A 109751-nucleotide genomic window follows, 5' to 3' on the forward strand; every position below is an offset into this window, starting at 1 on the left:
CTGAGGAGAACTTGAGCAAAAAATAGCTCGGCTATTTTTGGCAAATAGGTTTGGTGTATAGGTAAAAAAAAGAGCAGACCAAGTACAGAGTAAAAGGTCAAGTTTACTAAGTATCGATGATTTATGATTTTAAGTGTCAAACAAGTCTATGAATCTATCTATGAAATCGATGAGAATTTCCATCACACATTTATACAATATGTAGAGGGGGTCCCTGCTTCATCTCTCTCTCTGCTAAGGGGTCCTTACAGAACACGTTGAAGACCCCTGTTCTACTTCTCCTCCTAGTCCTTCCTCTGCTTTTCCCGCTGTTATTACTTATTCTGTCCGATGAAAAAGAAATAATAATAATAGTCAATGAACGTCACCTGCCAATATCAACGCTGTAAAAAAAAAAGAAAAAAAGTGGATTATGAACAATTATTTTATAAAGATGCTATCTTTTATTTATTCATGTGAGAAAATGCAGAATGGCTTTTTTTCTGTTTTGTACTCTAATGGTTGATACTGTATGTCCGACATGTTTTGTATGTATACAGTAAGTGGTATTTCATGATATCATCACTTTGGTGGAAGTGAACCTAAATTAGGTGGAGTGAGAGAGGATTGAAACCGATTGAGTGCATCAGGGACAGAAACGTGTGCGTGCGTGTGTGTGTGTGTGTGTGTGTGTGTGTGTGTGTGTGTGTGTGTGTGTGTGCGTGTGCGTGTGCGTGCGCGTGTGTATGTGTATGTGTGTGTGCGTGCATGTGCGTGTGTGCGTGACATACGGTTTACTGTAGGTGTTTTGTCCCAATTACTGTGAGCACAATGACAGCTGAAATGTATGTGTATGTACCTTACTATAAAATATGGCAAGTTCTGAGGAAAAACTAACACCGGTTGTGTATGTGTATGTGTGTGTGGACATTATTCTTGACTCCTTCCTACATATTTTCCCACTGCCTTTGTCACGTCCAGGTCCATGAGATATCACGGGGACAAGTCTCCCGGTCCAAAACATTCGCCCATTTTCAACCTTATCTTCAGAGTCTGTGCTCACTAATGCTCTTTATAAGATGGCACCTGTGGACAGTTCAGAAAGGCGTACATACAGTACAGTAGTTTTCTAGCTATCACCTAGACATTTGTATGGGTGGATGAGAGGGGACTACCGTCCAAGTGCTTTGCAGCTTAGGTGATAGCTAGAAAATTACACCGCGGTGAGGTGATAGCTCTTCACCTCGGACTATGAACGCTATGGCCTTAAGAACACTTCAGAAACCCGCCTACCAATGACAACATCGATGGGGATTCCAAGCTATCGGAAACTGCAGCCTTTGCCTTCCTGGATAATTTGGCACGCTGAAAAACAGCCATTGTCACTTGTATCAATAAAACAATTTGAAAGAAAATCTTTGAAGCCACTGTGATGATGTCATTGGTAGGTGGGGTTTAGGGTGGGTGCAATAATATCATTCCAACTCAAATTCCCAGCGTTCAAATGGAGCCAAATGGACCCGTTTGAGCCAATTGCTTCCATTTGAGTTCATTTTGATTTGATTTGGCAGTGCACACCCTCTCTGTCCCAAAGCAATTATCAGGGAGTGGAAGTGGTCCATAAATCCCTCTGACAGCCAGTCTGAGTCTGTGCTGATTTAACACACAGCACCACTCCTACACACAAACGCACACAGTACAGGAGATACGAGTGATGGAAGTATAATCAAATGGTTTTCTTAAGTAAAAGTATCGATACAGCAATTAAATGTAGATCTGCTCGGTTACAAGTAAAGGTCCCGTATTCAAAATGTACTTGAGTACAAGTACAAAAGGTATCAGCATCAAAACGTACCAAAGCAGATCTACAAGATCACAATGATTGTCATTCTAACACTGATGATTCACTCTGACTCATTGCCTAATGCCTTTATCCTCAGCCTATCAGAACACTTGTTTTTATTATTAAGTCAAAAGGTTGACTTAACTCATTGACTGCGATTTTGTCCCCCCTTCTTTTGCGACAAATTGGCAGCATTTTGTTTACCTTTAACGAGGGCGCGTGTGTGCACATCGTGCACGACGGTTCACGGGTCGCATTCGCTCTCCGATCCAGTCGTGGTAAGCAACATAAAACAACAGCCCTCCATTATCCATAGCGACATTGTATGCATGTCTTGTGTATGTTGCATAACGAGGAAGTGAATGTGTTCGGAGACAGGATACAGGGGGTAGTTGGCCCCGCCCCTTGTTTCCGGTCTGGGAACATCCGTATCCGGCTTCCGTGGACAGTGGGGCTCTATAGAGAAAAAATAACGGCGATCATACTTTAATTGTTTTATAGCGATTACAGCCTATTGACAGCCCGTCATACTTGTCATAGGCAGAATATGAGTTAAAATGACCCGGGAAGAAGGTGATTTTGGAATGTAACAAGCATTCTGAGGACATAGGCAATAAGGTGCAGCAGCAGAGTTGGGCAGAAATGTCAATTTGACCAAAGGAAGTTGCATTTCTGCACTGTTGCTCCATAAAGTCTGTGCGCATTTGTAGCCTACGTCGGGGTCTTCAACAGGGGGTCCGGGACCCCTAGGGGGTCCTCAGAGTTACTACAGGGGGTCCTCCAAATGTTTGTGTGATAGAAACATTTTTCTCCTTTTTTATATTAACCACTTGAACCCCTATAGCGTCCATATTCTGAGAACTTTAGCCAAAAATAGCAGATCTACAAGCTTGAAGGGGGAGGGGCTGTGGTGACATCACCACATCACCACGGCCGATGATGTAAGAAGAGCTTGTATATCAACTATTTCGGCAAAGAGCTTTGGTGTAGAGGGGAAAAAGAGCAGACAACGTACAGAGGTCAAGTTTTTTAAGTATTGATGGTTCAAGTGGTTAAATATCTGAAAACACAAATTGACATGATTCCATACACTGATAATTGTGCTGTCAAACAAGGAAACTATATGGAATCTATGAAGAGGTTGTGGGGGTCCCTGCTTCATCTCTCTCTCAACTAAGGGGTCCTTGGCCTGAAAATGTTGAAGACCCCTGGAAACATGTTGTATAGGATTCAGATGTCACACAGCCTTTAACGTCCTCGCCTCACCTCGAAGGGGGGGGGGGGGGGGGGGGCTGTGGTGACATCACCACATCACCACGGCCGATGATGTAAGAGATTAGTGGCTGGGCCTCCTCTAGGATGAGGTCATTGTGAATGTAATACCAGCTAAGTGCTTATCTGCTTGGGAGGGGGAGGGGCTTCTTCCTTCCCATAGCTTTTATAATTGTCTCTCTCGCTTGGTTGCTTTCCTTTCAATGTTTTTAATTAATTTGTAGCCAGTTTATTTTTATTGTATTCTTTATTTATTTAAAGGGACCTTTTACCCACCCAGACTCCACATTTGTCCTCCTGCAATTTGAAAATAGTCAATTCCCATATTGCGACATGCATGCAAGCTTGTAGATCGGCTATTTTCGCAACAATATATATATATATATTTATTTTTGCAAAGTGCAAATTATGGAATATCTTCGAAACATTCTAACACAAATTATAATTTCAGAAGGGGATCAGTGGACAAATACACATACATTTAAAGCCACAAAAACCACAACCGCAATGACCAATATTTTACAAGCCCAGAGTCGCTTATAATAAGCAGACATCGCACCACTGGTTTATAGAAGGCTACTTGTGTTCACACATATGGTGCCAACCCGAGTTTCCCGAGTTTGTATTGGTACTACCGCTGTGCCAACCCCGAGTTTCCCGAGTTTGGGCCGTTTTTGAAAAAAAAAAAAGTTTTTTTTTTTCAATTTTTTTTTTTTCAAATTTTTTTTTGGACCTCCAGAAATGTATTAGGCATGATCGCGATCGCGAAATTGCATGTTTAACCCCCATACCAACTAATTCTTTCAAACATGGCAGCCATGTTTGTTTACATCTGAAGAAAACATAATGGCTGATAAATCATGAATGCCTGAACGGATTTCCAAGCGGATTTTTTTGTTTGAAAGCTGTGAACAGCATCTACACACGTGGTGCATCATCTAGGCATGGGCGTGCACTTTTTACACAATTGCACAATTACATGGAAGTCTATGGTAACCATGGCAACGCGAGACACTGAAGAGAAAAAATCATTGCAACATAAGTGTTAAAGACAGGGAAACGGATGGTACTCCATTAATACTAATAAAACCAGTATCAATTCTCATAAACAACAATAAATATGTTATACAAAGTTTGAACAATTAAATTCACCCAGCTTCCCATCATTCAAAAAACATCCTAAGGACCCTCCCACAAATTTCAGATGCCAGTCGTAGCCGATCTGAAGGGGATTTAACAAATCTTATTGATGCATCTTGATCACATGACAAAAGACCGAGTGTGTGCAGATTTGTGTGAGTTTTGGACAACATTTGTAGGAGTATAGCAAAAGATTAGTAGCAAAAGATTTGAAGATTACGCAAAATGGTGGAAAATCGTAAAATCGGAAATGGGTGGGACCTAAATGAGAAATTGTGTCATGATCCAAGGGGTCCAGGGGGAAAAGATTTTTGTTGTTATGACCTACTGTTCAAGAGTTGTATAGGCCAAAACGTAAATCGGACAGTTTTTTGAATGGATATTGATATGAATAATTGCATGGATGCTTTTCAAAATAAAGTTTAGTACCCAAGGCCAGAATCCATCAGTAGGTCCTAGTAGCATCAATAAAAATGTGGCGCTTTTATCCACTTCGTTTCAATCATTTTGCTAAGCCACCCCACTATCTCTTGTCAGATGAAGACACAAGACATTCAAAATGTCACCCACCCAATGTAGGCCTAATCCAATATATTAATATGGGAGTATAATCCAGTGTGTGGACCTGTTTTTCAATTTCAATCCTTTCATCTGAAACACTGCAATAAGCTATAATTTGCTGACATTTGAAAAGCTCAGAAGTGGGCGTAATAAGAAAACACATTACTACTGCTACTGATGATGACAAAATTAAAGCCTTTTAGATATTCAAAAAAAAAATGACACCTCGTTATAGGAAAAAAAAACATATATAATATAAAGCTTAATATCATTATTTAGTAATGAAGCAATTTGTTGCTTGTTGGATGACATTTGTGACCGAGGCTGAAGAAAAGGTCCTCATGTCTGCAAGTCCAGCAAATTAACAAAATTGGTTTGATTTTTGGATTTTTCGAGTTCATCCTTTTTTCCAAATTATCTAAGAGTGTATGTTTGAGAACCTTCTCATTGCAACAGATAGGCTATCCATTTTATAATCATTGAATAGCTTAAATTAGTTTGTAAACAGAGTTGTGTAGTGTGACACATTTTGAGAGCCTTTTAATCAGATTCTTGGTTCGAGGTTTCACAACCTTCAAATAAGCATATCTACATATGTCATTTGAAAGCTTTCATGATCTGCAAAAAGCTGAAAAAAGACCAATGCAGACATAAGGACCTTTTCTCCAGCCTCGGTCACATTTGTAGAATCGGCCTCAGGTCTTAATGGGTTAAAAAGGAACCTATATTTCAATGCACACAGTGCTTCTGTGTGTTAGGCAGAGCATTGGTTTTCAACCGTTTTCATATCAAGGTCCATTATTTATTTGGCATTTGAGCCACGGACCACCATTTGAAGAGACGTAGCCTCTCAGACCCAAAACGTAGAATATTTTCTTATCGTTGGTTAAGACTTTGTCCACAATTCCATGCTGTATTGATGTGGGTACCATAGGAGAGATAACAGGCAAACTAAAATACGTTAAAATAAAAATTATCCTACTTTCTATAACTGTGTAGATGTCTTGTAAACCAAGTAAGGCAGATGTTTAACAATACTTTAGTTTCATTTTACACTCTCAAGAGTTAAAGATCCACAAGGGTCCATTTGGTTACCAACTCTCCATCATTTAGCTGGGGACCACCTGGAACCCCCTCAAGGACCACTGGTGGTCCCCGGACCACTGATTCAAATCAAAATGGTCCTTGCGGTGGTACCAGGGGGTCCCCACCAACTTACGTTAATATAGCATCACAATCGTTGTAACCACTTTAACCACATTTTATACTTTTTTAGCGTATTCACAAAGCCGATCTACAAGCACTGGGAGCGTTTTATTATTATTTTTGTCTTTGTGTGAGACACATATTCTCACACAAAATGTCTTTTGAGATGGGAGTCCATGGGTCCATGGCCAAGTGCAATATGGGGGTGGGGGGGTACTTACGTTTGAGGACCTCTGTGTTAGAGCTCGTGACATTTTGCTGACATCACATTTTGGAACAAGATAGCTCCGTTATCATGTTGTGACAGGCAGAGGTGGACCAGAAGTCATGGCTGATCCTGGAGCCCGGAGGATGACATATTTATGACGTCCTTTTTCAGCTCTCAGACACTCAGTTGCACCGCTGGCAGCATAAAGCATTCTCTACACAGAGAGGGAGAGATAGAAAGAGCCAGACTGTGAATGATTCCTTTTTTTTATGTTGTAGCCTATGTCTGAAAAATGTTGATCATTATCTCTGCCAGCCTGAAAGGGCCGGGGCCTGAGATGATGTTTTTGCCCCTCGTGTGCGTGTGTGTGCGTAAATGCATGTGTGTATTTGTATTATTACTATACTGTATACATGTATTAATATGCTTGTGAGGGCCAAATGACCCCAGTGGGGATGCAACAATATGTACATTTTTGGCCGATACTGTTACAGATGTTGGAAATAACAATTAAGCCGATAGCCGATACCGATATTTGTTTATTTCATTTTTGGTGTTATCATTTCCCCCATTTGTGCCAGGGAAACTCTCTCCTCACTGGCCTCCCGGCATGTGCGCTTAAGCCTCTCCAACTGATCCAAAATGCCGTGACACTACTGGTCTTCAACCAGCCAAAATTCTCACATGTCTCCCCCCTTCTCCGCTCCCTCCACTGGCTCCCGGTTGCGGCCCGCACTGAATACAAAACACAGATGCTGACCTCCAAAGCAACCAAAGGTACGGCTCCTCCACACCTCCAAAACCTGATCAACCCCTACAACCCCACCCGTTCATTCAGATCCGCCAACACTGGGATGCTGACAGAACCCTCGCTAAAAACCCCAGGACAAAAAACCACTCCTCCTAGACAATTTGCCTTCCTGGCCCCAAAACTGTGGAATAAACTCCCTGTTGCACTTAGAGCTACAGACTCACTCCCTAGCTTCCGCCGTGGACTGAAGACTCACCTCTTCAGACTCCACCAAAACCCATAGCACTACTGTAACACTCCCCTTCCCTCAATGACCTATATGAAGCTAGATCGCATTTTTAGGTTTTAGAAACGTTGTTTTACTGATTAGGTGCGTGGTCTACCTATGTTATTGTTTTTTCTAGATTGATATTCCTATGCATTGTTATGTTGTTGATGTACAGACATATTATCTTGCTTATTATATTGATGTATTACCTGCTTATTTTAGTACTTTTGGTACTTTCATACATTCTGATGCCAATACTTTTGTACTTTCACTCAAGTACAAATTGAATTCTGGACTTTTACTTGTAACAGAGTATTTCCACATTGCAGTATTGATACTTTTACTGTAAAACACATGAGTACTTTTTCCACCACGGCTGACGCACCACTCACACATTGTACAAAAGGCTGCGTTGCTTTCTTGAAAATGCTGTGTCGTGTTTGTTTGTGTGTGTGTGTGTGTGTGTGTGTGTGTGTGTGTGTGTGTGTGTGTGTGTGTGTGTGTGTGTGTGTGTGTGTGTGTGTGTGTGTGTGTGTGTGTTTGTTTTGCACTGTACAAGGATGGTGTGTATATAGGGGCTCATGTCTGTTTTGTCCAGTCCTATTTGTATGAGTCACTGATGAGGCAAAACAGCAGAGGAAATGCAACAAAATAGCCTGTGGCCCGTAATATCAGTACTTTTGCAGGAAACCGGATGCAAATCTGGGTTAGAAGAGGAAAGTTACATACAGTAGTTGCTGCTTCATGTCTTTTACATATCAGAGTATTTTTATATTGTGGTACTGTTACTTTAAACCTGAGTACTTGTTCCGGCAGCATCCGCACAATGAGTCATGGGCCACAGCTTGGCTCGCAATAGTATGAATGAGGCTTGACATTTCCATCTAGAGCCTCTACTGGAGGACTGAAGGACTAAAGGCCCTGACACACAGAGCGAGCGTCAATATCGCTCATGTCAATGACAGGCGACATGTGAGGCCACTTGTTCACCATATAAGTGCGCCACAATTATTAATAATTTGAACGGCACCGCCGGCTGGAATGGAACGTGGGAGGTAACATAACACAGGCATGTGCTCGGGCGCATGCGCGCGCACACACGCGCGCGCACACACACACACAAATTGTACTGAAATGAAACCAACATTTTAATGCTTTACAATGAAGCGAGGCGTTGTGAGCATGTAGATCTGCAATTTTCACAATAGAACCGTGTTATACAAAATTAATCTTGATTGCCTCAACTCTTAGTCAGCGGCAGGTCCAGAGAACTGTGTCTAGGGTGGCTATGGGGAAGCTGGCTTTTTTAGAGCAGGCTAGGGGCTAATGAATGTTGGCAACAAACAACAACGAATAATACTAATACGTCAAACAGGATTCTCTCGCTTAAGGTATCGATAACTGAACAGACCAGATCATTGGCAGATGCCAGCTCCAAATGTATGGACTGTAGGTGATCAGATAGGGTTTTTGAAGGTGCTTTCTAGCATAAAAAGTATGATTTTATAGTATGGTTTACATTGAAGTCAGTCAATTGTCTTTCACGTCTATATAAATGTTTTATATTCCCCGCCATCCCCGGAGCCGTCCCTGCTGACATCTTGGCCGAGACGGGCCATTGTGTTATGCACTGCACTGGCCAAATATGGACATCTGTGTCATCTTACGACAAGTGACGTCAAAGCACCCCCATCCAAATATGGATATATACTACACCACTAAAAGAAGCTCACTCACAGCTCACAAGAAACAATCAATAGACCTGGATGACCAAATTCCTTTAAAAGAAGCTCTATAACAGATAACATCAACTTACATTAAATTCCCTGGACAGTGCATTCCTTTGTCTCCGCCCACTCCCCCGGGTGTAGATCGTAGAGCCGAAGGGAAGCGGTTGATCTTTAATCCATTCAATCGTGCAGAATGTTGCGCTGGACACTTCATCAGAGAGGGGGACGACAGGCATTCCATGCTTGCGTAGTGGTGCAGCACCAGGTGTACTGCTTCGGAGGAATGTCAGACAAGAGCAGCAAGTATCAGATGAAAGTCTGTGTCTTCGACACCGTATCTTTGTTCTGGACAGATTTACCTCCAGTGACGACTGGGAGAAATGAAAGAAGACCCCCTGAGGTTCCTTACCTGTGTCGGGGGTTCACGGCTGTGCTTGTAGAAGATGTCATCTACATCTGGGGAGGATATCGAGGAGGCGGGGATAATTTGGGATACTATAGGAAGCGGCTTTATGCCTTTAATGTCAGCACCCATGGATGGTTGAAGCGCGAGGTTACTGGGACAGTTCCAGAGGGCAGGCACAGCCACTCAGCCTGTGTCTTGGGGAAGGTCATGTATGTCCTCGGAGGACACTCCAAGGCTGGACCCGCTCATGACATGTACAAGTTGGACACGAGCACAATGGTCTGGTCTTTGATTATCACCGGAGGAACTCCGCCAACTGCATACGCCATGAAAGACTCTGCCACCATCATCAGGACAAAGATGTTTGTATTGGCATCCGAGGTCAACCCGTACTGCATCAGAGTGTTTGACACAGAGACCAACTGCTGGCTGAGCAAACCTCCTGTAGAACCTCTGACCAAAGGATGCCATTCAGCCTTTGCCGACAATAGAGCGCTGTACATATTAGCTGGTTGTGAGGATGATGAGACCTACTGTATTAAGAAGGTTAAGAAGGTTAAGAAGGTTAAGAACGAGGAGAAAGGCCCCTCGTTCTTATCTCCATATATGTATGACGATGCTGTGCGGTTTTGCGTGGTGGGAGATCGTATCATTCTCTTTGGAAAACATGGCGTTTTCAATGACCTGTACATCTTGGACTTGAGTCCTACTCTGAAGACCTTATGTAAGCTAGCAGTTGTTCAGTACGATCTGGAGCAGTCACAACTCCCACACAACAGCAGGTGGGAACTGGCGGCCATGACAGCCAACAACAAAAGGAAGAGAGAAAACTGTTGAGCGCCAGGGCGGCCCACCACCACAGAGGTTGTGGGTTCAAATCCGCCGTGGTGCACCCGGCTTTGTCTGGCGTCTATACGAACACAGGAGGGAAGCGGGCCTGGGAGGGTGATAATATTCACTGCACGTACTCCCTACGGTTGGGCGACACCCGTCAGTAGGGAGTGTTGGGCAGGAGGTGTAGGGCAAAGGCTCTATGTCCTCCCGGTGGGGGCTCCTCACTGGTAGGTGAGTCAGTAGGTTACTAGCCTCGGAAACCCAGGCTTTTATTTTGGCAATAGGAAGAAAATAAAAGCCTGGGCTAACCTGCTTGCAATTTCTGGCATAGGAAGTGGGAGGCGGGCCATGGCACAGATCGTGAACCAATAGGATCCACCGGTGAATCCGCCCCCTCTAGACCAAAATCAGCCTGTGTTAGGGAAGGCTAGTAGGTTACAACACCAACGACAACACAGAAATGTGTGTGGGGAGGAATTATGACTAAATTGGGAACAAAAACGGCTTACAACATTTTGAAGAATAAAAAAAGAGAGAAAACATGCAAGAATCAACAACCAGGGGGGTTTATTTTAAAATCGTGAAATGTTATTTCAGCCATATCCTCAACAATGTTAACAATAGGTGGGGTTGGTAAAAGGGCCTTTCTGTGTGGAGTTTGCATTGTGTCTCCTAGGGTGGGGGTACCCTCACACAAAAACATGCAGTAATCCTGGTCTCTATACTGCCTCCCCTAGCCAGCTGGGCCGCCTGATGGAGGGGAAAGGAACTGTTTGCAATAACGTGTTCCTTCCACGTGCTACGTCCAACCGTGGAATATCTCCCCTGTCAGGTGAAAATGTAGTCTCATGTAGTCCGTTGCTCTCCCCAGGTTGGCAGAGGGATTGTAGCGCCCAGGATTACATTAGATAATTGACACTGGGTGAAGAATGGGTTGCAAAATCGTGGAAAACAAGAAAAATACAATATAAATACTATGTATAAACAAGATCTTTTAGCCTGTGACCAAAAGGAGAGCTTTGATGTCTCCCTGGGACCAAAACAAGTGACAATGTTGTTTTTACTTCAGTTTAAAAGTTACCTGAAATTCATGAAATTATTTTCAAAAGTTTGAGACCCACATGAATCGGTCCCAGCCCACTGTTTGGGAAACAGTTTGGTAGAGTATGTTAAAGAGGTGGTGCCATAGTTTTGTACTTTTTCTGTTTTGCGTGTCTATGAAGTGAACATCATTCTAATAGGCCACCTGGCGGGGTTATAGTGTGCAGATTTGTCTTCCCTGTGTATTTGTGTTTACCTCCTGAAAGCTGTAAAGCCTCTTTGTCAAAAGGCCCATTCGAAAAACACAGATTAAATGACATCATATAATCATCCCCCTCCCCTTTTACCATTCAACCAACACTGTGGGTGTGGCTAACTTCAGCTGGGTCACCACCCACCTGTACAACCAGGCATACTTAATGAACTGGTGGGTGTGGCCACATAAAAACACAATTTTAATTGAATTTTAACTCTTTCTGTACAGTTTTTTTTTAAAGATCTTCCTCCTAGTATAATCATAATACCTGATCATGTTTTAGGGGAGAGAAAAATCATGGCACTGCCTCTTTAATACAACTTATACAATTGGGGTTGTTGCATTTTGTCTCCCAGCTCTTTTGAGCCAATTAGATGGTGTCAAAGGTCCCGCCGATAGACACAGACACACAAATTTGTAGGCCTACCTGAGGACATGCAGGCAGGCTCTGTTAGTTCAATGGTTAAAAAAAAAGAAAAAAAGTCAAATCAAGGGTGGTCAAATCAAGAGGAAAAAAAATTACGATTTACAATATACCTTGTAGATCTGCTATTTTCTGCAAGAGTTTGCCACAGAATTGCGTTTATGCACTCCATACGCCTTGTCTATTTGAAGCAGATAAATTCTCAACGCAGATGCTGCTTTTCCCCCTCTGTCGGCCGGGTGAGTCGAAGGCGGACAGTTCCAAGACTCAGGAAGTGAGTGACAACTTGTTGTAAATACCGTACATGTTGTGTTGTGTATTGTAGCTACGGGGAGGGTCCTGAAAGTGAGAAGCAGGTGCGTCACTGCCTGGTTATTGGGACAGATAAAGACATTTTTGAGCGGTGCTAACCGCTCCTACGTCTGGCTTTGTGTCACAGTGCTCGTCAGGGTCCCCAGTTAAAATATTATTAAAGGTTGAGAGCCACTGCTCTATTGTACAAGTTTTTACTCGTCAAAGCCTGGATGCCATATGCATTTTAATGGTCTGTGCCCCGTGCAGATGCTTAAAGGACACGTCAAAAGGTTTTGCACAGCAAATTCCATGGCAATCCAGCTGCTATAGTGTCTAGTCTTAGAGGTATCTATCTAGTTTTTGAATACAATGTTTTATGGACACTTTTATGGATGGAACAACATTGCCATCGTTAGAGCCTTGTCAGCTTCGTGCACAAACAACTTCAAGCCACAAATTGCCATAGAAACCAATATTCTCACTTGTTTATCGCAGTGTAAAAGTAATACATTGAGCTCTCACAGGGAGAGCTGGTTGAGGAACAACCTAATGTGGTGCCATTTAATAACGCTCCCTTCTTGTCTGTTCTTTTCATCTGCCTTCCCTAAATATTCTTATCTTGTTGTTGAGCTAGCCAGCCTGAACAACTTCTCCTCTATCGCTGCTTGTGTCTCCCTACCTCCCTCCTCTATCCATCTCCCTGAATCCCTCTCCTCTTTGCTCTCGTCTCTCCCCCGCTCTCCTTCTCTCCTCCTCTCCCTTCGGTGCCATGACATAGTTCCGACCTCTCATTCTTCCGAGCCAACCACCTAAACCTAACCTTAACCCTAACCTCAGTCAAACTAACGTTGGTGAATGCTAAACTGGTGAAATGCTAACCTGCCGACGCTGGTGAATGCTAACCTGGTGAAATGCTAACCTGCAGACGCTGGTGAATGTTAACAGAACAACGCAAGGTCGGGACAACGGGAGGTCGAACCTTTGAGAAGACACAAGCAGCTCTCTCCCCCCGCCTTCGGCAGCATTTTACAACACTCTGTTGCAGTGGTTTAAAATGTTCTAAAATGTTTTCACTTAAGTAAAGCATCCGCAATGTAGAAATAAAAGTAAAAGTGCAAAAGAAAGTATTGATATTAACATGTACGTCTTAAATACTACTCATTGTGCGGAATGCCCCATTTCTGGGCTAAAGTGAAGGTCTGTAGAGTGTTTCGTAATAATAATCAAAATATATAAAGTAACTACTTTAGTAACTAAAGTTTTCAAATAAATGTAGCGGAGTAAAAGGACAATATTTGCCTCTGAGATGTATGGAGTAGATGTAAAAGTATAGCAAATTGGAAATACTCAAGTATAAAGTAAAAAGAAAAAGTAAAGTAAAGTAAATGTAAATGTACTTTTCCTCCACTGCTCTGTTGTCATGACAACGGATTCAATTTTACAGGTAAAGGATCAGTGCAAATGTTTTCATTCCGTTCTATGTGCTGTTCATGCTTCACTCAGCATGAGCACACGCATAAGCACTAACGCGCGTGCACATACACACACAAACATGCACACACTTGTTCTCATTTGTCATGGATACACCGGCAAATGTTGGCCTTCATGCCGTTGCCATGGTGAACTATTGTAGCGGTGTGCGTGCACCGATCCCCCGTTGGCTGGAATGCCCCGGGCTGCGTTTCTCTGTGGAAGGAATGGAAGATATATGGTGTTCGTTAATGTGTGTGTGTTGAACTGGCAAGGATAACGATATTTTCTGCTGAATTAATTTGTCTTTTTCCTTGAACTATGTCCACACACACAAGCAAACAAGATGACTATACAAGCACACAACGCTTTGCAAGGCGTTGTGTGCGTGGCGTTGTGTGCTTGTAGATCGGCTATTTTCAGTAGTTAAGATCATTTTTTAAATGATAAATACAAAACAAACCGTTTTGGACATACAAGGTTTTCACATGACAACGACGATATATTTAGCATTCATTTTCAAATGAATGGGACAGTAATTTACTAAAAATCTGCAAATCAGCCATCACAACGACATCAAGGCCAAACAAAATCAACTGTAGATTTTATTCGACTGAAATCTTATGATACTTATAGTAGACTAAAACTAACTTTTCAGATGACTCAAATATGACTCAAACTAAATCAAAATCAAAATGTGCTATCGAAATGTGTCTCTCCATAATGACTGCACTGCCAGCTCGAGTAGCACAGCTTGACTAACAGACACCCTTTGCTTCCTATTAGGAAGAGGCAATTAGTGTGTGTGTTCATTAGGTATGCTACAAGAACTGAACATTGGAAAGATCCGTTTTACTGATATGGCTCCCTCATTATCCATTCGGGATGGCTTGCGCGTGCGCGAGCGTGCCTACGCATGCGCCTGCGCGCGCGCGCGCGCGCGCGCGCGTGTGTGTGTGTGTGTGTGTGTGTGTGTGTGTCTGTGCGCTCGCGTGTGTGCGTGGGTCTAATCACTGAATCACCTCCTGCCTATTTACACGGCTTCTTCCACATGCACCGATGCGCCCGTGTCCGTGCATGTGTGCATAAGTGCGTTTCGTGTCATCAAAAGGTCTCAATAAAGCTTGTTTAATTGTCTGGGCTTGCTTGAAGGTCACTTCCCGGGGTGAGTCATCGTGTTCAGTCCCACTGTGTATCGAGTGGGGACATACTCTCTCCCCCTCTCCCCTACCCACCAGGCAGCCAGGAAGATGGATAGGGAACATCTAGACAGACAGATGAGAGCAGCTTTGGGACGTGGAGCCCAAATGAAACTCTCCGAGCTAGAAATGGTCGGACAGCATAATTCACCAGTGGATTCAGTGTAGCCTAGTCAGAGGGAGCGCATGACACAAGGATAGACAGAGAGAGGTGGTGTCACTACACAAGGATAGACAGAGAGAGGTGGTGTCACTACACAAGGATAGACAGAGAGAGGTGGTGTCCCTACACAAGGATAGACAGAGAGAGGTGGTGTCACTACACAAGGATAGACAGAGAGAGGTGGTGTCACTACACAAGGATAGACAGAGAGAGGTGGTGTCACTACACAAGGATAGACAGAGAGAGGTGGTGTCACTACACAAGGATAGACAGAGAGAGGTGGTGTCACTACACAAGGATAGACAGAGAGAGGTGGTGTCACTACATGACACAAGGATAGACAGAGAGAGGTGGTGTCACTACACAAGGATAGACAGAGAGAGGTGGTGTCACTACACAAGGATAGACAGAGAGAGGTGGTGTCACTTCATGACACAAGGATAGACAGAGAGAGGTGGTGTCACTACACAAGGATAGACAGAGAGAGGTGGTGTCACTACACAAGGATAGACAGAGAGAGGTGGTGTCACTACACAAGGATAGACAGAGAGAGGTGGTGTCACTACACAAGGATAGATAGAGAGAGGTGGTGTCACTTCATGACACAAGGATAGACAGAGAGAGGTGGTGTCACTACACAAGGATAGACAGAGAGAGGTGGTGTCACTACACAAGGATAGACAGAGAGAGGTGGTGTCCCTACACAAGGATAGACAGAGAGAGGTGGTGTCACTTCATGACACAAGGATAGACAGAGAGAGGTGGTGTCACTTCATGACACAAGGATAGACAGAGAGAGGTGGTGTCACTACACAAGGATAGACAGAGAGAGGTGGTGTCACTACACAAGGATAGACAGAGAGAGGTGGTGTCACTACACAAGGATAGACAGAGAGAGGTGGTGTCACTACACAAGGATAGATAGAGAGAGGTGGTGTCACTACACAAGGATAGACAGAGAGAGGTGGTGTCACTACACAAGGATAGACAGAGAGAGGTGGTGTCACTACACAAGGATAGACAGAGAGAGGTGGTGTCACTTCATGACACAAGGATAGACAGAGAGAGGTGGTGTCACTACACAAGGATAGACAGAGAGAGGTGGTGTCACTACACAAGGATAGACAGAGAGAGGTGGTGTCACTTCATGACACAAGGATAGACAGAGAGAGGTGGTGTCACTACACAAGGATAGACAGAGAGAGGTGGTGTCACTTCATGACACAAGGATAGACAGAGAGAGGTGGTGTCACTACACAAGGATAGACAGAGAGAGGTGGTGTCACTACACAAGGATAGACAGAGAGAGGTGGTGTCACTACACAAGGATAGACAGAGAGAGGTGGTGTCACTACACAAGGATAGACAGAGAGAGGTGGTGTCACTACACAAGGATAGACAGAGAGAGGTGGTGTCACTACACAAGGATAGACAGAGAGAGGTGGTGTCACTACACAAGGATAGACAGAGAGAGGTGGTGTCACTACACAAGGATAGACAGAGAGAGGTGGTGTCACTTCATGACACAAGGATAGACAGAGAGAGGTGGTGTCACTACACAAGGATAGACAGAGAGAGGTGGTGTCACTACACAAGGATAGACAGAGAGAGGTGGTGTCACTACACAAGGATAGACAGAGAGAGGTGGTGTCACTACACAAGGATAGACAGAGAGAGGTGGTGTCACTACACAAGGATAGACAGAGAGAGGTGGTGTCACTACACAAGGATAGACAGAGAGAGGTGGTGTCACTTCATGACACAAGGATAGACAGAGAGAGGTGGTGTCACTACACAAGGATAGACAGAGAGAGGTGGTGTCACTACACAAGGATAGACAGAGAGAGGTGGTGTCACTACACAAGGATAGACAGAGAGAGGTGGTGTCACTTCAGTCACAATAATGAATGGAGAGGGATTTAACAACGTTCAGTGGTTCCAAAACGTTTTAGCTCGTGACCCAAAAGAGAAATGAGACGTTTGCCGTTTTCACGACCCACACTAGTAAAAACAGCAGATCTACAAGTTTGTTGGGTGTAGATCGGCTATTTTTACTGCTTTTTAAACATTGGTTTTCTAATTTATAGAATGTCTTGGATTTTTCTATTATTTCTTCATGAAAGAGCCGAAAAACCAATGGATCCAATGTAGTAATGCAGTCACAATCTCTTCGCACAACATTGAATGGCAACAAACATTGTGTGTGTGTCTGTATGCGAGCGAGCGAATGCGTGCACAACATTGAATGGCAACAACCATTGTGTGTGTGTCTGTATGCGAGCGAGCAAATGCGTGTGGTGTGTGGGTGTCTGTGCGAGAGACTGCTTCCACACAGAACTGCGATCAGAAACGTGTAATCAACAGCTTGGTGAAATCAGCGTGCATGTGTGTGTGCTGCCTGGTGTGTGCTCTTCCTGAAATGTAATAGTTTCACTTTCAACTGCTGTGCGGATTGGATATTCATTAGACCCACCCCCACCCCCTGCGCTCATTGGAGGAGCCGCCATTTTGGACGGGATAAACTGCAGATTCAGACTAGAAGCAGTGCTCTTCCGAGCACAGGTCTCCACCAGGCCACACAAATTGCCCTGTTATAGCGCCACCATGAGGCTGATTTGAGAAATTTGAAGTGGCATTTCTTCCTCTACCTAGTGGGAACGTGTATGCGCGATTTCATGTTAATTGCACTCTGCATTTGTGATTTGAGGGATTTTGTCCAAAATGGACCAATCTTACAAACTTTGAAAGCCAATATCAGCCAATCAGGATGGAATATGGACAATCAGACAGATCTGTGTCGATCACATGACTGTAGAGATAATGTCTACCGATCTGCGTGATTTTTGGACAAAATCTGTAGGAGTAGTGTACAGAAATGTGTTTTGCAAACATCGGCCTCATGGTGGCGCTAAAACAGGGCCATTTGAAAAATGTGGGGCAGAGGTTCTGAATTGGCATCCAGGGAGTGTGTGTGCTCATTTTGGCAGCGTCCGGGCCAACAGCGCCGGAGATTAGCTGTACACAAACTCAACGGACGGACGGACGGACGGACGGACGGACGGACGGACAGGGGCGAAAACATACTCTCCCCCTGCCTTCGGCTGGTGGAGACAATTACAACAACAGACCAGAGAAACAGTCCGCTCAGAGATACCAGGATACTTTCACTCAAGTAAAAACTGTAATATAGGCCTTACATTTTTAAGAAAGTTGTTTTACTTTGTGGTATTGCTGCCTTTACAAAAAATAACAAAAATAAAAGTAGCGACACTGAAGATTGCACATTCATTCATCATTGATGTGCTCCACGGTGTGTGGTTCCTGCCTTCATAGAGATCAGAGCAGTTGTCACTCAGGGTTGGATTTGCCTTGGGCGATTGGAGGGGTGATGTAGTCCATGGCAATCATTTCTATGGCCGGTGGGGATATGTTTTATTCTGCTAGTTACTAGTACTGTACTTTTTGCGCTGTGCCTGGTGCTCCAACATTTGACAGAGTGTGTTTGTCCATAATGTATGAGCACGGCCGTATATAGCACGGCAACAGCAGTTGCAGCCACCCAGTGGGGCTCTGAGTCTGGAGCAGCCTCAAAGAGAATGGAACAGGGATTTGGTGCCATAGTTTTGTTACCTTTCTGTTTTATATGTGTCTATGGAGTTAACATTACTCTAATAGACTACCGGGTGTGGTGATAATGTGCACATTTGCCCTCCCTGTGTATTTTTTGTTTCTTCCTGAAAGCTGAAAGCCTCTGAGTCAAAAGGCCCAGTCGAAAAACACAGATTTAATGACATCATAAACTCAGCCCCTCCCCTTTTACCATTCACCCAACACTGTGGGTGTGGCTAACTTCAGCTGGGTCACCACCCACCTGACTTTTTATTTATTTTATTTTTCATTTCCTGAAAAGTCTTCTCCTAGTATAATCATAATACCTGATCATCATGGTTTAGGGGAGAACAAGATCATGGCACCCCATCTTTAACATTGTTCCTCTAGTAGTTTATATGCTGTAGCTTAATGAAATTAACTCATCAAAGGGCACCGCTCACTTCCCACTGGGTGTGATTGTTTCACATGTATCTATGCTTGTGTGCGTGTGTACCTGCCTGCTCATGTGCCTGCCTGCCTTCCTGCCTGCCAGGGCGTGGTGATCCTATCGCCCTCCTGAAGTGGAGCTACTCATTAAGCCTAGCAGGTTATGAGTCCTGCTTTTTCACTCCAGTTTCTCTTGACAGTTCATTAAGTTGTTTTACTGCACTCTTCTCTAAATTCTCTAAACAGTGTGACCGAGGTCATAGGTCACAATAGCAAATGTGTTCCTGTTCCTCATGAGCATGTGGGCAATGGAGTTTCATGTCTCTCAAACGGGTCATGAGCTATGCCTGTTCAAATATGGCATTTTTTTCCTCAATCGAGTGCTATGGCCAATGGCTTTGAGTTTAGCTTCTGGGCCATTTGTTAGGGCTAACCCTAACCCAAGCAACAGGGAACTAAAAGTTCCTATCCCTGCGGTTGCACGTGACCGTTGGCAGCCAATAGCATTCGATATGCATGGTATCATTTCTACCAATGAACGTTGATTTCTACAATGATGGCGTCACCCATATAACGGCCAAAAAAAGCTTCATTTGTGCAGCATAGAAACCAATGGCTTCCCACCGTACATATTTTTTTACAGTCTTGTCTCTACCACCGTACCACGGCAATGTTAACTACAAAAAGTGGCAGAAGTAGAAGAAGACAACGAAGAAGAAGAAGACGATGAAGAAAAAGAAGAAGACAAAGAAGACGAAGAAAACCAACAAATACAGCAGGCTGCCTTGAACAAATAAATAAATCAACAAGCATTGTGATCTTGTAGATCGACTATTTCCGCTATACCTTTGCGCGTTATCGTACATTTAAAAAAAAGTCCAAACATAAGTTGAACAGAACTACAAGGTTTCCTGCCCGACAGCAATGATTACTAAGTTTCATTTCACTATCCCCTCCTATTCATTCCCACCCTGTGTCAGCCCTGCGATGATAAACGGCCCCATCCTTCCTCCTCAGTTGCTCGCAGACCCCGCCGTGCATCATCAGCGATTCCCATCGCGAGCTCCAGGGCCGGCGCTCCGTTCCGTTCGTGCCGTTCACTGACTCATCATCTCCCGTTTTTAATCTGCTCTTTTGCTCCACGCTGCGGTGTCATCACTCTCTCCACACTCATCATTACACTCAGGTTTCTCTGACAGCCCACAAAGCACCTTCTGCTCCCTCTGGCTATCCATCCATCTATCTACGTATCCATCTAGAGCAGCAGTTCCCAAACATGGGGCCGTACGTGACAGAGACCCATTTTTTTTATGGGACGTGACTTGCAAATATCCATTTATTATTAATTCTAAACTTTCTTAAACAAAATAAAAGTAACTTGTGTTTCAGTGGAGTCAAAGGCACAATATTTGCCTCCCTCTGAGATAAAGTGGAGTAGAAGTATAAATAGAGGGTATGCGCGTGACAACATCATCATACCCGGAAGTTATGCGGGAATGCCTACTGAGTGGCAAATAACGACTTTCTGGCCTTGACAGCCCATACATCCAATAAGAAATGTATTAGGATAGATATACTGTCTGGCTATATGATCAAGGTGTGTGATGTGACTCTCTGATAGTGTAACTCCCAACCTCTCTTAAAGGAGAGTTTCTGGGTAAAATAGACCCCCATACCTTTTTAAATGTCTTCTCCCAAGCTTGCGAGATGGTCCAGACACCCCATAGTCCAAAAGAAGCATTATAATCCATTTTTGATTGCAGCTTCTACTCGACCATGGCTCCATAATGGACCGCGTCTATTCAATGTCTAATCCGGTTATTTTTATCGCTTCAAAGTCAATTTTTTCGCTCCGTATCTGTTCCCCGTACTGTATATAGTTCATCGAAGCATTTTCTTCTCCAGGGCGCAGCCATTGTTGTTGTGAAAAAAGCTACTCTTTTCGAGTCTCGCGGGACAAGACTGAGAGTAGAGCAGCAGCAGCAGAACCTGTGGAAAGCTGTTGTCCCGCGAGAGACGGCGGGAGTTCAAGCTGAACGAGACTCGAAAAGAGTAGCTTTTTCACAACATCAATGGCTGCGCCCTGGAGAAGAAAATGCTTCGATGAACTATATACAGTACGGGGAACAGATACGGACATTACGGAGCGAAAAAATTGACTTTGAAGCGATAAAAATAACCGGATTAGACATTGAATAGACGCGGTCCATTATGGAGCCATGGACGAGTAGAAGCTGCAATCAAACATGGATTATAATGCTTCTTTTGGACTATGGGGTGTCTGGACCATCTCGCAAGCTTGGGAGAAGACATTTAAAAAGGTATGGGGGTCTATTTTACCCAGAAACTCTCCTTTAAGTTGCTGATAAGTTGCTCTTCAACTAATGCAGTGGAAGGCTGAAGGCATTCTCACACCGTTTTATGAAGGCTTAGCAGCCGTGGTCAGACATCAACCACACTGCATGCCTAACAATGGCAGTTTACGCAGGTAACGTTGCCGGCCATGGGGCAGGGATCTCCATATATGAGCATAAAAGGGACATGGACGTAATTCATTTGCAAGTGTGACTTATGTTGCGGCAACCACACTGGTTAAACTGACACAATATGTCCATATATGGGCATTCCCAGATATGGGCATAATATTGGTGGCATAAAAGGAATTCTATTGTATGGGAATTCCCAGATATGGGCTTAATATTGATGGACACAAAAGGGATTCTATTAGTGTCTGTTAGTTTGTATTCAGTCATTTTGTGAGTTTCACCTTTGGTAGTACTGAATGTTAAAGACCTGTAGGGCATTAATTGGTAATGTAAAACTGCAGAGAATCAAGATCCTAAACATGCAAAGGGGGTTGGACAAGGTGAGAACAGAGGGGGTGTTAAGAACGTTTCGTTGCCAAGCTCAACGTTGGGCATTTAGACCTATACATGGAGACATGGAGCGAACCTGTTTGGCCTAACATGGAGATGTGGAGAACACTATATATGGAGATAGTCCATTCCATCATGTCATATGGGACTACCGTCATAGACAGTAGCCACTTGTTAGGCCGGAGTCAATGGCAACCAGGAATGAACGTCATATGAGTGATGTCATCAATATGACATCAGAGAAACGCATATAAACCGGCTTCTCACCTAGATCGGGGTCAAATTCCAGAGACTCGACTCCAGTTGACCACAGGAAGAATCACTAAGCTAAGCATAGAACTCACTAAGCTAAGCCCAGCACTCTCGATAGACCCCAGTAGAGAAATATACCCAAAGGGATAGGACGGGCTGGGTATTGAAAGAGTCCTAACAGACATTCGTCAGAGGTTCTGCCCGAGAGAAACAAACTTGCGTCAAGAGCCAAGGCCGAGCTCTACTTCAGGGGGGAAAGGACATGATGAAGAATAATGAGATTGAGATAGAGAACAAAGAGGTCTGCCTGAAAATGGAAAATGGGTTGGAGGAAGTAGGAGGAAACAGAGACAGTGGGAGGAGACACCAGTTTGTCCTTAAAACCCCCGAGGGAACAAGAGACTACAACCCCTCACAGATGGCCATCAGGGAGAAGGTGCTGAACACCATCACCGGCTGTTTCAAACGTCACAGTGCCGAAACCATTGACACGCCTGTCTTTGAACTCAGAGAGACATTGACAGGCAAGTATGGTGAGGAGGACGCAAAGCTGATATACGACCTCAAGGACCAAGGTGGAGAGCTGTTGTCTCTCAGATATGACCTCACCGTGCCCTTTGCCCGCTACCTGGCCATGAACAAAGTCACCAACATTAAGCGCTACCAAATAGGCAAGGTCTATCGCCGTGACAACCCAGGCCTGGGCCGCTACAGGGAATTCTATCAGTGCGATTTTGACATAGCAGGAGAGTACGATAATATGATCCCCGATGCTGAATGCCTGAAAATCATCTACGAAATCCTAAGCGAGCTGGACCTGGGAGACTTCTGCATCAAGGTCAATGACAGACGTATTCTGGAGGGAATGTTTGACATGTGCGGCGTTCCGAAAGGAAAGTTTTGCACCATCTGTTCGTCGGTAGACAAAATGTCCTGGTCAGACGTTAAAAATGAGATAATGGAGAAGGGCTTATCGGAGGAGGTGGCTGAGTGGATCGGTAAATATGTGCAAAAGAAGGGTGGCGTTGACCTAGTAGAGCTCCTGCTTCAAGACACCGCAATGTGTATGAACGAGAAGGTTCTCGCCGGCCTCACAGACATGAAGGAGCTCTTCAACTACCTGCAGATCTTTCAGGTCACAGACAAGGTGCTCTTTGATCTCAGCCTAGCCAGAGGTCTGGACTACTACACAGGCGTAATTTACGAGGCCGTTCTGATCAAGGCGGGCGCAGTGGCCCAAGAGAACACCACAAACATGGGTAGCGTGGCTGGAGGTGGACGATACAACAACCTGGTAGACAAGATCTCCCCCAAGGATCCGGCGGTGCCGTGTGTCGGGGTGAGCATTGGCATGGAGAGGATCTTCTCTATCATGGAGGCCAAGGCTACCAACGTGCGTACCACAGAGGTGCAGGTCATGGTGGTCTCAGAAGAACAGAAGAACTTGCTGGAAGAGAGACTCCGACTGACGGCGGAGCTCTGGACGGCTGGCATCAAGGCAGAGACAGAGTACAAGAGGAACCCCGAATACCCGAACCAGGTGCAGTACTGTGTGCGCAGAGAGATCCCCCTGGTGGCCATCCTGGGAGAACAGGAGCTGAAGGACGGAGTGGTCAAACTCTGCACGGTTGTCGCCAAAGAGGAGGCAGAGGCTTGTGGGTCAAAAAGTAATTTAATAAAAGAGGCTTATGTACCAAGAAGTGATTTAATAAAAGAGGCTTATGTACCAAGAAGTGATTTAATAAAAGAGGCTTATGTACCAAGAAGTGATTTAATAAAAGAGGCTTGTGTACCAAGAAGTGATTTAATAAAAGAGGCTTATGTACCAAGAAGTGATTTAATAAAAGAGGCTTATGTACCAAGAAGTGATTTAATAAAAGAGGCTTATGTACCAAGAAGTGATTTAATAAAAGAGGCTTATGTACCAAGAAGTGATTTAATAAAAGAGGCTTGTGTACCAAGAAGTGATTTAATAAAAGAGGCTTATGTACCAAGAAGTGATTTAATAAAAGAGATCAGGAGAAGGACATCTGAGGCCTTTACCCAGATCAGAACCATACAAAATGAAATGACAAATTTAAGAATTTAATATATGACCACACTGACTGATTAATCCAGTCGGTGTCCCAAACGCCATCCCCCCCTGCACTTCTGCAGTAAAGAATGTATTAGTGTGGTTGCCCCACCAGACTATAGTATACTTTATTTCATCTTCCATCGTCTCCTAAGTAAACTTTCTTTTTCCGCGCTACTCCTCCCACATTTTTGGTGGCACACACTTGGGCCATCTGTCAAATCAACCGGCTTTATCGCAAGCAAGATATACGTTATTATAGTCTAATTTATATAAATGTATTTGTGAATAATTTTATCCATTGTCTTTAAAGGGGCCCCACCATGCTTCTCAAAATATATATTTTATATAAATATTGGTCCATAAACAACCACTCGGATATTTAAATTTCCATGATGAGAACCATCAAGTCAATCCATTCAAGCCAATTTTAGTACCACTTTACTAGCCTCGCAACAGCCAGAGTCTGGGAGTTCTCTATAGACGATGCATTACGCGATGACGTATAGTTACTCACTTTGACTGACAGGTCCATTCAGTAGCCATCAGCGCATCAAAACATCGTCGGGAGAACATCAAATACGTCTTTTCCAGACAGAAATTCCAAAGGTGCAAACTGTTGTTTGTTTTTTAAGTTATGAGATGCCGTTGATTTCAGATAAAACTTCGCTTAATGCAGCTTTTATTTGCGATTTGTGAACTCGCGTCGGATATGGGGTCCGCCATGTTTGTTTACAAAATGCGAGAGCTGTAGCAGCCGGTCGACCAATCAGGAGCGGTGTGAGGCGGGTTCGCTTGAAATGCAGCCTTTTGATTGGAAATTGAGAACCTAATTCTCATAAAGAGACTTGATGGGAGGGACACCAGACCGAGAAAGGAAACACATTGGTGATGACGTAACTCGGGATGGCTTGCGAGGCTACCACTTAACCTCCTGGTTCCACCTCACAGTCTCAATAGAATATAGCCTCCCAAAAAGTACCGCCCCCTTCCCTAGGGTGCCCAATAGGAAATTAACCCCTTTGTGACATAAACAAGGGCTCGATTTCAAAAGAGTACATACAGTTCAGACACGCCCATTCAGAAAATCACTGAAATGAAAGGCAAGGCTTAGTCAAGGTTTTTTTGGGGGCTGGAAGAGACACTGGGAAGACCAAAAATTTTTTTGTGAAATTCATGGTGGGGCCCTTTTAATTAAAAAAAATAACTTTTCCCAAATATGGAGATAGCTGACATCATAGATGTCTGACTTCATAGACCACATGAGACTGACCCAGTATGTCCATATATGGGCTTTTCAAAATATGAGCTTAATGTAAGGCAAATTATATAGTGCCTTAATTCGTGAAAATACATAAAAAGGCGATTTTTGCCCAAGTACTCACATGCTTTGCATACAGAACACTTATGCTATGTGGGGCGGCATAGCTCAGCGGTAGAGAAACCGTTATTAGAACACGAAGGGTTCCAGAAGGGTTCCCAGTTCCCTGAGTTAATGTCGAAGGGTCCTTGGGCAAGACTCTGAACCCCACATTGATCCCGGTGAGCAGGTTGGTGCCTTGCATGGTTTCCTCCGCCACCGGTGTATGAATGTGTGCGTGAATGGGTGAATGTAATGCACAATCTCTGTAAAGCGATTTGGATAAAAGCGCTATATAAATGCACCATTTACCATTTACACCATCAGAATAGAGCATCTCTGATTCCATCTTTAGTATAGGCCTATTAGGCCGTGATGTATTTTCTAACCCCAGAAAAGGAGTGAACAACTCGTTTCCCTGGCATCTGTGCAATGTCCTATTTAAAGTCATAACATCTATAGACAAAATGTCTGTTTGGTCTCTTGTGAATTAACTGTTAGATGCAATTTATTTAAGAATAGGGCTTCCTGTGAGGTCGACAATAACCTGAATGACACCGATTCATCTAGGAACAATTCTCTCTCTCTCTCTCTCTCTCTCTCTCTCTCTCTCTCTCTCTGTGGATGTGTGAACAGTAGGGATGTAACGATATAGTAACTGAATCGAAAAATCGATTTTAATTTGCAATGATCTACTATATTGTTTGCAAAAGCAAAACATTGTACCGTTTTGGCTTTGTATCGTATCGTATCGTTTTAAAATGCGGTAATCGGTATTCCATACAGTACTTAGCTACTCTTGGTCTAGCGATAATTGTGTGTAGCCTAATCTCTGTGTTCATGTCAAGATGTGGGGTTGTCCATATGTGTTGAAAAATATAATGACCATGTATTTGCTAAAGAATCAAAGTGTTTACTTATTTATATCCATAATAATAGATTTTACCTTAAAGATGGGGCGCCATGATTTTCCCCTCTATAAAACATGATTATCTACTATTATGATTATACTAGGAGGAAACATTTTCCAAAAAAGTGTACAGAAAGAGTTAAAATGATGTTTTTATGTGGCCACACCCACCAGTTCATTGGTATGCGTGGTTGTCATGGTGGGTGGTGACCCAGCTGAAGTTAGCCACACCCACGTGTGTTGGGTGAATGGTAATTAGGGGAGGGGTTGATTCTATGATGTAATAAGTATGGGTGTTTTTGGAACGGCACGTCTGACCCAGCAGGTGGCATCCTCCAGCTAAAAACCCAAATAAAAAGAGAATGCATAATTGCTCATAACAACCACACCAGGGGGTCTAATGTAGTACTGTCAACCTCCTCGACACATGAAAACCAGAAAAAGTACAAAACTATGGCACCACTTCTTTAAAAAACCTGCTCTATGTATTGACACCTTTCACACAGATTTAATGCCTTTGCTAAATAGTTACTATATCGATTTTAAATCATTGAATAGAATCGTATCGTATCGTCATGAATGAACCAATATCGTCCATGTATCGTGTCGTCAACCATGTATCGTGATGCGTATAATATCGTTGTTCAAATGTATCTTTACACCCCGAGTGAACAGCCTCTTCCTTTGCATTTTACGCACATAACCTGCTCTCTCTCTCGTTCTTCACATCTTCTCTCCCCTGATGCTCATGTTACCAGCCCTCCTCCTCCTCCCCTGCTTTTACAACAGTAGCTTCTCCCTTGTTCTCTCTGCCTCCTACTTTACTCGCATCCTCTACTCTCTCTCTCTCTCTCTCTCTCTCCACTCCTTCACTGATGTATTATTCCCTGAGGTCGGTGCCGACTTGTCAGTGTAGTTGTGTGTGCACACATGCATGCGCGCACACACGTACACTACACCAGTGTTTCTCAACCTTTTTTCTGCATGGGAACACTTTTCATGTCCCAAGAATCCATGGGCACACCAACATAATACGGGGGTGTAAATATCGTCACTGTCGGGAAGAAACCTCTAGATCGGCTGTTTTCAATAGTTTAGATCATTTTTAAAATGATAAATACGATACTGGCTTTCAAGCAGTTTCAAGGGGCACACTTGACCCTTCTCAGGGGCACACCAAAGGTCCCCAGGCACAGTGGTTGAGAAACACTGCACTACACACACGCACACACCTTGTGTTAGCATTATAGTACCTGTGAGGACATCAACATTTTACGACTGCGATTTTATATTAATAGAATTTTTTTTTAAATTCTCTGCAGTTTTTCAACCCCAACCTTAAAGCCGAAAATAGCTGATACTGTATGACTGCGGCGGTTCGACTGTAGGCCGATGCTCGCCGCTGGCGCACAACCGAGTCTAAATAAGTCATAATTCCAACCCTAGCCTCTAAATTAATGTCAAATCCTAACCCTGAACCCAACATGAGTCTTTACCTAATTGCATTGTTAATTACGTTGACTAAAACTGAAGACTAAATATATTGACAATTTGTCAACAAATAAAAACTAGATTAAAAACTGCACTAGAAAATAGCAGATGTACAATGTGTAGTGCAATATATATTATATACAGTAGTCCACTGAAACTAGACTGAAACTAAAAGAAATTTCATTCAAAAGACTGTCTAAAAATCAACACCTCAAGCCTAACTGTAAAATATTTTCGAAAAATCTGTGGCTACGTTTAAGATTGACCAGGACTTCTGGGGATATCTGGCCCTCACAAGTGTAGCAATACAAGCACACACTTGATCTTTGACCCCGCACTGCTTTTCCCCTCCTATAACATTTGTCTCCCTCTACGTGGTAAAGTGATAGCGGCTCATACATCACGTAATCGATCGCCTCTCTCACCGCCTCATCGCGTTGTCTGCCCTCCTCTTTCACCCCTGACTCTCCTTTTCCATCAGACACTTTTATGTTCCGATGTCTGACAAGCTGACTTCAGCGGTGGAATTGAGTTGAATACTTTATTAGCGGTTTACAAAAAAAAAGTTCAATACAAGGTCAGCGGTTGGGAAAAGTGTTCACATTGTTTAGTACAAGTGTCAATACTGCTGTGCAGAAATACTCTGTTAGAAGAAAAAAGTACTGAATTCACTCGTACCGAATATTTTGAAAATACCGGTAGCAGATCTACAAACTCAAGTACCAGCCCATGACTTTTATTCCACATTTATTTCAAAGAAAAATATTGTACTTTTGACTACATTTCTAGGACTATTTAATTGGGACACAATTGTACAGAAAATATATCAATTAAAACATAAGGCCTTTTTCAAATATAGCCAACATAGCCAATGTAAAAACTCACAATGTGCCACAAAATAGACCCTATAAGACCCCTTTAGAGCTGGAAAAAAGGATGAACACAAACATGCACGCACGCACGCAGTAGCACTCACACGCACACAAACACACACGCTCACTCTGTCTTGGTTGTTGACAGTGACCTTTAAGAAGGCTTAAGAATGTCGAATGTCCTCCATCACCTGATGCAATCGTGTAACACACAAGCACACACACACACACACACACACACACACACACACACACACACACACACACACACACACACACACACACACACACACACACACACACACACACACACACATACATTACATTCTGTCCGTGTTCAATGATAATCTCATCAAAATCACCTGCTTAACCTTTTGCTGACTCTCACTGTGTGTGTGTGTGTTAATACGAGATAGTACATCTGTGTGGTAGAGAGAACAGTATGTTAATACAATATAACTGCATCAGTATTGTAGAGTGTGTGCCTGTGCCCCACCCGATCGATCACTGTAAGCATCCCGCCCATATATAGTAGTGTAATAGACAGTGTATAGGACGGCGAGTGACTGGGGGCTTCGGGCGGGTGCTTGTAAAAGGAAAACATGCGTTCCCCATCGATCGCAAAAACCATCTGCGCTGGATTATCGGTTACAAATGTTCACTTTGAAAAAGAAATATTCAAAGATTTGCACACATTTTCAGGGTTTTTGCAAAAATAGCAGATCTACAAGCTCGCAGCACGCTGTGAGCTTGTAGATCTGCTATTTCTCAATAACTAAAGTATAAAATAATTCCAGGTCTTAACGGGTTAACCCGTTGAAGCAGATGTAAGTAGTTCTCTGCTGACATGAGCCGATTTTATGTCGATTGCCTATTTTTATTTAGTATTTTTTATGCCGGCTGACAATGCTCCCCAAAGAAATCTAGTCTCTGTGACACATCCAGGGGCCGCAGTCTTGTCACGTCGTCATGCCCTGGAGAAGTGGAACATTCACAAGTGACAGGTCCTTGGGATAAACACGCCATAGGGATCAGCTCCTTGTCACATGCCATAAACACACACCTGAGGTAATGAACACTGGCGTCACGGATGCAACGCGTGTTGCATATTATTATTCTGTCATTTATTTATTTTTTCAACTTGGATCCTGTATGAATTCTCTCCCCTGTTTGAATGAGATTGCCACACGACATGTCTCCTTTCTGACATGTCTCCATTCCGACACTAACCCTATCTCTAACCCTTACTCTAAACTTAACCCATATTGAAGTGTCGCCACTCCGACAATAAGAAGTCAATTTCGGAGTGGCAACATGTCGGAATGGAGATCGACACCCGAGATGGGTATCCCGGCCCAAAAAGGTATTTTCTGTTCACTAAAGTGCTGGAGAGATGGGAAGACTCTGTTAAGGCACGGCCACGGCGTCGCGCCAAACTTTTATTCTACCATATGAGGGCAGATTCTGCCAATGCATGTCAATGGGAATGGAGTGGTTTGCTACCATTTGCGGATTGGTCTGGAGCCAACTACCCCAGCTGATATTTGGACTGTGTTCAACTGTGAAACACTCGATTAAGGATATCGGGTGGCAGAGGCTCAGGAGGTAGAGCGGGCTGTCTTTGAGTTCAATCCCTGACCCTTCTTTTTTGTGTCTTGCTGATGGCCTATGCTGCTGATGAGCAGGTTGGTGCCTTGCATGGTTTCCTCTGCCTTTGAATCCACATAGAAGCTGTTGTTTTTTGTTTGTTTTTGTTTTGCAAGTGAGTGCAAGTTTATTAAAACTTGACATTAATCACATTAGCTTGGAGAGTTTGTATCCATGCAAATATGAAGTGTACTGTGTGTTAAACATTATGTATATTACCTGGGGGAGCCTGGTGTTTGTATCCATGCAAATATGTTCTGTATTATGTTAATCATAATATACAGTATGTATCTTAGCTGGGGGAGCCTGGTGGATCAGCCAGTTAGTACGTACAGTAGTACCACAAAAGTAGTCAATGTGATGAATGGCCCAGTTCACAATAGTTCGCAAAATGTTACAAAATCGGTCAAACTTGAAAATAGATGATCTACATGTCACAACGCACTGTGAGCCTGTAGATCGGCTAAAATAAGTACACAAACCCTGCATCGCAGTGACACTCAGAGACTAGAGGCAGGGGCTGACATTTCTAAAAGGGCCTTTTGGTGGAAATATTGAAAATAGCCGACCTCCACGCTCACAGTGCATCGCACTGCGGCGCGTTGTGAGCTTGGAGGTCAGCTATTTCCGGTACTTGATACCACGCTAAACTAAGCATAATCAAGTGAAGTGTATGGCATGGATTTCTACACAGAGAGGGCAATCGACATAAGATGCAGCATATCAAGTTCAGGAAAGTTTGAACAAGGCAATTATCTTGAATGCTGCCTTCAGGTATGGCATGGAAAGAGGGCATTTGCGTTTCTTTCACCATAGTGAAAACTGCATTCTCTGGAGAGGGCACTTTTTACAGATGGGTAAAAGGTCAGGGACTTAAGCCCCCTTTCATATCTATGTGTGCACGTGCCTGGTGGTGACAGTGTATTATGTTTGTTAAGCACTTGTATCCATTGCAGAGGGTGTTGTTCAGCAGCCTGTCTGTTTACAGGGGGAGAACGCTAGCTGTGATGGGAGGAATGTGTCAGGATCAGCATCTATTTTAACAGCGCGGATCACCTACCTCGGCAGAAATGACAATAAAATCTGCCTCTCCCTGCGTGAGTTCCAAATTGCATTTGTTGAGACACGGTCGTACTTTGACAAGGATTCGCTTTAAAAAAATCTATCAAAACAAAACAAAAAAAACAAGACAGGACTGTCAGTCAGGTAAATGGTTCACACTACAGACTGTTGCATATATTGTTTGATGGCTCATGTTTCCTTCTTCCTGTTTTAACAGTCAATCTAATAAAAAAAGAAAACATGACACAGCATATTGGAAACCAACATTTTGTCGCTGTCGGGCAGAAACCTCGCATCTCCAAGTTTCAAAAATAGTATGTTCTTTCATAAATTAAAGCCCTACTTCATCATGCAAAACGGTTGCACAAAATTAGTGAAAATAGCAGATCTACAAGCATACAACACCTCGCGGTGCGAGGTGTTAATTTAATGCTTGTAGATCTGCTATTTTCACTAGTTTAAACCATTTCAAAATGATAAATACAAATGAACAGTTTTGAACATACAAGGTTTCCACCCGACAACTACGATTTATATAGTAGCCCAAGGTATACTACATCATACAGCAGTGTCACACGCTGAACATATAGCCAGTCTTCAAGGCCACAACGAACCACAGGCGCTGGATGGGACACGTTGTGGGCTACGCTGTAAATCATGATGACACCGTCATACAACAAAGATATTAGAAACCCCCGAATCAGCAGCAGAGCAAATATAAATAAGAAAGAAAGAAAGAACGAACATAACTTTACTGGAGTATTTCCAATTTTCAGTATATTTACCTCTACTCCACTACATCTCAAAGGCTAATATTGTACTTTTTACTCCACTAGAATTACTTGAAAACATACTAGTTACTGTAGATTTAGATTATTATTACAAAACATACAGTAACCACTTCAACCCTATTGGCCATTTGAGAATAGCCTATAATGCGTTGTGAACTTGTAGATCTGCTATTTTCACAAGATTTGTATACATACACACATTTGGGACATTCTGCATAATGAACTACTTTCTTACTTTTGGGACTTTAAGTACATTTTGATTCCAGTACTTTTGTACTTTTACACAAGTAGGCCAAATTTTGAATTTCAGACAGAGTATTTCTACAGTATCATTATTGATACTTTTACATAAACGAAAATTACTTTTTTTCTATTGATTACTCACACCATGGAGACTTGAGTTCAATAATATTTTTTTAGAAAATCTAAAATGTACCCCCATTGATTCCAAATGCATTTGGGTCCCCATCCGGAATCAATGGCGGTACATTTATTGTAATCATATATCACTATTGTAGTGGAGAACTATTGAATTTAACTACTTCTGAACGGGTACACATTATTGTGTATCATTATTTTATGCTTTAAATATTGATCACAGCAGATATACAAGCTCACGGTGCTGCGAGCTTGTAGATCTGCTATTTTTGAAAAATCGTGAAAATTAGAATTTTGACCCGATTCTATAAGTGTCTTTTGAATCCTTCTAAGGATTTTTGAAAAAACTATGTTTCTATGTCAGCAATCTGGCTAAACCTCGTCAAAGAAAAGGTCCTTTTCACTTAACTGGAGCTCAGTTAGTCTGTTCTTGAGAGACTACTATGTCAGTGGTTCTCAAACCTTTTCATGTGAAGGACCCCCAAACTGATATTTATTTGGCCATGGACCCCCATCACAAAATATTTAGTTCCAGGGACCACTCGGAAGCAAAATTTGAGTTACAAACGTCCGCTTTAAAAATACATAAAGATTTGCACACATTTTCACGACTTTTTCAAAAATCTACATTTTTTCACGACTTTTTCAAAAATCTACAAGCTTGCAGCGCGGCACTCGGTGCCGTGCTGTGAGCTTGTGGATCTGCTATTTTTCAATAGTTAAAGCATTCAATAATTTTAGTCATAAGTAAAAAAAAAAAAAAACGTCAGGACTTTATCCAGACCTACCACTGGATAATGGCTGCAGACGAATGCTGGATGTGTGGGTGCATGTTGATGACTGTTGGTAGACTACTAATGAGAGCCAGGGATGTAGCGCTATCGACCTGCTCATTAGGACCGCATCACTCATCTTAATGGCATCGCACCCACAGAGCACTGATTGTCAATGACTGCCCCAGAGGGCACGAAGCTGGGGTCGCCCAAGGATTCAAATGTCTCTAAATCCTTTACGGACAAATTGTTTTCTAAGCTCTTCCAAAGCTGTTATCACCAGGGTTCGATTTGCTGTGGGGGGGTTGGGGGACGGAGGGGCCCATGCCTCTGTTTTTTTATGTTTCATTCTCCCCCTGAGCATTACATTTTACGGCCAGTGGGGATATGTTTTAACCTACTTCTGGTCAGACTGAAATACACATATTTCATGTTGGGAAATGTTGACTGATAGGCTATGTACATTTATTGTTTAATAATATCACAATTTAATAATTTGTGATATTAAAGGGGCTATGTCACCTAAAGGGGTACTGTCACCTTAAGAAATCATCTTAAAAAACAAGTTAATATTTGTTTTATGTCATTGTGAGAATGCGCCCGTAGCCCCCGCAATGTGAGCTTGTAGATGAGCTTCTAAGCAATTTTTTTAATGCTTTTTGGCACCATCCTACCCCATACTTCAGCAGCCCAGGACACTATTTTATAGTCCAGCATTGTTTCATATTTGGCCTGCCGTTTGGTGCCCCCCAGAGCTTGGTGGTGCCAAGGCTGCAGTCCTGTGCAATAAGGCCTGCATGGGCCCGCCTTATAAAATGTATCCAAGCATGCCCTCTGTGCCCTCTGACTTAGGAGAGCATTCGTATGCCGTTTGTGTACCATTTTGCCTCTATAGCGGCTCAAATTGGGATGGCACATCTTCCTAATGTCCAGCATCTTTGATCAAATGAAGCTATATAGACCATATTCACACGGCGGCCATCTTGCCATTACGTCAATGAAATGCCACCCTAGTTGCCACCCTATCTAGGTGCAGTTTTCAATGCAAATTTCGAACATGGCCGCCAGGTGAATATGGTCCATACCTGGAACCACAGATATAAAAAGCTAGCTACCTCCTCCGCCGCTGCAGTTCATTGGCACGCGACTGGTCAAACAGGACTGGCGAAAGTGCGTAACTCTGGAACTGCGGAAGGCACTCTGCCCCCTCCAATGGGAAAGAGGGAGTCCTGCCAGTCCTGCATCTGATTGGCCTACCGAGCATCCCATTCTGTGGCGCACAAGGAAGCGTCCTTCAGAATTCCCAAGAGCCCCGCCTCAGAATTCCGGAGGCTTGCATAGAGTTATTGGGAAGCTTGCCAGTACTCTTTGACCCCCCCCCCCCCCCCCCCCCAGGAAACAGGAAAGCCAAACGGGAATTGAAATGGTCCTGAGTGAGGGTGGCAATCTCATTTCCAAATTAAAGTCGGGGGGAAAGTTCTTAAACAGTTCTTAACCCTTAAGTGCTGTTCGGGTCATTTTGACCCGTTTTACATTTTCATTTGGAAAAAAAAGGTAGAAGTTAAAAATGTTTCCACCTGAAACTCACTGGCCTTAAAGATTCTTCTGAGATGAACATGTAAAAAAAATATTTTTGCACTACACCCATGCTACACCCCCCTCATATTTTTTGAACCTTAAGTGCTGTTCGGGTCATTTTGACCCGGAAGCACAGAAATACACAGTATTATGCCAAAACACAGACACACAGTCACCCCCACTTCTAACACCATCCTTCCGAAGCCCCATTCCGAACCCTCCCCCCCTTCCTATAAGCATGAGCAATATTGCCCAGTATTAAATGAACTAGTTTTTTTACATGGATTTCAGCTAAATCAGTAAAAACGCCTAGCTCTTTCAGTGTTTAATGTGATATAGCAAAGCAGAAATGCAAACATTTACCAAATATATCATATGAATTGTTTGGTATTGAGTCAAAGTCAATGTATCATGATGATTTGTTAAGTTAAAATTTATATTAGTGTTGTTTTTTTTAAACCAAATAACCACCGGGTCAAAATGACCCGAACAGAACGAAGGTGTAGTGAATCTGAACAGAACTTTTTAACCAGTAAGTAAGCAGGACCAAATTGAAACGTCTGTTTGTTTGCACGCCCCAAACCAATCTTTGGATTGCTTTGAGCATATCGTCACTGTCGGGCAGAAACCTCGTATCTCCAAGTTTCAAATTTGTACGTTTTTTTCACCAAGTAAAGCCCTGCTTCATCATGCAAGGCTGTCACAAAAGTAGTGAAAACAGCTGATCTACAAGCACACAACGCCTCGCCGATCTACAAGCACACAGCGCCTCACGGTGCGAGGCGTTGTGGGCTTGTAGATCTGCTATTTTCACAAATTTAGTTCATTTTTAAAATGATAAATACAAAACGAACGGTCTTGGACATACAAGGTTTCCACCCGACAATGACGATATAAACACATAGAAGGATTTGTTTGGGAATGCATCACGCTCTGCTGTTTCGGTCATGACATGTCTCATATCAAAGCCCATGTCCTGGTCAGTCAGGTTCTCTTTCATCTGCTCCTCCAGGAGCCTCAAACGCAGGAAGACAACTATATTGATTGGTATCATGTCCAAGCACACTGCTTCTTCTGGGGGAGCACTGAGGAGCTGACCGGGGTCAAGAATCGATCACTGACACAAGGTTACGGTTCTGTGGTGGTGGAGGCAAGCGCGTCACAAGAGAAGGGGGGGGGGACTGAGTCACTAGGGCCCCTTAATCATTTTATACTTCAGCTATTGAAAAATAGCAGATATACAAGCTCACAGTGCAGCACCGAGTGTTGCGCTGCAAGCTTGTAGATCTGCTATTTTTTAAAAATCGTGAACGAGTCTTTGAATATTTCAAATCCTTCTAAGGTTTTTTGAAAAACCTGTTTCCCATCTCAAAATATTTAGTTCCATTACTACCAAATACAAATCATTTTGGGGATCCTTCACATGAAAATGTTTGAGCACCACTGACATACAGTAGGAACATACTTAGGCTTTTCAAAAAACCTTCAAAGACTTGAACACATTTTCAAGATTTTTAAAAAATAGCAGATCTACAAGCTTGCAGCGCAGCACTTGGTGCCGCGCTGTGAGCTTGCATATCTGCTATTTTTTCAATAGTTAAAGCACAAAATAACGCAGTGAATCCTTGTACCCAGGGCCCAGAATTTGGTGCGACACCCCCGGGTGGAGGGCCTTACAAACAGAATGGGAAGCGGGACTGAGGTGCACAGCCAGGTCTAGAACAGTGGTTTTCAACCCTCTTCACATCAAGGTCCATTATTTATTCAGCATTTGAACTACAGACCACCATTTGATGAGATGTAGCCTCTTGGACACAACACTTTAAATATTTTGTTATCGTTGGATAGGATCTTCTCCATAGTTCTGGCCATGCTGTATTGATGTGGTACCATAGGAGAGATAACAGGCAAACGCTCATCAAAATAACAATTATTCTACATTCTCTAATTGTGTAGATGTAAATTGAGTGATGCAGTTGTTAACTCTTGAGTGTAAAATTATCCTCATAGATCCCTTTAAGATCTATAAGGGTCCATTTGGTTCACAACTCTCCATCATTTACCTGTAGAGCACCTGGAACCTCGTCAAGGACCACTGGTTGAGAACCACTGGTCTGAAAAGAAAAGAAAAGTAAAGAAAAGAGAAACAACATAATCTCTAATGCAGCATTAGTGATTCATGCTGGCAGGGTACTTTCAATCATTTTGCACTGTTGTTAATCACGGCGGTTACGCCTACGAGCTCTGCATGCAAAATGCGCGATTACAGCGGCTTTGTTTTGGCTCAAAACCCCCAACCCCTGTAATGGGTCTGGTGATTAGATATTCACAGAGAGGGGTTTAACGAGGAAGAGGAGGTGGGGAGATCAGAGGGAGAGGGGTGAGAGAGTTGAGAGCAAGATTTGTGAGCTGCTGTGATAGTAGAAGGATATCAAACGGAACCCAACCACTTTAAAGACCATTGTATATAATATATCCCTGCTCTGCCTGCATGTAACCTTGATGCAGGAAAACTGCTACACTCCTTTCCCTTGTACATGTTTTGTTCCAATTGTATTGTACTAGAAGGTCGGCCGGCTACGCCGGCCTCCCCTCTAGGTCGTCGCGTTGCGTCTATAGGAGTAAATATTCGTCGAAAACAAATCCCTGAGGTACAGGGTGGCCACGATCTGATGGTTTTTTTGAGAAAAAAATGCTTTTTGAGGAAAAAAAGTTTTTTGAGAAAAAAAAATTTTTTGAGAAAAAAAATTTTTTGAGAAAAAAAATTTTTTGAGAATTTTTTTTTTCTCAAAAAAAAAATTTTAGAGAAAAAAAATTTTAGAGAAAAAAAAAATTTGAGAAAAAAGTTTTTTGAGAATTTTTTTTTTTGAGAAAATAATTTTTTTTGAGAAAAAAAAATTTTGAGAAAAAAAAAATTTTTGAGAAAAAAAATTTTGAGAAAAAAAAGTTTTTCTCAAAAAAATTTTTTTTGAGAAAAAAACATTTTTGAGAAAAAAAAATGTTTGAGAAAAAAAAAATGTTTGAGAAAAAAAAATTGGAAAAAAATAAATAATAATAAATAAAACGTATTGGTGATGCGATGACGTGGTGTATACGGATGTTACTGCGATTGAGGTGAAAGAGAAAAGTGGAAAGTTGTGAGCTAACTATTAGCTATTTTTGTGTGTGTGTGTGTGTGTGTGTGTGTGTGTGTGTGTGTGTGTGTGTGTGTGTGTGTGTGTGTGTGTGTGTTCTGGCTACGCCCCCCTCGGTTGAAATTGGATCCGCCGGTCCCATAGCTGGGAATACGAGCCAATGGACGGCGGTCACCATGGCAACGGGGGGCCAATGATAGAGTTATGGGCGGTTTTATTCCCTACGCTCTACCTACATCGGACGTTCTCCCTACCTACCGCTTGGAAGTGGGATGCGGCTTTAAGCCAATTGTAAATACTAGAAGCTGGTCTAGTCGGCGACCTGGCCAACTCGGGAACTATGTAAATAGGGAATGAATGCCCCGCCCTTTAATGCAAATCCCATTATACTGTTGTCATAGGACCCGTTTTGACCATCTGTGTCCATTTATGCCCATATATGGAGATATCTGTATCTGTCTGTCTGTCGGCGTCCATTTTATGTCCATATATGGAGATCACTGCAGATATAGTTCTGGGTCCATTTTATGCCCATATATGCCCATATATGGAGTTATCTGTCTATCTGCGTCCATTTTATGCCCATATTGGAGATCTCTGTATCTGTCTGTCTGTGTCCCTTTTATCCCCATTATGGAGATCTCTGTATCTGTCTGTGCCTCCGACTGTGTTGCAGACACATGTGCTGGTTCCCCCTTTAATGCAAACCCCATTATACCTGTTGTCATAGGACCCGTTTTGACCATCTGTTTGCCTGTGTCCATTTATGCCCATATATGGAGTATCTGTCTGTGCCTCCGACTGTGTTGCAGACACAGTGCCGGTTCCCCCTTTAATGCAAACCCCATTATACCTGTTGTCATAGGACCCGTTTTGACCATCTGTTTGCCTGTGTCCATTTATGCCCATATATGGAGATATCTGTATCTGTCTGTCTGCGTCCACTTTATGCCCATATATGGAGATCTTTGACCATCTGTTTGCCTGTGTCCATTTATGTCCATATATGGAGATATATGTATCTGTCTGTCTGCATCCATTTTATGCCCATATATGGAGATCTATGCAGACACAGTGCCAGTTCCGGAAAATGCTGATGTCAGACATCAGAATCCGAACCTGGGGTTTGCATTAAAGGGGGAACCGGCACTGTGTCTGCAACACAGTCGGAGGCACAGACAGATACAGAGATCTCCATAATGGGAATAAAGGGACACAGACAAACAGATGGAGGAGGAGACAAACTTAATGCAAACCCCATTATACCTGTTGTCATAGGACCCGTTTTGACCATCTGTTTGCCTGTGTCCATTTATGCCCATATATGGAGATATCTGTATCTGTCTGTCTGCGTCCACTTTATGCCCATATATGGAGATCTTTCACCATCTGTTTGCCTGTGTCCATTTATGCCCATATATGGAGATATCTGTATCTGTCTGTCTGCATCCATTTTATGCCCATATATGGAGATCTATGCAGACACAGTGTCAGTTCCGGAAAATCCTGATGTCAGACATCAGAATCCGAACCTTTCGTGCTGGTTACAGAAAATCGTGTATCGGGTCGGGTCGAGGCCGAGCACTGCACTACCTGCTGTGGTGGGGAACGCGTGTGCCGAATTTGAAATAGGGAATGAATGCCCCACCCTTTAATGCAAACCCCATGAATGCCCCACCCTTTAATGCAAACCCCAATATACCTGTTGTCATAGGACCCGTTTTGACCATCTGTTTGCCTTTGTCCACTTATGCCCATATATGAAGATCTCTGGACACACAGTACCGGTTGCGGAAAACTCTGATGTCAGACATCAGCTCCGCATACAGGCATTCATTTTATTCCCATATATGGAGAACGCGCGTGCCGGTGGGACGAACGGTTCTCGAGATATGCGGATTACATACATACACACTCACAGAGATTTTTTGTTGACTCATGTGGCGTACGTGATGTCAGAGCCTTTTATGAGGTGATGTCACAAATCTCACAATGCCTCAGCGCTTGCACCGATTTCCGCCCCTGTATCTGCCCATATGCCCATATATGGAGATCTCTGTATCAGTCTGTGTCCCTTTTATGCCTATATACGGAGATATATGTCTATATATGCCCATATACTGTATGGAGATCTCTGTATCTGCCCATATGCCCATATATGGAGTTCTCAGTCTTATGCCCATATACGGAGATATCTGTCGGTTCGAGGCAAGGCCCGGCACTGCAGTGATGTCACAATGAGTCAGCGCTTGCGCCCGGCACTGCAGTGATGTCACAATGACCGATTTTGCGCCGATTTCCTCCGGAACAGCCTGATGTCAACAATCAGCCCCGCATAAGGAGATTCCGAACGTTTCGCGCCGGTTAGGGAAAACCGCGCGTCGGGTCGGGTCGAGGCCCGGCACTGCACTCCGTGCCGCGGCGGGGAGCGCGCGTGCCGAATCTGAAGCCGGTGGGACGAACGGTTCTCGAGATACGCGGATTACAAACACACACGCAGAGACTTCTCGCATTTATAGATAGATAAGATTGTATTGTAAACGTGTTTTCTCATGCCAATAAACCCCTTTGAATTGAATTGAATTGAGTGGAGAAGGAGCAGTGGTGGAAAGTAACTACCGGTAAGTCTACATTTACTCAAGTGCTGTAGCCTACTTTTTTAAGGTACAAACTTGAGGTATTTGTACTTTATTTGAGTATTTCCAATGTCCAATACACTTACACTTACTTTGTAACAGAGTATTTCTACTGGCAGTACTGAAAATGTGAGTACCGTTTCCATCACTGATTTTAGTATTTGCTTGGGGTCGGGGGGTTCAGGGTGTCGCACCAAATTCTGGGCCCAGGGTACTTTAACTATTGAATATAGCAGATATACAAGCTCACAGCACGGCACGCTTGTAGATCTGCTATTTTTGAAAAATCGTGAAAATTTCTTTGAAAAGTCTTTGAATATTTCAGATCCTTCTAAGGTTTTTTGAAAAACTTATGTTTTATATGTCACTGGTGCTCAAACCTTTTCATGTCAAGGACCCCAGAAATGATATGTATTTGGCCACGGACCCCCATCTAAAAACATTTAGTTCCAGGGACGCCCCAGAAGCAAAATACATATTCAAAGATTTGCACACATTTTCACAAAAATAGCAAATCTACAAGCTGTCTACAAGCTGTGAGCTTTATAAAGTATCAAATAATGAAGGCCCTTCCACCTTGGGCCTTAGTAACTCAGTCCCACTCCCCACCAACCCCCCCCCCCCCCCCCTTGTGACATCTGCCTGGGGCAGGGGGGGGGGGGGGTTAATGGGAGAGGTTTAACAAGAGAAGGTGGTGTGAAGATGAGATGGGAGATAAGAGGAACAGAGAGTGAGTGGAGGAGGAGAGGAAGGCAGACACGAGGATGCTCTACCTAAGCTGCATGGTCCATCGCTCTCTCTCATTCTCTCTAATAGAGTGTGAAAAACACAAGAGCCTCTTATGTTGATGCTAACTGTTGAAAAATCATTGTCAGTTGACCACTTATTTGACCTTATTACAGAAATAAATGAGAAATAGCTGATGTACAAGATCACAACACATAGCTATTTTTGAATGTGTGCGTGTGCGCGTGTGCGTGTGCGTGTGCGTGTGCGTGTGTGTGTGTGTGTGTGTTTATTTGTTAATGTAAGATAGAAAGAGATCAGAGAGAGAGGAAGAGAGAGAGAGAGAGAGAGAGAGAGAGAGGGCAGAGAAAGAGTGAGGGAGGGAGAAAGGTGGAAAGAAAGAGAGAGAAAGAGAGAGAGAGATGGAGGACTCAGGAAAAGGGAAAGGTCCATTGCCATGTAAACCGAAAGGAATTGGTGACTGCATTTTCTTTTATTCTTTTTCATTCTTTTTTTTTCTTTTTTTTCTTTTTTGCCAGACAGTCACCCTGGCTCGTCACACGGTAAACAGAATGTACCGCTGCAGGACGGTGGCATCATGTCCAGGTTTGGGGAAAACAACCTGCTTGTTACTGATCGGCCTTCCTGCTCCTCTATCCATTCATGCATGCCACTGTCACTCTTCTGTTCCCGTTTCACTGTATTATCTCCAGCTTCTAAAGTTTCATTCCTTTAGGACAGTGGTTCTCAACCTGTGGGTCGGGATCCCCAAGGGGGTCCTCACATTATTATTTTTTTTGGGGGGGGGGGTCCCCAGATGATTAACTTAATGCGAAACACTGTTTTCTCTCTCAACAGTAAACAAACCAACATAAAGTTTAAGTGTATAGAGGGTGTCTGCACATTTCTAAAGTGACTTTTTAAAACCTCTATTGTCCAAAATGTCAAAAATTACAGGCGTTGCGAGGCGTTGTGAGCATGTAGATCTGCTATTTTCACAATAGAACCGTGTTATACAAAATGTAATGCCTCAAGTCAACTCTTAGTGCTCGTAGGGTGGAGGGGTACCCAGTTAAAATATGATTTATTGGGGGGTCGCGGCCTGAAAAGGTTGAGGACCACTGCTTTAGGACAGTGGCTGTCAACATTTTCAAGGAGTCCAGGACACCCAGGATTGGTCAAATATTTGTCTGACGTTGTGCCAGGGAGTCAGGAACCTCAAAAGAAAAGATTTGTGGTGTTGAAATAGTTTTGTATTTTATTTTGATTTTGCCAAATGGTGCTATCCAGCAGCACTCGTTCCTTCCAGGGGGTAACCAGCTAATACCCCCATTTTATTTTTTGTCTATTTTCAAAATAAGGTTGAGAAATGTTGAGAGAATGCTCTACTGTCTTTTAAAATGGGGGTTCCGCAGCCAATACATTTACATTTGGGGGTCCTTGACATGAAACTGAGAATCACTGCACTAAAGGCCTGTCCAGATTCTTAACTTTTCGTCGGGAAGGTCGGGTTCAAGTACAAAACGACGTCAATCTGAACTTCTGAAAAGCATTAGCCCAAATTAGAGTTCGGAAAGCTGCACGTTGAAAAGTCGGAACTCTCCGACGAGAGTATGGACTGGCCTTAACATAATTTCTGCGAGGCGTTGAGAGCTTGTAGATCGGCTATTTTTGGCAAATAGGTTTGGTGTAGAGGTAAATAAAAAAAATAAAAAAACATCTGAAGTACAGAGTGAAAAGTATCAACGTGGTTAAATAATAATAAAAAAAAAAAAAACACCAACATGAATAACATGTAATGATGACAGTGCTGTCAAACAAGTCGATGAAAATCTGCATCACAATTTAATACAATATGTAGTGGGGTGGGGGGTCCCTGCTTTATCTCCCTCTCAGCTAATAGGCCAGTCAATCTAAGCAAAAAAAGGGCCTGACCAAAAATAAATTGCAATAGTAATGGTTCAAGGTTTTTTATGATCCTTAGAGTCATCCAAAAAACATGTTAAAAGTTTTCCATTTTATTCTTAGTGGATCAAGGTGAATTCAGGGGGTTCAGGTTTGGGTCCCTTCACTCACTATACAGGAAAAAAAGACCCCCCAAAAAAATCTTCTTTAGGTAGCATGTGAGGGGTCTAACTAGGGGTTTTTCATGATTCTGAATCCATTCCAAGCATTTGTTTTGCACGAAAAACATTGCTCGGGCTAAAAAACTGACCCCCAAAACTATGGTTTAGTGATGAGTCATCACTTTTCTGGGGTCAGGTGAGTTTTGTTGTGTCCCTTTTTAGCCCGAGGAATGTTTTTCGTGCAAAACAAATGCTTGCAATGGATTCAGGATCATGAAAAACCCCTAGTTAGACCCCTCACATGCTACTTATAGATGTTTTTGGAAGTCTTTTTTTCTGTATAGTAAGTGAAGGGACCCAAACTTGAACCCCCTGAATTCACCTTGATCCACTAAGAATAAAATGGAAAACTTTTAACATGTTTTTTGGATGACTCTAAGGATCATAAAAAACCTTGAACTATTGCAATTTCTTTTGGGTCAAACCTCAGATTGACTGGCCTATAAGGGGTCCTTGGCCTGAAAACATTGAAGACCCCTCCCTGTCATAGATGACATATCCCAGATGCATCACAGACGCATCGCAGTCTGGCCACACTTCCTGGCAGAGAGCACTCCAATAAACACGTGAAACTTTTCTAGTGTTTTTTAGTCATGGCTGCCAGTTCCCATCTGATGTTATGTGGGAGTTCATTCTGCTCTACACCGTACTTAATAACTGCTAGCTTGCATAAGGTCTTCATTCTGCTCTACACCGTACTTAATAACTGCTAGCTTGCATAAGGTCTTCAGTGCTGGCCTTAAATCTAAGATGTACAGGTCATCCACGAGTGTTTTGTTAACTTTGTATCCGCCATAGAGGATGATACGATCTCCCACCATGCAACAGCACATCCTAGACCTCCAATGAGGGCCTCTCCCCTTACCCTTAACCTTCTTTTTGGAGAAGGTCTCTGGATTGAATTTCCACAGTTCATAGGGTGCGCGCATGAAAGTAACTGTCTTCCTATTCTTTCTGCCACCAATGTACAGCTCTCCTTTGTAGGTGAAAGCTGGAAGGTCCCATTGTCTGTCTTGAGGAATCTGTGCAGAAGGCGTGTTCAGCCAGCAGTTGGTCTCTGTGTCAAACACTCTGATGCCCTCGTTCCCATACCCCCCGAATACAAACATCTTTGTTCCGATGACGGTGGCAGATTGATGTGATGAAAGAGTACCGCTGGTGTAAATTAAAGACCAGACCATTGTGGTGGTGTTCAATTTATAGATGTCGGTTGTGTACCACCCTCTATCGTAATGCAGCTGGGTGGCTCCTCCATAAATATACATGACCTTCCCCAAGACAAAGGCTGAGTGGTGGTGCCTCGCCTCTGGAACGGTTCCAGAAATCTCTGGCTTGAACCATCTGTGGGTGCTGACATCAAAGGCATAGAGAAGGTTGCAGGATACCCTCCCCAGATGTAGATCGTATATTCTATGAGCACAGCTGTGTGGTCCCTGCGCCTGCAGGGAACATCATGAGGACGTTCTACTCCTCCAGTCACTGGGGGCAACTTCATCCAACATAAAGACACTGTGTTGAAGATGTTTACTTCAATCGGATCACCGTTGTTCACTCCCCCTCCAAAGTAGTACACCTTGTCTTCTACTACCGCAACAGCTGCAGGCCTGTGTGCTTTTGGTCCTCCACTCAAGTGTACTGTCCAGCGAAACATTTTACACTGCAAATAGTGAACCAAATAACTATCCAGGGTTTGGAACTTAACTCTACACACATCAAAGTTTCTGATGACAATCAGTTCATTTTTAAGGATAATTTCAAGGTTGTGATGATGACGATGTGATGTCATTACATTATGATGCCATTTTGTAGAATAAGCTGTGACTCTACAGGATCGTCTTGGAGCGGAGGGCGGTCTTTGCTCCAAGGAGCGGAGGAAAATCCTGGCTCCAAGCAAATTTGAAAACTTGCCGGCTCACACTCAATTAAAAATAGCGCCGCTCCACTCGCCGCTCACACTCAGCTCTGCTCACATGCTCTGGTGTGGTGTCTATGTACAGTGTACTGTATGTGTGTGTATGTATGTATGTATGTATGAGCATGGAACTCCATGTATGGAGATAACTAACGTCACGGACAGAACGGCCCATACAAGGAGATATGCACATGTGTTGTGTTTGGTACCATGCGAAGCACTGCTCACCTCGCACGGTGCGATTTTTTTGGGTCAGCAGCAGCACCATATAACATCATGCATCTCCATATTTAGGTATATATCGAAACTAAAGTCAAGTCTCTGTCCATCACACATCTTGAGAACTGGCCAACTGATCAGAACGCTGCACCGGCTGCTACTTTTAGTCTCACCTCATAGTGTCACGTTTATGTACACATCTGCATAATACTGCTATTGCGTTAATATTCTATTTTGGATTACTTGATCTTTTTCTATGCTCTGTTTTCTCTCTCTCTGCTCTTACACTAGCGTGCACACAAATATAAACTAGAAAGGCAGTTCCTGCAGAAACTGTGTGGGCTCGCTGAAAACGCGCACAGGGTTATTATGCGCATTATTATTATTATGGACAGTAATAAATGTACACATCCCTCCTCAGAAGAACTTGAGATTCAGCTCAAGGACTTGAGATTCAGCTCAAGGACTTGAGATTCAGCTCAAGCCCAAGCAGTAATATTGGATTCCTCGCTGTGTGTTTTTTTTTGTTGTTAATTATAAAAGATTGTAAAAAAGTGCTAGCAATAATAACTGCGTAAAGCTGAAAAATGATTGTATAATTTTTTTAGCACAAGGAATGTGGAAGTAGTAAATAAAGAATAAAGTGGGGACAACTAGTGTGTTCTCGCTAGAGCGAGCCCACAATAAATCAGCCACTTCTTTGCACCTGTAAACCTGTGATGTGACGGTAACATTCGTATTCTGAATACCTGCGCGCTCGTGTGTGCGTGTGACTGATGGACTGTGAGATAGGAGGGGGAGACAGAAGGGAGGCTGAGGTATTTATTGCAAAGCAAATGGAAGATAGATGGAAGGGAAAGGGTTTCTTTATGAGGCAACAGGGTACAACACACACAGGGGTGTCACAAGGGGGGGAAATGTGGGACTGAGTTACCAGGGCCCAAGGTTATTTTATACTTTAGCTATTGAAAAATAGCTACTCGGTGCCGCGCTGTGAGCTTGTATATCTGCTATTTTTTGAGTGGTGGTCACAACGCTCCTATACGTGGCCGTGTGTGTGGGTATGTCTGTCTGTCTCCGTGTCTGTCTGTCTGTCTGTCTGTCTGTCTGTATGCAGCCTACAGTACCTTTTTTGACCACACATGTTAAGGGAGGGGCGCTGTTGTTCAGGCCAGACACACACACACACACACACACACACACACACACACACACACACACACACACACACACACACACACACACACACACACACACACACACACACACACACACACACACACACACACACACACACACACACACACACACAGACACACACACAGGATGGATACCAGTGGCGACCTGAGTGACATGCATTTTATTATTCATATTTTGTTTAATATTGTTAATATTTTTTATTATATATATATACAGGTACCGTATATATATATTTGTTTTGCTGTTGCGCAGCCTCCACGACCACCGCTCAGTTCACACGGGTGTGATTTTTTTTAAAGTTGTGCAAATCTTTTGAATATATGTATTTTTTTAAGCGAACATTCGTAAAGATTTTACTTCTGTGGGGCTGTCCCTGAAATTAAATATTTTGAGATGGGGGTCCGTGGCCAAATACATATAATCTTTGGGGGTTCTTCACATGAAAAAAGTTTGAGCAACACTGACATAGAAACATTGATTTTTCAAAAACCCTTGGAAGGATTTGAAATATTCAAATTGAAATACACATTTTGACGACTTTTCCAAAAAAATAGCAGATCTACAAGCTCGCAGTGCGGCACTCGGTGCCCACAGTGAATCCTTGTACCCAGGGCCCAGAATTGGGTGTGACGCCCCTGAACACACATACAGAGAGAGGGTGAAGAGAGAGAGAGGGGCAGAAGAGGGAGAGGGAGAGGTGGGGGAGGGAGAATAAGAGAGAGAGAGAGCAAGAGAGTGATGGGAGGGAGAGAACGTGACCGGGAGAGAGGGTCATGTGACAGTACAGAATGAATCAAAAACCAGTATCTCCCTAATCGGGAGATAAGTGACCGTCAGGTCGGCAACCCCATGGTGGCGCTAGAAGAGGGGCATGTGAGGGCATGGTTTGGCAGCCCTAGTGGCCTAGTGGTTTGAGTGTCCGCCCTGAGACTGGGAGATCGGGGTTCAAACCCCGGTCGGGTCATACCAAAGACTAAAAAATGGGTATCAGTGCCTCCCTGCTTGGAACTCAGCATCAAGGGTTGGGGGTAAGTCCCTGCGACATATTGTACTAGCGTCATGTCCAGGGGGTGTACTTGTACATCAAAGCTGCCTCACGCTACAGAAACAGGAGATAGGCTCCTGCCGAGTCATATGGGACTCATGGCTCGGCAAGGCTTACTTACTTACTTACTCTCTCCCATGATATATGCGTATATTTTCCCTTGTCACCTGCTTGGCTCCTTGGTGGTGCATATGAGAGTCTGAACTGTCACTGGGTGGACTGTAGGGCCATACCCACCTGCACAAACACTTGGCTGCACTCCCAGCTGCATGAGATAAAATGGCCTGGGAGATATTCTCAGAAACAGCACTGTGATGCTTTCTGACATGTTGTTACTGCTCTTCCCCCTGTGGTGTAAAGTAACTAAGTACATTTACTCAAGTACTGTGTTTTGAGGTATTTTTGAGTGGTGCTAACTGCTCCTACATCTAGCTTGGTCTGTTTTACGTTTGTATGTCACACACTTGGCTCATTGGCCAAGCTTCACGGGATGCATAATGAAACTAGAACTGCACTCTGTCGAGGTGCCAACTGCCATAGCACACCATGAGGTGTTCCTTCAGTGACATCACCACTGGCATCACCAGGGGTCCCTCATTGGCTGTTAATGATGAATTACTATTGTAGATTTTGATGCCCTGTTGTATCTGTATGTATTGTCTCTTGAATGTACTGTATGCATTGACCTGACCAATGGCAATTTTCCATATCTAGTTGGTCATAGTGATGATGCATTATAACATCTCTCTCTCTCTCTCTCTCTCTCTCTCTCTCTCTCTCTCTCTCTCTCTCTCTCTCTCTCTCTCTCTCTCTCTCTCTCTCTCTCTCTCTCTCTCTCTCTCTCTCTCTCTCTCTCTCTCTCTCTCTCTCTCTCGAGATAAGCATTCATCCAGCAATAACAGTGAGGTTAGTGAGCACACCTGTTGAATAAACTCCAGATAACACAGTGTCCACTTAGTGGTGTAAGGCAAACACACACACACACGCGCGAACACACACACACGCGCGAACACACACACACACACGCGCACACGCACACGCACACGCACACACACACACACACACACACACACACACACACACACACACACACACACACATTTCAATCATTTATTTATGTCCACATAAGAGTATAATATTACAAGGTGCTTTAAGTAATGTACAGTCATCATATCTTGGACAAATATCCAATACCCACAAACCATTCAAGGTTACAAGTAACACCGCCTTCGCCATATTTGGCGACTACCGATAGTAGAAGAGTTTGCACAGAATTTTGCAAGCTGTTTAGCTGCTTTTTTTGGCATCCCAAGTTGTTAGAAGCCTCTTACAACCAACCTATGTACGTGTCCACACACACACACACACACACACACACACACACACACACACACACACACACACACACACACACACACACACACACACACACACACACACACACACACACACACACACACACACACAGCAACTATATCAGGCATATACTGTAACTCCACAATAACCACCAAAACCCTAACCTGAACCTTTTCCTAACTATAAACCTAAGTGCTTACATTCAATACTTACTTGCATTGCTGGGGACCCCCTGGAACCCCCTCAAGGACCGCTGACCCCTGATGCTAATCCCTGAATACCTCATCCAAACACTGACCCCAACATGAATGCTTTGCACATTGTGAAACATTAAAACGACAGCCGTACCGCAGGGGACATGGAAGTGTACACATTAGGGTCAAGATTTTGGTCTTTGTTATCCGCAGGGATTCTTTGGTCCCCACAAGTGTAGTGAACAAACACACACACACACACACACACACACACACACACACACACACACACACACACACACACACACACACACACACACACACACACACACACACACACACACACACACACACACACACACACACACACACACACAGCAATAAAAGGTAGATGAGTAGCTTGGATGGATAAACAATAGCTTAAGAGATCATACTGGGAGAAGAGCAGAAAGACACACAGAAGAGACGACTGGTGGAGCAAATAATTGCGCAACAACAGAAACGAAGCCCAGGGGCCCCAAGAAGAGCTGCATGCAGGACTTTGTTCCAAGACTGGAGGGAGTTGGTCAGAGGCTGAATGAATACGTTACTGCCACGGTCCATCATCGGTTTATAAGTTATCCGGGGTGAGAGAGAGGAGTGTGAGAGGAGTAAGAGAGGAGAAGGACAGGCGAATACGGATCCATGCTGTGGTTTGAAGACAAGGTCACTATAAGGGCTTTGTATCTCACATCTGATCCTCAGGACTGACTTTCCACATTGTGATTCGCAGGTGATGGATAACTACCCACATTGTGATTTAGAAGTGATCGGATCGGATTAACAATCCACATTGTGATTTGCAAGTGATTGGATTAATTATCCACATTGTGATTTGCAAGTGATGGGATTAACTATCCAGATTGTCATTTGACGAGTGATTGGATTAATTATCCACATTGTGATTTGATCATTGATTGGATTAATTATCCAAATTGTGATTTAGAAGTGATCAGATCGGATTAATTAGCCACATTGTGATTTGGCAAGTGATTGGATTGACTGCCCACTTTGTGATTTGCAAGTGAATGGATTAACTGTCCACGTTGTGATTTGCGAGTGATTGGATCTGATTTCTGTGCTCAGACTTCGTCCAATCATCTGTATTGGTTGCTGTGGTATAGGCGTGAGAAATACTTATAAACTCATAATCTGTCGCACGGCGGCGTCACTTGCCGGAAACAGCAGATCTACAAGCTACCTGCGCTGTAGATAATAGTCCAAGTTGCAGTCATGTGGATGGACACCAAAGCGGAGGGCAAGCAGCCGGCTGGCAGGAGCAGAGCCGGGCTCCGCCAGCGTGTTGTTAACGCTCTGCTCTACTGGAGCGGAGATATGACTCACCTGGACCAGTACATGGAAGGTAGGAGCCAGCAGGGGCGTCACAATGGGGGAGTGGGACTGAGTGGTTACTAGGGCCCAAGGTGGAGGTGCCCGGAATTATTTTATACTTTATTTTATACTAAAAAATCACACCCAATGTGAAGTGAGCGGTGGTCGTGCATGCATAACGTCTTCAGACTAGGATTTGAGTCTAGGATGTACAGGCTATGCTACACACACACGTTTTGCTATGGCAAAACGCTGAGGGAAAAGGCTACAGACACACGACATATGACATCACTAGACAAACATGATGCTACGTACACACATTTTGCTATGGCAAAACGCTGAGGAAAAAGGCTACAGACACACGCACAGCCACTTATAGGAGCGGTTTGCACCGCTCAAAAAATAGCAGATATACAAGCTCGCAATGCGCACTGCAAACCTATAGATCTGCTATATAAGTCGTGAAAATCTGTGCAAATCTTTGAATATACAGTATGTATTTTTAAGCAAACATTTGTGACTCAAATTTTGCTTCTGGGGGGTCCCTGGAACTAAATATTTTGAGATGGGGGGTCCGTGGCCAAATACATACAATTTTGGGGGTCCTTCACATGAAAAGGTTTGAGCACCACTGACATAGAAACATAGGTTTTTCAAAAAACCTTAGAAGGCTCTGAAATATTCAAAGACTTTCACAAATTTTCACGATTTTTCAAAAATAGCAGATCTACAAGCTTGCAGCGCGGCGAGCTTGTATATCTGCTATTTTTCAATAGTTAAAGCACAAAATAATGCGTAATAATGCGCTCCCAGTCTAAATGGGTTAAACCCCCTCCCCCTATAAAGAACATTCATGGGGGTCCCGCAGTGAATACTTGTACCCAGGGCCCAGAATTTGGTGTGACACCCCTGGGAGCCAGGGTTCGTCAATATGTCCGTACACAAAGACTTGGCCTTGTCTGTGGCAAACTATATATTTTGCTTTTACACACCATAATGTTCATAATGTTATCTTGATCATAAGACCCAATTACTGAACGTCAGTCGCCAGGTTTTCTTCAGAATATGTATGACACCGATTTACTATGACACTATGGCACGGCACATTAGGATTTCAAGGACCCCATAACACATGTTTGGACCCCCCCGAGTTATTAACAGTTTTACTGCTCACAACATTTCTACTGTAATTTCAAATAGAGTGTCCAGGACAAGCAGTGGCTCTGCTAATTTAACTTACATCCCCTGTAGGGGCCATAGTACAGTAGAATGTTGTAAAATAAACCTGGCACTTTTTAACATCAGGTCACTTTTAAACAAGCCATCCTCTGTAAATGATATAATCTGTGAAGAGAAATTAGATGTAATTTTTTTAACGGAAACATGGCTGGGCACAGATGGAGCTGTTGCACTTGGCATCGCCTGTCCACCAAACTATCATTTTATTCAATCAGTGCGCGAAGGAAAAAGAGGTGGAGGTTTGGCATACATTTTCTCTGACATTTTTAAATTCAAGGTCCTGTCTTTTGGAAGTTTTTCATCCTTTGAATATCAAGCTAACTTATTTGAGAGTCAATCCCCTGTTCTAATGATTACGTTATATCGCCCACCAAAATGTAGCAAAGCCTTATTTCTTACAGAAATATCAGAACTTCTATCTATCTGTTCCACGGACTATGAGAGAACCCTTATTGCTGGTGATACTAACTTGCATGTGGACATTGTCACAGATCTTACGGCTATGTGTTTCTTACAGTTACTGCATTCCCTTGATTTTGTTCAGCATGTTACCGGGCCAACACACAATCAAGGCCACACCCTTGATCTCGTGATCTCTAAAGGGCTAAATATTTCTATGGACAGGATTATCGCTAAGCCTGACTTATCAGACCACTATTTACTGTGTTTTAATATGACTGTCTCTGATCTAGAAAAAAACAATAGAGAATATACTATAAAAAAGAGATTTTTCGGGTCTTCGGCAGCAGAAGAGTTTGCCAGCCATCTTGCATGTGCACCCTGCCTTCCTGATACTCCCTCAGTAAATGATATGGTTCAACGTTTTAATCTTAAATTAGAGTCAGCTCTGGATATAGTGGCTCCTATGAAAACTAAAAAGAAATATAACTCCAAAATAACACCCTGGATAAACGATCATATACGTTCACTCAAAAAACAATGCCGCAGAGCAGAGCGAGCTTGGAGAAAAAATAAATTAGCTATCCACCAAGAGATATTTAAGTCGTCAACAGCCACCTATAATAAAACCATGCGTCTGGCTAGGCAGGCCTATTTTTCCGGAATTATTAATGAGAATAAGAACAATGCTAGGGTCTTATTCTCTACCATTGAACGCCTTTTAAACCCCCCCCAGTCCTACAAGCAGTCACTCCCTGCCTCTAAAGCAAAGTGTAATGAGTTTGCATCCTTCTTTGACAACAAAATTGTTAACATTCGAGCTGGTATTATGAATAATTCTGTCACAAATGCAAATGCGGTTAATGGTGCCATTTGTAAAAGCGTTGATAAATCTAGGGGGAGCCTAGTATCATTTTGTGCAATTGATGAAGAGGAACTTCGTAAAACCATATCGCAAATGACATCGTCTTCTTGCTCGCTGGATGTAATACCCACGCCGTTTCTTAAAGAGGTTGTAGACTGTGTTATTGAAGATATCCTAAAAATAGTAAACAGCTCTATACAATCAGGCGTCTTCCCAGACTCACTTAAAACGGCCGTAGTTAAGCCCTTACTCAAAAAACCCAACCTTGACCCGTCAGTGCTGGATAATTATAGACCCATCTCTAATTTACCTTTTCTGGGCAAGGTCCTAGAAAAAATTATCTTTCATCAATTGGATGTGTTTCTGCAGAACAATAAGGTGCATAACAAATTCCAATCCGGTTTCAGGAAAGGACACAGCACAGAAACTGCACTTTTAAAAGTTATTAATGATCTTAGGGTGGCTGCTGACAACAAAGATGTGTCCGTTCTCCTACTGCTGGACCTATCGGCGGCTTTTGACACAATTGACCATACAATTCTAATACAACGTCTCGAACACTGGGTAGGACTGTCAGGTACAGCTCTGTCCTGGTTTTGCTCTTACCTAACAGGCAGAAGCTACTCTGTTAATCTAGCTGACTTTGAGTCAAACAAACACAACATCTGCTCTGGTATTCCACAGGGCTCGATTCTTGGTCCTTTATTATTCTCCCTCTATATACTGCCGCTGGGAGAACTTATTTCCGCTCACGGTGTGAATTTCCATTTCTATGCTGATGACACCCAGTTGTACCTTTCGGTGGCTCCGGATGACCCCTGTGCTCTAGACCCATTGCTGACGTGTGTGTCTAGCATAAAATGCTGGATGAGTGAAAACTTTCTCAAGCTAAATGAGGACAAGACAGAAGTTCTCATAATAGGTTCTACTGCCCAGAGAGAATCAATAATAAGTAGACTTGGTAACCTGGCTAAAGAAAGTAACACCTCTGTAAAGAACCTGGGGGTGATCATTGATGCTGAATTAAATTTTAATACACACATTAATCATGTCACGAAGATTGCCTTCTTTCACCTTAGAAATATTGCGCGAATTAGAGCCTATCTGTCGCTGAACGATGCAAAAACGCTGATCCACGCTTTTGTTTTCTCTCGGCTTGATTACTGCAATGCACTTCTCTCCGGTCTGCCAAAGAAATCAACTGACAGACTACAACTTGTTCAAAATGCAGCAGCCAGAGTTTTAACTAAAACTAAGATAAGAGAACATATTACTCCAGTTTTAGCGTCGCTACACTGGCTCCCGGTTGTTTTTAGGATTGATTTTAAAATTCTTTTACTTGTTTATAAAGCTCTAAATGGTCTGGCACCTTCGTACCTCTATGACTGCCTGCATAGATATGTTCCAACCCGCCCACTCAGGTCCTCTAGTGCAGACCTACTTGAGGCGCCAACAATGACATATAAAAAATATGGTGAAGCAGCTTTCTGCTTCTATGGACCGACAGCTTGGAATAAACTCCCACTACACCTAAGACAGGCAGCCTCGGTGGATAGCTTTAAAGCACAGCTCAAGACCTATTTCTTTACTCTTGCTTTTAGCTGAATGTTTAAATCCCTGTGCTGCTACTGACGTCCGCACTGCTCTGAAATTGTTCTTCAATGTTTTATGTTTTTATTTTTCTGCTTTATTGTAATCATTTTAATTATTTCTTTTTATTATGTATTTTTTATTTTATTTTACTTTTCTCTGTTAAGCACTTGTGCTTCATTTTATGCTCTGTAAAGCACTTTGAGCTGCATTTCATGTCATGAAAGGTGCTATACAAATAAAGTTTTATTATTATTATTATTATAAGTCCATGTGGTTCCATTTGTACACTTGTACGGCCCCATTTACACTGGCAGCCAAATCCAGCCTGAATCAGATCGGTGTCACATTCAGATTGGAATCTGATTTGTTCCATGTGACCATTTAAACCAATCGGATTCCAATCTGGATGTGGCACAGATCTGATTCAGGCTGGATTTGGCTGACAGTGTAAATGGGGCCGTACAAGTGTACAAATGGAACCAAATTGACTTATGGGGTCCTTCAGGCTGGATTTGGCTGCAACGTAAACCAGGCCGTAGCTATTTATGTGTTTGTTTACTCATTTTGGCCCTAGAAATTACCTACATCTTGGCAAAAACGGCTCAGAGTTTGTTGTATGCCCAGTGTCCCATTGGCCAAGCTTCGCAGGACGCGCTGTGATTGGCTAGCGGTACGCTTGATGAAATTAACTCATAACTTTCACCGTTCACTTCACACTTGAAGTGAGGTGTGATTTTTATTAATAGTGAAAATATCAGTAAGATAAAATACACAAGTGGTTAGAAAGTACATCTTCAGTGTTTGAAGTCTGTAAAAAAAGATTACTGTAAATTATTTATACTCTCTGATGTAGTTACTGTAGATGCTGAAGCACATTTGACACGATCAAACAGTAAGAACCGTTAAAAATAGATCACTTAGATTTCATTTCAGCATGCAGACATGGAAAACTGCATAATCTCCCCTCTCCAGTTATAACCAATGATAAATGGTCACTTTTTCTTTCTGCCAGGCAAATGGAGCAATAAATGTCTTTAGGCAGCCATCCGCTTGAGATGAACAACCTTCAGATTGACCTTTTGGTCATTTTGTGCAATTATTAACCCATTAGACCCGGGAAAGTATCTGTCCTTTTAGATTTCAACCACTTTAACTATTATACTCTGCAATTCAAATGAACCAGATATACAAGCTCATAGCACGTCACATGAGCTTGTAGATCTGCTCTTTCTGAAAAACCGAGAAAAGGCTGATCTACAAGCTATGAGCTTTTGACAAATTGGGGGTCCCCGGGGGAGCGCGTTGATATCGCGACGTAACATTTGTTCGACACAGGTGATGTTAACCTGGTGAAATGCTAACCTGCCGACGCTGGTGAATGTTAAGTTTGCTAACCTGGTGAATGTTAACCACTATGCCTACACCTAATCCAAATCATAACCTCAATAAAACTATGCCAAAACCTAAGCCTAACCCTAACCCTTAGTCAAAATAATGAAACGTGGAAATAGCGAGATTTCCGCGATCCCCGGAACCAAAAGCATACCTTTCAGATATGCTTCCTAGACCTTTCAAGGAATATTTTAAGACCAACTCGCAGTTTCATGATTATAATACTAGACAATCAGACAATATCCATCCACCCTTTAGTCGTATCACCCATAGTCAGTTCTCCATTAAAGACAGAGGTTCTTTACTCTGGAATACACATATACGTATTGCCAAATCCTCATCTTCAATCAGTAACTTTAAACGTAGATTGAAGGCCAGCCTGGTGAATCAAGCCTCTGCATTGGGTTCTACCGCATAAAGTGGCTTTATTTCTGTACACACACACACACACACACACACACACACACACACACACACACACACACACACACACACACACACACACACACACACACACACACACACACACACACACACACACACACACAGAGTTTTTTTTTAATTATTATTATAGGTGAGAACCTTGTATAAGCCCTATATGGGCTTCCTTTCTCGCCTGCACTTATATCTATGCATTTTAATAATGTTAAGCTTGTATTGTTTTTTTATTGTGCAAATAAATAAATAAAAAATGAATAAAAAATGTTTTAGATGGGGCTCCAAGGCCAAACACACATACTTTTGAGGTTCCTTGGCATGAATATATTTGAGAAACTCATATAGCAAGATAAGGTTTTGGCCTAAAAAAATACATATGTTTTTGGCCTAATAATGAGTTAATGTATGAATGAACTCGTTTGGGGGACTGAGAACATTTTTCTTCCTTTGTCTTTTTCCAGACAAACCCTTTGTGCTGCAGCTGGTGGTGTGGAGCCTGCGAGGGGTGGCCAGGGTGATCCTGGCCAACAACCCAGTGAGCGGCGCCCTCGCCCTGGCCGCGATCTACTGGGCGTCCCCCTGGCAGGGCCTGCTGGGAACTGTAGGCGTGCTGGCCTCCACCTTGACCGCTCTCATCATAGGACAAGACAGGTGGAACGATTTAAAACACACTTTTTTTTCGGTTTCGGTATTGGCAGTTATGAGGCCGATGAGTCCCAAATCTTTGTTTTAAATTAGACAATTTTCAAGCTCACACACATGTGACACATGCCGCATTCTGTTTGTGTATTTAATATTTAGTTGTTTACTAAAATTCAAGTTAAATGTTCTATTTGTATATTTTTGGTGTTTAATTGTATTTATTTGCTTGTTAGTTTTTGGTATAGTCGGCATCGAACCCCCAAAAATGGCATCAGTCGGGGCTCTCCTAAAGGCCTGTACGCACAAAATATTCAGAGCAATAGCGGCTAATTGACGTGTGTGTGTGTGTGTGTGTGTGTGTGTGTGTGTGTGTGTGTGTGTGTGTGTGTGTGTGTGTGTGTGTGTGTGTGTGTGTGTGTGTGTGTGTACGTGTGTGTGCGCGTGCCCGTGCCCGTGCGTGTGCGTGTAGTGCTGAGGTGACTGCAGGCCTCCATGGTTTTAATGGCATGCTGGTGTCCCTGCTGATGGGGGTGTTCAGCTCGGCTGGGGACTGGTACTGGTGGCTGCTGCTGCCTGCCTGCGTGGGCTCCGCTGCATGGTGAGTATAGGGCTGCCAAACCGTCCCTCCAAAGAAGGAATCATCCCTTGTTTGGAAACTATAAGGCCACGTTTAGTCGACAACGGTCTCTAGAGAAAATGGCAACGTTCCGTTGCGTTCTCACTTTTTATTCTGCGTTTCCATGGAAAAGCATATTATTGTAAAAGCTGTAATGTGCATGCCATGTCGCTAGGTGGCGGTGACGCACTGCCGGATAGAGAGTGACGCATGTACCTCCTTGTTTACATTCACCATTGCAGCATGACTCGGCTCTATAATCCATGACATGACAGGTTTTGTCCTGCGTTTTTCCTGTCCACATGGAGACGCTATAGTCAGAGCGTCTTCAAAGGTTTCCACTCTGGAAGGTGGTTTCACTTTGTTTAGTTTTCAACCCCCTAAAAGGACGGCTTATCTGACATTTTATTTTGCCGTTTTCTCTAGAAAACAGGCTTGTGTGAACTGCTAAAGACGCGTCCCTTATGGAACTGAAAAGGGGAACAAACTTTGTTGCTTATTGTGAAGTTGAATATATTCATCTGTTGCACATAGAACACACTGTGAAGATGTTTACAAAAGTTAAGTACAGTACAGTAGCAACTACTGGAAAAATATGCTGTGGCGTATAGAATATGCCAAACCTTTTGCACATGTACATCTGAGGATGCTCTTTTCTTTTCCTGTTGCTCTTTTTGCCTTTTGCACTCCTTTATTTTATCTTCTCTTTTTTTACGTCTTACTATTATTTACACCTTTTTAGATTATTATTATTATTATTTTTAGATGTGGTTTGCTGTTATTATATTCTTTTTTGATATACGACTGCATTGTCTGAAGGATGCCAAACAAAAACAAATTTTACTCTTATGTACCTGTACAAAAGACGTAACAATAAAGTACAACCCCTTGGGAAATCAATCAATGGTCTTACAGCTCTTATACATATCGTTGAACCAAATGGACCCGTTACGGTCCATTTGGTTCCATTTGTACGCTGTCAAAGTTAAGGGGAGACCTTCAAATTTAAAAGTTTGAGAACCAACTCTCTTCATCCCTCTCTCTCTCTCTCTCTCTCTCTCTCTCCCATCCAGTACGTTTCTGTTCAGTGGTCTGGCTCCGGTGCTGGACCGCTGGGACCTGCCGGTGGCCGTCTATCCCTTCAACATCGTCATCACCCTGTACCACCTCTGCACCGGCCCGCACAACCCCTACTACCCGCATCACCTCGCCACTCCACCGGGGGCAGTGGAACTCAACGTCACCCAGCTAGACGCAGTACAGGTGAGGTCGACCGGTCGTTTTCAAGGCACCCCCTTGGGTCCTTTTACGCAACGCTAAGTGAGGCGTTGTGAGTTTGTAGAACTCAAAGATTCACTCTGTTGCCCTCTGGAAAAATAGGTACCACTGTATCTGGAGCAGAACAGACAGATTTTGCAAGAGTTTCTTTCCCCAGGCCATTATACTTGTGAACTAAAAAAAAGAAATGTGACGTATGGTCCCCTAAAAATGCAATATCCTTTCTCTTAACCTTTCTCCTATATGCTGCTGAGGACTCCTGTTGTGCAGTATTTCTGTCTTATTATGAACTGACTGTGATTTTATTTTATTTATTAGTGGTGATTTTAGTATTGAGGGATTTTGGAATTTGTTTAACTAGGAGTAGTTCTAGAGTCTAGAACTACTCCTAGTTAAACGAAAACATGTGGTTAAGAGGGTCATCCGGAACAGGAAACGGGTATGCCACTTTCTGAACACCTGGGACTACAGTCACAAAACCGATTCTGAAGCTCTCTATTGTTGACTGACTGGTTTGCAGCCAGCTGTACATCACATAGCTATCCACAAGTTTCCTGTGTCCCATGACCCCTTGCGTTAAAGTTGGGCATTACTTCCTGTTCCTCTTAACTGATTCATTGGGCGCGATCACACATCTAGTGGCGTTTGGCTTGGAATAACGCAGATGGTAGCTGCATTTCCAGCCGTTCCTTTGAACAGCCGATGGGAGTGTCAACAAAGTGCCAGTCTTCCGGGTGTTTAGGTCTGTCCCATTGGTTAGTGGTGCCTATCACTGCCGGGTGACGGTTCAACAGTGCTGAACCACAAGCGTTGAATTCACTGCACTACGCACCAGCAACGGTCCACTGACGCTTCAGTAGAGCCTGATTGCTGCTGACTGTCTGCCTGTGCCCATTCTGACTGGTTGCTCCTGTGAGTCTGTGACACCTGAATCTCATTGTGATTACATGGTGCTTGTTAAGTGATTTGAATCAGCTGTGTGGAGGAAGTGAATCCCACATTAACACTCACCCCTTTCCCGAGTAAGCTTGTTGGGAAACTTGTGGATATAGCCTTTTAACATCTTTACAAAGTAGCATGTACAATGTACATCAATCTAATCTGTGATGTGCAGTGGTGCAATGTGCACCTTCCTCCCTTCTTCCTAGTCAACACCACAATAACAAAAATAACCAATCTACAATCTCTCTGGAGCTTTTGTTGAAACTAAGCTAAACTAATTTATTTAACTCTGACGAGTGTTTGGTGCCGAAAAACCATCACTTAATCAGCTGTGAATGTGATGGTCTTGTTTACAGTACATCTTTGCCAGCCAGATGGCATTTTTAACCTGAAAAATGGCTGTATTTTAATCATCGCGCAATTGTTCTGAAACTGGGAGAGGCCTTTATGTAATCAATCAGTTTTTCAAATGCTTTATTCGCCAACTACACTAAATATGCAGCAATGTGCCTGGAAGATAATAGTGCAGACATAGACAATGGTAATATGAATAGCTCCTAATGAAACACGGAGTGACGATTAAAAGGCACAACTGACAATGCAACACAAGCAATAGACAATAGACAACTAATATCACTTGAATTCATCTATGTGGAAATTGGAATCGTTATTGCATGACATACAATCATTGCAGCTGTGAGTGAGTGGAAAATGGAATTATACGGTACATAATGAGTTCCCGTTTGTTGTTTTGTTCATTATGTCATTAAACAGCATAGCCTAGTAAGAAAGTTTTAAAATAAGTTATACTGTAAGAGCCAGACTTTGTAACAACAATACTCTCCTCTTCACATTTCCTTTCTCTCGCTCGACTATCACTGTTAATTAAAGGCTTAGAAATATAACTTAAAACCTCACCCATGTTCAACTTATCGGTCCTCATTAATGCTCATTATAATAAAGGTACAGTTTTTGTCTACTCACTCTGTGTCTCAGAGGAGGGCTGTGGACAGTTCAGAAACCCACCCACCAGTGATGGGGAATCCAAGCTAACAGAAACAGCAGGCTTTCTATTCTAAATATATATTTAAAAAGAAAATCTTGTTTGAAAAAAATATATATCTGTCTCAGTGATTGCGCTAGGATTTTTAACTGCCGGTCACCGTGACCGGCATGATTAAAATTTACCGGACATCTGAAGAATATACCGGACATAATCATTTTAATGCATACTGCATAGGCCTACTGCATAGTTGGTACTGAAAACGAATTGAATGAAAAAGTATAGGCTAAAAAGAAAAAAACGCTTCAATCTTGCATAAGGGAATTAATTATATTGGACTTCGCGCTGTTCGCGCAGGCTGTCTGCATGTGGCACACGCACACTGCTTTCACAACAACGTCTTTCTGTTGCATCATGTTTCATGCCAACAATACAATACCATGTCTTGACTTCAGAATAATGAAAAGGTTGATATTCATCTGGCCAGCAATTAATCCAATACTCACTGTCGAGTGGTGACAGTGCGTCCATGTTATGCAACTTTGGGAGAGTTGAAAAGGCTTTGTTCTTCCTACTGTCTCCACTCCATCTCCTCTCCTCATAACTTCAATCAAGTGTATAATGTTTGTTTATGGGTTGATTGCTGACCGTGCGTGCATTCCTTAATTCCCATGGCTTTACATGCTGTGCGTGCATCGCAAACTGACACTGAAATGAGCGAGCGAGAGAGAGAAAGAGAGAGAGAGAGAGAACGGGGGAGCGCGCGGGCGAGCGAGCGAGAGAGAGAGAGAGAGAGAGAGAGAGAGAGAAAGAGCGAGAGAGAGAGAGAGAGAGAGAGAGAGAGAGAGAGAGAGAGAGAGAGAGGCAGGCAGGCAGCCTGCGCATGAGGAGCAGACGGCGATAATGATAAATGACCATTGGTTTTTCAATCGGTCAGGATGTCCGGGAGGAATTTTATTTTTCGGTCTTGGCCATAAAAAATCGGTCAAATCCGGCAATTCCCGGTCTAACGCATTCTGTCTGCAAGTCGGGTTTCTGAATTGTCCATAGCCCTCGTATATGAGACACAGGCCGAGTACAAAATAATTGTGCCATTTGACATGAACATTAGTGAGGACCAATTGTATGAACATATGTTGTAAATGAGTGAAGTCGTCCTTTAAAAAGAGTCAAAAGGGGAACTATTAGGCACCATATCGTCGTTGTCGGGTGGAAAGCTTGTATGTCCTAAACGGTTCATTTTAAAAATGATTTAAACTATTGAAAATAGACGATCTACAAGCACACTTGTAGATCGTGTGCTTGTAGATCTGCTATTTTAACTATTTTTTTGCGACAGTCTTGTAAGACAAAGCAGGGCTTCACTTTACGAAAAAACTGATACATTTGAAACTTGGAGATACTAGGTTTCTGCCCGACAGTGATGATATGCTGGGCCAATTTTCATTTACCACCTTGGCCCTATAGACTGCATTGTATGACAAATAGACAAAAAGTAGCATATAATGCAAGGTCACAATGCTGCAGCGCATCGCGTGCTTGTAGATTGTACAGTTACGCAATGCAGAACCGTCTTTGCTGGAGGGCCCGAGTTCCCAAGTGCCACGTGTTCTACTCCAGCTGATGACAGAGCACTTTCTGGTGAAGGTTCCAGGGAACATTGTGAGATGTGGGACTCCATCCATTATCCATGCCATGCATGGAGCAGGAGCAGATGTGTTAGCAGGCAGGTGCTGGCTAATTCTAGCTTGCATTTCTTTGGAACTGCACACTGGACTGTGCAAGAACTCTCTGTGAAGAGTTTCGAAAACTGCATATCTACGAGATCACAACCAGTGTTGATTTTGAGTTTCTTATTTAGTTTGTCACATTTTTGTGTCTCATTTTACACTTGGCTGCATGCTGAAAATAGCGTTGTGAGCTTGTAGATCTGCCTATCTTCAGAGAGCAACAGCCGAGTGCAACCAAATATAAAATGGTGACTTTTAGTTCTACTGGATCTCTTCTCCACTAGTCCCTCCCTGACAGTTTTATTTTTTGACTGTTGTCTTAGTTTTTGTCATCATACCTTTTTTATTTCTTTTCGTTTTTATTTCGTTTTCGTCAGTGAAAAAGGTAGTCGATCAAACTTTTTGGTGATTTTGTTTTAGTCGAACAAATCAACACTGGAGTTCACAACGCGTCCCAACGCATGTGTTGTGATGCTTGTAGATTTGCTATGATCGCTTTTTTTAATTAGTTTTTTTACTACATTTTTTTATATTGTCTCTGTCGGGGTCCAAAACCATTACTTTTCAGAATTCAAATTCAGTGGTGGTACACTTACTTAGGTATTGTACTTAAGTACATTTTTGAGTAATTCCAATTAACAATACTTTTACTTCTACTCCACTATATCTTGGATCCAAATATTGTACTTTTACTCCATTACATTTATATGACAACTTTAGCTACTGGTTACTTTGTAACCAGTAAACACACACACATTAACCACTTCAGTCCTACAGTATATACATTTCGGCTATCCGAACTACAGCACTGCAACACATTGTGAGCTTGTAGATCAGCCATTTCCAAATGTTTTTATATGTGGAAACTTGAAATGTGACGGACATTCTGCATAATGAGTACTTTAACCTTAGGTCCGTTTTGATGCCAATACTTTTGTATTTCTACTCTAGTATATTTTAATTCTGGACTTTTACTTGTAACAGAGTAAATCTCTTACTTACTTAAAAGTAAAACATTTAATTTACTTTTTCCACCACTGATACAATGTATCCCACTTCAGGGGGAGCTTCTGGTTATGATGCAAAGGGAAAAAGTTGTGGAAACTTTCAGGTTATGGATGTGTCTTGGGTTACATGCTTCGTGGTAAAAAATGAACCTTTTGAGAGGCGGGACTCCATCCATTATCCAAGCCATGCATGGAGCATGTGTTAGCAGGCAGGTGCTGCATGGCTAATTCTAGCTTGCGTTCTGGAAGTGGACCGCATTGTGCAGGAACTCTCAGTGAATGGAGCCAAACTAGATCTGTCTGGGTTACCTCATACTGCATACGTGCAGAACTGCTGGGTGCCCTTGATGATGATGATGATGATGAATACCTCATTAGCAAACAACACGGTGACACAATATTGTATGTTCCATAAAATCATTTCAAGTTTGGTTGCGCTCGGGTGTGGATGACTCAAGCTAAGACTAAACATGTTGATAATTTGGTAAAATGTCCTTGGTTCGAACTCCCTTTGGTCCGACCACCTAAACCTAACCTTAATCCTAACCTCAGTAAAACTAATGCTGGTGAGTAGCTAACCTGCCGACGCTGGTGAGTAGCTAACCTGCCGACGCTGGTGAGTAGCTAACCTGCCGACGCTGGTGAGTACCTAACCTGCCGACAGTGTTCGGACCAACAGGAGTTCGAACCATGGGGCAGTCCCCGATAATTTCATCAACAAATAAAAGCTAGACCAATATGTTAGAGAGGGACGAGTGGAGAAGAGATCCAGTAGAACTAAAAGACAAGTCATTTTATGTTTGGTTGCGCTCGGGTGTAAAATAAGCCATTACAACACCACCAAGGCCCGGCATAATCGTTTTTATTTTCTTTTTTGACAGAATTAACTGTAGATTTAGTCTAAAACAACAGACACAAACATTTCAGATGACTAAAACTAAATGTGATTTTATTCAAAAGACTATGACTAAAATCAAAATGTGAAAAATAAACACTGTGCCTCACACACTACCACTGTATAGAGATTCATTTTCCCACATGCACCCCAACTCTCTCCCTCTCGTCCTTTGATCTGAGTCGTCTTTTTAATATTCCACTCCTTTTCCCTTTCTTTTAGTTTTTCGTCTCCTCCCTCCTTTGGGATCAAACTCCGTCTTTCATTCTCCCCTGACGGATGCGTAGCAGCTCTCCCGTCAGTTCACTTCAAAAAAACTCTATACAGTGCAACACGCGTGCACAGCACGCACACACACTAAACTCTCCCCTGCTTCATTTATTCTGTTATTCTCCCCTCTAATCTATTCTGAGCAAATCATTTTCTAACCCTGTACCTCTCCCTCTCCCCCTCTCTCTCATAAAGAAACCCTCTCTCTTCCATTTATCTCAACCTCTTTCCCTTGGACCTTTTTAAATGGAACATCTGCTCCCAGCCTGTCTGTCTGTCTGTCTGTCTGTCTGTCTGTCTGTCTCTCTCTCTCATCTCACCCATTCCCCTCATGCCCTCTCCCGCTCTCCCAACTCCCATCCATTTGTGTATTCCATAATATTCCTCTGTGGAGAGATCAGTGATGTCAACCCCATAAAAACCTAATGTTTCCATCTCACACACACACACACACACACACACACACACACACACACACACACACACACACACACACACACACACACACACACACACACACACACACACACACACAGAGTTGTATAATCCTGGGACATTTATGACACGTGAATAATACCTGCAACAGGCAGATGTGCTCGTCACGTTGCCATGGCAACACTTATCTTCCTCTCCCTCTGTTAGGAATGTAGCGCGCACGTGCGTGTGTGTGTGCGCGCGTGTGTATGCATGTGTGTGTGTGTGTATGTGTGTGTGTGTGTGTGTGTGTGTGTGTGTGTGTGTGTGTGTGTGTGTGTGTGTGTGTGGGTGTGTGTGTGCACACGTGCGTGTATGTGTGTGTGTGCGCGTGCGTGCGTGCGTGTGTGTGTATCAAACACAACCCGCTCAGTGAGGTTACTTTGATCCTGTACAGCCAAAGGAATCAAGAGTCACAGAAAGGGATTCATTTCGTCATTCACTCCTACAGGTGCAAGCAGCTAAATGTTGGCAGGACAAGTTCCACAGAGACAAAACCTAAGATAATAATGATAACTAGAAAGGTGCAATTCTGGGAAATTGCAAGTGTGGTTGCACTGACACGAGCCACTAGGTATCCACTGGGAAATTAATTCCGTATAACCATTTATATTAGATTTTGTGCTGTCAAGTGAAGCATGACCAATCCTGTGTGATTGGACATTTTATTGTCAAACCTAACCTGACTCCGCCAGATAGTGCAGCATTAGCCTACTCAATGCTGCACTACCATCTGGACTCGCTCCAAGACAGTTGCACCCTCCGCAAAGCGCCGGTTCGCACCAATCAGCGGCAGCTACGGGCTACGGGCTCTGAGACACAGAGCCCGCCCTCTGAGCCCGCCCTCGGAGTTGTAAAAATGCATGTTATGCCTATTTCATACTGCTTTGTACGAAAAAAACAGATCTACACGCTATAGTGAAAAAAATATGTTTTTAAAACAGCTAACAGTGTTAGCTTGTAGTGTTGTTGTCTTTACTGCTGGCGCAGCTATTATACGGCATGCATACCTGCCTGTGATAGACAGGCAGCCCCATCGAATCACCTGCCAAATAGCTTGAAACAAATTGACTCGCCTCCTACATCAGTTTGCCATTGAGCGAGTCCAGATGGTAGTCTTGGATGTGGAACTCAAGACGCCACCATCTGGTGGAGTCAGGTTATGTCAAACCAGAAAAGGGACAGAAAAAGTCCATTGAACTCAATGGACTTTTGGGGTTACAGAAAAGTTAACAGAAAAAAGGTTTACTCTGGGTGAAATAAAAGTTAACAGAAAAAAGTTTTACTATAGGTGAAATAAAAATGGACAAGAACAATGTTCTGGTTGCCTATTGCCTAATCATTCTTTTTCGGGAACCCTTGCTCTACTTGTGTTGCGTGGTATCTTGTTGTGACTGCAGGGTCAGATCTCTACAAACCTCCTGTCCTACTGCTGTACTGTAGGTGCTGCATGGCATCCCGCTGGGCGTGGCTCAGATGATCAGATCTATAAACCCGCTGTCTTCTCTCTCTACTGTGTAGGTGCTGCGTGGCATCCCTATAGGCGTGGGTCAGATCTATGCGTGCGGCGCCCTGGGGCCCTCTCTCCTCATCCTGGCTTCTGTTCTGCTCTACTCGCCACTGCTGGCCATACACGCCCTGCTGGGCTCTGCCATCGGAACGCTGGCCGGTGAGTGACCGTTCGCTCCATTGATTGAATATTTTATTGACAGTTCAAAAACACAGCAGCACATTTAAGACCTGAGGCCCGATTCTACAAATACCTTCTGAAATCAGTAGTTCCCAGTCTTCGCACACTTTCAAAGTTTTACCACAAATCTCCCTAATCGAGAGATAAGCGACCGTCACGTCGCATACACAAACTTTAGAAGGCAATCCTAGTGAATCAGGAGGCATATTCCCTCCTGAAATGGGACAGATCCATGTCGATGACATGACTTTAGAGATTAGAAGTGTCTAATAATTTGCAAGCTGTTTGCTTGTATATTATCTGTTATTTATTTTGAGTGCTAACTGCTCCTATACGTGTCTTTGTGTTTTGCCATGGTATCAAATACTGATGTTGTCTTGTCACATATCACATAAGTGTTTTTCCTTTTCACCATACTGATATTTGACCCCGCCAAATATTTGACCCCCCTCTTGTGACGTCATGTGGGCCTATCATCACAGGTGTGATCTTTGAATAGTCAACCCGAAAATCTGTAATGACACGGATGCGTTCCCGGTTTTGATGGATAAAAAAAAAAAAAAAAGCCTAATGGATAATCACCAAAATCCTGTCCTTTCTATCCGTGTTTCCTCCACTTTGTGTTTTTAATCGCAGGTCTTTATTTCTGTCCGTAAAGAATAAAACATGGAGTTTGTTGACATTGAATGTCCAATGTACTAAAAACACACAGATAGAGGAAGCTGCGGGGGAACATGTCAGCCAGACAGTGTTGTAAAAAGTACTCACATTGTATACTTAAGTAAAAGTATCAATACAGCAATATAGAAATACTCCATTACAAGTAAAAGTCCTGAATTCAAAATGTACTTGAGTAAAAGTATGAAAGTATTGGCATCAAAATGTACTTAAAGTGCCAAAAGTAAAAGTACAAAATGTTTGAAAATAGCCGATCTACAAGCTCACAACGCGTCGCGATGCGACGCGTTGTGAGCTTGTAGATCGGCTATTTTCAAATAGCCAAGGGATAAAATAAGGCTAAAGTGGTTAATATATGTTTTTTTTTATATAATAATGTATAACTGCAAAGTAACTAGTAGCTAAGGTTTTCAAAAAATGTAGCGAAGTAAAAGTACAATATTTGGATCCGAGATGTAGTGGAGTAGAAGTAAAAGTATTAGAAATTAGAAATACTCAAGTAAAGTACAGATACCTCAAAACTGTACTTAAGTACAGTACTTAAGTAAAAGTACTTAGTTACTTTACACCACTGCAGCCAGATACAAAGTGAACAATAGTTACACACTCATTTGTCCTTCACAGTCTTTACTGGCTGCAGCAAGCTCCTTGTGCAAAAAACCAACACAAAGGCATTATGCAGTGCAGGCACGTGCACACATAGACATCAAAGGGGGCTTAAGTCCCTGCCCTTTTACCCGTCAGTGAAAAGTGCCCTCTCCAGACCATGAATGCAGTTTTTACTATAGTGAAAGTAATGCAAATTCCCCTTTTGATGCGATACCTGAAGGCAGCATTCAAGAGAATTGCCTTGTCCAACCTCTCCTGAACTTGAATGCAGCATCTTATGTTGAAATAATTGCCCTCTCTGTGTAGAAATCCATGCTGTACGCCACATCTCCAGTATTCACTTGATTATGCTTAGTTTAGTGTGGTATCAAGCACAGTGAAGCACTGAAAATAGCCGACCTCCAAGCTTTGTGAGCTCGGCTATTTTCAATATTTTCACCAAAGACCCTTTTAGAAATGTCAGCCCCTGCCTCTCTAACATTCTCTGCACGTTCCTGATGCAGTGCCTCACCTAAACTTCATTTTGGCAGTTCTTTGCACCTCCAAAGATTCTCCAAAAAGTCACTGCAGACTAGAGACGCCAAGGCAAACATTGTGTGTGATGTGACAAAAATATGCAGGCAATGTGCCGCCAATGCCCGCCATGGACAGTTTTGAAGAACATTTTTCTGAGGCTGTTAGGCGGTAAAAAAAACATCTATATTCCCTCTCAGAGGGCCCACAAACAGAACCAGATGGCAGTTAATTAATGGGGAGAGAGATAGGGTACACTCCGTCCACTGAGTGCATATCGCCAGAAGTGTCGAAAATGTCTAGACACAGTTGGAACCGAAGAATGGAGCCGCATCAAGTACAGAATGAGACAATTTTCTCCTCACAGAACTTGTTCGGTTTTGGCAAGCCAAAAATGTTTGTTTTTAAATATCTTTCCCCTGAAGGAGGCTGAATGACATTGGTTGATTTTGAGCGAGGAACAAAGGCGTTTTGAAGCTAAAGAGAGCTGGTGTTGGTTGAGGGGAACAAATATGCGTAAAGTGACTAATGCCTCATTCACACTACAGATATATAGTTGAACGTTTTGCTTGGTAATTCAATGTAATCTCAATGGAAACCAGCTTTAAAGGCTGGATTCCAAGGACAGCCGACACGCCCAGCCTTTAAAGCTGGTTTCCATTGAGATTACATTGAATTACCAAGCAAAACGTTCAACTATATATCTGTAGTGTGAATGAGGCATAAGGCTAGAACAAATATGAAGAAAAAAAAAATCTCTATCGGCAAAAGCAATACAGATATGGAATAGCTGTGAAAATGATTTAAAAATGTGTAGCACGATCTGAAAATTTAAGAAAATGCATACAATTTATATGGTAATTAAATATAATGATATTATCACGTCTAGGCTAAATCTAGCTGTCTAAAAACGTTCACTTTTAGACCAGTTATAACCCGGTTTTAGACAGACTAATAGCTGACTATGGCTCACTGGGGAGTTACTACTTATTTGTCTAAAAAACTACATTCTCAAGTAAAGTAAAACATTTTACTTAAAGGGATAGTTCAACCCCCAAATGACCTTTTTCTATCGATTACTCACCCCACGCAGACTTGAATTCATGGATATTTTGTTTAGTTTTTGTCGCATTCCTTAGCCAATAATTTAGACTCTTCGTGTCTCCATAGGGAACAAAGCAGGCTCTTTGTGTCTCCATAGGGAACAAAGCAGGCTCTTTGTGTCTCCATAGGGAACCACTGCTGGCCACAAATTATTGGCTTAGGAATGCGGGGGGAAAAAAGATAGAAGAAAAGTTATTTTTGGGGTGAACTCTCTCTTTAGGTATAGGCCCACTTGAGAGTAAATGTACTGTGTTACATTACACCACAGCCAGACAGGCTCTTCACTCTTATCTGCTGCCTGTGTGGATGTAAAGGTCCCAGGCTGACAGCTCAGTCTGTGCCGTGATGCTTTAACCACCCTCTCTGTGACCTTGGCTTGCGGTCAGGGCAGTGGAGCATCTTCCATACCAAGCAGTGTAAGCCGTTGTCTCGCCAGCCTTAAACAGCGGTCCTCTCGCTGCTTTGAACCCAGACGAACCTGAGGCGGCTCGCTCTCCCCCGCAGCCCGGTTTTATGTGAATTCGGGGGCGTACAGTCTTACACCGTACATCATGTGCTCGGCTGCAGCTCCCTAGACGCTGCTACATACACACACACAGTACAGGACATGCCCCCCAGGTGGCCATTATCTGGGTCAATGATGAACTGTTCATGCAAAGTGTGCAAATGATATGCAAATGGAAAAGTAGCCTTGTCCAAAAGGGCCAGAGTCGCCTGCGGGATGTTTGTGCTAATTTTGGAGGCAGTTGGTCGTCCCCCCCCCCCCCCCCTCACACACACACACACGCAAACGAGCCTTTTCGATTATTCATGGGTTGCATTTGTAGTCCTAAACCGGCCATATTGAGGACCAACACAGGTGTTCAATGTGTCTGATTGGCATAGAACCAATGTTCTACGTTAATCAAAACACCTGTGTTGGTCCTCAAAATGGCTGGTGTAGGACTACAAATGCAACCCATGAATACAGTAAGGAGTGGGATGGATGGACAGAGCTCCAAGTTGTTACTGCTCTAGCCTAGGCAGGGTTGTGCAGAGAATGTTGGAGAGGCAAGGGCTGAAATTTCTAAAAAGGCCCTTTTGGTCAAAATATCGAAAATAGCAGACCTCCAAGCTCACAACGCGTCGAGCTTGGATGTCGGCTATTTTCGATGCTTGGTTTCTAGAGAGAGGACAATTATTTCAACATAAGATGCTGCTTTCAGTTCAGGAGAGTTTGGACAAAGGCAATTAATTCTCTTGAATGCTTACCTTCAGGTATGGCATGGAAAGAGGGCATTTGCATTTCTTTCACCACAGTAAAAAAACTGCATTCATGGTCTGGAGAGGGCACTTTTTTTACAGCGGATAAAAGGGCAGGGGGCTCACTCAGGCTTTGATGTCTATGTGTGCACGTGCCTGGCTCTAGGGCGCACCCATGTGGAAAATGTAGAACTACAATTTAATGAGCTCACTGGTATGTCTGAATATAAGCCCTCTAGCAACTCAACACCCCAAAAAAACACAAGCATGTCAGCCAGCAGAGAGAGAGAGAGAGAGAGAGAGAGAGAGAGAGAGAGAGAGGGAGAGAGAGAGGGAGAGAGAGAGAGAGAGAGAGAGGGAGGGGAGAGAGAGAGAGAGAGAGAGAGGGAGAGAGAGAGAGAGAGAGGGAGAGGGAGGGAGAGAGAGAGAGAGAGAGAGAGAGAGAGAGAGAGAGAGGGAGAGAGAGAGAGAGAGAGAGAGAGAGAGAGAGAGAGAGAGGACACTGGCTGCCGGTGGGTGTGGTTTTATTACTCGGCCCAAAAGACACACACACAGCAATTAGCTGGAGCGGTGAAAATACTGGCTGGCTAGGCTTTTAAAAGCACACACACACACACACACACACACACAGGCTGGTGGCAATATGCCTTTTATAGCTGCCCGCCTGGCACAGGCAGAATGAGAGAGAGAGAGAGCGCGAGAGACGGAGAGATAGAATGATGGACAGATGCTGTAACTGAATAGACAGAAAGATGCAGAGAGGCCGCAGGTGAGGAGTCTAAACTAAAGGGAGAGTAAAAGACACGAGTCCACAGCCTCCAGGATCTGTGTACTGTAATAAGCACAACACAGCGCCCCAGTGACGTGCGTGTGCGTGTGTACTTGTATTACTATACTTGTGAGCAGAATTTGTGTGTGTGTGTGTGTGTGTGTGTGTGTGTGTGTGTGTGTGTGTGTGTGGTTATGACTCATACGTTAGGACTCGCGGGGAGGGTGAAAGTGGGCTCAAAGGCTTGCATAGATTGATGACGATGCACAGAGCATGCATACAGTACACTGTTCTCCATAAATAGCCTACGGTATACATCTGAACCTGTGCTTTTATACCTGCTGCAGTTTGTACTGTATACAGTATGTGGGAGATGTTTCCCCCCCCCCGCACAACAAGCTTTTTTTGTCTTTCATATGGTGCCACAGTGTGGGAAATTACTAAAGTAGGTCTACATGTACATTTACGTACTAAACTAGTGCTTACTGAAATTATGTACTTACTATACTTACTGTACCTTACACAAGTGAGCTTTTTTGGAAAAATGTGAATAGTTACTGTCTATTGTTATTTGAATCATGCACCTTACAGTATATAGCCTACTGTATATCGAACATTGCACTTTTGATTTGACTGTGCCTTCCAGATATTTTCCTCTTTCCTCTTGTTTCTCCCTTGCCTATTCTAACTCTGTATGCCGAGAGAGGAGAACTTCACAAACGCTTTTACACCTGTAATCATAAAGTTCTGATTGCACACACACACACACACACACACACACCCGCATGAGACGAGCACGCTCACACTCACACACATTTATTTGTGTGATACAGGTAGTACAAGGAAAAAGATATTTACTAGGTGCTGTAAAATAATACAGTCAGCTAATCTTGGACAAGCTTTTGCAAGCCGTTTAGCTGCTTTTCTTTTGGCATATCCCAATTAAGTTGTTGGAAAACCTGTGTACTGTACATGTGCTAGGCTGCCAAAGAGAAACACTAGTAGATTGCACTAGCGCGTGCGCGTGCGCACACACACACACACACACACACACACACACACACACACACACACACACACACACACACACACACACACACACACACACACACACACACACACACACACACACACACACACACACACACACAGCGATGGTATTATAATAAGGTATAGTGGAGGCGAGGGACGGTGTGGCAAGTGAGATGCAAGGGCGGATCGAGAGACCAAGAGAAAATATAGCCTCTTACTCCTGCTTTCCCTGCACCTGCCCACTTTTCCTTAACCACTTAGACCAGTGGTTCTCAACCAGTGGTCCGGGGACCACCAGTGATCCTTGAGGGGTTTCCAGGTGGTCCCCAGCTAGATGATGGAGAGTTGTTAACCAGATGGACCCCTCTTGATATTTAACCCTTGAGAGCGTAAACATTTTATGCTCTCAAGAGTTAAATTACTGTTGAACATCTGCATGTTTAACAATAATTATTTGCATTTACAAGAAGTCTACACAATTAGAGAATGTACTGTAGAATTGTTATTTTGATAAACGTTTGCCTGTTATCTCTCCTATGGTACCAGACATAAATACAGCATGGAATTGTGAACATGAAAAAGCCCACTGACTTAAACCCAAAAGACTGTTGGGTTTAGTAGTAGTAGTTTTCAAAGTCTTTTGGCTCAAGAATCACATTGCTTTACTGCGCCTCACATTCATGATTTATGATGGTAGGTGAAATCTCGATATTTCAACGTCCCATTAGTCTGACTATAAGGGTTAGGTTTAGGGTAAGGTTAGGGCTGTGTTTAGACATAGTACTGTAGCATTCACCATTTAACATTCACCAGGTTAGCATTCACCAGCATTGGCAGGTTAGTATTTCACCAGGTTAGCATTCACCAGCGTCGGGCGAATGCGACGTCGAACTATCGCAAGTCGTCATAACACTACGCTCCCATGATGGTATGCAAATGTGTAAATCTTTACCCAGATAGGCCTACGTATCATGAGGAAACCTTAGTATCCTTTTCCATTAGGACAGATTGAAAATGACTTCATACTTGACGTCTAACCACATGAACCCCAGCATCCCTATTCAGCATCCCTATTCTGAGCTACAAGCTCACAATAAGCTTGTAGATCTAAAGCTCACAATGAACTTGTAGATCTGCTATTTTGGGTGGAAGGATTAACCAAATGTTATCAAAGCATTCTGTGGCACCCCTTGACCTGCCACGCACCCACTTTGAGAAACTCTTTGAGGTACAACTGTACTTTGACCGTCTCTACACCAAATCTCTTGGCCATAAATAGCTGAACTGCAAGCTCACAATGCGCCGCAACTATAGTTGCGGTGCACAGGTCACATACGGTACCATTTTAGCAATGGGATTATGAATATGATATGAATATTTTCTATGCATTTTTGAAATAAATCGCAATGCATCTTCAATATTTCCACGTAAGCTACACTCAAGCACCCCTATAGGGATACCTGCACCCCTGGTTTGGAACCACTACTACCAGACAGACCCATCAACTCTCCATGAGCAAGCACTTGGCAACGATGGCAGGGAAAAACTCCCTTTAACAGAAGAATCCTCAGGCTGAATTACAGTCTCCATGGGTGGGCGGCCATCTGCCCTGACCGTGTCGGTGGGGAGGAGAAGGAGACTGTAACTTTAGTGTGGGCTGACAGAGAGGGAAGGACGGCAAAGCGGCAGGACAGGCAAAGGTGGACACTGCTACATGTACACAGAGACAACTAACAGATGGTTGGAAGAGAGAGAGAGAGAGAGAGAGAGAGGATGGAGAGAGAGAGAGAGAGAGGATGGAGAGAGAGAGAGAGAGAGGATGAGAGAGTGCTGGAGGGAACAGGATAACAAGATAAAGAGAGAGAGAGAGAGAGAGAGAGAGAGAGAGGATCAGGGACGTGCTGGCCATTGGGAAAAAGCGGGACAACTCCCGAACGGCCAGTTCATTCCAGGCCGGTCCAGGCCGGCCATTAGGAAAAAATTTAAAATAAAATCACACAACGCGTTGTGTGCTTGTAGATCGGCTGTTTTCACTACTTTAAATCATTTTTAAAATGATAAATACAAAACAACGGTTTGGGACATACAAGGTTTCCACCCGACAACAACGAAATATAACTCATGACAGTAAGTGGCCCACTGGCTTGTCACTTGTCATGATCTGAAATGACAAATCTTTGAGTAGCAGCAGCACTATAGAGAGAGATCTCTCTCTATAGAGCACAATGAGGGCCTCTCCAACTCTTTTTCCCGGGCTGAATCAGGGGCCCAGCACGTCCCTGGAGAGGATGGAGAGAGTGCTGGAGGGAAACAGGATAACAAGATAAACAGAGAGAGAGAGAGAGAGAGAGAGAGAGAGAGAGAGAGAGAGAGAGAGAGAGAGAGACAGAGAGAGAGAGAGGAGAGAGAGAGAGAGAGAGAGAGAGAGAGAGAGAGAGAGAGACAGAGAGAGAGAGAGAGAGAGAGAGAGCAGAGAGAGAGAGAGAGAGAGAGAGAGAGAGATGCACATGAGTTCTAAAGACCAAAATGGTCCCCAGCAGAGTAATCGTATGGCAGGCGTCGTCAACAGGGGGTCTGGGACCCCTAGGGGGTCCCCAGAGTTACTACAGGGGGTCCTCCAAATCTTTGAGTGATAGAAACCTTTTTTCTCCTTTTTTATATTAACCACTTGAACCCTAGTGTCCATATTCTGAGAACATTACGCAAAAATAGCCGATCTACTGCGAGGCGTTGTGAGCTTGTAGATTGGCTATTTTTGGCAAAGAGATTTGGTCTAGAGGGGAAAAAATAGCAGACTAAGTATCCAGATTGAAAGGTCAACACATTGACATGAGTCCAACATACATGACGTTCGTGCTGTCAAACGATTAAACTATATGGAATCTATGAAAAAAGGTTGTGGCGGTCCCCTGCTTCTGCATCTCTCTCTCAACTAAGGGGTCCTTGGCCTGAAAACGTTGAAGGACCCCTGTCGTATGGAATGAGGTTAAGTGTGTGTATGCGCGTGCATGCACTTGTCTGATCACATGGTTTATATGCAGGCTATTTGAGTGCATCTGTTGAACTGTACTAAAGGAGTTCACCCCCAAAAAACACATTTTCTTATCAATTACTCACACACGAAGACTTGAATTCATGGAGATTTTTATTCCTACGCCAACAATTTGATGATCGGTGGAGTCTCTGACCGATGAAATTTCTCAAATTAGTGGCACAGAAATGTGACACTATGACAATAATTAAAGGCCCATTCCCACATGGGCCAGATAACAGATAAAAAAAATCTCTTTCCTCCAGATATTTTTCCATTCAAAGTGGATGGTAGATACAGATAAAAAAAAAATATCTACCACAGATATTTGCCACAGATACTTTTATCTGTGGTAGATATTTCTTTTATCTGTATCTACCATCCACTTTGAATGGAAAAATATCTGGAGAAAGAGATTTTTTTATGTGTTATCTGGCCCAGTGGGAATGGGCCTTAACACTGTAGAAGCCAGATAGAAATGTTCTCTCTCTCTCTCTAGAGAACATCGATATCAGCTTCATTTTTATAGTGTTCCAGTTCCAATTTTGTTGCTTAATCTGTGGCTCGTCTGACCCTTACGGGTCAATTTGTATCTTCTCATTATGAGTTATGAGGGTCCTTGAAATTAAATCGTTTGAGAACCAGCTATACCAAATGGAACAGAGCCAAATATAATTGGTAAAAAACCTGTGAAGGAAGGAAGTTTTCTTGCACAGGGCCTATTTTAATTGGTTGTGTGGCACTGTGGTGACACCAACGGCCTCATTATGCCAAATCCTTGGTTTGATGCGCGCACGGGAATATTTCTCTATGGCACTGTTGCCATGGTTAAATTTAGACAGGATTTTGGTGTGGGGAGTATTCTCTAGGCACTGTGGCTAGTACGGTTAGGCTCATAGACGATGAGTTAGGTATGGTTTCATTTATACATTTTAAGGTTAAGGTTAGTATGGTTATTTAGTCAAGACATGGGTTCAATGAATTAATTGTAGCTAGACCTTATTTTTTCTGCTATTTTTTTTAAATGTAAAAGGAAGAAGTGAAAATCTTGAAGATTTCTCCCTGCCTAGAATAGGAATGCCAGGTTGAAAGTGGTTGAATGGCAACGTCTTTAAGTCGTTAAATGCTCACATTTATTTAACCTTAACGACATTGTAATTATTTACCGCAGTGATTATGGTCTTTGTCCAAAGACATCAACACTGTTGTTTCTTTGAGACGACGAACAGGCAGGGAATCAATCCATTGGTCTGTGAGTAATCATTATGACTCATCGTTCTCACCTCTCACGTCCAATAACATGGTGGCACATTAACACATTATCCCCCAGGTAAAATGGCTGGTCCTGCGTAAACCGTTGCTCATTAAGTCTGCCTCCACAAATAGCCGCAGAAACCATATTTGTCATTTTGACATTGCACACCTGCTTGCTGCATTTTGGAACCCAATTAGTTACTGTGGCCCGTGGGCAAATACAAAAAAGAGAGAGCAATGGAATAAGTACTTTTGATTTGTTTTACTTAAGCAACAATAGCAATACAATGTAGAAATTCTCCATTACAATTAAAGTCCTGTCCTGTTAAAATTTGCACCCGTGCCAATTAGTGCACTTCGCATTGTATTAAACACGACACATGGCTTAACTAAACACAGGTGAACGCAACAGTTCAACACAGGGATTGGCTAGTGGACTAACTAAACACAGCTGAACACAATGGGTAATTAACCAAGGACAGTAACTGTTGACACAATACACGCAATAGCTACTAGGAAAGCCAGGAACACAAAGACAATGGGCCCAATTCATCAATCTGGTCGTAATTATAGTGTAAATAAAGTGAGTAAATCTGGCTTATATTTCTGTTTTACCTTCAAAATCCCTTCAAAATCCCATACCAAAAACATTGCTGAATCTGACCCTTACTTGGAAATTGTCCTAAATGCCGTTAAGATCAAAATATGGGCGTAATTTGGCCGTAAAGTGCTTGATGAATTGGGCCCAATATACTTCAAAATAAGACGCATGGACCACAAGCATAAAATAGCCTACGATACACTACAGTACATAAACAACAAGCAAGGAACCAAGACAAAAGACAAACCAAAGAGAACAGATAACATCAACTTAACCCATTTAGAACGGGTACACTTTATTGTGTATCATTATTTTATGCTTTAACTATTGAAAAATAGCAGATATACAAGCTCACATCCTTCTAAGATTTTTTGAAAAACCTATGTTTCTATGTCAGCAATCTGGCCAGCCATCGTCAAAGAAAAGGTCCTTTTCACTTAACTGGAGCTCAGTTAGTCTGTTCTTGAGAGACTACTATGTCAGTGGTTCTCAAACTTTTCATGTCAAGGACACCCAAAATGATATGTATTTGGCCACGGACCCCCATCTCAAAATATTTAGTTCCAGGGACCACCCTGAAGCAAAATTTGAGTTACAAACGTTCGCTTTGAAAATACACATATTCAAAGATTTGCACACATTTTCACGACTTTTTCAAAAATAGCAGATCTACAAGCTCGCAGCGCGGCACTCGGTGCCACGCTGGTTAAAGCATTCAATAATTCTTGTCCAAAAGCTATAGCCAACGTGGGAAAAAAAATGAAATAGTCAAGTAAAAAGAACCTCACAATTATTGTCCTTGAGTACTATATTTAGTTAGGTTCAAGGTTCAAGGTTTGTTTATTTAGAGTCCCCGAAGGGCAAATTGGGATGGGCGTCTACAGTAGAGGGGAGATGCTGTCGGGTACAGTGAAAGCAATCGTGACCATATTTAGAACCGTAACTGATGCACTGTTCACTGTACGCTGTGTACAGTAGTATTCCCACCAGGGGTTTCCCGGGAGAAGAGCAGGGACTGTATGTAGGCCACTCATTGCCTATACTGTACCTCACACCTCTGGGCTTTTAACACAACAGCTGCCGAGGACACAGGGGATCCTGCAGTCCTGTCTGTGTGCAAGTCAGAGCGGCGCGATAGTGGAAATGGACTGTAAATGATATTGCAATAAGGTCGCTGGCTGAATAGTTGCAAAGTTAACAGAAGCCTTTCCTGTCATTGTCTTGTGTGCATGCACAGTAGGAGAGCTAGACCTTTTTTGTATTTAACAACAATGTGGTTTCCCTAGAAACCAGACTTAGTACTTAGTACTACATTCTTTGTAGAGTAACACTTTTGGCGGCACAAACTCGAGTCATAATATGACTCGAGTTTAATACATTTTATTAAATAGATTTTATTTTAATTATGTAAAATCAACTGGCTTCATCGTTAATCGTGAGCTTGCATGTTGAGATAATTTATTCATGAATTAATTTTCCACATTGACTTGAATGGGAAAATGCAAAAAACAGCAACCGCACTTGCGATTTCCCAGAATTGCATTTTGAGATAGACACCATGACGTCATGACCTGCAACGGTACCTGCGTAAATGGCCTTGTTAGGCATAGAGCAATCTGGCTAACCATCGTCAAATAAAAGGGAAAAACAGCCCTCTCTGTGTTGTTCCTTTATCTGCACAGCAAGATCGTCTGTTCTTGAGAGACTATAGGCATAGAGTGATAGTCTTTATGTCAGATCACAGCCGCTCAGCCTATATAAATGGTGTGGAAAATGCCTTCCACCACATTAGTTCAAGAGAAGATAATAGCAAGGATTGGGAGAAATTCATCCAATATTCCACACATTCCTGGATCATATAGCCAGAATTCCCCGGTTGAGAACGGCTCCAGTACTCTATCCCAATACATTGTCTTAGGAGCTGTCCTGAGAAATTTGAGAGAGAACGAGAGCGAGATGTTTCATCAAAAGGCCTCCACCCCATCCCCATCTCTGTCCATATCTAGCAGCAGCTTTGATGATGAACCAGAGCTCCTGGAAGAGGTCAGGACCCACTCTTCCCAGACTCAGGTCTTCTGTCCTGTGTGTTCATACGCCTTCATGTCTCAGGTGTTCCTCCATGAACACATGAAGAAGAGTCACAATGACCTCTACTGCCAGATGCTGAGCAACGGACAATTCTCCTCTGCAGCCTGTCAGCCAATAACCAGCCCTGTAGCCTGCCAGAAACAAACAGACGCAGACCAACCAACATCATACAGACATCAACCATGTACCAACTGGTCAACCCAGCCAGGAGACATGAACACACATCGGGTGACTTACACGGGAAAGAAAACCCACACTTGTAATCAGTGTGACAAGAGTTTCGGTAGGTTAGTGTTAGGGGTCCCGCCTGTGACCCCAAGTATGTGGCACCCCGTCCTTTGAGACCCTATGCGCTGTGTCTGCTGAATAGAGAGAGAGAGACATGCTTTTCACACGGCTGCTGTGTGTTCGTGGAGCTCGACAAGATGGCCTTGGACTGGAATGACTCCTCAGCGCAGCTGGCCAACGCTAACGAGCTGTTATCTTCTCTCTGTCTGGGAAACCAACCTTGGACTGAGCGTGAGTGAGACAGGTGCCCGTCCCTCCCTAACGTTCGGGCCGTGCTGTTATCTCTTATCACGTCAACATGAGATATGACATCCTGGGAGAGAGGTGTTTCCCAGAAGCTTCTGATGTGAGAACGGACGACTCCCCAACCTGGCATGGATGGGGGAGTCTAGCCTGACCTTCACCGTCTCGATTATGAAAGGATGTGTGTGTTAGTGCATGCAGAAGTGCGTGAGAGCGTGCAAACGTGTGTGTGCTAAAATATGTTCTGTGTGTAAATCACGTCACTGTGACTGCAACGGACTACTGTATAAAGGAGACTGCTTCGTGTCTCCTGTTTTAGTCTGAGTTGTTCTAGTTGTTTTTTAGTTGAGTTGTTGCAGCTATCCCCGGCCCGTTAGGGGTCGGGGATGGACCTGTTTGTACTTAGTGCAATTTCTGCACCACTTGTTCCTGTACTTAGAGAGAGTTTGACTCTGTTTAGTTGAGTACTTATATAGTACTTCTTTTGTTAATTTTCATCGCCAATTTCTGTATTGGTGAGCTTATAATTTGTAACTGTTTTTATTTCACTAAAGCTTTTTTATTCACTTTTGCTTGGTGTCTGTCTGAATTCATTTTCAAGAGTTAACAACTTTTTAAAGGTTTGACTTTCTCTCCTTCCCTACGGGGAAGGCTGCACTCATGGGAGGAAGGTTTTGAACACCTTCAGGCACTCGAAACCATCTCCTGGCTGTGGGACTGATTGAGACTTTTGGTAAGATTCAACAAGAGTATTAGGTTAAAAGTCTTTTCACCCTATCAGAAGCCAACTCAGCGCGTGCTGAGCTGGTGGGCGAGCTTGACAGATAAAGCACAAATCTCCAAAACCCCTAACCGGATGAACTGATGTTCACTCTGGACGGTTTGTGCTAATAAGTTGAGCTGCGTCTCTCCCGAGCCCTTGGCGAGAGAAGCTACAAGTTCAGACTCACACTTTACATGTCTTTGTGGTTTTGCATTCTCCATTCAGACCTAAGGTCTACATTTCTAAAGTAAGGTGCATATCTTGGTCTCTAAAATAAATAGTCGCTGTAGAAAGTAATAATATTCACCAGTTAAAGAGGGTCTCATTGATAGCTCAGCTTTCATTCAGAGAAGTGTATTTATATTAGTGTTAAATAAGTATATGTAATGTAAATATGTAAATATGTATATGTATATGTGTAATAGTAGGTTTACACAAACAAGGAAGGTTATTAAACCTGTTTGTGAACTTACATAGGTTTACACAAATGGGAAACTATTTGTGAACTTAGTACACCTACATAGGTTTACACAAATGGGAAACTGTTTGTGAACTTAATACACTTAATGGGTTTACACAAATGGGAAACTGTTTGTGAACTTAACACACTTAATGGGTTTACACAAATGAGAAATTGTTTGTGAACTTAAAGGTGTAGTGTAGTGACAGTGTTTCATTTTAAAAAGATCCGGTAACTTCTTGGGCTTAGGACCTGGGAAGGGTTCCGGGCGGCGTGAGGAGTACTTTAAAAGGTGGAAGAGTACTCAGTAACTCAAGCTCATTACATGGCGTCCCTGGGTGGATATTGATTGATTATTGATTATTGATTAGTAATTGATTAATTAAATTCGTGTCCACTGCCACATAAAGAATAGCCGAGAGACCCTTGGAATATAGTTATTTACTACGGAAGTAAAGGATAGTTAATATTATCAAGGCTTAAGTGTTTTTATTCACAAAACTCCCCAGAGCGTCGGAGATTTTGAACAGAGTGAAGTGGAGGTCTGTGAGCGCAGCAGACGGCCAGTAATCGGTATCTCCATCAGGAACTAGATAAACTAGCAGTTGAGAACATCTAATAATATTATAACGACTTTGCGACCAACCTAAGTTATTTGGGCATGGACTCCGCCAATCCCACCGCCGCAGACAACGCTCCCTCGGGAGCGGTCGGCGGGGCGAGCCCACATCGGCTCAGCTTAGGTTGGAGAACTCGGTAATAGTACATATTGACCAAGTTCGCAAGACCAGGTGAGCACTGAGAAATGGCCGAAGCTTCGGGTTGTAAACCCCTAGTTAGGAATGGAGAGGTTACGCCAGGCATGGGGCAGGTAACTGTTGGTTCTCGTAAGGAGATGCCCTTTGCCTTGGAGTGTGCCAGACATGAAGTGTTGATCTGTGTAGCGCCAGGACGGTCCCCTCCAACTGGGGACAGTGGAGTTGGAAAGAGTGCCAGCGCCTGGTTAGGCGTATCCTATGGTGTGGTGAAGTTGGCCAGGGAAGGCTTCATGCAAGCCTCTCATTCGCCCTGGTGGCGAGGCCTTTACCTTTGGGCCCAAGGAGGGGCCCAGGGGATGTTGAGCATTGGTTTGCCCGCGGTGCTACGTCCGGTATGGACTGTGCATCGTCCTGGCAGCCTATCCTGTTATGGCCGCTGAAGCTGTGGTCAGATGTTCTTGCTCATGGTTGGGCATTGCCCTGGCCGAATGCAAATGCCAGAGGGGGTGTTAGGGGTCCTGACTGTGACCCCAAGAATATGGCCCCCTGTCCTTTTAATCCATATGCACTGTTTGTACTGCATAGAGAGAGAAATACATGCTTTTGCACACTGCTGACAAAGCTGCTCTGTGTTCATGCATCCAGCTAGACAAGGTGGCCTTGAACTAGGGTGACACCTCAACACAGCTGGCCGGCACTAATGAGCTCTTATCTCTTATCTCTCAACGGGAGATATATTTCCCGTGGGAAGAGAGAGGAGGAACCCGGAGGGAGGGGCACCCCCTCCCTAGGGAGGAGCTGTGGCCTGAGGCTCTGTATATAAGGAGCTCCTCAGGCAAGCTCTCGTCACAAACGTCTGCTGACCATCATATGGGACACTTCTCAAACCTTCCTATTCTTTGTGGAGAATTGGAACCTGACGACGACCTAGACATGGCCAGCGAAGGACAAGAGCAGATCATCTCCATTTGCCTGGACGACATGGATGATGACAATCTTCTTGCTAATAACTCTGGAGATACAGGCTGTCCAGGCTGTGTCAGCGGCTGCCCAGCCTGTCCAGATGAGCACATTATTGATTTGCATAATAGCAAACACCCGGAGAACCAGATCTCTGGATATCTCCCAGAGGAAGATCGGAGTGGTGCCTCCACCCCGGCTCCAGTGGATCAACCAGCGGAGTCCTCTGTGCCCATTGCGGGTGCTGTCTGGAAGGTGGTGTTTCCCTCACTTCTGGGGGACCTCGCTGACGATGAAGACTCCGAGATGCCCAGGATGCAGCTATATGGCATCAAAGGCAACAAGATCAACGACGATGCCCTGAAGGTTCCTCAAGTTTGGGAGCAGATCGCGGGCATCAGACGAGGACACCTGTCCAACAGAGAGCCGTTCCTGACACCTACTTGGGAAGACTACGTGTTACTGAAAGGCTACTCCATCAAGAGATTGGTGAACTATTCCCGCCTGATAGGAGACAACTGGCGCTCTATCGTGCCTGCATGTGTAACCATCTACAGGGTGATGGTGAGTTCTCTGCGTTACCAGGCGGGCCAAGTGTGGGCCACCATTGAAACTCAGGGATCAGGGCAGAATCGCTTTGGTTGCCTGGAAGCCATTTTGGGAACTCGCATAGTTCGAGGAAAATGGGAGAATGGACAAACAGGAATCCGGGATGCCTACCGAGATCCTGCCATATACCCATCTGATGCTGTCGCAGCTGCCATTGAGGCGAAAGCACGAGAGGGGAGCCAGGCTGCCAGAGGAGGTCTTAGGGGCCCTGGGGCTCCTGCTCGGGACCCCAAGAATGTGGCACCCAGGCTATTCAAGCCGCAAGGCAAGAAGGCCTCGAGAAAGGAGACCCAGCCCAAGGCTGAGACAACTGAGGCCAAGGGTTCAAAAAACGGAGAGCGGGGAGCCACCAAAGGGGCTCCCCCGAAGAAGGCTCCAACATTCCTGCCTGCAGGAGAATGGGCCGCCCTCCCACAGGAGGAGAAGGAGGCAAGGATAGCCCTGAGAGCGGCAGCGAAAGCCGCGCGCAAGGCTCAAGAACAGGACCCACCTGACTCCGTGGTGGCTGCGGATGAGAGGATCCAGGGTGCCAGAGGGGGTGTTAGGGGTCCCGCCTGTGACCCCAAGTATGTGGCACCCCGTCCTTTGAGACCCTATGCGCTGTGTCTGCTGAATAGAGAGAGAGAGACATGCTTTTCACACGGCTGCTGTGTGTTCGTGGAGCTCGACAAGATGGCCTTGGACTGGAATGACTCCTCAGCGCAGCTGGCCAACGCTAACGAGCTGTTATCTTCTCTCTGTCTGGGAAACCAACCTTGGACTGAGCGTGAGTGAGACAGGTGCCCGTCCCTCCCTAACGTTCGGGCCGTGCTGTTATCTCTTATCACGTCAACATGAGATATGACATCCTGGGAGAGAGGTGTTTCCCAGAAGCTTCTGATGTGAGAACGGACGACTCCCCAACCTGGCATGGATGGGGGAGTCTAGCCTGACCTTCACCGTCTCGATTATGAAAGGATGTGTGTGTTAGTGCATGCAGAAGTGCGTGAGAGCGTGCAAACGTGTGTGTGCTAAAATATGTTCTGTGTGTAAATCACGTCACTGTGACTGCAACGGACTACTGTATAAAGGAGACTGCTTCGTGTCTCCTGTTTTAGTCTGAGTTGTTCTAGTTGTTTTTTAGTTGAGTTGTTGCAGCTATCCCCGGCCCGTTAGGGGTCGGGGATGGACCTGTTTGTACTTAGTGCAATTTCTGCACCACTTGTTCCTGTACTTAGAGAGAGTTTGACTCTGTTTAGTTGAGTACTTATATAGTACTTCTTTTGTTAATTTTCATCGCCAATTTCTGTATTGGTGAGCTTATAATTTGTAACTGTTTTTATTTCACTAAAGCTTTTTTATTCACTTTTGCTTGGTGTCTGTCTGAATTCATTTTCAAGAGTTAACAACTTTTTAAAGGTTTGACTTTCTCTCCTTCCCTACGGGGAAGGCTGCACTCATGGGAGGAAGGTTTTGAACACCTTCAGGCACTCGAAACCATCTCCTGGCTGTGGGACTGATTGAGACTTTTGGTAAGATTCAACAAGAGTATTAGGTTAAAAGTCTTTTCACCCTATCAGAAGCCAACTCAGCGCGTGCTGAGCTGGTGGGCGAGCTTGACAGATAAAGCACAAATCTCCAAAACCCCTAACCGGATGAACTGATGTTCACTCTGGACGGTTTGTGCTAATAAGTTGAGCTGCGTCTCTCCCGAGCCCTTGGCGAGAGAAGCTACAAGTTCAGACTCACACTTTACATGTCTTTGTGGTTTTGCATTCTCCATTCAGACCTAAGGTCTACATTTCTAAAGTAAGGTGCATATCTTGGTCTCTAAAATAAATAGTCGCTGTAGAAAGTAATAATATTCACCAGTTAAAGAGGGTCTCATTGATAGCTCAGCTTTCATTCAGAGAAGTGTATTTATATTAGTGTTAAATAAGTATATGTAATGTAAATATGTAAATATGTATATGTATATGTGTAATAGTAGGTTTACACAAACAAGGAAGGTTATTAAACCTGTTTGTGAACTTACATAGGTTTACACAAATGGGAAACTATTTGTGAACTTAGTACACCTACATAGGTTTACACAAATGGGAAACTGTTTGTGAACTTAATACACTTAATGGGTTTACACAAATGGGAAACTGTTTGTGAACTTAACACACTTAATGGGTTTACACAAATGAGAAATTGTTTGTGAACTTAAAGGTGTAGTGTAGTGACAGTGTTTCATTTTAAAAAGATCCGGTAACTTCTTGGGCTTAGGACCTGGGAAGGGTTCCGGGCGGCGTGAGGAGTACTTTAAAAGGTGGAAGAGTACTCAGTAACTCAAGCTCATTACAGTTAGATGTCTTGAAGAGACACCAGCGCACCCACACTGGAGAGAAACCATACCGATGTAAACAGTGTGACAAGAGTTTCAGTCTGTTAGATGACCTGAGAAGACACCAGCGTACCCACACCGGAGAGAAACCTTACTATTGTACACAGCGTGGGAAGAGTTTCAGTGTCTTATGTAACCTCAAGACACACCAGCGTGTCCACACTGGCGAAAAACCTTACGTCTGTAAACACTGTGACACAAGTTTCAGTCAGGTAGGTCATCTGAAGAGTCATCAGCATATTCACACCGGAGAGAAACCATACTGCTGTAAGCAGTGTGAGAAGACCTTCCGTCAGTTAGGTGACCTGGCGAAACACCAGCGTACCCACACTGGAGAAAAACCCTACTGCTGTAAACAGTGTGGGAAAGGTTTCAGTGTCTTAAGTACCTTAAGGGAACACCAGCGTATCCACACTGGAGAAAAACCTTACATGTGTAAACAGTGTGAGAAGAGATTTAGTCGGTTGCGTAACCTGGCGGGACACCAGCGCATTCACACTGGAGAAAAACCTTACTATTGCAAACAGTGTGACAAGAGTTTCAGTGTAGCTTAAAGAGACACCAGCATATCCATACTGGAGAAAAACCTTACAGCTCTAAATAGTGTGACAAAGTTCTGTCTCTTAAGAGGCAGTGCCATAGTTTTGTACTTTTTTCCTGGTTTTCATGTGTCTTTGAGGTTGACAGTACTTCATTAGACCCACTGGTGTGGTTGTTATGAGCAATTATGTATTCCCTTTGTATTTCAGGTTTCTTCCTGGAGGCTGACACCTTGTGGGTCAAAAGTGCAGAGTGAAATTACATCATATAATCCCTCCCCTTTTACCATTCACCCAACACTGTGGGTGTGGCCAACTTCAGCTGGGTCACCACCCACCTGACAACCAGGCATACTTAATGAACTGGTGTGTGTGCCCACTTTTTTTTTGGAGCGGTGGTAAACCGCTCCTATACGTGGCTGTGCGTGTGTCTGTAGCCTTTTTCCTCAGCATTTCGCCATAGTAAAATGTGTGTACGTAGCATCATGTTTGTCTAGTGATGTCATCATCGTGTGTCTGTAGCCTTTTTCCTCAGCGTTTTGCCATAGCAAAACGTGTGTGTGTGTAGCATACCCTATACATCCTAGACTCAAATCCTAGTCTGATGACGTTATGCAAGCACGACCACCGCTCACTTCACTTTGGGTGTGATTTTTTATCTTATATTATTATAATTATACTAGGAGTATAATCATAATACCTGATAATCATGTTTTAGGGGGGAAGAATCATGGCACTGCATCTTTAAATAACCTCAGTAAACACCAGTAAAAGCATCACCAGCCCATCCACACAGGAAACCACGAATCACTTGTAAACTAAGAGTTTCAACTAGACTGCACTCTGTCGAGGTGCCAACTTGTGCCTTGTGCGCTTGTGGCCATGTATGGCCTACTTGCGTGCCAGCAGAGCGCTCAAGCACTGTTCGTGCTGTATGTATGTGGGTGGGCAAGTTGGTGCCAACTTGCACTTTGTTATCTATATATCAGGTCGCACTTGTTGTTGGTGACGTCACCAAGAATGCTAGTCCCTCATTGGCTGTTGATGATGACGTCACCATGAATGCTGGTCCCGATTGGCTACAGGTGCCTGGTAGGAGACACAAAGGAAACTCTTTGTGTCTCCTACCAGATACATGTGGGTCTTTATCATCAAATTATTGGCTTAGGAATGCGACTATATCTATATAATATATATATGAATACATGAATTCATGTCTCCATGGGGTGAGTAATCGAAGAGTCATTGTGTGGTTGAACTATCCCTTTAAAGTACATAAACATTAAGTCATTGTTTTCAAATTGAATCAATTGTATAAAGATCTTTTATGTGTATGTTTTGTAATTATAATCAAAATCTACAAAGTAACTAGTACGTTTGTCAAATAATTGTAGTGGTGTAAAAGGACAATATTTGCCTCTGAGATGTAGTGGAGTAGAAGTAAAAGTACTGAAAACTGGAAATACTCCTGTAAGGTAAAAGTAAAATACCCAAATTAATTTACACCACTGCAGGAGTGAAAACATAAAACCATCCCAGTGGTATTCATCATGAATAGGCAGGCGGTGGAAGGACAATCAGCCAAGCTATCGTAATGGATGCTCTGTCCTGCTGTCCACTGTGCACTGTAGTGCTTTCAAGGACGAAACAAAGGAAATGACCGGCTATTATGTGCTCCAACTCAAAATAGGGACGGACAAGAGCGACACAGAGGCCTCGATAAATGAGGCCTTCTCCTCCTACGCGAGTACAGTAGTGTACGCACGCTGTTACACGTGCACACGGATACACACACACGGACCCACGTTCATTCGTTATACGCTTGTAACCATAGCAACAAGTAACCTTTTTCTGACATTGTTGAAGGAAAATTGCTGTGTGCGTGTGTGTGTGCGTGTGTGTGTGTGTGTGTGTGTGTGTGTGTGTGTGTGTGTGTGTGTGTGTGTGTGTGTGTTTTCAATCGATTACTTGTTCAATCGATTATGGAGACCTGAATTTTTTCTTTTTGTCTCATTCCTAAGCTAATAATTGATGACCAGCGATGGTTCCCTATAAATGGTAAATGGTGCATTTATATAGCGCCTTTATTCAATGCGCTTTACAGAGATTGTGCATTACGTTCACCCATTCACACACACATTCATACACTGATGGCAGAGGCATGCAAGGTGCCAACCTGCTCACCGGGAGTAACTAGGGGTTCAGAGTCTTGCTCAAGGACTCTTCGACACTAACTCTGGGGGAACTTGGGATTGTACTGGGAACCTTTCGGGAACCCTCCGTTTTCTAATGACTCCTGAGCCTGATTGGTTCCCTATAGGGTGTGCCAAATGTAGTTCTAAGAGCGGCCATTTCTTGGGTCAACACAGCCTTACACAGGTGTTCTGATTAGACTATAGCGTTAGTTCTATGCAATCAAACAATTGAAACACCTGTATTTTGACCCAAGAAATGGCTGCTAAGGACTACAATTGCATCACCGCTGGCACACACTATGGAGACACAAAGATAAATTGTTGGCTTAGGAATGCGACAAAAAACAACCACAAAAGATATAAAATAATTCAAGTCTCCAGGGGGTGATTAATCCATAGAAAATGTTAGATTTTTGGGGTGAACTACTCCTTTAACGCAACATTTTAAGCAGGGAAGGGTTAGGAGAGGACAGAACAGGAGTCAGTGGGGACCAATGGTTTTTTAGGACTGATTATCAGCAGCTGGGCTCTGTGTATTATCATCGACAGCAGCATACAGTATGACACACACACACACACACACACACACACACACACACACACACACACACACACACTGTCGCACGCACGCACAAACGCACGCACGCACGCGCACGCACGCACACACACACACACACACACACACACACACACACACACACACACACACACACACACACACACACACACACACACACACACACACACACACACACACACACACACACACACACACACACACACACACACACAGTAGAAAATGCTCAGCAGCCTCTTGGGGCTCCCTGGCACGCTGACATTAGTCTCTAATGACTAATAGAGGAATGGAGGGATGAGCAGAGGCGTCAGTTGGGTATGGCAGGGTATGGCAGCGGCCATACCTTGGCTACAGGGAAAAGAAATAAAATGTACTTCTTAAAATAAATTCCTCATGCCTGTTGCTAAGGTATGGCAACATGCCGACACCAGTCATGTTGCCATACCTTATAGCTTTTGCTGAACTGACGCCACTGGGGATGAGAGGGAGGGATGGAAGAGGAGGAGCTTGGCAGGTCCAGTGTGGAGAGATTGCCATTATTTCTTCTACGGGCTGAGAAAAAAAGAAGACAAAAGGAACAAAGGAAGGAAGGAGGAGGGCGGGAGAAGAAGGGAGGAGCACGGAGAGAGAGAGAGAGAGGGAGGGAGATCGATCAGGGAAAAATAAACGAGGGCAAAGGAGGAGAAGACAGAGATAAACAGTGTTGAGGTCAAATGGAGAGGAGAGGCGGTCAAGAGCACTGGTTCTCAACCTATGGGTCGAGACCCCCCGGGGGGTCCCCACACTAAGATGACAGGGAAGTGACAATTTCAGGACTTTTAAGGCCTTTTTGATACCTCAACAACAAAAAAAAAGAAAAGAAAAAGACATTGACTAAATTGTCAAATAGCTGATCTACAAGCTCACCACGCCTCACGTTATACTGTGAGCTTGTAGAGCTGCCATTTTCACAATATCTATCTGTGGAACGGAGTCAAACTAAATGTAATGCCTCAACTCCTACAATTCCAAGTGCTTTTCAGGGTGGGGGGGGTCCCAGTTCAAATATTGTTATTTTGGGGGGGTTACGGCCTGAAAAGGTTGATTACCCCCTGATCGAGAGGAGAGGAGAGGAGAGGAGAGGAGAGGAGAGGAGAGGAGAGGAGAGGAGAGTGGAGTCAGACAGTGAGTTGTAGGGTGTGGTCTCTCTGCTTCCTGGCCAGACTACTGCACTACAAGCAGAACCTCTTGAACAAAGGAAAATCACCCCAGGCAAAAACTGAATAATAAAGAGAATGGATCATGGACATTTTGGGTAATGTGCTGTATACAGTACCTACAGCATGTACAGCACTAAGGCTCAGGCACTTGCACACAAAGACATCAAAGGGGGCTTGAGCCCCTGCCCCTTTTATCCGTCTGTAAAACGTGCCCTCTCCAGACCATGAATGCAGTTTTTACTTCCATGCCATATCTGAAGGCAGCATTCAAGAGAATTGCCTTGTCCAAACTCTCCTGAACTTGAATGCAGCATCTTATATTGAAAGAATTACCCTCTCTGTGTAGAAATTCATGCCGTACACCACATCTCCAGTATTGACTTGATTATGCTTAGTTCAGTGTGGTATCAAGCAGCGAAAATAGCCGACCTCCAAGCTCACAACTGCGATGCGTTGTGAGCTTGGAGGTCTGCTATTTTCGATATTTCCACCAAAAGGCCCTTTTAGAAATGTCATGTTAGAGAGGCAAGCTCTCTAACATTCTCTGCACGTCCCTGCTAAGGTTGCATTGTGAACCCATATACCTTCAGTGGTTTTCAACCAGTGGTTTGGGGACCACCAGTGGTCCTTGAGGGTGGGTTCTAGGTGATCCCCCAGCCCCAGCTAAATGCTGGAGAGTCGGTAACCAAATGGACCCTTGTAGATCTTCAACTCTTGAGAGCGTAAAATGAAACCAAATGGACACTCTAAAGAGTTCAATTATTGTTTAACATCTGCATTAATTAATTTACAATAAGTCTACTCTTATTAGTTAGTATTACAGTAGAAGAATTGTCTTCTACTATTATCTCTCCTATACCGCGTCAATCAATGCAGCATGGAATTGTGGACAAAATCTTATCCAAAGATAACAAAAATTGTATTGGGTCTGAGATGCCAAATCTCATCAAATGGTGGTCCGCAGCTCAATGCTGAAAAAAAGAAAAAGAAAATGGACCTTGATATGAAATAGGTTGAATATTGGTATACCCCAAGGGTCTATACTAGGTCCCCTCCTTTTCCCCCTCGACACCACATCTCTTCTACTGTAACGTGGCTATAGATTATGATATGACAGCCAAGCTGAGACTTCAAAGTGTCCTTCTTTTTTCCTCACTACCTTGAAGCCTCCTGAAAGGTCTTGCAGACAGTGGTTACATGATATCAATACTGACGATCAAAGCTTTTGCCGCTCTCTTGATGTTATGACACCTACAGGCGTCGACGCTCGCGTCAGGCCCACATTGACAGTGATGTACCTCAGCACATACTGTAGTACATTCTTCTTTTGTATTCCTGGTGAATGGAATCTTGCCTCCAGGGGTGTCACACCAAATTCTGGGCCCTGGGTACAAGGATTCACTGCATTATTTTGTGCTTTAACTATTGAAAAATAGCAGCTATACAAGCTCACAGCGCGGCACAGAGTGCTGCGCTGCGAGCTTGTAGATCTGCTATTTTTAAAAAATCGTGAACATTTGTGCAATTCTTTGAAGGTTTTTTGAAAAACCTGTTTAGTGGTGCTCAAACCTTTTCATGTAAAGGACCCCCAAAATGATATGTGTTTGGTCACGGACCCCCATCTCCAAATATTTAGTTTCAGGGACCCCCCCAGAAGTAAAATTTGAGTTACAAATGTTTGCTTAAAAAAAGACATGTATTGAAAGATTTGCATGTATTTTCACGACTTTTCAAAAATAGCAGATCTACAAGCTCGCAGCGCGGGCAACTAACTCAGTCCCACTTCGTCACTAATATACCTTAGAGGAGTTGTGTGGAAATTAAAAAAAAAGTTCCCCCTCTTCTGTGTTGCCTAGAACTGGAGGATTGATTTTGGGGTATATTGCAAAGTACAATGTGATGACATCACACCGTTGTACTTTACAATACAAACCCCAAAATCAATCCTCCAGTTCTAGGCAACACAGAAGAAGGGGAACTTTTTTTCTATTTCCACACAACTCCTCTAAGGTATATTAATGAAATATTTCAATATTGAAAATGGGTGGTCGCCCCTTTAAGTACAGTACTTAAATAAATCTACTTAGTTACTTTACACCACTACCACTGGCAGTGTGTTTCCTCAGGCCATGGAGACCACATATAGATTCAGAATACATGGAACCTGTCTACACACAGATTCAGTGTCATAGTACATGGAAGTGGGTCAAATGTCAAAGGTCACACTGAAATGCCAGAGCAGGGATATCCTATAGTAGTTGTGATCAATACACATACAGTGTCAGGGGTAACAGAATACATGTTAAAACGATTATAGTATTCCCGTTACAACATTGGTAATGTACGGTAATTGATTGTTATTACTGACAAAGGCACATTGATTGATTTTGATGTTTAGAAAAATCAATGAACACAAGTTCTAAGTTTAGAGAGAAATTAAAAAATGCCATCAATTCCTCTGTCCTCTAAAGCGCCTTTTCTTCAACATCCAAAAATGGACCCTTACGGGTCTGGTCTGTAACTCTGAGAGTGAACCAAATGGACCCTTACAGGTCTGGTCTGTAACTCTGAGAGTGAACCAAATGGAACCAAATGGACCTTTACAGGTCTGTAACTCTGATAGTGAATTTGGTTCTATATGCCTATACACTCTCTCAGAGTTAAAATGATGATGATTTCACAGTGTAGATTGGGGTTCCCAGAAATCCATGGACTGATGTATATGGAACTACTGTACAGGTATTTGCAGTGGAGTAAACTAAGTAGCCTAACTAAGTGCATTTACTCAAGTACAATTTTGAGTTATTTTGACTTTATTCAGTATTACCTTACCACACTTTTCTATACCATTTTCAAAAGATGTATACATTTTGAATGATTACTCTTACCTTTTTGTTCTTTAAGTATATTTTGATGCCAATACGTTTTGGACGTTTACTCACTAGCCTACTGTAGGCTAATTTTACTTGCAAAGGTATGCACTTTTATGGTTTTTATGGTTTATGGTTTGCTGCCATTTGCGGATTTCTGAAAAAAACTGAAAAAAAAACTAAAACACTCCATTCCCATTGAAATGCATGGCAGAATCCTAACTAATAATTGCAGTATTGAAACGTATAGACTACTTAAGTAAAACATGTGAGTAGGCCTACTTCTTCCATCACTGGGTATTTGAAATGAAAAATGGTTGAGAGCCACTAAAATCTTCTCAAAGCCGGTCATGGTCATGGTCATGGTCATATAATCATATCAACACAGAGAAAGACTTGCTATATCGATAGAATCCTGCCTGGCCTTCCCTCTTTGATCACTCACACATGATTGTAGGGACATGCTGGGCCCCTGATTCATTTCGCGCTATAGAGAGAGATCTCTCTCTATAGTGCTGCTGCTACTCAAAGATTTGCCATTTCAGATCATGACAAGTGACAAGCCAGCGGGCCAATTACATGAGTTATATTTCGTCGTTGTCGGGTGGAAACCTTGTATTTCCAAAACCGTTTGTTTTGTATTTATCATTTTAAAAATGATTTAAACTAGTGAAAACAGCCGATCAACAAGCACACAACGCCAGGCGTGCTTGTAGATCTGCTGTTTTCTCTACTTTTGTGCAAACAGTTAAATTTTTACTTTTGTTTAAACAGTTTAATTTTTTCCTAATGGCCGGCCTGGACCGGCCGGGAATGAACCGGCCGTTCGGGAGTTGTCCCACTTTTCCCAATGGCCAACACGTCCCTGCATGATTGGCATGTAGGCTAATAGCCCACTTCAGCACATGGTGCTTACATATAGAGCTCCTGCACAGAAACATGCTCAATGGTTATTTAGTTAGAAGAGAAACACAGGATCCAACGATCCAACGAAACACGTAGATTTAACACTAAACAAGGCTCTAACTCGTTCTCCTGCTACACCATCAACATGTGGAACGCCCTTCCTCAAGCCCTAAAGGAGAGCAAATCCCTAGCCTCCTTCAAAATTGGTATGAAAAGTCACCTTCAGACAGCTGCTACCCGTGACTTGTAAATAGACTAAGCCCCCATGCCCCCCCCCCCCTTTTTATTATTATTTTTTCTGCCTTTGTATTTGATGTTATGCTTTTGAAACTGATATTATCCTAGATAAAGTACTATGTTCTATCCGTCTGTCTTTCAATGTTATATGAGATACTTAAAGTGTGGTTCCTGTGGAAATAAGCCTCGGCTTTCTAGGATCTCCTTTTAGTTGACCTTGTACCAGTGATTTGTACTGTCATGAAACTGTACTTTTTTCTATTGCAAACTTCTAATAAATTCTTCAATCAATCAATCAATCAAACCAAAAATAATAACTATTAATTATTTTGTTAACGCTGAAGATTTAACTGTGTGTAGTTGTTTGGGGCCATGTCTTAGGAAACGACTATACCATGCACCCTTTGACCAATTAATTACAATAATTATTATAATTCGAAATAATTAATATAATGATCCTGAATCAACCACCTGAATTACAGTCAGTGGTATTTCTACCGAGACTGCAACTCATCATCCAATAGTAAACGTTTACTGCCACCCAGTGGATAATGTTAGTATTGCCGTTTCACCAATGGGGCTGTTAAGTATGACATCATTTTGTAGGCAGAGGAGAATTTCTGCCCCCAGTTTCCGTGAATCTTTTTACTATTTTTACTATTTACACATTTTTCTTCTCTTTGTTATTGAAAGGAAAGTGTTAGAATTATACTTTAGTCGTTATTTTTTAGTCGTTTTTTGAAATAGCGAGGGACAGAAAATGCTCTGGGGGCAGATTCTCCTCTGCCTACAAAATGATGTCACGGCTTGGGGATTTTCCTGCAGTCTGAATAAAACCTTACCGTGCAACTCAGCCTGTAAAGCACTGGTTCTCAAAGTGGGGTCTGGGGACCCTCAGGGATCCTTGAGAGGGTTCTGCACGGTCCATAGCTATAAATGAGTGAGGAACCAAATTGATTGACCCTGACAGTTCTGTGGCCCACTGCACTGGTTCTCAAAGTGGGGGTCCTTGGTACTTTTGTGATATTGATAACATCTATAAAAGTAGCAGTTAAAGGACAACTTTAGTTTTTTACAACAAGGGTTCATATTTTAGATTGTAATTAAAGAATATAAAAGATTAGTGTTAAAATTATTTCATTTACTTCTTTCTATTGTTTTAGAGATTCTTATTTCAGTGGTTGGGGGCATGCGTACAAGTGGCTAAATATGTCATTTTACACAGAATAAGCCCATTCCCAAGATACAACGCAACCTTTCATGGTTGGATGTGACTTATGAGGGCTACAGTAGAAGCGTTACTGTAAATAGCAATAAAGAAACTGCTGGCTTATTATGTCTAAAAAGACATATTTGGCCACTTGTACGCATGCCCCCATGCGTAGGCTACGCATGCTCCACATTTTAGCATGGTAAACACGATAAAACAATAGAACGAAGCAAATGAAAACATTTTAACACTCACTTTTTCATTTCTCTAATTACAATCTAAAATATGAACCCTTGTTGTAAAAAAAACAAAGTTGTCCTTTAAACCACTGCTTCACAAAATGAGGTAGGCTATAATAGGGGCGGCAGTGGCTCAGGGGTATCGAATTTCCGAAAAGTTCCCGGTTCGATCCTGGGCTACCCCAGAGTTAGTTGAAGAGTCCTTGAACAAGACTCTGAACGCCTAGTTGCTCCTGGTGAGCTGGTTGGTGCCTTTCATGGTTTCCTTTGCCATGCGTGGGTGAATGAGTGAATGTAAATGCACAATCTTTGTAAAGCGCCTTGGATAAAGGCTCTACATAAATGCACCATTTACCATTTAATAAGTCATGTTCCCATATCGTCACTGTCTGGCCAAAACCTCTCAACTCAATTTTTGAGGGGGGGGGGGGGGGGGGGGGGGGGGGGGGGGTTCAATAATATTGAACCAACCAGTGCTTGGGACAAAACCCCCTAACTCCACACTTTGTGCCAAACCAGCTAACTCCACCCATGGCCCTCTCTTTTTTTCATAAATACGTGCTATTGAACACCCTTTACGTCTGTGTGTTGGTTAAAATAATATTGAACCAATGAAAAGTAGTAAAAAGCCCTTCGGTCAAAACCTCCTAACTCCACTTGAGATCATTTTCCGGAAAATGAAATTTTGGAGTTAGGAGGTTTCGGCCCGACAGCAGAGATATGCAACAATGGCAAAGTGGACAAGACGAAGACACTAGGCCTACTGTTTGTTTTGGTAAAGTAACTCCCAGACATCTTTGTCCAGAGAGGCACGAATGGACATCTAGAAATAAGGGCCACCTTATTTATTATATATTGGCCATATTCTTTACATTATGTTTGCACAAGTTCACTTAAAAAGGGAATTACCGTAACATGCCGGTGCTTACTGTATGTAAGCATTGATACTCATTCATGTCATGAATTAAACTAATTTGAGAAATATGGCAAAACATACAGATGCACAGCAGACAGCCAGATGGCCAGATACACCTGTACCAGCAGCACAGGCACACATCACGTCAAGCATTCACAACACCACAGCAAACTAGCCCGTTTCAGATTCCAATCGGAACACAGCAACAGCCATTTCATGTCTTTCTTTAACAGTATCTAAGCTTTAATTATTTTAACATTGGCACGGTGGCCTGTTCATTCTGAAGCCATGAAGGTTATAGGCTACTTACCATGTCAGTCGATGTTCCTCCAGTCCAAGTAAGCCTTGCCGCGCCATGAGGCCCACTGGGCATATCTCCTGTTTCTGTAGCGTGAGGCAGCTTGATGTACAGGTAAACCGCCCGGATCTGACGCTAGTATGTCGCAGGGACTTGCCCCCAATCCAACCCTTGATGCTGAGTGCCAAGCAGGGAGGCACTGGGTCACGTTTTTCAGAGTCTTCGGCCGGGGATCGAACCCTGACCTCCCAGTCTCAGGGCGGACACTCTAACCACAAGGCCTCTGAGCTGGTTCCTCCATTCCAAACAACTCCACTATCATACTTTCCAGTTGATAACATCGACAGTATACTGTTTATCCATTGTCCCGAGTTTTTTTATTAGTTGTAAATTGGAGATTGAAAGCTCTGGCTAGACTCGTGTTCGTGATGGGAACTGTGGAAAGGTTGGCTGATGATGGCTCAAGGCTCCAAAAGTATGTCAGATCCACAAATACATTTTTCCGGTATTTTATTTACCTCCAAAAATTGACAAGAGCAAACCAGCGACAAAAAATAAAATACAAATTAGACTTGCCAAAACTAAATGTTCCAAAAATAGATAACAGAAATTAGCGCTTGAAAACTACACTCAAGAAAATATATATATAAATCAGGAACACAAGACACCGTTACACACTATGGCTGCCATGCCCCGGCACATTGTTTCTGACCAGCTTCAAGCAAAACTGAAGCACCTGTAGCATGTCTGCCTCTTAAACAGGTGGGATGAACCAAGCACACTGAACGTGAATTGCATCTATTATCTCGCACAAAGGCAAACCAATCTACAATTTCTGCTTCAACCTTCTGCTTTCCAAACGTATTTCCATTAAATACAATTCAATAAATATTTCAGGTGCCAAACACATACAGAACATTAAAAATGCAACAATAACAGGAACAAACACCCCACCTCCTCTACAGTGCTTGGCACCTTCCAAATAACAGGAATGCCACATGCCAGCAATGCAGAGGAGAGACAGACAGACAGACAGGTGAAGTGACTCTTCACACAGTGACAACAAATAAACACTTTAAAACCCCTTTCAGTCCATATGTGAAATGTCAGATGTACACTTTAAAGAACAGATGCAACACTAACTTCCCAGCAGTTTTGCTTTTGTTTTTCATGAATGTTTGAGGAATTTAAATGCATTGTGTTAATGTGAATGATTTCAAAAGTGGGTTCGGATTCTCGCTGGTACATAGCAGATGTACAAGCTCACTGCGAGTTTGTATAAGTGCTTTTTTTTTTACAAATTTGAATGTGGAAAGTGTTTGAAAAATGTTGCATAATTTTGCATTTCTTGACACAAATCCTCTCTTCTGGAAGTTCTGGCCCTGGGTCTCGGTAGTGAATACCTGTCAAGCTTTCAATATTTGTGTGTGTGTGTGTGTGTGTGTGTGTGTGTGTGTGTGTGTGTGTGTGTGTGTGTGTGTGTGTGTGTGTGTGTGTGTGTGTGCGTGTGTGCTTGTGTGTGTGTTGCAGGTGTGTCCATGGCGGTGCGTCATGGCAGTCTGTATGCAGGTCTGTCTGGGTTCAACGGGGCTTTGGGCTGCATGGCTATCGGAGGGCTCTTCTTCACCTTCAGTTGGAAGACACACCTGTTCGCCATCACCTGCGGTGAGACACATACACACACACGGAAGCACGCACACACACACGGAAGCACGCACACACACACACACACACGCACGCACGCACGCACACACACACACACACACACACACACACACACACACACACACACACACACACACACACACACAAAGTTTAACAATTTATTTATGTCCACACACAGGAAAAAAAGCATAATACAGGGACACAAATATTTTTAGGTGCATTAAAATGTAATGTTGCATTCACAAACTCATGGATATGTCCTCAAGAAACAACACGCATGTCTCTCAGCACTCCATGGGCCCAAGCAGCGGCTGCGGCTCCGCCATACATGGCAGCAGGGACGGCGCAATACTTTGCCAGCCTTTCTGCCTAGTCTTTGGGCATCCCCAAGTTGTTGAAACCCTCCAACAACCAGTCCGTGGGTAGGCTGGCTCACCAGAGGAAAGAAAGCTGCTCGGTGTTAAAGCTCTCTCTGTAGTTGTTCTCATGGGCTAGGAAGTCCACCCATTGCTATTGCTATTCCCACAGCGGACGGACATGTCGCTGGAAGACCACCAGGTCTATTGCCTCTCTTGAGCCTCTATCAGAGTCCAGGGTGAAGAGCTATTCACCGCAAAGTTTAGGTGTAAAGCTATCCACCTAAAGTGAGAAAACAAGTGGAGGCCATCATAGTCAGTCACTGTGAAGTTCTATCACTGTGACTGACTAGTCTAGATCGACCAATCAGTGAACGGGGTGATGGGCCTATCTGTCTGAAAGTAAAAACAGAGAGATGTGTCGGGACTCGCGGTGGAAAGCTCTTCATCGCGAGGAATGACGTAATGTTGTAGTTTTATGACTTGAAAAGACTACACCGCGGTGGATAGCTTTTCACCGCGGTGCCTACTATGATAGGGGCTAAAAGCCTCTATCAGAGTCCAGGGTGAAGAGCTATTCACTTCACCGCGGTGTAGTTTTCTAGTTATCACCTAAAAAAACATAACAAAGCCTAGGTGATAGTTAGGAAACTACAACGCAGTGAAGTGAATAGCTCTTCACCCTGGACTCTGATAGAGGCTTTAGTCTCTTCCTGGTAGCTGTTCACTGCCGTCAGCCAGGTAGCATCGGCTGCTGGTAGATTCCACCGGTGAATCTTGTTAAGCTACATAGTCCACAGACGTTGCAAATGCATCCACTGCCACCTACTACAATGACGATGGTATAGTTACAACAGAGCAGTTGTACGTCATGCCCAGAACCATCATCTTAAGTTCACAATAATATGGTGTGAGAAGTAATGTAAGCAATAAGCATAATGTAAGCGTACACGTACAGTGACACACACACACATGCACGCACACACGCAGACACAAACACACACAGTTGTCTGTTTTGCCAGATGATTTCATTGACACATTGCTTCACATGGATCAGCGCGTTCAATATTTGTGCATCAGTTATATAATTCCCCTCCCTACACCCCCCCCTCTCTCCCAGAAGATAATTTCTCACACCTCCCACAGCCTTATTTACTGACAGAGACGATGAGAGAATGACATTTGATCAACACCTTAACTGAATAAATGGACGAACGTTTCTGTCAGAGAGGAACTCTGGCCCAGTGCCAGACTCGCCATTCTGTTAGCACTACCATTATGTGAACCGCTGATGGTGTGTTGTTCACACTTCACACAATGCTCCTTTGGCTGCAAGGTTGCTCTCAGTTCAATGGCCTGCCTCTCTCTCTCTCCCGCCTCGGTCTCCAATGCTTTAGACTGCAGTGGAAGGCAAATAAATCATTCCATAATCAGCCAAGTCAGATTCAATTCACAATCTCAATCCACAAGAGTACAGCGCAGTCGTTAGCGCTGTCGCCTCCCGGCCAAAAGGTCCCGGGTTCGATTCCCACTCTGTGGCCGCTGGTGGCGTGTTCTCTCCTCCGTGTTATCAGTTACGATACCCTAGGTGGGGTTGGCAAAAGGGCCCTTCTGTGCGGATGGTGGTTTGCATGTTCTCCCTGTGTCCCCTAGTCCTAGGGTAGGTCCCCTCGCAAAAAAACATAATCCTGGTCTCTAGACTGCCTCCCCCTGGTCAGCCAGGGCTCCTGATAGAGGGGAAAGGAACTGGTTGGAATCACAGATATAAAAAGCTAGATACCTCCTCGGGTGTGGGGCGTTAGTCAAAGAGAGCTGGCAAGCCTCCCAATAACTCTATGCAAGCCTCCGTGGGGCTCTTGGGAATTCTGAAGGACGCTTCCTTGTGCGTCACAGAATGGGAAGCTCGGTAGGCCAATCAGATGCAGGACTGGCAGGACTCCCTCTTTCCCATTGGAGGGGGCAGAGTGCCTTCCGCAGTTCCACAGTTACGCACTTCCGCCAGCGGTGTTTGACCTGTCGCGCCAATGAACTGCAGCGGCGGAGGAGGTATCTAGCTTTTTATATCTGTGGTTGGAATAACATGTTCCAACCTCCTGCCGGTGAAACTCCCCGGTAGGAGTATCAACCTGACAAGAAACATGCCGCTTCTTGTCAGGTTGTAAGAAGCGGCCTACTCACTCCCCAGAGGGAGAATAGCGTCCAGGATTACAGCTCAGGCTATTGGCATTGGGTGAGAAATGGGTTACAAAATTGTGATATGTTAAACAAAAACTATCAAGCTTGATTTTGTTAATTCGTACCACGCTCAATCACCCCCACCCCCCGCCACATGTGGAGACAGCTGCGATTTCCGGCTATTACAATTTCCGCGCCCCTAGTGGCGAAAAAGAGAAAAACTTCTGGGAACCCAGATTACAATTTGATTAATTATGAACTCTCCAAGGATGACATGAGCAACATGTGAGGAGTCGCTCTGTTCCATTTGCGTCAGCAGTGTACGTGCACGGTGCACGTGTGCATGTGTGTGTGTGTCAGTGCTTAGTTAGCTTCATCTCTTGCTGTGATCCTCTGCCCCTCCAGCCTTCTTCTCTGCATACGTCGACATCGCCCTGAGCAATCTGATGGGAACTGTGAGTACACACACACACACGCACACGCACACGCACACGCGCACACACACACACACACACACACACACACACACACACACACAAGAACACTGGCACATTCACACTCACACACATCCTTGTGTGAAGCAGCAGCACTAGGTGCCTGTTTGTTTTTAGAAACATGATGATGATCTGTTAAAGGTGTGGTAACGAGCAGCTTTGTTAACCATTAGTCACGTATGGGTGTATGCTGCCGGCAATCAACACTGCTCATCTTTGTGCCCACATATCGTCGTTGTCGGGTGGAAACCTTGTATGTCCAAGATCGCTCGTTTTGTATTTATCATTTTAACTAAATCTAGTGAAAACAGCAGATCTACAAGCACACAACGACCACAAGGCGTTGTGTGCTTGTAGATCGGCTGTTTTCACTACTTTTGTGCGACAGCCTTGTTTGATGAAGCAGGGCTTTGCTTGGTGAAAAAACGTACAAACTTGAAACTTGGAGATATGAGGTTTCTGCCCGACAGTGACGATATGGAGTGGGTCTTATTGGGCCTGATGCCTTGACGACACATTAAGGTTAGACGACACACTCCATATTTGGGCGTACTGTAGCTGCAGTGGAAACTCCTTACATGGCTGAGTCATGGTGACATGGTCATGTCAGAGGTCCTCCTTGTTAAGACAATTGTTAACATATAGGATTATGTGACATATTCCCTCTCTCTCTCCATCCGTCTCTCTCTATCACTCTCCCTCCATCTCTGTCTTCTGTCTGTCTGTCTGTCTCTATGGATGTATGTACCCGTAATTGCCGGACTATAAGCCACGGCTTTTTTTCCCATGGTTTGAACCCTGCGGCTTATACAACAGTGCAGCTTATATGTTGATTTTTACAGCTAACGGCCAGTTAATTCGTTTTACAATGGTCTTTAACAAAACGATTCATATATAGATTTTTACAGCTACGGCCAGTTAATTCGTTTTACAATGGTCTTTAACAAGGATTCATATATAGATTTTTACAGCTAACGGCCAACAGGGGCGCTCTAGCAGGAAGCAGGAAGGACACCTGCGGCTTATAGTCAGGTGCGACTTATAAATGTAAACATTTGTTTTTTTGTTCTAAATTTAGCTATTCAGGTGCGGCTTATAGTCCAGCAATTACGGTATGTTAGTCTGTACAATTTACAATATAGGCATCTGTCATATCTCCATTGCCATACTACACTAGCAAAAATAACAGGTCTACAGCCGTTTTTGGACACCCACCCGATGCTATAAATGAACGCTAACACACCTTTTGAAGAATGTATCAAAGCATAATAACATTACAAATAAGAAAAAGGAGTGAAACACTTGAGCTTAGAGAGCATCCTGAGCACATTTACCCTAAACTGTGTCCAGTTTTACCATGTTCTGCTTTCTCTCACATAACACCTGTAGTAGGCCTACGTACCCCTATTTGAGAACCACTGGTGTAGCCTACAATGGTAGGCTACAACAGTGGTTCTCAAATAGGGGTACGTGGGTTTCATTTGTAGTCCTACACTGGCCATGTTCAGGACCAACACAGGGGTTCTGATTGGCATGCAGTAGATAGAACATTAGTTCTATGCCAATGAGACAAATTGAAACACCTGTGTTGTTCCTCCTCAACATGGCCATTTAGGACTACAATGAAAACCCATGAATACCAGGTATCAGGGTAGGAATTTCATGGAGGCCATGAATGCCATGGACGCCTTGTGCCCCTCAAAGAAATGGCATGTCCAGAGGCCACAGTGGCCTTAATGCCCCAGCTGACCGTACCACTTTCTCCTCTGTCTCTTTCTTGTCAATATGTAGACAGTAGACACCAGTGTCTCTTTCTTTTCACGTTTAGACACGTCTTTTGTTGAGATTCTGAAATCTTAACTCCCCCCTTGAGTCCCCATCTTTAAACCAATCCAGTGACTTTGAATGATGCAGGGCTGAGCATGGATCAGATTGTAAATACCATCATTTATCTATTTCACTGATATCATCCCCAACCCTTAAATTCAACAAATTCTTTCAATGGACTAAAATCTTGTTTTATTTGATGGCCTTCCTGCCCTGGCATTTGACCTTTGTGCCCTCAAAAAATGGACAACACCAAAGGCCAATTGGCCTTGCCCCTAAAATGACAAAATTCCAGGCATACAATTAACCTAGTATCTGTTGAAATAACATGCTATCTAACATGCTCTCTCTCTCTCTCTCTCTCTCTCTCTCTCTCTCTCCTCTCTCCCCCCCCCCCCCCCCCCCCTCTCTCTCTCTCTCTCTCTCTCTCTCTCTCTCAGGTCGGTCTCCCAGCATGCAGTTGGGCAGCCACCATGGTCTTCACGTTGATGCTGACGATGAATGGACAGACTCTGGCAGCATACCGTATCCCCATTGGCCAGGTCATGGCCCCGGAGCACAACCTGCGCTCCTCCCGTAGCCAATGGGAGGCCGGCAACACCTCAGATAGGGAAAGCACTGATGTATAGTCACACACACACACACACACACACACACACACACACACACACACACACACACACACACACACACACACACACACACACACACACACACACACACACACACGGTTGGTCTATGTGCACATGTTGTATAAATAGATATATTTAATTATTTATACATTTTTACTCAAACTCACACTGCCTTTGTAAAATGAATTTAGCTGGAATATACCAAATTGGACAGAAGGGGGCGATGCAAGCTCAGGGAATAAACATGGAACACTTCTCAGTTTTAGTAGGTTACTGATCTAGTAAGACAGACTTTGGTTGCTACCTGTGGTGTCAACTAATTAAGTACAATTAATTTGAGGTATTTGTACTGGAATATTTCCAATTGTCAGTACTTCTACATCAATATTTAGCTTTTACTCCGCTACAGTTATTTGAAAACCTTTAGTTTAGTCTACTAGTTACTTGTAGATTTGGATTATAATTAGGCCTACAAAACATACATGACCACTTCATTCCTATTTACATTTCGGCCAGTCTACAAGCTCACAATGCGTCGCATCGCAACACATTTGAACATGCTATTTTCCAAAGATTTTTATACATTTACATGTTTAATGGGACGTTCGGTATAAAGAGTACTTTCTACTTTTGGTACTTTAAGTACATTTTGATACTAATACTTTTGTACTTTTACTCAAGACTTTTACTTGCAAGGGCACGGTCAAACCATACTTTTATTTTACCTATGAGGGCGGTTTCTGCCAATGCATTTCAATGGGAATGGATTTTTTTTATTTGTTTTTTATTAGGTGGTTAAAGTGTAATAGTCTTCAGCAGCTACACGTGTTGTCTTTACTGTATTATGTCTGTTTGCTACCAGTGTCACATGAAAGGTACTGTACAAAAGTCCCATGTTTTGTGTCCTTATGGTTTTGTTAAATTTAAAAGGGACAACATTTTGAAAGAAAACATTCAAGAAATCAAGCATACTTCACTTTTAGGAGCTGTAGTCTTAACATTTCTGGTTTTATTCTAATGATATGGCAAAATTATGTCTGTAACCAATGTTGTATCAAATGATCCAGCTTGCAAAGAAAACTTCACAATTAAATTCACAATCATTTTGTCAATGTTTTATAATTAAACAAAATAAATGCTCTTATATTCCACTTTCCCTCAGGCTGTGTTTTTATTTTATTTTATTATTATTATTTTAGAAACACTGCTTTAAGCTCTGAACCACTTAAACCCCAGAACCTTAGAAGACATTTATGGAATCGGGTCAAATATATTCAAAGACTTGCACAAATTTTCTAACCTGACTCCGCCAGATGATGGCAGCAGTCCGTACCGCCCTGCGCAAACATCTGGGACTGTTCAAAGAGAGTGGATAATGCCGTAAAGTCCCAGTCCGGACCAATCAGCGGCAGCTATGGGCGGGCTCTGAGCGGCTCTGAGCCAACAGAAACCCAGGAGGCGGATTCTGGGTGTAACGTCATTCAGACAGGCCAATATGAGTGGTTGGAGTTGGCACTCAGACTGTGATAGACAGACGGCACCATCCAATCACCTGCTAAAGAACTTGAAAAAATGGCCCGCCCCTTACTTCGGTTTTACCCAAGCAATTCCAGATGGTAACAGTAGGGGCGGTTCGCACTGCTGCCACCATCTGGCGGAGTCAGGTTACAAATTTTCAAGATTTTTCAAAAATATTTCTTGCTATTTTTTAAAGACAAGTCAACGCCAACATACCCAAAAACAACAGGAAGATCCAAGGAGGAAAGAAACAATCATTTTAATAATTGTCACAACATAACGTCAGCTCCATAAAATCATTCATTGTTATTAAAACTCCAGTAATCATCAATGTAAACATAGATTGCATCCTACAGTACTACAGTTATGCATTTCTTTTGTTTTTCACATCCCGTGATACCCTGCATAGACACACTAAACACCACTTTATACCAGGACAGCTCGTTATAAAAAAAAAAGAAAGAAGAAGATATACATTTATCTCATATAGATTCCCTCATAATGGTCCGATTCCTTAAAGGAGGCATCCAGACCAAAACACATATAGGGTTAAATCTACCTTTTATCAGATCCCTTCATACATGCTGCAGTTGTTTTTTTATATACATGCCCCTGTTCTGCATTCTCCCCACCCCTCCACAGCTAAAACGGGGGTATTTGAAGAGGTAGCAACTCGTTATGCGGCTATTTCGCTCCAAACTTCACTTTTTTTTAATGGATTGTGTATTTACCGTCTCATGAGACTCGCAGATGCACTGTTTGTCCCTCCCTAGCAGCCGGTTCATGTAGAAATGACGAGTAGACTACTCGTCAAATACACACGTTTTAGCTGTGGAGGGGTGGGGAGAACGCAGAACAGGGGCATGTATATAAAAAAGAAACAACTGCAGCGTGTATGAAGGGATCTGATAAAAGATTTAGCCCCATTTGTGTTTTGGTCTGGATGCCTCCTTTAACGGTTCCCTTTAATGATTCCTAAAGGGAAACAAATGAAACCTTACAGATTCTGTAACTCTGAGAGTGTACAAATGGGAACCAAACATTTGGCATTTCTTCACTGATTGGTTGAAACAAGTGCCGTCACTGAATTTCCCCCTTGGGATAATAAAGGTATCTATCTATTCTATATCTATCTTTTGCCCATGCATGAAGATCCCCCAAACACTTCCAAAGTTGGTACTCTGAAATGGGTACTACACTCTGACAACGGGTACTGACGTCATAGTACATTGTATCCGCTGGCAATGAGTAGTACTGCATAATAATATGTACTGTAGCACTTTTCTTTAAAATTACAATGTATTACCCATTTCCACATGGGCAACAAAATGCCCAAACCGAAAAAAGTGTCAAGATAAAAAAGCTAACTATCTACATGATTATTGGATTGTGTGTGACGTGTAAACGAAAATCCAAATGCACCATTTGCCACTTGTACCATTTACTTTCTCTCTATTTTTCACAGTGCTCCACATAGCCTGCAGAGATGGGATTCATGGTTCTTTTAAGTGAGCCGGATCTCTGAGATCTGTTCCTTGAAGAGCCATTCAAAAGACTGGCTCATTTTAGTTACTGGTTCCTTTGTAGATTTTGATTATGACTGCAAATAACTTCAACCCTATAGGCCTATACATTTTGGCCATAGGATACATTTCTGCCATTTGAAAATAGCCGATCTACAAGCTCACAATGTGACACATTGTGAGCTTGTAGATGGCTAAATCGGCTATTTTCAAAAGAGTTTACTAAATGTTATTCATTGGAAAACTTGTGAAATGGGACATTCTGCATAATGAGTACTTTCTACTATTGGTAGGCCTACTTTATGTGCATTTTGATACCAATACTGTTGCTCTTTTACTCAAGTAACCTACATTTTAATTCCAAACTTCTGCTTGTGGCAGAGTATTTCCACATTCATTGCAGTATTGACATGTTTACTTAAGTAAAGAAATTGAGTACTTTTCCCACCACTCTTCATTTACAAAAGGAACGGCTCCCTACTGCGAACCGGATCCCATCGTTCATTTCAAAGAGCCGTTCAAAAGACTTGATTCGTTTGCGAACGTCCCAGCTCTAATAGCCTGTGTTCCCCACCACAGCATTTCTCCAGTCCAATCCCCAGACACAATAAAAGTGTAATCACACACAGACAAAAAAAAAATCTCCTTCTCACTCACACAAGATTCCACACAACGAAGTGACACAATCTCGTCTTCTGCGACGACAATAAAACACCACATCTATTCTACCATCGTAGGTCATGCATTTTTCTATCTGAATGGTGTTCATGCCTACATTGTCGCACAACGAATGAGTTTCTGTCACAGTGGAACATACAGTACCACAGACAGGGATGAGGTCTTTATTTTTTAATTTGTTATATAAATGTACTGTAACGCCTCATTTATAGTTGGGTGTCGTGCCGTGTCTAATGCCGGAAATAGCCGATCTAATGAGCTAACAACGCTAACGACCGGCTATTCTTGGCATAAGACACTGGCACACAAATATAAATATAAATGAGATTTAAGTGCTTTTGACTCTACCGTAGCTATATAATACAAAAAAGGAAAAGCATCAATACAAATACTCGCACTTGTGTCTTTTGTATGTTGTGATACAAAAATGAACATTCTTGATTCTACATTTAGTTATGATTGCTGTGTGCTCTTGTGCTTTTTCTTATGCATTTCTCACTTTTGTGTGTGGCTTTTCAGACCAGTGTATTTATATATATTCAATTGTGTATTTTTGTATTTCCGGTGTGTCACACAGTCAGTTTTCTGATGTTGCTGTTGCGTTATTCCCACGACAAAACAACTGTACCAAGGTTACTATGATTGACTAAAAGGGAAAGTCTTAATTCATAGAAGCTGAGAACGGTTAGAATGAAAGACTGCATTATACCACATGACGGTGGAAAAAACGAAAACTAAGATACTGTACATGCAATTCTAGTCCGTTTTTGTATAATTTGAGCTAGTTT

General features: G+C 43.2%; 2 protein-coding genes across 2 annotated transcripts; both read left to right on the forward strand.

Moving 5' to 3' along the window:
• Positions 1 to 22476: 22476 nt before the first annotated feature.
• On the forward strand, positions 22477 to 37531 carry LOC308297819 (histidine--tRNA ligase, cytoplasmic-like; the record flags this gene model as incomplete). The annotated part of the gene is made up of 2 exons (XM_080741386.1): positions 22477 to 23866; positions 37470 to 37531. The coding sequence occupies 2 exons, from the start codon at positions 22477 to 22479 to the stop codon at positions 37529 to 37531; spliced, it is 1452 nt and encodes a 483-aa protein (XP_080597512.1).
• A 13436-nt stretch (positions 37532 to 50967) lies between these two features.
• LOC308297820 (urea transporter 1) lies at positions 50968 to 105241 on the forward strand (the record flags this gene model as incomplete). The annotated part of the gene is made up of 8 exons (XM_080741387.1): positions 50968 to 51097; positions 57454 to 57643; positions 58104 to 58232; positions 59324 to 59513; positions 67371 to 67518; positions 99626 to 99760; positions 102697 to 102746; positions 105053 to 105241. 8 exons carry the CDS (start codon positions 50968 to 50970, stop codon positions 105239 to 105241), a joined length of 1161 nt encoding a protein of 386 aa, XP_080597513.1.
• Positions 105242 to 109751: the final 4510 nt, after the last annotated feature.

Source organism: Nannobrachium achirus (genome assembly GCF_963921795.1).
Source record: "Nannobrachium achirus genome assembly, chromosome: 14".
Taxonomy (NCBI): Eukaryota; Metazoa; Chordata; class Actinopteri; order Myctophiformes; family Myctophidae; genus Nannobrachium; species Nannobrachium achirus.